Genomic DNA, 142,916 nt, shown 5'->3' with positions numbered 1-142,916 from the left:
GGCCATTACGCCTCTTGCATGCGGGGCTGGGGGTGGATGGGTGGGGGGGCAGAGGGAGGCAGCAGGATTCTGTAAGAACATTAAATCCCAAATAAAGTAGAAAATATTTTTTAAAATTACCGACTTCCCGTTTTCTCCGAAATGGAGTGAAACGAGGCTGGTCCCGAGGCGGGGGCTCCGTAGGGCCAGCCACTGGAAAGGGGCAGCGCTTTATTTTTTATTTTTGTAATAAGAGGAACTGAATTAGAAAAAACGGGGAAGGAAGAGCAGAGTCAGATTGTTAAAGGATTCAATGAGCTGTGGCCAATGTATTCGAAAGGTGCTTAAGGCAGCAGAGCCGCTCACCAAACACACACACGCGCACACACACTGTCACACACACTCACACACAGCCACACCAAGGCACCACACACGCCATCACATTCACAACACTGAGACAAAGGCACATTCAGCCACACTCATGTTGGGACACACACAGGGCACAAAGACACACAAACCCCATCCATACACATCCCCCACACAGCCAGCACACACTCCAAGTCTCCAGGGCAACTCGGATGTACCCCAAGAGACACAAAGGAATCCAGTGCAAACAGTTACATACAATGATAAGGACACACACATTCACAAGCACACAAAGACTGACACTTACCACTTCAGGATCCACACCAATACATCCACATACTTCAATATAACTGCCAAACACACATCTACACACCTCTCCACTCACAACAGACTCACGGCAGACAGAGCTCACACTAACAGCCTTGTCCTCTCACCCAGACACCCACTGTAACTGACCCACAAAGAGCCCCAGGCCCCCAGACACACCCACACCATCACACACAGTCACCCAACACACCCATATTCAATTATTAACAATGACATTGCATTGTTATTGTTACAGTTGGACATTTCCACCAACTGAAGCTTCATACCCATCCTGTGAAACAGACACCCTTATCTCAACTTAGAGACAAGCAACACAGCGCAGGGTGGGTAAAGGCCCTACCGGAAGCCACACATGAGCAGTAGGCCAAGCCAGGGCCCAGCCTCCTGCTTTACCATTTAAATTCCCACACACAGAGAGCTGAATACACACACACACACACACTACCTTGCTCACACATTCTCAGGCACTCGGCCTCACACACATTAATTTATGCAAGTCCAGTCCATATCCTAGACGGTAATACACACACACAGAGCCATCCCTTTCTACCTCTCTTCTGCTTTTCTGTTTCCCCAGCTGCTGCCTGATCCTGCCTGTACAAGACAGACTGAGCTAAGGTAACGTTTTAGTGGCAGAGGGAGGTGGCATGGCCCAGACTCTTCCTCTCAGTTACACCTACGCGTGCCTCCTGCCCCACCAAAAAAACCCACTTCTAGCAGCTGACCTGGCCCTCTCCTCCAGGGCCTGGGAAAGGTGAGCTCTCGCTTCCCTCGCCCCACTCCTCCCACACATTCTAACCAAGGGGACATTAAAAAGTGCTGACAGGGCCAGGAGAGGCCACCTGCCTGCCCACCAGCCAGGCCACTTTCATCTCGGCCGCCTCCCGCCGCAGCCGCCCGCCCTGGCCTTCCCTCCCCCAGGCCCCTCTTTATTAATCTGGCCCTGTCTGGCCAGCCCTGGCCCGCCCGGTTGCCCCCATCTCCCCTCTCCCCTCCAGCTCTGCGGGGGAGGTTCCTACTCTCCAACATCCCAGGGCCACCAGGCAGAGGCTCCACTCCCTGCATTAATCATCCCGGGGCCATGAAGAGCACCCCCAACATTCCGGGGGGAGCTCATTCAGCCCTGGATTTACAGCAGGAGATGGGGTCTCCCATGCCACCCACAGACGCTTCACACCCACCAAGTGTCACCCGGTCAGGGCACACATGCTGACAGTTGTACATTCACACTGCACAGTAACACACACAACCACTCACCACCTCAGCCACGCGATGCTGTCATATCAAGTCACACACAAAACCACTATGACAGTCACACGTAATGACACCTACAACAGACTTACACCGACAACCATACAAGAACACAGCTACCCATGTGGTCAGTCACTTAGAGCACATGGTTAACACATTCACACTCATTACACAATTCACCAACGTTGCACACACAGACACACAATCACTCAGGATGTTCGTTGCCCATGATAATTTGACAGTATCTGCTTCATAGCAGCACTTAATAACTTAATATTTATTGAATGATACAGTGGCAATACACACTAAGATACACACGTATGTACCTTAGAGCTGAAATAGATATTATACAAAAAGTGGAGACAAGCCCTGATAAGAATGTCCCAAGCAGAATGTGACTAGTCAGAAAAACAGACCAAAGGAGACAGAATGAAAGGAACCCACCTCCGTCAGGGTTGGGGACAGGGCATTCAGTTATCCTTTGCAACTGGAGACATCTTTTTGAAACACAAATCTAATCCTAGAATAAAGCCCCAGCACTACTTAACAGCCTGCATAGCCCATCTGGTATGTGGCCCCTGCCTGCCCATCTGACCATGGCTCCCAGAGCTCCAGCCATACCAGCCTTCTCTCATCCCTTCACCCCATCTCACTCCCCGCTGCCACCAGGGCTTTGCATGTGCTGCTGCTGGATCTGTTGGAACACTCTTCTCTCTTCTCCTAGTTTACCTTTAGCTTTCAGCTGTGGGTCACTTTCTAACTAAGTTAAATCCCCAATTAGTGAGCCCTCTTTATCATAACGTTGATCTCTCCTTTGTGGCACTTATCATGCATGTAGTTTTTCAGTCCCTACCACTAGACTGAAAGCCCTGTGAAGGCAGACAGTGTCTGTTTTTGCTTCCCATTGACTCCTAGGACTTGTACCTAATAGTCTTAAGGGCAGACTGTGTCCTGGGCACATAGTAAGTGCTCAGTAAATATCTGCTGTGTGAACGAATGAAAAACACAAATTACATTTTTAAAAAACACTAGAGGGAGAGCTTCGCTGGAAGTTAATAAGTCCTAGAATGCTAGGATTGGGAGGAATTGGGGGAACCCTGAGTTTTTGCTCCTGTTGTGTGACCTTGGGAGAGTCCCTTCACTTCTCTGGGCCTTTCTCATCTGTAAATGAAGAAATTGGGCTTTCAGAATGTGCTCTGTGGAGCTCTACAGGTTCTCAGGAGCGTCTAGGGCTGCTATGGGTGAAGGTTAGAGCAAGGGTAAATTTCAACCAACGTATTTCTGCTTTTATCTGTCTGTGTGTGTGTGTGTGTGTGTGTGTGTGTGTACATTCAGAATTGAAGGTTCTAAGGTTAAAAATATCCTTGGAAACCCCTGGACTAGGTGAGTTCCCTTGCAGAATATTATAATGCAATAGAGGCAAAAATGGTTCCCAGTTAGATAGCAGAGCACGAGCTGCTTTTTATCTGCAAAGTTATCTAAGTGGACCCCATATCTACAGATTCAACCGAGGAAAGGAGCAATAAGAATTGAATGAGCCCAATTGGAGGAGGATTCCTAGAGGAGAGGAGTTTTCAACATCCTATGCAGATTCCTAACTCCGGTGACAGACTCAGAGACCAGGGAGCTGGTCAGGGAGGGAGTCAGGGCGCCACTTCTCAGAAGGGGCTGTGATCAAAGCAACAGCCAAGAAAAGGCTAGTCGGGCCTGAATAGGAGTGGCAGATGATGACTGGGGGAAGTGGGAGATGCAGGGTGGCCCACACACTGTTTGAAAGCCCATATGCACCGAGGATGGCAAATAGGAAAAACTCTGAAGTCAGGTCACCTTAAGGGAGCAGAGCTTTCTCCTAGGGAAGGGAATGCTGAGGGCAGAGGAGGCAGGGAATCCCCTGGAGCTAGATGAGCAAGGACACAGGCTATTTTTCTCTGTGTTCCTGAGGCCAGCGCAGAGGAAACAGCCTCAAACTTGGGGTCAAGTGTGTGTGTTGCGGGGAGGTGGAAGTCAGAGAATAGAGCCTGGAGAAATCCACTACTTTGGACCTGAGGTTGGCTGAGGTTGGGGATGGTTCCCTGTGAACCCTAGTTCAGGGAAACGCTCTTCTCCTGCTCGCTTCCCCTCTGTAGGCCTCAGTGTTTCTGCCTCCCCCGCCCTCCCCACTGCGATGTACACACCCTCTTCAACTTGCTTCCTGAACCATGGCTCTGTCCACTCTCCTTGAACTCCCAAATTCCTCCTGCCCCTCAGGCATCTTCACCCTCAGCAGCTCCACTGTTCCTGGCTTCCACTCTGCTACTCTGTCAGCTCCTGGGCCTCTTCCCTGCATCTGGCAGCGCTGGCAATGCCCTCTCCTAGTTCTCCAACCTCTGGCTAACTCTCCCAGCAGCTCTCTCCTCACTCCCTCCCTATGCAGAAGGGGCCCAGCCAGGCTTAGGATGCATGTTTGCAGGGCTTTACCCCTCCGCTTTTTCCTATGACAAATTCATCTACAAGCAGGACTTGAAATTCAACTAGCAACCCCACAGGAACGACCCTCCAAGGGGCCCTATTTTATATGTGTATTGAGTGTCAGGGGTACTCAATAAATGTGGAATAATGATTCCCAAATCGGTACTTTGGTCCTAACTTCCAACTGGCATCTCTAGCCCGTCAATGGACAGCTCCCAGACTCACCAGCATCACCTGAAATTCACTGTGATCACCTTGAGTCCCCGACCAGCCCACCTTTCCCAGAATTCCCTCCCAGGTCATACACCTGCTAGGGCCAGCCCAGCCCACTCGCCACTCCTTCGTCTTCACACTTGGAGTTTTCCTTCAAATGTGCATCAGTGTGGCCTTTTATCTGCACGCTCCAACCCCAAACCCCAGACCAGTCCAGGTGCCTTTACCGCCTTTAGGGTTTGTTCCCATTCCCCAAATGGGCCCCCTCTTTCTCCCTCTCCAACCCAACCTCTTCCCTGGCTGCATGAGTCATCTCCCCAAATACATCATGTCCCTCATCCAGAACCCCATGGCTCTCCATTGCCCCTGCTTACTGTCCAGATCCCTCAGCCTACCTCACCCCCACCCTCCCCTCCAGGAAGCCTTGCCCCCTCCTAAGTCTGATTCTTTCCAGCCCCTCACAGACCTCCAAGCTCATTTCCATACCTTTTCCAGCTGCTCCAATAGCTGGAGCTGCAACTCTTCTGAGGAGTTAAATCCCAAGCATCCTTTCCAGCTGAACTTCTCCTCCACATTCTCAACTGGGTATGAATGACCACTTTTAACACTCCTGGCTCCTACCACCAAAAGTGAGTAACTCCCTGCTGTCCCCACCCTATTCCTCCCTCTCCCCACCCACCCCCCCAAAAAAAGTCAGTAGCTCCTCCAGGCCACTGTTACAGCAAAAATGTCCCTTTTGAGAACCACTGGTTGGATGCTACTCTCTCACCTTTCCCCATGGGACCTTCTCTAAAGGACTAATATGCCTCAGGACATTCTTTCACCTGCCTCTAAGTCCTTAGCTTCTGGCTGGAGCCTGTAAGGAGTGATGATGATGATGAGGAGGAGGAGGAGGAGGAGGAGGATGATGCTAGCAATGGCAGCACCCTCTTAAGCAGCACTTTCTTTGTACGAGACACTGTTTCAAATCCTCTACATATATTCATTCATTATCATTACAAACCTATGAGATAGTGTTACTATTATCCCTGTTTTTTAGATGAGAAAATTGAGGGAGAAATTAAGTAACTTGCCCAAGGTCACCCACCTAGTAAGTAGCTCATGAAAAGGCATAGCAGAAAGCTAGACTTTGGAGCCACTTCTCAGAAGGGACTGTGATCAAAGCAACAGAAAAAAAGCCGTTCAAACATCAACTGTCACCAACTGGCTGTGTGACCTTGGCCAAGTTACTTCCCCTCCCTGAAGCTCAATCTCCTCATTTGTATAACGGTAAAACAGCACCTAGTTCACGGTGGTTTAGAGAGGATTTGTGAATATAGCACGCTCCTTGGCATGAAGCAAGCACTCCCTTTCTGTACCTCCTCCTGTCCTTCCCTCCACTCAGAGCCTACCTCAGATACTTAAAAATCATGACAATGACAATGCCTTGCATTTGAACTCAGGCCCTTGAGTCCAGGGTTCAGGCTCTTGACCCCACACACCACATGGCTGTCCATACTCGTCCATCGGGCCCTCCTGGGCCGGGCTCTGGCAGCTGTCCCTCCCTTCCCCAGGCAGGCCCCTCACTGTCCTCATCATGTCCTGGCCCCTAGGCCCCTCAGCCTGGTACTGAGCCTGTCATTTGTAATCGGGTCAGACCATGGCTTGCTTGCTCCATCCTGACCCCAGATGCAGCATCAGCCTCGCCCAGGGCAAATCCCAGCCCAGCTGCGCTGCACCTCAGCCCTACCAGGCAGCACGTCACACACCTAGATTGCTCCTTTGACTCCCAAATTCTTCATAACAGTACTTCCAACCCTCCCTCTGTGTCCGTTCAGCCCAGCCTCACCCGGGCCACCCTTACCTGAAGAAGCTAACCTCAACCTTTATTCTTACTTTTAGGAGATCAAAACCTGGGTCCAGGTTGAACCCCATGACTTCCCCTCCTTCTCCCCATTTCTCTGAGGCTATATTTCTCTTCCCTTCCCCCAGCTGTCCCCCCTTCCCCTTCTGGAATTCAGCTCCTTCAAGTGTCTGCTCTCTCTGGTAGCTTCCATCTTCCCTTCTCCCGTGGCCCCCTTCTCCTATGTCCTCTGTCTACAGATTTGCTCCTCTCCCCCTGGCTAACAAAGCGTTGCTGCAGTTTTCTTTTCAAAATACCAACTTGTCTCCAGTCCTCTGTGTACTTCTCAAAGGATAACCTATAGCTGTTTACACTTGCTCTGCCCCCATTTCCTCTCTACCAACTCACCCTCTAACCCCTACCATTCTGCTGACCTCTTCATCTCCAACTCTGATGACCTTCACTAGGGCCTCACTCCTGTCTCCTGCACTCAAACTCCTCTTCAGAGCTGATCCTGGTTCCCACCCCTCCTGTGTCCTTCTTCCTCCCTCCCTCTCACTGAACTCCGCCCTCAGTTCCACTCCTACTTACCTGGGAAATGCCTCTCGGGCACATTCACACCTACCCCCTAAACCCTCTTTTCTCTCCTTTTCTCCTTGGGTGTTCTCATCTGCCCAATCCTCACTAACTCTACGAAGCTGAGCCCAACCCTGTTTCTTTCCTCTGGGTTCCAGCCTCATACCACCTGTTGTAGCCAGATACTTCCTGTTGCAGCCAGACCCCTCTGCCCTACGCATTCACTGTGCTCCAACAATGGTCAGAGCTGTCCTCTTCATGTCTTCACTGCCCTCCAAACCTCAGGAAATTCAGGCTTCTGTAGCTTTGCTCCCCTGTAGACCAACATGTCAGTGTTTCAACCACATATATGTATTTTGGAGACAGAGTCTTGCTCTGTTGCCCAGGCTGGAGTGCAGTGGCACAATCTCGGCTCACTGCAACCTCCACCTCCCAGGTTCAAGCAATTCTTGTGCCTCAGCCTCCCAAGTAGCTGGGATTACAGGTATGCACACCTGGCTAATTTTTGTATTTTTAGTACAGACAGGGTTTCATCATGTTGGCCAGGCTGGTTTCAAACTCTAGGCCATAAGTGATCTGCCTGCCTTGGCTTCCCGAAGTGCTGGGATTACAGGTGTGAGAAACCACACCCGGCCTCAACATATTTTTTCTTCATTTTCATAAATTCATAATTGGAGGGGGGAAAAAGATAAATTTTCCCCATTTAAAGATGCAGCTCTAGCTTCCCTCCTTCAAGGGGCCTTCTTTTGTAGGCTCCTACCCACCTCTCAGCTCCCAGGTGTTCACCATCAAAGCTCACCACCCACCGCTTGACTCTGCTGTCTCTCTCCCTTCTCTAGGCAATGCATGAGTCTCTGTCTCCACACCAGGTGCTGGGATCCTCAGAGGCTTACGAAGCTAGGCCTTCACTTAAGGTGTCTACTCCCCAAAACCACGCTGGGGAAGACGGCATCAGACGGCATGTAAGTTCTCTCCCAGCTCCAATATTCAAGGATTTGGAATTCGAGGGTTCCTTCTAGACTGTTCCCCTGGGAAGATCTTCAGAGTGTCTTCAGTTAGCAGACATCCACATGTTCGTGAGCTGCTGACAAGTGTGCCCCCCTTTTGGGGAGTTGAGGCCCAAGAGAAACCAGGAGTATCATAAGATACTGTGTGTGGATGTAGGGGTGAGGGAAGTGTCCTGGAGACGAACTCCCTTGAAAATCTCCAATATGCTAACCTTCTTACACTTACACACACACACACACACACACACACACACACACACACGAGTCACCTAAACCCCCTGGAGGCAGAAACGTTCCCCTAGAAGCTCTTAAGGGGCATACTCTTCCCCTCTTTCTCCAAAAAAGGGAATAGTCAGTATCCTGGGGCTCCGTGCCTCACCACAAACCACAAAGCATGGCTGCCCCCATGGGGCTTCACTGAGTATGGCAGCCTCAATTACCCGTCCTCCTGCCCCCATCAGGACAGAACCAACCTCCATCTCCAGCTCTGCAAGAAAAGGCTAATGGACTCCGCCGTCCCTCCAGTTCTTTCCCCTCTCCCAGTCCTCTCAGTAGGCTGAGTCCACTCCCTGCAGCAATCCATCACCCTCAATATGGCCATCCACCCACATGCGCACCTCCCCGCTCCTGAGCAGCACCCACACACCTGGACGGTCCTCGGTTCATCCCGCCCCAGGTCTCCAATGCCCATCTGGAGCTTCCAGGGTGCGCCCCAATTCCAGCCCCGGCCGCCGCCTCCAGCCACCCAGGCCAGAGCTGCCGTAAGAGCAAGCCAGTGTCTTCAGCAGTCCCGCCCCGGGCTCTGAGGACGAGACATCATCTCTAAACCGAGGGCCATGGACCTCAGACTCACCTGGGAAACTGGTTACAAATACAAATTCCTGGGCCCCATCCAGAACTGCCGAATTATTCTGGCGGTGGAACCCGAAACCCGCCCTGCCTGCAGCCCCTCCGGCGAGCCCACCGCGGTCCAGACCCAGGGCCCCGTCCGACCCCCAACCACTCGCCCCAGGACCCCCGAGCGTGGCCGCCACTCCGCTTTGAACAGCGAAGGAACTCGAGACAAAACCGAGCTGAGCTGCGGACAGCCCACGGCCAGTAGGTGGAGGGTCGGGGGCCCCAGGCTCTTCCGCGGCCCCACAGACCCTTGCGTCAGAAGAGCAGCGCCCCCCGCCCCCCTCCCCGCGCCAGGGCAGACAGGAGGCCACGTGCGAAGTCACTCAGGCCGGAACACGTGGTCTCAGCAGAAGCCACATCTGGATTCTACGCGTCCTGGGCCACCGGCGAGGTTCTTCCACACCACAGGCGTCTTCTTGCCACCCAGGAGACCTGGGCCGGCAGCGCCCCTGCACAGCGGGGCCCACGGGCTCCCCGCAGTGGGGAGTGCGAGAAACGCAACTGCGGCCTTGCCGCGCACTCCGCTCCCGCCATTGCCTCAGGAGCCCTGCGTAGAGCAAGGGCGCCACGCTGCGGCCGCAACAGGGACGGCACGTCCCAGGGGAGGGCGCGGGAACTAGTGCATGAGGTCCAAATTTCCAGGTTCCCTCCCACCTCAATGACTCGTTTTATAGCCGCCGCCTCAGGCTGACCTATACCCTAGACCCCTTCTAACTAATCGCTAATTATTCCCTGACCTCAGTAAGGCCAGGGATGACAGTCACAGGCCAATGCCTCTGGACAGCCATAGGAAGTGAGGAAATGCAGACCCCAAATTTTCCCCTAAATCCTAGAAATATGCTCCAGATAAAAGTCTTGGCCTGGGTTCAGATTATAGACTCCTGTCCTTCATTCCAGAAATTTCAGCACCACAGAATTACTGGCAAGTTTCTGACAGTACTCAGGCCCACTGCCACGGTGACTTCCTGTCAAAAATATTCTCATCTGTCACTGACCTTAGCAGAGGAAAAGACCTCAGAATTGGACCCAGTGCTCCAGAGGTGCCCTGACCATCTCAGAAAGAAGTGAAGTAACACCTCCCTTGATCTGGCTGCTCCGTTTGATTAATGCAATTCATGACTGTGTTAGGATTTTAGCAGTCACATCACACAGCTGACTCATATTGAGCTTGCAGTCAACTAAACCCCCCAGGTCTTTTCTTCATGAACTGCTGTCAAGCTGGGCCAGCCCCCACACCCGGTACTTATGTCATTGATTTTGTTGTAACCTAAGTGCAGGACTCTACATTTATCCCTGTTAAGTTTAATCTTGTTGGTTCCAGCCCAGTGTTCCAGCCTGTTGAAATCGTTTCGAATCCTGATTCTTTCATGCAAAGTATTAACTGCCCCTCCTAGCTCTATCACCTGCAAACTTGATGAGCCTGCTGCTTCGGTCAGTTGTCAATAAAAATGTCAGACAGGACACAGGCCCAGACTGAGTCCTAAGGCATACTGCTGGAGAATTCCCTCTAGTCTAGGCTGACATGGATCCATTAATCAACCCTCACTGGGTCTGGCTCTTCACTAAGCTTCCTAGCCATTTGGTTCAGATGCTTCTGCCTCTACAGATAACATGAGAGGCTTTGCTGGAAATTTCCCTTGCCCAGGTTGTGGGCCCCATATCAAACTTAGGCCTTCTTTCTACCCTCCACACCCCACCATCACTTGTTTACTCATAACTTTAGGGGATTTCAGATTTCCAATGGTGCCCCCTCCTGTATGACTTAGTATTTCTAAGCTTCAGGATCACCTTGGCTGTGCCTTTGCTATTTCACATCCCATCATCCTATGCCTCCTCTGAGACTTCATTCTCTTAAATTCTCTCTCCTGCCACCTTCTCTGCCTATAAATGTGCAGTGGCCTCCATTGCCTAAAAAGCCCTCTACTAGCTGCCTCCTTAAACTGTGGTTGGTTTCTGCCTCTGTCCTTCTCTTGAAAATCCAAATAATTCCAAACTCACCTTCCGTGTCTCCTAAACCTTTAGCAATCTGGGCTGCCAATCTCTCAGCAAAGCAACCACACTGCCCAAGCAGTGGGCAGTGATGGTGGAGATGGAAGCAGAAGATTCACAACCACACTGCAAAGATCAGATATGGGGGCTGCATAAAGCAGAGAGCCCAGGACCCCTCACAGATCAAAGTCAGGCTGCGGTCAAACTAAGCAGGTGACCAGAATGTTCACAAGGAATGAGACATGAGGTCAGAGCCTAGGCAAAGTGCCTGGTCACAGACAAGAGCAGTGAACACTGAGAAACCTGAGCCTGGGAACTTCTTACACATTTGCTATAGGGGTTGGAATCAGTCCTGGAGCCAGGTCAGCTGGGAAGACAGCCTGGCTGGAGGGGGAAACGATATACAGAGAGAGGCAGGGCTTTTCCTGAGCCCTTATTCTAGGCTACCCAGCATCAGTTGTTAGCAACTCCAGAGTGCCTCAAGTTCAGGGTCATACACTCAAATGTCTATGTGGGCCAGACAGTGAGATGTAGGGCACAACAGTGAAGAGTGGAGATTGACAAACTGAAAGGAACACAGCAAAGGGGGCAGTTGCTCTTCAGCTCCAGCCAACTGTCATATGGGAAAGGCAATTTCATTACTGCCAGATCTGATTTTCCAGGGAAGTGAGAAATCTTTTTAGGTGCAAGTTTCTGATCTTCGATGCTGTCAATTTTTTAAAACTTTCAAAAACTTGTGTTGGCAAACAAAACCATGTCTGTGGCCCTAACTGGACTAGTGGTGGCCATCTTTTAACGGCTGCTAGTTACCTGGTACTTGTAGAGGCTAAGTGACTTGGGTATGTGGTAATATTACATTTAGAACCCACTCTCTTAAGTTTCTTAATATCAATGAGAGTGACTTTTGGGTTATATAGAAACAATTTATATTCATAAATTACTTTGGTTAAAAAAAATATTCAAGGCCAAGCACAGTGGCTCATGCCTGTAATCCCAGAATTTTGGGAGGCCGAGGCAGGACTGCTTAAGACCAGGTGTTCAAGATCAGCCTGGGCAATAAAGTGAGGCCCGTTTCTACAAAAAATAAACAATTAGCCAGGTATGGTGGCATGTGCCTGTGATCTCTGGGAGGCTGAGGCAGGAGGATCACTTGAGTCCAGGAGGTTGAGGCTGCAGTGAACCATGTTTGCACCACTGCACTCTAGCCTGCGTGAAAAAGCAAGGCCCTGTCTCAAAAAAGAATTATTCACCTCTTCAAAGTTACAAATCCAAAATCCTATCTCTTTTCTAAGCTTTTAAGTTCTGCTAACAAATCTTATTATTGTGCTTATAAAACAAGAAGTTTAATGTTTGATCCAACTTACTACTAAACTCAAAACACTTAAATGGCATTTATATGATTAATGTATTTGATTTCCTTAAGTACTTAATTTATCTGACCACGACAAAACCTGATCAAGAACTTATATCTCCAATAAATTAAGTTTATAAATACAGGAAATCTTAAGTCGTTCTAAAGGTTCTAAAGTTACAGAGAGATTTGGTAATGACTGCACCACTGTACTCCAGCCTGGGCGACAGAGCAAGACCCTGGCTCTAAAAAAATTTTGTTAAAAAAAAAAAAAGAAACTTGGCAAAATTTCCACTTAAAATTTGAGTATAAATACACTTTTTAGTTGGCATTACAAAGCAAACGTGTTACTCTCACAAATGCTCTTCCATATGTCAAGGACTTAAAATACAAACTGCATAGGCCCTTACAGCAAATAGTAATGATGTGGGGGTTTGATGTTTTTACACACCTGTTCTTCATCCTAAGTCCTCCATCATTAAAAGATGCACACCTACCAAGGAAACAACTGATGCCACTGCATGTATTTTGGAGGTTATCTTCTCAGATGACTGAGATTGCAGAACTACCAGAAATGTTGGTTGGGCCACTGACTAGACTGTGAAAGGACCCAGAAAGCGCTATTTGTGGCCTCATAAAGCCCTATCACACGGCCTCCATTACATAAAAAGGCAGTCAGCCAGCTCATATCCCTGAGTTTGACGCTATTCAGGGCCTAACTGCACTTTCTCACAGAGGTCTAGAATCCCATCTAGGCTGTCAGATACCTTGTCTCAGTGGCAAATTTCCTTGGCTCTCGAAACACAAAATGTTTTCTCATCTTGATGATTTCTGCTTTTTATTTCTAGGTGAACCACCGCTCTTAGAGTTTTTGTTTTTTCAAGAGATGGGGTGTCACTATGCTGCCTAGGCTGATCTCAAACTCCTGGCCTCAAGCTATCCTCCTGCCTCAGCCTCCCAAAGAGTTGGGATTACAGGTGTGCACCACTGTGCCCAGTAACTCTTAAGTTTTTTAAATGAAACCTGGTTGAATGCAGTATTGCTCTAACAACTTTGACTTCTGGTCACAATTTCTAAGGTTCTCCTGACAGAACACTGGTCTCCTCACCCTTAGTTAAGGGTCTTGTCCTCTGCTCCTCATTGCCTCTCATCATTCAGTTTTCCCCTCTAGAACACCCATCTTCCTTCTTGAGACTCTCACCTCGTAGCATCACCCTTTCTGCACTGCACCCCCATGCCAACAATTCCCAGAGGTCCCTACTCCGTCTCCAATACTGTGGAGTCCTGCTCCCTTCTCCATGATTCCTCCCCATTCACACTCATGCTCCCTCTTAGAGAACTGATCTCTCCTCAGAAAAGGGAAATCTGATGCTACTTGTTCACACTAAGACATGCACAGTTGAGTCCTCCTGTTTATGCTGGGTAAACGATGCTTCCTAAGAAGAAATGGAGGAAAAGAAACTAACATTTATTGAGCACTTTACTAGGCACTAAGCTCTGAATTAACTGTTTCACTTGAGTTGTCTCATTCATTCTCAATAGCCACATAAGAGAACCTATTAAGAAATCCAGGGCTGGGCGTGGTAGCTCACGCCTGTAATCCCAGCACTTTGGGAGACCAAGGCGGGAGGATCACCTGAGGTCAGGAGTTCGAGACCAGCCTGACCAACATGGAGAAACCTCATCTCTACTAAAAATACAAAATTAGCCAGGCATGGTGGCGCATGCCTGTAGTTCCAGCTACTTGGGAGGCTGAGGCAGGAGAATTGCTTGAAATTGGAGGGGGTGGAGGTTGCAGTGAGCCAAGATTGCGCCACTGCACTCCAGTGTGGGCAACAAGAGCAAAACTCTGTCTTAAAAAAAAAAAAAAACTACTGAAACCCCCACTCCCAACATCTCAACAACTAAAATTTATACAGTGCTCAGTTTACATAGTATTTCCACACACATTGTCAAGTCGCCATATTATTAACCAATTTTTTAAAATGAGGGGACCGAAGCATAGCAAGATGAACACCCCCAAAGGCACCCAGCCTGTGCAAAGTCCATCAACATTCTCACTTAGGTTCACTGGCCAGAAGCTTGTGTCCTCTCCACTCAGCCACACTGTGTCCTCCACAGACATCCTCCTGCCCCATTTCCTTTATTCTTCTGGGAATCAGTTGGCAACCCAAAACCAAGGTCTCTGTTCCTGTTCCTCAAGACCCTGCCCTATTAAACCCTTTCTGTCCCCAGCCCAGCACTTCATGGACCTTCAGTCCCTTCCACAACTTTATCTTTTCCATCTTGCTTTTCCTGCCCCAGTCATCTCTTTGATTTGACTTCAAGCACCGTATCTTGAGAGTCAGGGTAGGATCAGAAAAAGCTTGCTGCTGTAGTTTCTCTCCAGACACTAATGAAACACTTTTCAGAGACACTTAGTCTTTATAATAAAACATTTTCTTGAGTGCTTGAGCCAGGTGTTTTTAAAACATTATCACAAGCCCTTATAACAATGCTACAAGCTATGTGCTATTTCCTACCCCTCAAAGGGGAAGAGGTGGAGACCCAGAGACATTGACTTACCTATGGTTAGAATTAGCAAGTGGCAAATTGTGATTCAAACCCAGGAGTCACCTCCAAAGCCTCTGTTCTTGTCAGTGCATCACACAAACCCTTGTGAGAACAATGACCATGCAGACTGTAAAGTAGGTGGGGTTTTGTTCAAATAATATGATCAAAAATTCACAATTCAAAAACTTGGAGGCAACGTTCTTAAACCCATGGTCCTAACTCTAGACTAGCATGGCAGCCTCTGTGACTATCTCTACCTGTCAGTAACCTCTGACTCTTACTAGTATGGCAGCCTCTGCGACAATCTCCTTGTCTCCTGCATCCCTGCGCACATCCCAGGGTCTCCTTCATGCCTTCTGACTGTGCTGCTGGCTCACACAAACCTTCAATGCCTCTTTAGGAACTGTCCTTTTATCTCCTTGGGGAGCAGCAGCTCCAATGTCTTATTTTCACCCATTATGTTTCAGGTATTTTCAATATTGTTAAAAGTATTTTTGGAAGGTCGTACCCCAGTGATGGCATAGGTGATAGTGTCCTTGTAAGCATCAGAGGTTACTGACAGGGGTAGGAACTGGTAACACGAGCATGAGTTGATGCTTTTACCTCTGCTCTGCTCAGGAGCTGACAACTAGATATGCCCTGAGACTAGAAACACGACCTTAGTCAGAAAGCCAGAGGGGGAAGACAGAGACTGAGACACAGAAAGACTGAGCCCTTGCTATGGACCAGTCACTCTGCTAAGCCTTACCCTGACAATGTAAATGATGTCTTCTCCATACATACAAACAAGTCAAGTTTCGGGCAGTTTGTCATTTGCCCAAAGTCATGCAGAATGGCAGATCCAGGTATGCAGACTCCATTCTCAACCACTACACTGTATCTATCACACTATATATATTCAAGAGGTAACAAAAACCTGGCCCAGGCTTGGCTTAGATGATGGGTTAAGGAGCAGAGCTTTCCTGATATTCTGACCTCAATGACCAAGTGAATAGGTTTTAAGTAAACTGAATGAAATGGCAAAATTAGCAAAACTAGAGCCAAAGAGGTTTCCAAGGCCCAGAGCCAGTCATCTAGAAGGAAAGAGGTGACTGCAAGGTGACTACAGAATGGCCTGTAGCCCAGAGGGATGGCTTGGCACAAGCTAAAGAGGTATCTTCTTCACCCACAAGGTTAGGGACCAGGGTCTGAGGCAAGAGGATCTCAGTATTTATAGAGAACTGCACGGAGGCTTGGCTTATAGTGAGGAGGAGAGGTGGCTGGGGGTGGGGATGGACCCAAGAGAAGATTAATGGGATCATGAAAGGGGCTGGGAATTCCAGTCAGCCATAATACATCTCAAGCTGAAGTCTGAGTAACTTGATTCAACATTTCTTCCAAGTAGGGTCTGATAGGGTGGTTCCAGAGCCCAGAACACAGATGAGAACGGTGGAGGGCTACAAATGAGCAAGTCCAATCTATGTCCACTCCAGGACAAATCTGAGCCAGCAACCAAGACTTTCAGATTTCTGTGACTAACCAAGGGGTTTTCTTTTTGGGATCTACTGTCTCACCCATTCCCTGTTGTACAACAAAACTGTTAGGCATTGGGAAGCAGTGTTTGTTTTGGACTGTTGGGCTAGAAGAGAAGCTAAGGGGGAAACCCCCCAACTCCTGGTTAATTATTCATCTTCCAGATATCAGCTTGGACTTACCACTTTCTGCAGGAAGCCTACCATAAACGGACATGGTGCAATGCTTCTCCTCTATATACCATAATTCTAATTGCCTGCCTGTCTCCCCCACTGATCTGAGAGCACCACACGGGGAAGAACTAATACAGTGCCTGGAACAGAAGTGTTCAACAAATGGTAGCTATTAACATCCCACTCATATTTTTCTGAATTTTCTGATTGCCCTTCTCCCCTAGAACAATCTTAACACACTTGTAAATTTTTTTTTTTTTTTTTTTGAGAGGGAGTCTCACTGTTGTCACCCAGGCTGGAGTGCAATGACACGATCTCAGCTCACTGCAACCTCCGCCTCCCGGGTTCAAGTGATTCTCCTGTCTCAGCCTCCCAAGTAGCTGGGATTACAGGTACCCACCATCACGTCTGGCTAATTTTTGTATTTTTAGTAGAGACAGGGTTTCACCATGTTAGCCAGACTGGTCTCAAACTCCTGACCTCAGGTGATCCACCCGCCTCAGCCTCCCAAAGTGCTGGATTACAGGTGTGAGGTAATCCTCCCAGGCATCTGATCCATACTTGTAATTTTTTTTAATTTTTCAAAAAAAAAATTATTGAGATGGGATCTCCCTATGCTGCCCAGGCTGGTTCGAACTCCTAGGCTCAAGTGATCCTCCTGCCTCAGCCTCCCGAAGTGCTGGGATTACAGGCGTGAGCTACCGCACGTGGCCAACACAATTTAAATACATGGAAAGGCATGGACTAAAACTGAATCAAGTGGGGCCTGATTTGACTGCTATTGCATTTCATGGTGTGAGGGGACAACAACTTCTCCAGGTGTAACAAGGACTCATTTGGCTCCACGGCCTCTCACACAGTGCAACGGGAGCTCAGACCTGAAACCTTCTCACCCAAGGCCCTGGGCTGGTAGTACAGCAGTAAAGTCTGGCTGCCCAGGCAGAAGACGCATCAGACACTTCCTGTTTCTCTTCCTTTAGGGTGAGTTCAGGTACTAGACTCTTCTGTCTACCCTCAACTCAATATGGTTTATCTGAGGTATTTCTTGTTTTTCCCTATGCTTTTCTTGAGAGAGAACGAACCACTGGAAATCTGTTTAGAGATCACTGAAACCAAGTTCCTGAATAAATCACATAATAAATATAACCACCACCACAGCCATTTATTAAGTGCTTGCCAGGCACGGTGCTAAAGCTTTACAAACATTGTTTCCGTTACTCCAACAACCCTGAGGTAGATATTTTCAACACGCCTCCCTCCACCCATGTCATTATAGTTGAGGAAACTTGAGGCTCAGAGAGGTTAAGTAAATCAACCAAGGTCAAACCCAGCTGGAAAGCAGTGAAGCTATAAATTCGAACCAACTATATCTGACTCCAAAATCCATGCCTTTAAACACTGTCCTAGATTGTTTACCATTGAAAGTTAAAGCCACATGCTCCTTCCCAAAATATGAGAGAATAGATTTTAAGTAGGAAAGCAAGGGGGGAGCCTGTATGTAAATTGTTTAATCAGCTATGGGACTCAAACTCTTCGAGGAGTGTAGAGATAGTCTCGGTATAAGCTGACCACTGGGTCCTCTCATCTCTCCAGCTGCCAGGGCCTTTCTCATTAAGATCTCTACTCCTCACACCTGACTACGCAATACACTGTTTCCCTTTCAGCAACCACTGGGATGCAGAGGTCAGGCACATTTGGTGACACAGAGCCAAAGACACCTGAGAGAAATTAGGAGACATTCAAAAAAGTCCATCACCCCTGAGCTACTGGTCCCTAAGGCACACAGATGCATTTAGATGGAAATCCTCCATGAAGGGGACATGTTACGTATGTCATGTTTGATGCCCATCACCACCCTGCAAAGGGGATATTGGTATCTCCTTCGGACAGCTCAGTTATTCCGCACTAGCTTCCCAGGCCTGGTGCCATTCTCACAAAGTCTCTGCAGCAACCACTGCACCTCTCCCCTCAACTGGCTCTCTACTACTCTCTAGGTGCCCACCCCTAACCCATCTCCAGAGGCCTCACTCACCACAGGCCCACAGGCCTCAAAACTTCCAGTTTCTGAGGTTTTGCCCAACAGAAATGCCCTCAAAGTGCTCAGCAAGGCTCCATTCATCCATGACCTATGAGGATTAAACCGAGATGGCTGAAGACAAGCAGAAGGGGCTACCACAGTGAGACAAGCTGAACCAGGATGTACAGAACTGACAACAGAAGGGTAAGAACACACAGCAGACACAAAACAAGAGGAGCAGCCATGGGCAAAATAAACAGAGCTGTCAAAAATCAGAAAAGGGAGATGACCCTAAGATGAAGAGGGATGACCAGAGAGGGATCCTAAAGACAAGTCTATTCAACACTTGCAGCCATGGAGTTTCTGAGGGAAGGACAACTGTTTAGGAAAAAGGGTCTTGGTAAGGAGGCCGCAGGCAGGGGACAGCTGAATAAGGGAAACTGCAGGCAGCTCTCAGAGGGACACTGGAATATCCCTTTAGAGCCAGCAGTTTGAGAAGACATCAGAGAAGTATGCAGGAAGTGGAAGACAAGCAGCTGGAGGTCTCAAAGGGGAGTAAGACACCAGCTGAAAGGCCAGACTATGGAGCCCCGAGCTACTTCTAGGCATACCTCATCATCTACCCCATCTGGGTCAAACTGGTCCCTGAGGGTCATTCCCTGCAGCCCCTGCTAAATTCTGTACGAGATTTTGAAGGGTGGAAGAGCCAGAGGTAGGGAACCTACTGAGAGGTGAGACACAGCCCCATTTTTGGGAAGTTCCCATTCTGAAAGAGAGAACCACCAACCCCCAGTCCTTCATCCTTGAGGGATCCTCTCATCTAAGGCACTCACTGCATTCAAGTCACAAAACTGAGGAACAAATACTAGTGTAAATTAATACTGTCCTTGAAGTTTGAAAGGACAGCAGAAGATGAGAAGTAACACGGAGACATAGGAAGAGTCAAGGTGGGCTGCTCCACACCTGAAGACTCATCCTATTACTGAACCTCAGCACTGTTCACACATCTGGGCCAAAGGCCTCAAAGCCCTCCACACAGCCACAGCTGCACTGATGTGGGGTTGTGGGGACATCAATGTTGCTAGGAAGCATACAGAGGCCCTCTAAGGTGAGCCCAGAGGCTTTGAGGAGCCTGGGTAGAGCTTTGCTCTCTACTGGTTTCCTCCTCTCTCAACAGTCCCTAATCTTGTCCACACAGGGTGCACAATATACATGGGTGGCCTTATAACCTCTGGTTGCTTCATATAATTTCTTCTGCAACTAAGAAGAAGCTCCTGGGATTTGATAAGGATGAGTTTTTCCTCATGCCCTACAGTTGCTGGAATGGGACAAATACTTGTCACAGGTGGGCTATCAGGGGTGTTGACTATTACAAAAACATTTTCCACAAATGGCAAACACATGTCAAAACTTTTTCATTGTTATTCTTTGCCTTATTATAGCTTGTACTTGACATCCATCTATTTCTATCTTTGTTGGCTCATGCCCAAAGATGTCTGTTCCTATATCCATCTCAGGCTGGCAACTGGGTCCCGAGTTTTTGTTATGAAATACAAGCTCTGCCCACTTGTGGCAATACTCAAAGAGGATGTAGCCCAGGAGTCTCTGGGGGCAGAGGGAGGGAGTGTCTCCCCATACTGGGCTGGCCCACTGATAAGGATCCTTCCCCTCTCTGTCTCCTAACAGATTCAGATTAATGATCGCTCATTCCTAATTGTCAAATTTCTTTTCCTTCATCCTGTGTCTAATCACCAGTGACAGAAACCATTACGCAAATGAGAGCAGACGACTTCCCCCAACTGTTCACGTTGGTAAAAACCTTGTAATTTAGAGCTCTGATTTGTAGGGGAAGCTGGTCTCCCCCAGGCATCCTGGGCATCTGCTCAACTGATGCCCAGAACAGCCCCTCCTCCATCCCCAGAACTCCAACCCCCCAACAAATATTTGACTTTATAAAACACTAGTTTTCTCTGTACCTGCTGGTGTGAGTAGATAAGCCTGCAGCGTGGCTGACCTCTATACACGCTCAAACCCCCACCTTCCCTTGCTCTATGTGTGTCCCACACTGCCAGTTACGATGGAGGTAAACAACTACAGCAGAAATGTTTCCTCTGTGGCAAGCAGAATTTGAGCCTAAACATCCCTCATCGAGGGAAACCTCATCCTTTCCTTGGGGGGAAGCAGCAGCAGCAGAATATGAACCAAGACTCTTAGTGCTATCTAGAACTACAGTTTCAGTTCTATAGATGCAAAAGCATGCTGGGAGGAGTTATGGGTCTATTCAAGGACACACAAGTAATGCAATTAGAGACAGAACTCAGTTCCCCCCACAGCTTCTTCTAGTACTAACTCATAATATGGCTTCCCAGGCAGTTTTTCCAAGACGTTGTTAGCAGAAGACCAGAAGAACTTTTACCCTGAACTGTATATTCTGCACCATCTTGGGCTGGATCTGCCTTCAGATACTGCCCAGTGGGGTGGTATCTTGAGGACAGAACCTGTGGTACAAGGAGGGAGGTAAGGAAGGAAAATCAACAGTTTGGTTGAAAGGAAGGAGCAAGGGGTTTGCAGCCAAACAGTGCTAAGTTACAACTGATTGTCACTAATCACCTAATCTCTCTGAGTCCATTTCTTCGTCTGTAAGTGAGAATACCTACCTTGCAGGATAGTGAGGAACAGAGATAAAAGCACTAGGCACATATTAGATGTCTAAAAATCAGGATCACTCTTGTATTACCCAAGGATCAAGGCCAATCCTGTGAAGGTTCCAAGATGAGCCTTCTCCCTCCCACCCCTCGGCCACCTTAGGTGAGACCTGTGTCAGCACAGAACCCAGCAAGGACCAGCTGAGTGCACGCCTCCTTGACATATCACCCACACCTTTGAGGGCTGAGCCGGGAATACAGCAGACCTGCTGAGAACGAAAACAATCTACTATCTTTCCAAGTGTGACTGTGGCACCACTCCTGTGCTCCTCTTTCCCAAAAGAAGTGGAGGGATGCAGATCACTACAATCACATTTCCCAGCATTGACTATATTTGAAAGAGCTACACTTAAGAAGATACCATGTCTTCACATCCACACTGCATCAGAGAACCCCAGAATGGGGTACTAAAAATAAACACCCCTCCCCAAAAAACACACTCAGGCATGCACACGCATACACACGCATCCTCTCAGTTAGTTCATCAGTGCACTATAAACTGAGCTTCGGAGGGGAGAGCCAGAGCTCAGATGCTGGAAGTAAACCTTTGGCCAAAAAAAAGGAAAAAGAAAAGAAAAGAAAACCAGAGACCTTCCAACTCCTCTTCCCTTCCAGAGAGAAAAGGAAGACAGGGGCAGAGGTGAGGAGACACAGGGCCACCACACTGCCCAATCCCAGAGGCCCCACTCCCACTGAATAGATGAGAATGATCGCCCTTCAAGTTGTGCAATCACAGCTGCTCACCTGTAAGCTGCAGCCCTGAGAGGGGTTCCCATGAGTAGCTCCTAACAGAAAAGGAAATTCGACTTCCATGCTCTACCAGTTGCCCTGACTACTGAGGGTGTTGTGGCACATTACAATGGGGTCTGGCAGAGGAGCTGGCTTTAAGAGGCAAGCCTATGTGTTTGCCCGTGCCCTGAGGTGGATCACAGGTAGTGAGTGAGCTGCCTGGGCTTGACCCCATTTCATCTATTCAGCCAGGAAGCTCAGCAGAAGTAAAGGATATGGCCTGGGCAGGGAGCATTGTAGGGCCTGGAGGCTCTAGCCAGTTAGCCTCGGGCAGGCTGCAGTGAGACCTGGCTAACATACGATGGCTAAAATCCAAGTATAAAAGCTTAGGATAGGTCAGGCAGTACTTCCCGGGGGCTCACACTGTACTGTCCCACTGGAAAAGGTAAGCAGTGGAGAACCTTGGTAAGTAGGGAGGCTGGCCAGTGTGGATACACACACACACACACACACACACACACAGAGGCTTGCACCCGTAGTGTGGATACACACACACACAGAGACACACACACACACAGAGGCTTGCACCCCTAGAACCTAGAGAAGCCACAGCTAGGAGAACTCCCTTGGTACCCAGCATAGGGGCAAGAGCTGGTGCTGAAAGAGAAATTGTACGTGTCTGTAATTTGGAACTTATGCACAATCATTGGTTCTTATGTCCCAAGATCCTTTTATGTATGGCTTGAGCTTGTAGGCCCAGTTGGAACCCTATCTAATCCTCTCTCACAGGAAGGCTATCTAGGCTCTCAAAGGCAAGCCTCCCCTCTCTTTCACCCCATTAGTCCCAGTAGCCATTCCCACACCACCTAGAGCATGACTATACAAAAACTGTCAGGAGGCAGACTGACCTAATGGTCAGACTAGCTCTGGCCCTGCAGCCCAGATGCAGTGGGGAGTCCAAGAGCATCTCCTCTCTCTCTCCCAGGCTGAGGCACTGAGGCTGCAGGAGATAGGGCTGAGAGCCAGAAGTGACAGCCTGACCCAGAAGGAACAGGGAACAGATACATACATGCGTGTGCATGCACACACACGCACACACATTCCGAAGTGGACAGACTAACATACACACAGACGTGATGACAACCAAAAGCTGGGACTCCACACACTGAATGCAGGACTTTAGGCGGGGGGCAGAGACAGAAGGTGCTGGGGCACAAGAGGCAAGGGTATGAAGTTCCTCCAAATAGGAGTGGAGTGTCAACTGCCCTGCCTCGCCCCGAACACCTGCCTCCTGGGCCATGGCAAGAGTCCAGTCCATTAAGTGCAGCGTGCAATACTAGCGCTTGGAGTCTCCTGTCCTCATCAATGAAGCGGTGTGGACGGGATAGCAGTCACCTGGCAGGAGGCCTTGACCCCCGGCAGGCTAGTTGTATCGGCCCTTGATCATTGTGTTCAACAAGGGCCCCACCTGTAAAGAAACATTAGGAGCCAATCAGAACTGGCTGTTCCCTGGCCCTGGAATTGGACAGGGTGTGTCTGGAGATATCAGATGTCCAGCCAAGGACAGAGACAACGTTTTCATACAATCTTGTGAATCCTCTAATCACCTATCTTCCTGAAGGCCAACCCAGTATTCTGGGACATAACCTTTTCCTCAGGGGTCCATCTTGTACTATTATTCTTCCCTCTCACAACACCCTGTCTCTTACTGTAATCAGCCCCAAACGGACAGAAATGGTCAGAGGAGCTAATAATCCCCACACATCCAAGAGCGTCTGCATGTTTCTCCAGAATGTTAACTGCCTCCATATCCTCAAAAAACTATCACCTGCAATTGGGGCTGATGCTATCTCCCAACACCAGAGGTGTCTGTGGATGCTGAGCTTACCTGCAAGAGGGAGGCAAGAACCCTACAAATACAAACCTCCCCCATTTACCCAAAGGGCCACTGGCACACCTGTGTGGGAAGCAGGTCTCTCAACATTACCTACAGCAGCCCTGGCACAGCTGGGAAAGTGCAAAGAGATGCTTTAGTGCTCGCTTCCTGTTCCAGAAGAATCCCCTCAGGGGGTCCCCAGATGGCGCACAAGCCCCATGGGGAACATTACTACTAGCATGGAACTAATTATAACTGATCCGCCAGTCAAGCCCAGCTATCACCAGAAAACAAGAATTTTTCTGAACATACCCATAACCTCTATGGAGACAAGAGGACACCAGATACTGAAACACAGAAGCTCTAAAGAATGTCACTCCGATCCTGACTTTCCTTGGTCAACCAACCCACTGAGCCACCTTGGGGCGGTCACATACCTCTTGTGGGTTCCCCAAGGCCTCTCCAAGCATCTTCTCAATGTTTCTCATTATGGCCACTTTCTGATGGGCTTTGAGAGGATATTCAATTCTCTTAGGGGTGGGAGCCCCCTACAAAGGAAGCAGTAGCTCAGGAAATGCCTTCAGCAGCAGGCGTCAGTGTCACTCTACTGTTCTTAGTACCATCCTCCCTTCTAAGAAACCCAATTCTTGCTGGGCACGGTGGTTTAGGCCTGTAATCCCAGCACTTTGGGAGGCCAAGGCAGGTGGATCACTTGAGGTCAGGAGTTTGAGACCAGCCTGGCCAACATGGTAAAACCCCATCTCTACTAAAAATACAAAAATTAGCCGGGCATGGTGGCGTGTGCCTGTAGTCCCAACTACTCAGGAGACTGAGGCAGGAGAATCACCTGAACCCAGGAGACAGAAGTTACAGTGAGCCAAGATCGCGCCACTGCACTCCAGCCTGGGTGACAGAGCAAGACTGTGTCTCAAAAAATATATTCAAAAAAAAGAAACCCAATTCAATTCTATCCCTCTTCATCTCTCCAGACATCTGAGAATCTCTTCCAGGGATAGTCAACCATCCCATCCAAAATCATTTATTGTACCTACCTCACCCAAGAGCCAGTTCCATCTGGAAAAAACAAAAAAAGCAAACCATATTCACCTTATACCAGAAGTTCACAGTGATGGTAATCCCCCCATTTAGTAATGACTCTATGTGATGCCACCTGCAAGAAAACAAACAGGCTTCTGTTTACTACTGATACTTTTCGGCAGGGGGTGGGGAGGTGGAGTGTTGGGGCGTGGGGGACAGGCTGAAAAACTAGGTAGAGTGCAGTTAAGGAAAACAGTGAAGATAATATCTTTACACTCATCCTGTGAAAAAACACACACTGGGGGGTTAGAGGTACTGGTGTTCAGTCTCTAAATACCAAAGAGCCAAGAACAGTTTATCTAGGCTCAAGCCTCTGGAATCTTTTTGGACTTGAAGAATTCTCATCCTGTCCTAGAGATAGGGCTATCACTCCCCCCACAACCTCCCACAGGTTCAGTACGCTCACATCTGGATATGCCAACCTTCCTATGGACAACATAAAACCAATCATGCCATAACTCAGAAGGGACACAGACAAGGCTTTCCAGGGAATGGAAAAGAAAGCTCCCAAGAAGCCCCCAGCCCTAGCCCCCTTCTCACCAGTACATTGGGATGTAAAGAACATCACCAGGGCCAACCACTGTTTCGTAACCAACCACATTTTGGAAATTAGGGAACCTCTCGTAGTCAGGATTGTCAAAGTCCACCTAAGAGGTTCAAGAGAAAGGAAAAAAAATGTCAATCACCAAATCTTTATCAGTAAAACTACTATGTGCCAGTTTGGCAATAAAAACAAACAAAAAAAGATGCCTTAAAAAAAGTCTGTAGAATTTATATCCAGCAGAAGACATGATGCACATTAAACTCTGAGAGAAAACAATACAAGACAGTCCATGTTTGAATGTTAAGTGACAAAGCAGCCTAGGCTTCAGTGCTCCTGAGATCAGACGACCCACAGCCGAGAATATGACAAATTAGGAATTATCCTCCACCCAAACCTTCAGAAACTTTCTCCCAAAAACATACTCTAACCAGCAAAGACTCCTACATGAAGTAGCTAGACAGCTTTCTGAAGAAAGGAAAGGATATCTTTGGCTGGCCACAGTTAGATCCAGGAAATATATTAAACAACATAGCTCAGTTTTATTCACCCTTCTGCTTATCAAAAAGGATTTTTGATGCTTATCAAAAAGAAATAGCATCCATGACGAAAGCAAACAATGATTAAATCCAATGGAGATATACACATTTTGTTCCTCCAATGGAGATATACATATTTCGTTCCATGAACTTATAAGCCAATCAAACAGAGTAACCAGAGTCCATCAGCATCAATGACAGGGTCTGTCCCGAGAATTAGCTCTGTGAGGCTAGTTATACTTACGAACATCTGGTGGCCACTCCAGGGAGCCTGGAATTTGTGAGCTACAATGAAATTATCCTCTTGGTGTGTTAAAGCAAGAATAGCCTGTAATCCAAACCTGGCATATCACTACAGGGAAGGGGAAACACATTCCAGCCTAGGCATTTCTAGAATCTAGAGTTCTATACCCTTCTCAAGACCACACAAGCTCACCTGGCTCTGTCTGTCACATGGGTGATGAACAGGGTATGGGTAGAGGCACTCAAACTGATCCGGAGGAAATAAGATGCATCGTTTGTAACCTTTTATTTGAGCAAAAAAGTTCTGCTGCTCATCATAATGAGCAGGTGTCACATTTCCTGTAAGAAGAAAGGCATTTTCTTATGCAGAGCAGTGGTTCTATTGCACGAGCTGGAATACAGGACGCAGTGCTAGAGAGAAATCCAGCCTGCCCTCCCAGCTAAGAGTTCCAAATCAAAATTTAGGCAGAATCAGGGAAATTCCAATCACAACTCTCAGAAAATTAGGTGTTAAGCATGTATGGTAATAACTCTAGCAAACATCACTGGTTAAGGGTCCACTATCAGCTAAGTCAACTTCCCTAAATGAAGGCTGCTGCCCTTACTGGAAGCAAGAGCACATCAAAATGATACTCAAAAATCAGGTAGGGTAATCAACTATGTATACATGTACTCTTCTTGACTATGGCAAGAATTCAAGGGAAGCAAAACAGAAATGATTGGTATCAACAACATATGTGAGGAGTTAACCAGTCATTCTAAGTTTAATGATTATGTAGCTCTGTATTTACTTAGGGTAGCTCTGTGGAACTTAAAGACTCTCAACCTTTCCTCCCACTTCAATACACCTAAGGGATGCAACACTTGTTTTTTTAAGATACGGGGTTTCACCATGTTGCCCAGGCTGGTCTCCAACTTCTAGGCTCAAGGGACCTGTCCGCCTCAGCCTCCCAAAGTGTTAGGATTATAGGCGTGAGCCACAACGTCCAGCCAAGACAACACTTCTTAGAGCAACATTGGGGCTCACTGGTGCAAGTGATTTTTGTTGGAGGGAAGAATATCAGACGACTGAAGAGAGTGTTGTATAATTTAAATATGGCACATTATTTTAAATGCCAACTTGAATTGGTTGTGCCCTAGTGTATGTTCCATCTACTCCTTTACAACTAGTACCATGTCTGCTGTTTGGCCTCTGCATAGTCCATGAGTTGAACACACACGCTTTTGCAGGGCACGGAATTGAGAAAATACTCCCCAGCTCTGTCTGAGTATGCCAAGACAGACGCTTTCTTAAGTGATGAAAGTCCACATGCATCCTCAGAGGAGACTTGCTCTCTCATCTCTACCTGAGGGATCCACTTCCACGCACCCTACCACAGGAAACGCAGGCAACAGAAAGATGTAAGGCTCAAGTAAACTGCCGGGCATGGTGGCTTACGCCTGTAATGCCAGCACTTTGGGAGGTCGAGGCAGGTGGATCACGAGGTCAGGAGATCGAGACCATCCTGGCTAACATGGTGAAATCCCGTCTCTACTAAAAATACAAAAAAAAATTAGCCGGACATGGTGACGGGCGCCTATAGTCCCAGCTACTCGGGAGGCTGAGGCAGAAGAATGGCGTGAACCGGGAGGTGGAGGTTGCAGTGAGCCGCGATCACGCCACTGCACTCCAGCCTGGACGACAGAGCAAGACTCTGTCTCAAAAAAAAAAAAAAAGAGTCAAGTAAACCAGAACTGGCTCTTTCTTGGAAGGTCAACCAAGAGTTGGTTTCAAAGGGGCAGGTAAGACCAGCCATAATGGCTCACATCTGTAATCCCAACACTTTAGGGGGCCAAGGTGAGAGGATCACTTAGGGGGCTAAGGTGAGAGGGGGCCAGGAGTTCGATACCAGTCTGGGCAACATAGGGTGACCCCATCTCTCCAGAAAGAATACTTTAAAAATTAGCCAAGCATGGTGGCTTACGCCTGTAGTCCCAGCTACTTGGAAGGCTGAGGTGGGAGGATCGTTTGAGACTGGGAAGTCAAGGCTGCAGTGAGCCCTGATCATGCCACTGCACTCCAGCCTGGGTGACAGAGCGAGACACTGTCTCAATAAAAAACAAAAACAAAAACAAAAAAAGAGGCAGGTGGTGTCAATTCACAAGCCACATGGCTGGAAATCTTTATTAGTACCAGCAGCAAAGGATCCAAATCTGAAGAATGGACAATCAAACAAGAAGAAACCAAGGAGCTCAGTGGTGAATGACAATAAATAACTTCTCTGCTTCCCTGTTCAACCCAGGTTATTCACCATTTACTAAGTACCTACCATGGGCATGGCACCGTGCTACTGCCAGAAATAAAAATAAGAATGAGACAATGACCCTGCCTCATAAAAAGCTCTCATTCTCCTGAGTGGAGTTTAAGGGTCTCTCCTTTCATTCAAAAGGGGGAAAAAAAACAAAAACACATTCACATATTTATTAGTGTATGCATAAATTTATCTAGCAGAAAACACAAGCAACTAATAATATGCAGTACCTCCAGGGAAGAAACTGGGAGGCTAAGAGATAGAGGTGGAAGAGGTATTAATATTTATCACTATATACCTATTTACACGTTTTGAATTTGAACTCCATGAATATATTATCTATTTAAAAGATAAAATTTAATTGATACTAAAAAAATAAGTTTCTCCTCTTTTACTGGTATAAAAATTTTCTGAACATAGACAGATCTAGTAGAGAAAATGTACAGTAATGTGCCACATAATGACATTTTGGTCAACAGATCACATCTACGACAGCGCTCCCATAAGATTATAATGGAGCAGCCCTATACAGGTATACCGTTATCTTTTTTTTTTTTTTGGCAATAAAAAAATTCCCAAACTACCATTTTTTTATCCTTTATACATATTTTGTCTTTTGTCACCTTTTTCCTGCAGTATTTGATACCGTATTTTTACTATACCTTTTCTATATTTAGGTATGTTTAGATACCCAAATACTTACCATTGTGTTACAGCTGCCTATAATATTCAGGACAGTAATACGCTAACACTATGTACTACGTGGTGTAGTCAGAGGCTATATCATATAGCCTAGGCATACAGCAGGCTACACAATCGAGGTTTGTGTAACTATACTCTATGATGTTTGCACAATGATGAAGTCACCTAACAACACATTTCTCAGAACGTATCCCTGACATTAAGCATCACATGTCTATATTTCAGAGAGGTCCCTAATATCTCAGTATATGCACTCACATAACAGCTAACGAACGGAAAAAGGAACTTTTTAGAACACACGAAACTAGTTTAAAGACTTGACATAAGCCAGGTGTGGTGGCGCACACCTGTAGTCCCAGGTCTCTAATCCCAGCTACTCGGGAGGCTGAGGCAGGAGAATCACCTGAACACGGGAGGCGGAGGTTGCAGTGAGCCGAGACCACGCAATTGCACTCCAGCCTGGGCAAGAGTGAGACTCCGTCTCAAAAGAAAAAAAAAGACTCAACATACATTATTTAATCTTCACAACTATTTACAAAACATTATCATGTTTCACTTCTTTCCACTTATTTTTTTTAGAGACAGGGCCTCACTCTATTGCCCAGGCTGCAGTGCAGTGGTGCAATCATAGTTCACTGCAGCTTCAAACTTCTGACCTCAAGCAATCCTCCTGCCTCAGCCTCCCAAAGTGCTGGGATTAGAGACAGAGTCTTGCTCTGTCACCAGGCTGGAGTGCAGTGGCGTGATCTTGGCTCACTGCAACCTCTACTACCCGGGTTCAAGCAATTCCCCTGTCTCAGCCTCCCAAGTAGCTGGGACTACAGGTGCATGCCATCATGCCTGGCTAATTTTTTATTTTTGTTTTTGTATTTTAATAGAGACGGGGTTTCACAATGTTGGCCGGGATGGTCTCCATCTCCTGACCTCATCATCTGCCCACCTCAGCCTCCCAAAGTGCTGGGTTTACAGGTGTGGACCACGCCACCTAGCCCCTATTATGTTTCTTTTAGAGCTAAGTAGGCTGAGGCTTAAGAAAGTGAAGTGGCTTGTTCAAAGTCATGGAGCTAATAAGCAGTGGAGACAAGATTAGAAATCAGGTTCATATGACTCCGAGCCATGCTGCTTTTGAAAGATTTCTTACCTTCCATGCCAATGAGCAGTAGGTTAGAGGTAAGCTGCCCCCAGCCACGCTTTCCCTGTTGCTTATTAATCCAGTTCCAGTTAAAACCCAAGAAGTCCATGACAATCTTCCTGCCCACAGTGTCATTGAGCGTTTGCTGCAGATACAACCTATGTTCCCCAAGAAGAAAATCCTATTAGTGCATGCACACGCAGCCCCCGGCATGGCCTCTCCACATCTGAAAATACAAGCCCAAATCCATACCAGCATCTCCCACAGAGAACAGATATAGTCAGGCAAATCTTAGCCAACATGGATTCTCATACAACTGAATTCTTACTTATCCTTCATTGAGTTATGTTTAACACCAAACTTTTTAATGTATTATTTTGTTTTGTTTTGTTTTGTTTTAAGAAACAAGGTCTCACTATGTTGCCCAGATTGGTCTCAAACTCTTGGGCTCAAGCAATCCTCCTGCTTCTGCCTCCCAAAGTGCTGGGATTACAAGTGTGAGACACTGAAACTGGTCCCCAAACTTTTTCTTTAAAGAAGTGATGCTTAACCTTTTTTGGGTCACAGAATGACTCCTTTAAGAATCCAAAGAGTAGGAGGGTGAGATGAAAAATAAAACTTTAAAAAAAAAAAAAAAAGAATCTGAAGAAGAAGTCCCAGCTACTCAGGAGGCTGAGGCAGGAGAACCACTTGAACCTGGGAGGCAGAGGTTGTAGTGAGCTGAGATTGTGCCATTGCACTCCAGCCTGGGTGACAAGAGCAAGACTCCGTCTCAAAAAACATAAATACATAAATAAATGAAAGAATCCACGGAGGTTCCCCACAAAAATGCACATACACCCAGAACTTTCATATAATTTCAGATTCCTAGAAGCCTATCCATAGACCCTAGAATGATGACTCAGTCTTATACCAGAGACTTGCAGAGCCTGAGACATCTCCTTTGGCCCTTGATGACCACTGTGGTAAATTGTATTACTGTTCGCCAAGAGCTGGTTCCCTCAGTGTGGAAGTTTTCTTTCATATCCCCTTGAAGCCAGGCTTGCTTATTTAACCTGCTCTTGCCAAGGAAATGTCCACAGAAGTGACCTGTGCTGTTTCCAATTATAATTTAAGAACCAGTCACCACTATCACATCTCTTTCTCTCTGCCACAGCAACTCCAAATTCCAGATAGTAGCTGCTGGGGAAATCTGGGTGCCAGAGAGAATAAGATGATGTAAAGAACAATATGACATTACCCATGATCAACATGTAGTAAGTGAGAAATAAGCCTCTGTTGTTTCTAGCCCGAGCTCTGGCTTGAAGCCTAGTTTATCTTAACTGATTCAGCCATCTATCCTGTTGCAGCCCTCTACAGCTAAAGTAAGGGAGACAGCTTATCAGGTAAAGGCCTCAGGCTCCTAACATACCTCAGGAAAGTCATAAGTTATTTAAGAGATATGAAAACCCAAACACACTTGAACAAGCCCGCAAGAGACATTTAATAAGTGTGAAAACCTAAAAAAAAGACAGAAGCATCTCTGTATCTCTGTCCTGGTCTTGAGATCATCACTTCAAAAGGCTCAAAGGGGCCAGGTGTGGTGTCTCACGCCTATAGTCCCAGCACTTGGGGAGGCCAAGGGAGGTGGATTGCCTGAGCTCAGGAGTTCGAGACCAGCCTGGGCAACATGGCAAAACCTTATTTATTTAAATAAATAGTTTATTTAAAAAAACACAAAATTAGCTGGGCATGGTGGTGGCAGTGCATGCCTGTGGTCCCTGCTACTCGAGAGACTGACGTGGTAGGATCGCTTGAGCCTGGGAGGCGAAGGTTGCAGTAAGCTGAGATCACGCCACTGCATTCCAGCCTGGGTGACAGAGCAAGACCCTGTCTCAAAAAAAAAGGTTCAAAGGCATCTCACTGCCTAGAATCTCAATGTTTAAGGCATCTCACTGCCTAGAATCTCAATGTTTAAGGCATCTCACTGCCTAGAATCTAAATGTTTAAGGCAATGTTAATCAGAAATCTTTTTTTGTGAGATGGAGTCTCACTGTCACTCAGGCTGGAGTGCAGTGGCAAAATCTCGGCTCAATGCAACCTCTGCCTCCTGGCTTCAAGCAATTTTCCTGCCTCAGTCTCCCAAGTAGCTGAGACTACAGGCATGCGCCACCATGCCCAGCTAATTTTTGTATTTTTAGTGGACACGAGGTTTCACCATGTTAGCCAGGCTGGTCTCGAACTCCTGACCTCAGATATCTGCCCGCCTCAGCCTCCTAAAGGGCTGAGATTACAGGTGTGAGCTACCACGCCCAGGCTTAATAGGAAATCTTGATAAGTTGGAAACACTACCTTTGTAGGAACATGAAATCCTCAAGACTCAATGCAACTCTCCCCAAAGACAATAATTATATATTCACCCAAAACATAAGCAAGTAACTTTGAAAGAGTCAGTGATACTCCCCAAATATGAATCTAAACATTATTACACCAGAATGGTAAATGCTCAAAATAGCTCGGAGGATCCTAATACATTTCACCCCATAACCACAATAACCTGTCCAATCATACATGAAGCTGGTCAGTGCTACAGTCAGTTAATAGGGCAAAACTTCCAAACAATTAAAGATTTTCCTTGAAAACTCTTTAATCACCCATAAAGTACAAATTACACTCATTCTTACACAAAATGCTCTCACTATGGGAGGCAAGAAACTTCAAGTCACTAAAGAATCACAAGATTCACGTATCTTACACTTATTCTTGGGTATATGTTCATTCAATGGAATTACGCACTCCAACAGCATCATTTAAATCAACCTTTTTCTCAAAGTTGGGTGTGTGCGTATGGAAGCGTGCACATGCACACTGTGTTATAGTTTAGAAAATTAATGCATGAGACAACTCAGTTGAACCAATATATTAAGACATCATGGACAGATCAATCACAGTTCATATCCTGGAAATTCTTCTGGTCAAAAATCCCATCATTATGACAACTGCTAAGTGTTAAGAAGAAGAAGAAAAGATATTTCAAATCCATTCACGTAGCCACAGACTGCTGATAAGGCGTCAGGAACAGGAGTGAGTGAAGCAAGAGACTAGAGAGGAAACCCAGGGTTGGACACCAAATGCGAGAGGGTCATTCACCATGAAGTACTCAGCGAAAGCAATTCCCCAGAGGCGGTGTTATAGTGTGGTACTGAATACTGTCTGGGACCTACATAAGAGGCTGTCCTCATAAGCAGGAATAAAAACAAAGAGGAAGAATCACTCTCTTACGTGTCTTGTGTTTCTGTTGTGACAGGAAAAACAAATTTAATCTGATCTTCCCTAAGCTAGAGAATCCCGACCTTCTTTACTCCAAAATCACAACAAACTATACAACTTTTCAGGTTGAACTATGCCCAGTCATCACAATACTTAAGGACAATAGCTACAAACAGGCATTTTCGGAGCAAAATCCAATGACAAACATTTTTGTTTGGCCCCCTGCAACTTTTTTTCTTTAAATCTGATTTAGTTGCTCACATTTAAAGTCAAAAGATTTTAAATAAAAGTCCTGATTTTGAACTTCTCTTGAAAATCGGAATATCTTGCAACCCTAGAACTGCACTCCAAAACTGAAGCAAGCAAAGTCAAGTAATGACGTCTCACTAAGGTTTTTTGTTTTAGTTTTTAATTTTGTAGAGACTAGCTCTCACCACGTTTCCCAGGTTGGTCTTGAACTCCCGGGCTCAAGCAATTATCCTGCCTCCGCCTCCCAAAGTGCTGGGATTACAGGCATGAGCCACCCCACCCGGCCTTGGCTTCTCACTTTGAACAGAGCTTATGCCTTCAGCTTCACCACTGATTTCACACAGACAATATTACTCCTTTCATTCACCTGCCTGACCCTTCTAGGCAACTAACTCTCACTTTATGAGGAAGAAGATGGGAACCCAGAGATTCATAGCCGAAGTTTAATCATTCCCCCATCCCTCAAGCTACAGAACTAGCTGGCTGTAGCACCAAGAACCACTAAGAACTCAAACCCCTTAAAGGCTGGAAGACCAGACTACTCCTTCAACAGGAATCCAGAGATGGGAGAGGCCAATCTCCAACTGACCCAATTCTGCCACACCTTCAAGTATAGGAAAGAAAAATGACTGCCCTAAATCCAACAGAAAATTAAGATTTGGGAATTTACCTCTCTTCCCCTCCTCGCTGTTGTATATCCTGCAGTTTCTCAACGAACTCATGAAATTTCATTTCTTCCCTGTTGGACCTCGGCTTAAAGTTCTGGAAATTGGCCATCTTCTTCTCATCATAGTACAAGAACTTGTGGGTGCTGGCACTGTACACAGAGAAGTCTCCATTGCCAATATTCTCTTGCAAGTATTCAAGGTCCCATTTCAGGGCAGGATACACAAGATTTGTGTCGGTCAGAACCACAGGCTCCTAAATGAAAGCAACAGGTGAAAAATATCAAATAAAGTAATGCCAAGAAGTCGGTGGGTTCGCCTCCATGATCCCAACTACTTCTCAACTTCAGAATAATTTCTCCCGTTAATCAGCACGAACCCCTCAAGTTCCGTATCTCCTCGCCTTTCTCTCCATCTTCCCATATGCCCTAGTCTAGAGCCCTGCCAGTCTCCCATCTCTTTCACCATTCGCCTCTGACCGGGTACCTTCCTCCTCTCCCTTTAGACGCGGCCCCGCCCCCCACCTCATTCTCAATAAGCTCCTCTGCCCGGGGGTCGCTCTGACTCAGACGCGGGATGGGCCTAGTCGGAAAGCTATAACTGCGCAACTGGGATTCATCCCAGGCGGGGCCGAGGGCTCCGGCCTCCTCCCGGGGCTCTCCAGAGCCAGAGGCCACGGCCTCCGCCGCTGTCGCCGCCATCTCCGCCGCCAGGGACGGCCCCCGCCGGAACCGGAAGCTCCGCCTATTCCGGACGGGGAAAAAAACCACACACACACACACACACACACACACACACACACACACACACACACACACAACGGAAACCATAGAGATGAGCTGCGAGAGAGAGCGGTCCAGAGACATAAAGAACGCGGAGCCGAGGCCTGTGGGTGCGCCTCCCAATGGTAACATGCAGCTCTACATCGTAGGCTCCACTGATGAAGAAATGGGGCTAGACACTAGTCCCACGGAATAGGGATGACCTGGTAGAGCAAAACACAAAAAAATGTTGCCCCAGTGTACCCAAGTCTACACACGAGTCAAAGAAGGAAGCAAGTTCGGTTAGGCATTAAACTTTACACTCATGAATGGGGAGAAAAGCAAACTCTTGACCCACCTAAAGAAGTCAGAAGGAAAAGCAATGATCACATCATCGGTAGATGTAGAGCAAAGGCTGACTGAAGGCTTAGGCAAAAGATATACAGCAAGTTGAATTCTTTCAAAATCAAGAATGATTTTCTTTTGTTTAGCATCATTTGATTTTTCTGCCTATATCACCATCTCTCCTACTTGAATATATGCTTGCTGTGAAACCTATGTTATCAGTGGCCAACCATGGACATCTCACATTTTCAAACAATCTATATTGATTATAAAAGGCCATATTAACTACCTCTATCGCTTGGACAGTTCTTACAGTTGGCTGTAAGAGGCCCAATTCTAAGATGTATACCAAGATTTGTACCCCATGATGTACACATCCTGTATACATTTCTCTCCTTCAAAGAAAACAGAACTGTGAATATGATAGAGCATCACTCCTGTAATTAGGTTAGCTTATATGACAAGGATGTAATTAAAGTCCCTAATCAGTTAACTTTGAGACAGTCAAAAAGGAGGTGATTTATCCTGATGGGCTTAATCTTATCACTCTAGCCCTTTAAATCAGTGCTAGAGGTCAGAGACAGAATCTAAGAGATTTGAAGCCACAGCACAGCTGTCCTGTTCACCTTGAAGGAGCAAACTGCCATATGGCAGGAAATGGCAGGTGGATTCCAGGAGCTGAAAAAGGCTCCTAGGTGACAGCCAACAAGAAAGTGGGCACCTTAATCCTACAAACGCAAGTAACTGAATTCTGGCAACCAACCACTGAACTTGGGAAAGTACACACACAGAGTCTCAGATGAGATCGCCAACCCAGCCAACACCTTGATTTCAGCCTGATAATACCCTGAGCTGAGTACTCAGCCAACCAGTACCTGGACTCATGGAATATGTGAGAAAATAAATTCGTGTTTTGGGCTGCTGAATTTATAGTAATTTGTTATGCAGTAATAGAAAAGAATGCAGTGGCTTAACCATGTAATTATGCTACATAGTAACCATGTTACACCAAACCGATAATAGGGCTACCTCTGTGGAAGGGTTTGAGGCTGCAGGTGGCAATCAAGGCTTTCATTTTACCTGCAGTGTTTGAAATTTTTTTTTTTTTTTTTTTTTTTTTTTTTTTTTTTTTTTTTTTGAGCTAGGGTCTCACTCCGTCACCCAGGCTGGAGTGCAGTGGTGCAATCTTGGTTCACTGCAATGTCCGCCTCCCCAGCTCAAGCAATCCTCCTACCATATCCTCCCAAGTAGCTGTGACTAAAGGCGCATGCCACCATGACTGGCTAATTTTTTTTTTTTTCTGTAGAGACAGGGTTTTGCCATGTTGCCCAGGTTGAATGTTTGAATTTTTACAAGAATGTATTAATTCATAACCTTGGGAATTAGAAATAAATTAGGGCAGGCATGATGGCACATGCCTGTAATCTCAGGACTTTTCGAGGCTGAGGCAGGAGGATCACTTGAGCCTGGGTGTTCCAGGCAACATAGCAAGACCTCATCTCTACAAAAAATTTTAAAAATTAGCTCGGTGTGTTGATGCATGCCTGTAGTCCCAGCCACTAGGGACACTGAGGTAGGAGGATTGTTTGAGCCTGAGAGGTAGAGGCTGCAGTGAGCCATGATCATGCCACTGCACTCCAGCCTGGATGACAGAGCAAGACCCTGTCTTACTAAAAATAAAGAAATAAATTAAGATCAAGAAGATTAAAAGAACTAAAATCGGTAATGAAACAGGGATATTACTACTGACTTTACCCCCCCCCAAAAAAAAAGCATATAAGGACATACTGTGAACAATTGTACGTCAAAAAATTAGAGAACCTAGATGAAATGAACAGATTCCTAGAAAGGCACAAGCTATAATAGCTGATTCAAGAAGAAATAGAAAATCTAAATAGACCTGTAACGAGAGATTGAATTAGGAATCAAAAACATCCCATAAAGAAAAGCCCAGAAACTGGGCATGGTGGCTTACATCTGTAATCCCAACACTTTGGGAGGCAGAGGCAAGCGAATCACTTGAGGCCATAAGGTCACAACCAGACTGGGCAACATGGCGAAACCCCATCTCTACAAAATCTCCCCGGCTGAAAAAAACACAAAAATTAGCAGGCATGGTGGCACACCTGTAGTGCCAGCTATGCAGGAAACTGAAATGGGAGCATCACTTGAGCCCAGAAGGTGGAGGTTGCAGTCAATTGAGATCGCACCACTGCACTCCACTGCACTCCAGCCTTTTGAGACAGAGCTAGGCTTTGTCTCAAAAGAAAAGAAAAGGCCGGGTGCAGTGGCTCATGTCTGTAATTCCAGAACTTTAGGAGGCTGAAGTGGGAGGGGGATCACCTGAGGTCAGGAGTTTGAGACTAGCCTGGCCAACATGGCAAAACCCCCATCGCTATCAAAAATACAAAAATTAGGCATGGTGGTGTGCGCCTGTAGTCCCAGCTACTTGGGAGGCTAAGGCAGAAGAATCACTTGAACTCAGGAGGCGGAGGTTGCAGTGAGTTGAGATCGTGCCACTGCACTCCAGCCTGGGCAACAGAGCAAGATTCGTCTCAAAAAAAAAAAAAAAAAAAGCAAAAGCAAAAAAAAAAAGCTCAAGACCGGATGGATTCACTGATGAATCCTACCAAACATTTTTTTTTTAAATTAACACTGGTCTGGGCGCAGTGGCTCATGCCTGTAATCTCAGTACTCTGGGAGGCTGAGGCAGGCGGATCACGAGGTCAGGATATCAAAACCATCCTGGCTAACATGGTAAAACCCCGTTTCTACTAAAAATACAAAAAAATTGGCCGGGCGTGGTGGTGGGTACCTGTAGTCCCAGCTACTCAGGGGGCTGAGGCAGGAGAATGGTGTGAACCTGGGAGGCAGGGCTTGCAGTGAGCTGAGATCAGGCCACTGCATTCCAGCCCGGGCGACAGAGTGAGACTCCGTCTCATTAAAAAAAAAAAGTAGAAAGGAAAAGAAAAGAAAAAAGAAAACTATAGACCAATATTTCTTATGAATATAGATGCAAAAATCCTAACAGAATACTAGCAAACTCAGTCTAACACCACATAAAAAGAATTATAGGCCAGGCACGGTGGCTCACACCTGTAATCCCAGCACTTTGGGAGGCCTAGGCAGGCGGATCACGAGGTCAGGAGATCGAGACCATCCTGGCTAACACAGTGAAACCCCGTCTCTACTAAAAATACAAAAATTAGCTGGGCGTGGTGGTGGGCACCTGTAGTCCCAGCTACTTGGGAGGCTGAGGCAGGAGAATGGCGTGAACCCAGGAGGCGGAGCTTGCAGTGAGCCGAGATCACACCACTGCACTCCAGCCTGGGCGACAGAGCGAGACTCTGTCTCAAAGAAAAAGAATTATATACTATGACCAAGTGGGATTTATTCTAGGAGTGCAAGGTCAGTTCAACATCTGAAAATGATCAATATAACACACCATGTAGTAATCAATATTTTATTGATTAATCATTTGTAATCAACATAATACACTATATTAGTAAAAGAAAAAAAAACCCTACATGATCATCTCAATAGACACAGAAAAAACTTTTGACAAACTCCAACACCCTTTCATGATGAACACAGGGTTCCAAATGATACTGTAAGAAAGTTATAAAACCTATGAGTCAGAGAAAATATTTATGAATTGTGTATCTGATCAGATACAATCGTATCTAGAATACATAAAGAAAACTTAACAACTCAACAATAAAAAGACAAACCAATTTAAAAATGAACAAAGGGTTTGAACAGACATTCCGCCAAAGAAGGTATACCATGGCCAATAAGCACATGGAAAGATGCTCAGCATTATTAGTCATCAGGGTATTGCAAATGAAAACTGCAATGAAGTACCATTCATGGGCACTCGCATGGTGATACTAAAAAAAGACAGTAAGTGTTGGTAAAGATGTGGAGAAACTGGAACCCTCACACACTGCTAGTGGGGATGTAACATGTCACAGCTGCTTTGAAAAACAATTTGGCAGTTCTTCAAAAGTTAAACCATAGAGTTACCTTATGACCCAGCAATTCTACTCCTAGGCATATAACCAAAAGAATAGAAAATATACATCCAGACAAAAACTTATACAAGAATGTTCATAGCAGCATTATTCATAATAGCCAAACAAGCAGAAACAACTCAAAGGTCCATTAACCAATAAATGTATAAATAAAATGTTGTACTGTACATTCATATGATGGAATATTATACAACCCAAAAAGGAATGAAGTACTGGTATGTGCTACAACACAGACAAACTTTGAAAACATTATCCTAAGTGAAAGAAAATGGACACAAAAGGCCACATATAAAATGATCCATTTATATAAACTATTCTGAATAAGCAAATCCATAGAAACAGAAAGTGAATTAGTGGTTGCCAGCAGGTAGAAGTAGAGGCAACGTGCTAATGTGTATGGGTTTTTCCGGAAGCGATCAAAATGTTTTAGATAGTGATGATTGCACAACTTTGTAAATGTACTAAAAATAACTTTATCATACACTTTAAAAGGGTTTTTGTTTTTTGTTTTTTGTTTTTGTTTGTTGTTTTCTGTTTTTGAGACAGAGTCTCACCCTGTCGCCCAGGCCGGAGTGCAGTTGCGTGATCTCGGCTCATTACAACCTCTGTCTCTCGTGCTCAAGTGATTCTCCTGCCTCAGCCTCCCGATTAGCTGGGATTACAAGCGTGCACCACCATGCCCGGCTATTTTTGTAGTTTTACTAGAGATGGGTTTTTGTCATGTTGGCCAGATTGGTCTTGAACTCCTGACCTCAAGTGATCTTCCCACCTTGGCCTCCCAAAGTGCTGGGATTACAGGCGTGAGCCACTGCACCCAGCCTAAAAGGATGAATTTATGGTATGTAAATAATATCTTAATAAAAATAAATTAGATCAACTCTGTTTCTCGACCTAAATCGGATCAGGATTTGCTATTGGTTGAATGCAGATGTTGTCCAATTATTTTGAACATCAACTAATGATGCTGATTTACAAGACAGCAAGTTGCTGTGTAGTCCTTCCCAAAATTTATATATTAAATAGTATATATCAGTGTTTGTTTACTTTTTATTTTTAAAACTTAAAAAAAAAAAGGGATGAAGTCTCACTATGTCACCCAGGCTGGTCTCAGGCCATTCTCCAACCTAGACCTCCCAAAGTGTTGGGATTACAGATGTGAGCCACAGCTCCCAGCCTATATGCATTTTTATTGCTCTGATATATACTTGAGAATGTTTATAATAATAGGTTCTGCTCCAAAACAGTGGTCACCTGAAAAGTCACTGGAAATACGTGCATATTTATAATGTGTAAGTTATTCAAATCCCAAGTGAAAACAGTCGTATGCAAACATAATAATGCCTCCAATTCTTCTGTTGAGTTAGAGTTTGTTCATTATGGGCTGGTTTGAAATTTGTTTTATCCAAGTCCTACCAACGCTGAGGCTTTAAGCTATCTATGGAGAGCTGCCTCTGGCGATAGGTTTAATTTTACATTTGTTGGGTTGAGGCGACTAAGACATGCACATGGAAACACGGACTGAAACTAAGGAGCCAATTCAGGGCCTATATGTGTGTTGCACTGGCGTCTAAGTGAAGATCAACCCATTTGGAGAACAGAACAAGCAAGACCAACAGGTGAATTTGAAGAATGATCATGTTTGGGGATGGGAGGAAGTGCCCGTGAAGGACAGGAAAGCAAGCAGCCAGAGAAGAGAGTCAGACAGGCTCATTTCACTAGTACAGCTCCTGCAGGAGGTGGTTAAGCTGTCTACCTGAGTTGCTCAGGTTCCGAGTTCCCATCATCCCTGGATGGGTCTAAGTCAGCTCGGGGAGAAAAAGGACACAACATTCTGAAATGTCAAAGACCTGCCTGGTTTTCTCTTCTTCCCGGTTATCCCTCCCAGCCTCTATCCAACCCTTGGCTTCCCAACTCCGTATTTAAACCCCGCCCATGTTGAACCCTTCGACTTTTCTTCACTCCCGGCTTCCTCCGTCACGTTTGGCCCGGCTCAGCCGCCGTGACAGGTCTTTGCGCATGTGCAGAAGGGAAACGTGAAGAAGGTGAAGATGGCGGTGGCCAGGGCCGGGGTCCTGGGAGTTCAGTGGCTGCAAAGGGCATCCCGGAACGTGGTGCCGCTGGGCGCACGGACAGGTCCGCGAGAAGGGGAGAGACCTCATTGTGGGAAGGGGGTGCCTGAGGTTTGGTGTATCGGGAGGGGGGATCGTAGATGCCGCGGCGGCAGACTCCGGGTAGGGAGCGGAGGTGGCGTTGATATGCAGAAAATGGGGTGGAGGGTCGCGCTGATCCTGCGAAGTCCCGATCTCGGATCTCTGCAGCCCCTGTGACTTGAAGCCTTCGGAGCGGCCGAAGAGCAGGCTCGCTTCTGACTTGTTCTGTTCTGCGCTTTAGCCTCCCGCATGACCAAGGACATGCTCCCGGGGCCCTATCCTAGGACGCCAGAAGAACGGGCCGCCGCCGCCAAGAAGTATAATATGCGTGTGGAAGACTACGAGCCTTACCCGGATGAGGGCATGGGGTGAGACAGAGAGGGTCTGCTCGCACCCAAGTAGTGATGGGAGAAGGCCGGCTGGGTTGGGTGGCTTGACTGTGACCCTTTCTCCCGAACCTTCTCGTGACCCCTCAGAGTCAATGGAGTGGGTGCTTTTCTCTGTGGAGGGAGGTGGGAGGCGGTGGGTGAGCAGCTGCAGCTGAGAGGACTTCAATTTTCTCCTTGGCTCAGGCTGTTTCCTTAAATGAGGAAGCCGAGGTTTTAATGGCTCCCTCGAGGACCCCCGAATAGCAGGAACCTTCCTTGGCTCTATCCAGAGCGTCGAGTTTCATTTAGATTGAGCATCTGCTGGGCTCAGGTGCTGTCATCCAGGCATGTGACCAGGCTGGAGCTGGACTCCTATCATGAGAACCTTATTTGTAAACGAGTACTCTGTATTTATGTGTATGTCTCTTTTAAAAAAAAAAAATTTTTTTTCTGTTAGTGCTGTGGAAATCGTAGCAACTATTAAGCAGATTAAACAACCAGCCCCCTTACTTACTCCAGTTGATGTTATCCTATCCCTTCCACGCTCTTCCGTATCTGTACCCACATAACATCCCAGTGGTTAATTATCTGAAGTGATTATCATCACCTTTATTTCCTGTCTTAACATCACTCTTTAAATCTTGGTTTCAGCAACTTCTATTCTTCTTACTATACACTCATTTTCTGTAGCATATGCCTAGTTGTCATCATTTCCTGTTTTGTTTTGTTTTTTATGTTGTGGACAAGAGCATTCTTGTTCGGAGTCAGTGTCAGATGAACCTGGATTTGCTGGGGGAAAACCCAGCTTAGCAGGAGGTCTCATGAGGTATTTAAGACATGGAGATGACTGCCAGCTGGGTGGTCAAGAACACAGTTATTATGAGAAGAATGGTTTTCTAATTTGTACCCTTTTTGTTTTTATTCCAATTAGCTGGGTGACTTTGGATTCAGACTCTAAACTTTAATTTTTCATTTTCTGTCTAATGAAAATCAGAGTACAGTCATGTGTCATTTAACAACAGGGATACATTCTGAGAAATGTGTTTTTAGGTGATCTCCTCATTGTATGAACATCAGAGAGTTACTTACAGAAACCTAAATAGTATAGCCTGCTACACACCACAGCTTTATGGTATGGCCTATTGCTCTTAGGCCACAAACCTGTACAGCGTGTTGTTGTACTAAATACTGTGGGCAGTTGTAACACAATGGTATTTGTGTATCTAAACATAGAAAAGGGACATAAAAATATGCTATAAAAGATAAAAAATGGGCCGGGCACTGTGGCTCACACCTGTAATCCCAGCACTTTGGGAGGCCAAGGCAGGTGGATCACGAGATCAGGAGATCAAGACCAGCCTGGCCAACATGGCGAAACCCTGTCTTTACTAAAAATACAAAAATTAGCCGGGCGTGGTGGTGGGCACCTGTAATCCCAGCTACTTGGGAGGCTGAGGCAGGAGAATTGCTTGAACCCAGTAGGTGGAGGTTGCAGCGAGCTGAGATTGTGCCATTGCACTCCAGCCTGGGCGACAAGAGCAAGACTGTCTCAAAAAAGAAAAGAAGATAAAAAATGGTACACATTTATAGGGCAGCTTTATTACAAACTTACGGGACCCCCTTTGTATATGTGGTCCATCGTTGACCGAAATGTTATGTGGCAGGTGACTGTAATTGATTGCTAAATTCCCTTTCATCTATAATATTACATGATTGTGTGACTTTTTTTCTTTTTATTGAAAGAAGTTTGGGGAAGCTGGTTTTTTGTTTTGTTTTGTTTTGTTTTGTTTGAGACAGTTTCACTCTTGTTGCCTAGGCTGGAGTGCAATGGCGCGATCTCGGCTCACTGCAACCTCAACCTCTCGGGTTCAAGTGATTCTCCTGCCTCAGCCTCCTGAGTAGCTGAGATTATGGGCATCTGCCACCACACCCAGCTAATCTTTGTATTTTTAGTAAAGATGAGGTTTCGCCATGTTGACCAGTCTGGTCTTGAATTCCTGACCTTAGGTGATCTGCCTACCTCGGCCTCGCAAAGTGCTGGGATTACAGGCATGAGCCACCACACCTGGCCCTGGGAAAGCTTATATACATTAAAATATTTCAGAGCTTGCCATGAACTTTTAAATACAATTTGGACTTCTATGGTTAGTTCTGTGCTTAGTGACTAGAACTCGAGCTCTTGCCTTGAGATTTAGTTCCTTTGTCCTTAGGTGAGGCAGTTATCTCTGTCACTTGGTTTCTCATCTATAAGATGAGGAGACTCTGAATTGTCTGAGGCTGCTCACAGCCCCTTCCAGAAGTTCCTGCTGTCTCTCAGGTATGGCGACTATCCGAAGCTCCCTGACCGTTCACAGCAGGAGAGGGATCCATGGTATAGCTGGGACCAACCGGACCTGAGGTTGAACTGGGGTGAACCGGTGAGAGAACCATATCTCATTTGACCTTCCTTCTCCCTTTGTCTTCTTGGAGATTCTTTAGCTCAGATGGCACTTCTTTGACCAAGTAACACTAAGCTTTTCTGCTCAAGGAAGCAAGGTTCAGTGATGTGAGATCTGAGGTTGCATGTGGCACACTGAATGGGACATCTGGGAATCATGAAACTCTGTACTGTGAAAGTTGTGCGCTTCCATGATTGAGCTGTCCCTATTCAGCAGAACCTAGAAGAACCTAGACAGAGGCCAGCATCCAATCCTGTAGGGCAGTGTGCCTTAGACCTGGTTCTCAGCATGTTGCCCCAGGGCAGTAGAATGCTTCTGTCTAACTTTGTATCAGGCTCTGATCACTGGGGACTTGCCTGCATTTTGCAGGAAGAGTAGTATGTGACAGCTATTTGTCTTTCTGTCTCAGATGCACTGGCACTTAGACATGTACACCAGGAACCGTGTGGATACATCCCCCACACCTGTTTCTTGGAATGTCATGTGTATGCACCTCTTCGGTTTCCTGGCTTTCATGACATTCATGTTCTGGGTGGGGGACATGTACCCTTCCTACCAGCCTGTGGTGAGTATCCGAGAAGTGCTCTCTTAGGCATGTTTGCTTAGCCCCATTTCCTGAGGGAGTGAAGTCTCTGGGATAGGAATCCAACCAATACTAAGCTTGGCTTCCTGGAGTCTTAGGAGATAGGAAGATAGGAGGGCCTTGACCCACTGGCCTGCCACAAGTACCAGAGCACTTCTCCACCCCTACTTCTTGGACCAGTCTCGGTGAGTAGATACACTTGAAGACTAGATGAGCAATGAGTGTGTGGAAACCAGCTAGTCTCCAGAGTTGCCATTTGGGGATTATATTTATCAACAATATTTCATTAAGTGATCTTTACAGTAGAGTTAAGGAATCTTGAGCTAAAATCTTACCCTTTGCTGGACATGTGAAGGGCACTTCCTGTAGTATATTGGAAGCAATTAAGTGTCCACTATAGGCATAGACTTACATTTTGGAGAATGTAAAGGATGTAGAAATGAATTATCTAGCTTTAAGGAAGGTTAGTTAAGAAAATTTAGATAAGTTACATGAGCAACATTTGAACAGATATGTGGGAATTCTGTACAATTTATGTGTATATATGTGTATAGTGAATGTATGTGATAGTATATGAGTTACTGTCAAGGAGAAGGGCTACCTAGATGCTAACACACATACACACACACACAAAGGCTTTGGGTGGTGGAAAGTTGGAGAAAACATTTAGGGCAAGAGAAAACAATGAAGGAGGCCAGGCATGGTGACCTGTGCATGTAATCTCGGCACATTGGGAGGCTGAAGCGGGCAGATTGCTTGAGCTCAGGAGTTCAAGACCATCCTGGGCAACATGGTGAAACCCCGTCTCTACAAAGTATACAAAAAAGTTAGCCAGGCATGGTGGTGCATGCCTGTAATCCCAGCTACTTGGGAGGCTGGGGCACAGGAATCCTTTGAACTTGGGAGGCGGAGGTTGCAGTAAGCTGAAATCACACTACTGCCCTCCAGCCTGGGCAAGAGAGAAAGACTGTCTAAAAAAAAAGAAAAAAGAAAAAGAAAACAATGAAGGAAAAGGAGGGTGAATGAGTTAGCTAGAATAGAATAGATGTATAAAATGGTTCCTAAATAACCAGCTGCATTGGTTTCCTGGAGACTTGCTAAAAATCCAGATTCCCAGGCCCCGCTTCTTGGTGGTCCTAATTCAGTAGCATCGCGGTAGGGTTCTAAAAGCCATATTTTTAATAAGCTCCCAGGTAATTCTGATGTGCACCTAGATTTGGAAATCACTATGTTAAAAAGTATTGTGAGATAAGTTGATCAGTTAGGTTGGGCAGCTTTTATGTCATTGCTAAGGGATTTGGACTTGATGGTGTAATAAAGCATTAATTCGACAAATATTTATGGAGCCTCTACTATGTACCTGGTGCAGACTGTGCTAGTGGTTGGGGATACAGTGATGACTTGGTCTGCCTCTAGGTGGCAGGGAACCATTCTGGGTTTTCGAACAGAAGAGTGACATAATGAATGCTGAGTTCTTAGGATGATTAATCTGGGAGTAGTCTCCAGGATGTATTGGAAGGAGAGAAACTGAAAGCAGGGAGGCTGCTGTGTTTGCAGTTGGCTGCCCAGTGCTACCTCTGCAGAGACAATCAGTGTCCTGAAGGTAGCTGGTATGTCTGTGTGCACTGACACGAGCCTTCCTACCAAGCCCCAGGGGCTCCATGCTGGAGAATGCACGTAGGGCTAGGGTGAGCACTAACTTGACTTCAGGAGAGCAAGAAACACAGTGTGGCTCTTCCATTTTTCAGTTCTGTAAGCATATCACCCTTTTCTCCTCCCCTTGAGCTGTGTTCTCTGACAGCTGTTTGTTGGTAAAGCCAGCAGCCCCTAAAGCACGTTCCAGCCTTGTCTCCTCTGTGCTTTCCCCCACCACTGCTCCTGCACGCCTCATTTGCTGGGCCACTTTAGTGGTGAAACCATTAGAGGCTGAGTGACTTAAAGGAGATTGAGTCTGTCTCGACCCCGAGAGAGAGTGGGATGGATGGATGCATCGTCTCATTTAGAAAGCGTTGCCTCTGACACTCTCTCTTTTCTATTTCTTTACCTCCCTCCCTCTCTTCCTCCCTTCCCCTCCTTTTCCTATTCCCTTCCCTCCCCCTTTCTCCTTCTCCCTTACAGTGTAGGCACCACTTCTCTTACAATTTAGGCTTTCTCTCTGCCTTGGGCTGAGTGAGGAAGAGGATTGCTGTTCCTGCCATCCTAGCCCAGCTGGGTCTGACTAGAGGCTACTGCGTACCCATTTACCATGCATGACTGTTAACTCAGTGGGGTGTAGCCAGGTATTGACTGAATGTATGTTCTTGCTGACCTGTGTTTTTTCCTTAGGGACCAAAGCAGTATCCTTACAATAATCTGTACCTGGAACGAGGCGGCGATCCCTCCAAAGAACCTGAGCCGGTGGTTCACTATGAGATCTGAGGAGGCTTCGTGGACTTTTGTGTCCTCTTAACTAGGACTCCCTCATTCCTAGAAATTTAATCTTAATGAAATCCCTAATAAAACTCAGTGCTGTGGTATTTGTGCCTCATTTTCCCAGGAATAGTCACTGCCCTGAGGAACCGCATCCTTTTCCTTTTTTTTCTGCTTGATGTCTGCCCTCTTCCCTGTTTTCTTATTCTGAAATTTAAAGGATAGGAGGGTGGGGTGGATGGGGGCTTAGGCACAAAATATTAATTTGTTAATTTCACTTGGGTTATGAAGGTACTTAAGGGTTTTAGCCATGTGGAGGTGTTAAGGTTCGCTCCTTTTCCCATTTGTAGGGTCAAGGAAGAAATGTTCCTAACTTCCCAAGTTGAAACAAGATTTATTTCCCATAAAAAACCTTTCTAGTCTAGGTCTGGTAGCTCATGCCTATTATCCCAACACTTTGGGAGGCTGAGGCAGAAGGATTGCTTGAAGCTCAGGACTTTGAGATTAGCCTGGGCAACATGATGAGACCCCATCTCTGCAAAAAAAAATTTTCAAAAAATTCGCTGGGCACAGCAGTGTGTGCCTGTGGTCCCAGCTGTGCAGGAGGATGAGATGGGAGGATCATTTGAGCCCAGGAGGGTGCAGTGAGCCATATTTGCAACACTGCTCCAGCCTGGGCAACAGAGCAAGACCCTGTCTCGAAAAAAACCTTGGCATGGCGTGGGTGCTCAGCCTGTAATCCCAGCACTTTGGGAGGCCGAGACGGGTGAAACACTTGAGGCCAGGAGTTGAAGACCAGCCTGACTAACAGCAAAACCCCATCTCTACTAAGAATACAAAACACTAGCTGAGCTTGGTGGTGCATGCTTGTAATCCCAGCTACTCTGGAGGCTGAGGCAGGAGAATCGCTTGAACCCAGGAGGTGGAGGTTGTGGTGAAATGGTGCCACTGCACTCCAGCCTGGGCGGCAGAGCCAGCCAGACTGTCTCAAAAAAAATCTCCTTAATAATAGTGGTTAGTTGGAAAAAATTGTGCTCTAACGTGTTTCAAGTGTATTACAGGACTGATAAGTGTTTTCGTCCTGTCTGCCTAAGGCTGTGACTGCCTCTGATCTTATTTCTGTTTTAAGAAGAATATTCCTTATTCCAAAGCAGCTTCTGAATCGTAGCTTCTTAATAAGTTGACATTACCTGTGTTTATGAATTAGAGGACAGTCAGTGAGTTACTACTGAACATGTTCACAGCTTTGATTACTTTTAATGACTCATCCATACTCCTATGACAGCCTTAGAGAAAAACTATGTTTTTCAGAGTCTATCTCGTTCATCTGTTTTTTGTTTTATTTAGAGATAGGGTCTTCCTCTGTTCTCCAGGTTGAAGTGCAGTAGCACAATCATAGCTCCCTGTAACCTCAAACCCCTGGGCTTAAGGGATCCTCCTTGCTCAGCCTCCCTAGTAGGTAGGATTACTGGTATGTATGACTCCTAAGTTTCTTATTTTTTGTTAAGATGGGATCTTGCTATGTTGCCCAGGCTGGCTCAAACTCCTGGCCTCAAGCAGTCCTCCTGCCTCACCTTCCTAAAGCACTGGGAATACAGGCAGGAGCCACTGTACCCAGCCCTCATGCATCCATTTTTAAGTGAACCAACCTGTATTCCTTTGGGGACATTTTCTTAAGTTACAGTATATGCCAGAAAACCTGTCCCATAAAAAAAGCATACATTTAATGTGACCAAAAGAAGCAAGTCCATTCAAATTAGATGTGGAGTCCTAGCTGTGCAGGCAGTGAGAGACCTTCTGTGAGGTCAGGGAGTGGATACTTGTGGAATGGTATTCTTTGAAGGTCCCCACTGGCTTTTTATGTGTCTCCATTCTCTATAGCATTTGATAATGATTTCCTTAACAAACACCTGTGTGTCTAATATGTATCAAACACTGATAAGCCCTGGAGATATAAAACTGAGCAAGACAAAGTAATCACCTTCAAATATTACATAGGAGACCAGCAGTTATAATACAAAGCAAAAATAATTCTTTATCATTATTACTATTGAGACAGGGTCTCACTCTGTTGCCCAGGCTGCAGTGTAGTGGTGTGATCACAGCTCACTGCACCTCTACCTCCCAGGCCCAGGTGGTCCTCTCATTGTAGCCTCCCAAGCAGCTGGGACCACAGGCATGCACCACCACACCTGGCTAATTTTTGTATTTTTTTGTAGAGACAGGGTTTCACCATGTTGCCCAGGCTGGTCTTAAACTTCTGGGCTCAAGGAATCCACCTGCCTTGGCCTCCCAAAGTGTTGGGATTATGGGTGTAGACCACTATGCCAGGCCAAAAAGAATTTTTTTCTGTTTTTTTTTTGAGACATGGTCTCACTCTGTCACCCAGGCTGGAGCACAGTGGCATGATCTTAGCTCACTGCAACCTCTGCCTCCCAGGTTCAAGTGATTCTCGTGCCTCAGCCTCCCAAATAGCTGGGATTACAGGTGCACACCACCATGCCCAGCTAATTTTTTTTGTATTTTTTAGTAGCGATATAGTTTGACCATATTGGCCAGGCTGGTCTTGAACTCCTGACCTCAGGTGATCTGCCCACCTCAGCCTCCCAAAGTGTTAGGATTACAAGCATGAGCCACCACTCCCAGCAATAATTCTTAAGAGGTGTGAGTTGAGAAAGTGCACTTTTAATTTTGTTTAATCATGTCCTACCCAAAACTGACCTTAAGCTTCTGTTTCAAATTTCTTTAGGAGTATTCCATCAGTAACTCTTCTGCCTCCTCCTCTTAGGTTTATTTTTCAACCCTGTTTACTTTTCTTTGGGCTTCATTCCCTGTTGTGCCAGCTAAGAAGTTCAGGAAATACTTGAGTACTTGGTAGGAAGCATGGGCTAGGCACAGATAATGTACTGAATTACCTTGTGTCTGACTTCAAAATTGCCAAATCCACATGAAAGGGAACTGGAGTTGTGTCACGAGTTGGGTCCCATCGTGATAACTGGCCCCAGTCTTTGGAGGTGTATCGGGCAGGAATGCAGAGAAATCATGCATGAAGCAGAAGTTTCTAAGATCTAAAGCTGCTTACAGAATTGTTTTTGGAGATGGAGTCTCTGTCACCCAGGCTGAGGTACAGTGGCACGATCTCAGCTCACAGCAACCTCTGCCTCCAGGATTCAAGCTATTCTCACGCCTCAGCCTCCCAAGTAGCTGGGACTACAGGCGAGCACCACCATGCCTGGCTAATTTTTATATTTTTGGTAGCGACGGAGTTTCACCATGTTGACCAGACTGGTCTCAAACTCCTGACCTTAGGTGATATGCCCACCTTGGTCTCCTAAAGTGCTGGGATTACAGGTGTGATCCACAGAACATTTTTATTTGGAAGTGGCACAGTTTCTTCAACATAAAAAATACATGATCGGCTGGGTGTGGTGGTTCATGCCTGTAATCCCAGCACTTTGGAAGGCCGAGGTAGGTGGATTGCAAGGTCAGGAGATGGAGACCATCCTGGCTAACACGGTGAAACCCCGTCTCTATTAAAAATACAAAAAATTAGCCCGGCGTTGTGGTGTGCACCTGTAGTCCCAGCTACTCGGGAGTCTGAGGTAGGAGAATCACTTGAACCTGGGAGGCGGAGGTTGGAGTGAGCCGAGATCGCGCCACTGCACACCAGCCAGGGCGATAGAGTGATAATCTGTCTCAAATAAATAAATAAAATTTTTAAAAAAAAATTTAAAAAGATCTTTTCAGGCCCCCTCCTCACCTGAAGTTCTCTGGCCCTATTAAAAGACCACCATAGTTTTTGTAGTCTCCCAGGCTCTAAAGACTTTATCAGTCAGGAGAGCCTGTCCAGCTCTCCTTTACAATCATCACTACTATGTTAATCCAGGCTTTCATCACCTAGTACGTGGATTGTTCTATTCGTCTCCTAATTTGAGTCCCTGCCTCCAGCTCTGCTCTCTCTAAGGGGTTCCATATTGCTAGCCTCAAAACATAATCTTTATGTTATTGCATCCCTCCCTGTAATTTTCAGTAACTCTGATCTGCAGAATTGAATTGGAACTCCACAATCCGCATCCAATCCCCGCCTGCATTCACGGTATGGAAAATTCCAGGGTGCCTATTAGCCGGTTTGGCTTCTTCCTCCTTGCTGGAGTATCACCTGTGTTCTTGCAGCTCCAGAGGATAACACCCCTCCTATGTTCCTGAACTATTTCAGGAAGCCCCTGGCCCTGTAGTCTCACCCTCCACACACTTAACAGCCCTTAATTCAACCAAATTTTTGGGCCAGTTTCTGCTGGGCTGCAGTGCAACACTCACTGCCATTTACAGCCTCGATTGCTTTTTACGTTTTCAACTAAATGGATTCCACTGAGGGCTCCTGGGGCTAGGGTCGGGTCTTGTCCCCCTTCAATACATAGATAATGAGTTAGTATTTTCCGTTTTCAGAGACTGGCCGTAGAGCCTGGCTCAAACTGCATAGACCAGAACTTACTGGTCCAGATCTGACCCACTGCGCAATCACAGGGTAGGAGAGGGAGGTCCGGTTAAAACCTATAATCCTGTTTGTAAACGTTCTCCGTGGGTCTGTCTGGGTCTCGGGCTCGGCGCCCCCAGAGCGTGTTTTCGGCGGTGCCCTGCCAGGTCCGCGCCGCTTTTGGCCCTCCGCAGCCGCCGTGCACAGCGCCCGGCTGCGCGCGAGAGCCCTGCCAGAGGACTGGCTCCGGCCGCCGCGCTTGACCCTTGCCCGGGATCCGACGCACAGGTTGGTTCGCCCTGCTGGTCTGGGGTCCCTGGGAGCAGATATTGCGCTGGGGACCCGGAACACTGCTCCTTTCTCGGCAGAGCGCCGAGAGGAGCCCCCTTGCTGCGGAGACCCCCGGCCTGCGCCAGCCCTGCCCGCGGGTCCGGGCGCCGGGGGCCTCCACTACGCCTACCCTTGAATTGGATCCGGCTCTACTGCCCCTGCCGCACGGGAGCCCCCAGCCTGACGAGGGCCTCCCTGTTCAGCGCTGCCTCGCGCCTTCCCATCCGCCTTGGTCCTGACCTGGCCCGGCCAAGCCCGCCCGGTGTCGCTGCGTTTGGGCTGGGCGGGAAGGCCTGTCATTGCTGACCCTGGCGCGCCGCTCTTCGGCGACAGCGGGAAAGAAGCTGTGCTGATCTTCCTCCCTAAGGACTGGGCTGCCAAGGGTAGCTGGTGCCGTCCTGCACGGCAGGTCTGTCCAGCATTTCATTGGTCTCCGCCTCACGCCCCCATGGCCAATCTGACCCCAGGAGGGGCCCTTTTTTGTGAATAGATGCCTCTGAACAATATGAATTAAGAGCCCATTTTTCCCAGTTCCTAGACTGTCCGCGATTAAAACACTTTCTAGAGTTTAGCTGCGACTAGCACAATGGTTAGAAATACGGGATGGTTAGAAATACGGGCTCTTGATGCTGATGGGGGTTCACATCCCGGCCTAGCCAGTTGTCGTCTCTGGAAAATGGGGTAATCGTAGTACTTACCTAATAGGACCACTGAGAGAATTAAATGAGATATGCACAGCTGCTTATCGCAGCTCCTATTTTTGTTATTGGGGATCTTTTCCCAGAAACATTAAGATGGCTGTGACCAGCAGATGGCACTGGTGACTTGGAGTGTTGAGCTGGTAACAGGATACCTGATAGTAGCCACAAGTGTTTAAAAGTCCCTTGGAAATCTTGGCGTAATGGGCAGGCTTAAACTTTCTTCACGCTGGAAAGTACGTTAGAGATTTAGTAATACTATCTCCTGTTTTTGTAGGTGAGACTGATCTGACTGTAGCTTACTCAAGCAGGTCACAGTAGGTCCCAAGCTTTCTCCCTAAGTTCAGTGTAATTTTAAAAAATCCTTTCTACCTCTTTGCTAGCCTGTTGGGATAGGACCTTGAATATACATTGGAATTAGATCAGAAATCACAGAGTTAAAATGGATGTCCAGATTCGAGCTTTTACCATGTGCCAGACGTTCGTTTGGAAAATAGTTACAACATGGTGAACAAAAGCGGACACAGTGCCAGCTCTCGTGGAGCTTGCGTATTAGTGGAAGAGACCGACAATGTCAATGTAAATAAAATATGTCATTATAAATTGCTAGGAAGAAAAAAATTGAGACTTTTTGTGATTGTATAGTTCACTTATTTGGGGAAGTGAGAAGCTGAGCCCAGAAAAATATGATAAGGAGCCAGCCATGTAGAAAGTGAAGGGAAGAGCATTCAGAGTATAGGGAACAGCATTTGCAAAGGCTCTAAGGAAGGAAAATGTCAGGAAATTAAAGGCTAGTGTGGCTCAAGCACAATTAATAAGGAGAAAAGTATCAAAAGATGAAGTTGAAGTGGTAGGCTGGAGCCTTTGGGCAGGGCTCAAAGAAATTTGAATTTTATTCTGTGTGTGATAGAAATCGTTGAAAGATCTTAAGCATGGAATGCCAAAATCCTATGTTTTATTTTAGAAGTTCACTCCTGCTGCTGTGTAAAGAACAAATTGGGTAATGGCTTGAGTAGAAAGGGGGATAGCTAGTTGGGAGACTGTTGTAGTACCCCAGGTGAGAGATGATATCATCAAAAAGGCTGTTGGCAGTGAAAAATAAGAGAAAAGTAGACAGATTAAGATATACTTTGGAGGTAAAATCAGGGAGACTAAATGATGGATTAGAGGAGAATGAGGAAGAAGGAGGGATCAAGAGGGATTTTCAGACTTCTGGGTTGAGCAATTGGGTAGATAGTGGAACCATTTACCAAGATGAAGAAAACTGGAGGAAGAACAGAAGAGATTGTGACTTTGCTCCTTTCTGAAAAAACAACCCAGAAGAGATGGTAGAATAGAGAATTCCATTTTAGATAGACTAAAATGGGAGTTCCCCGCCCCCATTAGGTATCTACTATATCCAAGTGAAATATTTGATTAGAAATTGCATATAAGCGGCTGATCACTTGAGGTCAGAAGTTTGAGACCAGCCTGGCCACCATGGTAAAACCATGTCTCTACTAAAAGTACAAAAATTAGCCAGGCATAGTGGCACATGCCTGTAATCCCAGCCACTCGGGAGGCTGAGGCAGGAGAATCACTTGAACCCGGGAGGCAGAGGTTACAGTGACCTGAGATTGTGGCACTGCACTCCAGCCTGGGCGACAGAGCAAGACTCTGTCTTAAAAAAAAAAGAAGAAGAAGAAGAAGAAGAAGAAATTGCATATAAGAACTTGGAGCTTGGAGGAGAGATTTGTGATAGTGATATAAATTTGGGGATCATCAGCATATGGATGCTATTTAAAGCCAAAGAAATGGACAAAAATCACTGAGAGATTGTCTGGTTTGGTGGTTATCACCACTGGACCTGTGGTAGCCATTGTGGTTGAGTATCTTTTGAGGTTTAAAGCATTACATTTCAGTAATTGGGTGAATGAACTATCTTTAGATCTGCAGATGGTCATGTATTTGTCACTCTGTGTTGCCCTGAAATGCCCTATCCTGTGGTGTAGAAAGACAAACAAGAACTCTTGTCCACAGATGCTCCCTGGATCTGGCTGTTAAGTTTGCTGGTTTCTATTTTCAGTGGGCTGAGGGCCATGTCAGTTTTCTGCCACCTACAGGATAGACCATGAAGCTGAAGGAACTTGAGCGGCCAGCTGTCCAGGCATGGAGCCCAGCCAGCCAATACCCTTTGTATCTGGCCACAGGTATGGTGACACTATGGATTAGGATCCACTGGGAGTACATAGGTTGAGGGGAAACTTAGTATCTAGAATTATTTATTTTGCATCAGAGAAAGCTCTCAGATCATAGAAAGATAGGGTGACTCACAGCATAAGCAAGGGGATATTAGGTGTTTCGGGTGCCTGAGGGCTGCCTAGGGCTATGGCTCAAGGTTATGTACGTCATGTTTTCTTTCTTTCTTTCTTTCTTTTTTTTTGAGGCAGAGTCTCACTCTGTCACCCAGGCTGGAGTGCAGTGGCGCGATCTTGGCTCACTGCAAGCTCCACCTCCCGGGTTCACGCCATTCTCCTGCCTCAGCCTCTCAAGTAGCTGGGACTACAGGTGCCCGCCACCACGCCCGGCTAAATTTTTTTGTATTTTTAGTAGAAACAGAGTTTCACCGTGTTAGCCAGGATGGTCGCAGTCTCCTGACTTTGTGATCCGCCCACCTCGGCGTCCCAAAGTGCTGGGATTACAGGTGTGAGCCACCATGCCTGGTCAATGTTTTCTTGCTTTTGTGGAGTTACCTTTGAGAAAGGGTATACCCAGCCCTCTTCTGTTCCTTCTCGTCTTCACTCCTTAACCCTCTTATACCTGAAATCCATGCATATATTGTTGCTTATACGCTGCCTTTTCTTGTGCCTAGGAACATCTGCCCAACAGCTAGATTCCTCCTTCAGCACAAATGGCACATTGGAAATATTTGAGGTTGATTTCAGGGACCCTTCTCTGGACTTGAAACACAAAGGAGTCCTTTCTGCCTCGAGCAGGTATTGTCTGACCTATACAGGGTAGATCCTGACGAAGATACTGATGAGGAATCCTGGGAGCAGTGTGTGTTTCTCAGGGCTCCTGAGGAGCCAAGTGAGGGAAGAACGAGCTTTGCCAAGTTGGAGAGAAGTTAACTCTGGGCTTATTTTGCAAAAGGATTTAAAAAACAACCACCCCCACCTTTCCGGGCAGCAGCAATAGCAGTGTCAGGCTGAATGCATGTGATAGACATGCCTCAGACAAGCCTGGACCCACGTGTACCTGGCCTGTCTTTGAACCCAGAGATATTGGGTCCTTCCTCCCTTGGCTCTTGTGAAGATAACAACCTTACACAATATCACTCTCTCTGCCAACAAGGAAGAGAACGAATGATCCTCTCCTCATTGCTTTTAGACACTGATTGGTTCTCATGGATTTCATGGCTCTTGCAGGCTTCCAGCGCTAGGTACTATCATTCATTGAGCACATGTATACATGCCAGACCCTGTGCTAGGGGCTGTGTACATTTTATTTATTCCTCATAATAAGTGATAAGTACCATATTTCCATTTTACATAGAAGGGAACTGAAACTCTGAGAAGCTAGGATTTAAGTCAAGGCCTATTTGAGTCCAAAGCCCACCTTCTTTCCATTATTCTGCCCTTCTTCTAAAGATCTTATAAAGGTGGGGCTTACAGTCTGAAGTGATGGTCTCCAAATTTTTATATCATCAGAAAAAATGTGAATATTCATTATACTCAAGGTATATATTCAATATAAATGTATACATGTATTACTATACTGTTTTTGTTTTTGTTTTTGTTTGGAACAGGATCTCACTCTGTCACCCAGGCTGGATTGCAGTGGCACAATCGGCTCACTGCAACCACCTCCTGGGCTCAAGCAATCCTCCCACCTCAGTCCCCTGAGTAGCTGGGACTGCAGGCACATGCCACCACACCCAGCTAATTTTTTATATTTTTAGAAGAGATGGGGTTTTGCCATGTTGCCCAGGCTGGTCTTAAACTCCTGAGCCCAAGCGATCAGCCCGCTTGGCCTCCCAAAGTGCTGGGACTACAGGTGTGAGCCACTGAGCCAGCTGGCTCTACTATTTTTTATTTATTTATTTTTTGAGACGGAGTCTCACTTTCTCGCCCAGTCTGGAGTGCAGTGGTGCAATCTCAGATCACTGCAACCTCCGTCTCCCAGGTTCAAGCGATTCTCCCGCCTCGGCCTCCTGAGTAGCTGGGACTGCAGGTGCGCGCCACCACACCTGGCTAATTTTTTTTTATACTATCAATAACGTGTAATTTCTATTATTTTTTTTTATATTCGAGGTTACTGGTCTAGAAGGCAACATTCCATCTGAAGATTGATGAACTCCTTGTGCATTTCTTGGTCCCGCTAAGAGAGTTAAAGTATTTAGGCGGAAGTACCCTCTTTCTTTTCATAGTTAAAACCTCATAAGGAAAAGTTAGTTGTTGTTTGCCCTTTCTTGAGCTCCTGCATCACTTTATGACAGCATCTCTTATTTTGCAGGTTTTTTTTTTTTTAACATCTCTTTGTATTTCCAGTACCTGTATCCTTTGAAGAGCAGGCACTTGAGGATTTACTGATGATGATTAGATATTCTTAGCCCCTAACCAAGCATTTCAGAAGGGGCCCCTCAAAGGGGTGAGCTAATTCAAGATGTTTATATGCTGGAGCTTAAAAAAGGGGTTCAACCTGAGAAAGCTAATAGGAAAAGGAAAAAGGGTGAGGGGGCACTAGGCAACGGTCCTAATCCTCAACAAGCAAAGCAACAGCTTCAGCATAGTAGTAGCTCCTTAGGGTCAAGGGTCCTTAAGAAAGAGGCAGTATAATCTTACGAACTGAATTTTGAGATCCATGTGGGTAGAGATTTTAATGGTTTTTTGTTTTGTTTTGTTTTTTTTCTGGAGATAAAGTTTCACTCTGTCACCCAGACTGGAGTGCAGTGGCTCAATCTTGGCTCATTGCAACCTCCACCTCCTGCGTTCAAGCAATTCTTCTGCCTCAGCCTCCCGAGTACCTGGGATTACAGGTGCATGCCACCATGCCCAGCTAATTTTTGTATTATTAGTAGAGATGGGGTTTCACCATGTTAACCAGGCTGGTCTTGAACTCCTGACCTCAGGTTATCTAATCACCTCAGCCTCCCAAAGTGCTGGGATTACAGGCATGAACCACCATGCCTGGCCGAGATTTTAATGTTTTACTCATTGCTCTATCTCCAGCACTTAGAGCAGTGCCTGGCGTTATATTTAATAAATATTTGTATTTAATAAATATTTGTTATATGAATGAGTGATATTATAAACTTTTGGGTTACCAGCCAGGTGTGGTGGCTCACGCCTGTAATCCTAGCACTTTGGGAGGCTGAGATGTGTTGGGGGCCGCACCGGGGGTGGTGGAGAATGAAAGAACACACACAAAGACAAAGACACACAGAGAACATGGCGGCCGCACTCAGAGCCTCCGCCTCACTTTATTTATACTCCATAAACCTCAGGTCAGCAGAAAGAATGCAATGCAAAACAAACTTTCTTTTCCCACATGTAACCTTCTACTCAGTACCTTGTTTCTATATTCTTTCTTATCTACCCGCCTTCTTGGCGCCTACGGGAGTTCATTAAAAGTTCAGTTGGAGATACTGTCCTTGAGCCCTATCTATTCTCAGCATACTGTTTTCAAAGGCCCCTGCATTTCCCCCCTTTTAATTTTGTTTTGCCTCAATCCTAAAAAGGTAGCCCATATTTGTTCCTGTGTTTTCTTTTGTTTTTGGTGGCGAAGGAGGGAGCATCGAATCACCAAAAGAAGTAGACCCAAACCAAGTGCCCAAAGCAATATACTTCCAGAGATTGTAGAAATCCATGTTTTTATCTGAGTCCATGGGTTAAAGGCAGCAAGGCACTGCCCCAGCTCCTGCAAGGTTACAGTTCCAGACAGCACATGCAATTGTTGTCGAAATGCTTCGGAAATGTTCTGAGTGAGCTCTTGAATGTCCAAACTAATATTTTTATGGCCAATTAATAATTTTCAGATTACAGTCCAATTTTGAGAGATGTTAAAAGGCACAGGCATTACACAAAATTGAGTGGAATTCCAATCACATTGTAATGTTACCCGAGTACTGAGTACAGTGAGCTGATCTCCAAGCCATGTCAACGCTTGCTCCATGTTGTCCAATCTTTCAGCAAGTTGAGAATCAATGTTTCGTTGTTGAAGCCATAACCGGTGAGATTGTTCATGCCATTGCTGCACAAATTCAGCATTTTGTATGCTTTGATGAAGAGCGAGCCCTGCTACAGCCGCAGTGGAGGCAATAGCAACAAGACTCATCACCGAGGCAATTATAAGTCCAAGGGCACGGAGGGTTCGCTGAAGAGAAGTCCAAATATAAGTTTCAAGAGGTGATGCCCCCCACGGTCGCGTAAGATTAACAGGTAGCCAAATTTCCTTACGAGCCCTGAGGATATAAATATCCCCAGCAAAGTTGTGCCACCAAGAATGATTGAGGCAAGACAAAAATGTACACGTATTGTACAATTAACAATTCCCGTATTATTATCCCATATCAAATTCCCTGCTAATAATAGGTAGGGCTTACGGACACAAGCAATAATATATCGAGAGGTATTCCGATATAACTGAATATGAAAGGAATTAGTTGGGTTAGAAAGATTAAGAGACATATTCCCCACAAAAGTGCTAATGGCATCGCCTGCAGCTAACAACTTCCAAAGATGACTCTGTACTTAGGCCTCCTTCACACCATACCAAGGTTTCATTATTGTTAGCAGCAATACTTTTATTTACCCGGTGCCATTTCAAAGGTATGTGACTAAATTTTATTTGAAAATCACCGTGCACACTTCAATCAGTTATTTGCATCCCATTGTATTCTAATAAAATCCGGGTTTTATTTCCCCGACATAGTTGCCACTCCAGCACCTCAATATTAGGAGAAACCTCTGGAATAGGACAAAAAGGTAAAGAACTAGGAATAGTTTCATTATTATATACAGTATGATTATAATAACAGTATTAGCAGCCACATAACTATGATTATAGCGAACAACCCAGGCTTCATACGATTTTCGGAGACAATGAGAACTATTTCCCATGCATATTGGAAGTTCTTCCACTCCAAATTGGTATGTGTTGTTTATAATTCCCGTTTCCCGTTCTATATTATCCTTGTCTATATAGGGGGACGGCATTCAAGTAGTGTCATTGGTGAAAACCTTAATTTCCGCCTCTCCCCAGGCGACTCCCAGATACAAGGGTGGAAAGGGAATATAAGTGCAATATTCATACAAAGTCTCACTAAGGGAAATAAGTCCCCCGCTGAGGCACATCCAACAAAGGAAGAAATGCATGCTGAATCCAGTTTTCTTTTCAACAGGGTTTCAATCATCTTGTAGGAAACCACTCAGGTCCGCTCCCTGTAAGGACAAGAGCATAGCCCCGTTCCTGTTTTAGAACTTGCCCTTGAACATACTTACCTTCTTCATTAGGATACCAAATCTTTAAATTGTCAGCGGGGACTATCACCGAGAGAGGTGAAGAAAGATGGGTTATGACAGCGGAGTCTTGCAATTGTCTCCATTGATTCAAAAAATAATTCAAGTAAAAAGAACCTTCAAAATCAAAAAAATTAAGGTAGAAAGGCTAACCTTCAAAAAAATGTGGTTTTTTGGGGGGCTCATTTCCCCCTTTTTATTTTAATAGTTGAGTTTTTAAAGTTAAATTTGCGCGCTCAATGATGGCTTGACCTTGACTGTTGCCCGGGATCCCGGTGATATGTCGAATATTGTATTGCTGTAAGAAAACTTGTAATTTATGAGAGACATAGGCAGGGGCATTATCAGTTTTAAGTATAAAAGGAATGCCCATAATGGCAAAACAAGCTAAGAGATGTGTAATAACAGAATCAGCTTTCTCAGATGGCAACGGAGTGGCCCATTGAAAATGAGAAAAAGTATTAATGGTATGATGAACATACTTTAATCGTCCAAAAGAAGGAATATGTATAACATCCATTTGTCAAATTTGATTAACTTGAGTACCTCTCAGGTTAACTCCAGGATGGAAGGATGGAATGCTCAAAGGAGCACAGAAAGGACAAGCTCAAATAAGAGAACAAGCTTATTTATGAGTTAAATGAAACCGTCATTGAAGGCCAGAACTATTAGTGTGATGTAGAGCATGTTCTTGTTCTGCAGCCTGCAAGTGGCCAATTAGAAGTGAATCAATCTGAGTATTTCCATGAACTAATGGTCCAGGCAGTTGAGAATGAGAACGAAGATGAGTGATGAATAAAGGAGCTCGACGTTGGCTCAAAGTAGAAAATAACAAGGAAAAGAGTTTTTGAAGAGAAGAAGTAGCACAAAGAGGTAAAGTGGCCTGAGAAATATAAGAAGTAACATAAACAGCATATTGAGAATCACTAACAATATTACAACCAGTAGTAGGGAAATTAAGTAAGACCATGAGAATAGTAAACAATTCTCCCTGTTGCACCGAGGGATAAGGATAAACTGTAACTCAAGATTGATGAAGCTTCTTGCCAAGAATCAGAAGTTGCAAGAAGATAAATGATCTGACTATGAGTGAATTGAGAGATAATTAAGGAAGGATCTCCTCCCCAAAGTTGTCGACAGTGATGCCGTCCTTTGATGATCAGTTCAGCTAAACGATCGATATAAGTAGCCAAGTGTTTAGATGTTTTATTGGACAAAAAGATCCATTTTAGCGGCTGATTGGTCTGATGAATCATTCCTGTAGGAGAATGTAAAGTATGAAATAAACAAAGGGAAAGGGGAACATCGGGAAGGATATAATGTAAATGAGCCTTTTGAAGTTGCTCTTCCACAAGCTGGAGTTTCTGTAAAGCCAAAGGAGTTAAATGACGTGAGCTGTCCAAGTGACTGTCTCCTTCTAGAATAGAAAAAAGATGTTGTAACTGAATAAAGAAAAAACAATTTTTGAGATCTATGACCATTAATTTTTAACTTTGTGGGATAAGGGCAGGATTAGGAAGACCAGGCTGTAAACTTTCCCTAGGTTTAATGTAAACATTTATAGTTTTAAGACAAGACAAAGACGGGAATTCCATGCATAAATACGTGGCTTTATATTCCTCTCGGCCATTTGTTTTTTGACTTACTCTTTTAGAGTCCTAAGTATTTCTTTAAATAATGGTCACTGTTTCACATAAATAGGAGTGGTGGCTATGAGTTTAAAGGATTGTAGCCCATTTTGAACATCATATCTTTGGCAGCTGAGGAAATATGAGGAATGTTTAAAAAAGCAGCAAATTGTTGTGAAAGATCTTGTTCCCAAAAATTAATATTGATAGGAACAATATAAAAATAAAAAAAAAACACTTGACCTTGTTAACCTTTAGGACCGACACAAGTTAAAGGTTCTACGTCTTGATAAACCACAGAAGCAGCACCCAAGCCAGTGAGTATAACTGCAACTTGTCTTTTTTCCTATTGTATAGGCCTCTAATTTAAACAAATAATAGACATATTTACCACCGTGTCAATTAACCCTTTAAAAACTATTTCATTAATGTGCAATGAACATAAGGGCTTTTGATTAGAAACTAAAGTTTCCCAAAAAACAGTTTTTTCTGTGCTACCAAACCCTCCCTATTGAGAATACATTCCCCTGCCTCTAGGCATATAAATTGTGAGACTTAAAACATAATAAGACTTTTATTAGTAACATTATGTCCTTTTGGCAAAGGGCCACACTCGCTAATAGCTAATTTATATACTCCTCTATTAGGAGACAAAGTATAAGGCTGAGTAATAACTAAGTCAGCAGCGGCGCTCTGCTTAGTTGCCACATAAAGCTGAGAAACTGGGGTAAGGTGTGGGATCCTTAAAGAGGACTTGAATTTATTCCTTGATGTTGTAGGCCATTGCTCACTGGGTATTGTATACAGATTTAGTCAATAACAAATATTTGTAAACAAATAAGGTGATTACAGGTACAGAAATTCAGTTCGTAGTTTACTATTCAATAGAGTATCTGCTTTGTAAAAGATGGTGGACCACAAAATACTCAACGGATTTTGGTTTTCAAAACACAATGATGCTATCCAAGGCTAAATGGATACTTGAAATTGGGATTGGATCTGGTGCTGAGATACAACTTTTACTTAGTTATTGATTTTTCTTTCCTCCGATTATTCCAAGGAGGGTGACTACCATTTTTGTACTTTATAGAGCAGTCTAGAGGAAAGGGTTAAGCATGTAAGCTCTGGGGACAGAAAGTCATATTTTCAAAATATAATAGCTATATGACCTTGGATACATTTATAAAACTGTCTTAACTCTGTTTTCCTGTCTACAAAATGGTAATAATTATAAAATTTGTCAGTCTTAAAGGGATGTTGGAAGAACTAAATGCAAGTGAAGATTTTTTCACAGTAGTAGACACACAGTAAGTACTCAGTATACTATGGCTATTATTACTGTTATTATTGTTAATATTACGTCTATTAATTTTAGCTATTTAATGTAACAAGTGCAGAACCATAATCTCACATCCTTCAGAGTCATGCTGATCTTGTATTTTTTGGTCCTTGGACTAGTTTAGTGATTTATTACAAGAAACCTAGTTAGTTTGTGCATTCTTTTCCTTTCTTATATTTCTCATTTGTAAAGACTGATAAACCAACTACACTTTCAGACCTGGTGACATAAATTGTTGGGGCCCCAAGCCTGTGGGCCCCGGCTCCCATTTCCCAGGAGAGGAGACAGTAAATTTCCACTTTTATCAGTTTTGAAATGACATTTATTTGTCCAATGTCGACCTTTACCACAACATTTGTACACCTCTGAAGGCAGCTTTCTGCCTTGAGGGATAAAAGTGTTCAATTTTTATGACATTCTTTTTTGAAATGTCCAGGTTTACCACACTGAAAGCAAACACCTTGTTTGTTATTTCCTTTTAAGGCTTTAGACAAAGCTCCAGCAAATAATTGAGCATTATAAATAGCCCCTCCAACACTAACACAAGTTTTAATATATTTATCTAAATTGGCCCCATTGGCCTTTAATGATTTTAACAAGTTTTTGACAGTCAGCATAAGCATTTTTAAAAGACAACGTTTGTAACAAAATTTTTGAAGCAAGGTCAGCACCCACAATTTTCAAGACAGCATCCTGAAGACGGGCTACGAAATCTGAATATTGTTCATTTGTGCCCTGTAAAATCTTCACAGAGGAAAGGGAAGATTTTCCTGTTATCTCTACCTTATTTTAGGCCCTTAAAAACAAAGTCTTGATTTAAGTAAGGGCAACATCTTCTAGACCAGCCTGAGCACTAAGAGTAGCATATTGGCCCGTGCCTGTGAGTTGTTCCTCAGTGGCTCCTGGGGGATCACACATAACATTTTTTCTAGCCTGTACATGCGCCTTGTTCATTTACCAGCTGTGCAATTGTAACCACTGAGAACGATCAAGAAAAACCTTCCCCAAAGTCTTCCAGTCTATAGAAATTATCAAATTTTCTGATGAAAAAATATCAAGAAGACCAAGGATAGGGGTTCATAGTTAGAAATGGCAGCTTTCATTTCTTTTTAAAAATTTAATTTGTAAGGCATTAAATTGGACATTATTGCCACCATTTGAAAACTAAGCATTAGGAGCAAAAGAAGCACAAATAATTGGGAACAGATCCAGCTCCTTAAAATTTTTTTTTTTTTTTTTTTACGAGACATTTTTTTTTTTTAATTCACAAAATGATACATGTTAACTCTAAGCTGGAAAACACGGATCACTAAGTGATTTTGTGCGAAGCAAACAACAAAATCATTAACACAGAAGTTATACCAAAAATGCAAAGGAGCCTTCCCACCTCTGCACAAAACAATAAAAGCCCAAAAGTTGTTAGGCTGAAACATTTCAAAGTAAATTATTTTATGACCTCAAGAAAAAGATCATATCAAAGCTATTTTATCAGTTCCAGGAAAGTTTCCAAAATGTTTAATCAAGTCAGCATAAAAAGGATACCAAAATCTAGGAGAAAGCGCGTAATAAAATAAAATGCTGCAAAACACAGTTCATCCTCAGTTATATCAGTGAAATATCCTAAATTAAAGACTTGCCGATAGAATGCAGCAAAAACAGAGACAGAGCAAGAAAGGACGCCGAGCAGGAGCCCGAGGTTCACGGTAAGAAAACAAGTGGCTGAGCAGCTGGAGAGAAAGCAGCCCGGGGGATTCGGCCACGTGACGTGCGGTCGACCCTGCGGCAGGGACCCGCCAGGCTGCCCGCCCCTCAGCGCCTCAGTCCCTCAGCCCCCTCAGCCGTCTCAGCCTGTTGGGGGCACTGAGAAAACTTTGCCAAACAAAGGTAAAGATAAGGAAGCCCGGGGGTTGGAGGCACTGGAAAATTCTCTTTTAACAGGGCAGAAGGAAAAGAAACAGGGAAAGCTCACAAAGGTGAATTAGAAGAATGTATCTGTAATATTTGTTGAAGCATTTCCATAATACACTGCATGTCAGAATTTCCCTTAGAAGAAGGAAGAGCTGGCTTTTTCTCTTCTCCCCCTTTTGCTACCCTGGCACAAATGGGCTCCATTTCAGATTTATTTTATTTTATTTTATTTTTCCAAATCCTCAGATACCTTTCCTCCTGTGGCTACATTACCACACTCCGAATCAGTCTCAAGTAACTCTAATGTCTGAGTGATAGAGTGACACAAGGTCCACAATTTTAGAGGCATAATATCCCCTAACTGGAGAGCTCTAAGCAAAGCTTTTACTACCTGTAACCATTTTTTCCGATTCAGCTGCACTTTAGTCTGATACTGAAACCAGTAACAATGTTATTCAACATGGGCAAACAATCGCTTCAAAGTCTTTTTCTTTCACTTCTACTCCCATAGACAGCAACAGTCCTTGAAACAGCCATAAATATTCTGAGGCCAGAGAGATGGAATTCCCATAATGAAAGCTTAAGAAGGTTCCCCTTAACAATATCTGAGCCTTACCTGCTCCTAGGGGGTTCCCCTTCTTGTTCTCCCCTACTCACCCATGCTGAACCCTGCTCGCTGCGCCACTTGTTGGGGGCCGCACCGGGGGTGGTGGAGAATGAAAGAACACACACAAAGACAAAGACACACAGAGAACATGGCGGCCGCACTCAGAGCCTCCGCCTCACTTTATTTATACTCCATAAACCTCAGGTCAGCAGAAAGAATGCAATGCAAAACAAACTTTCTTTTCCCACATGTAACCTTCTACTCAGTACCTTGTTTCTATATTCTTTCTTATCTACCCGCCTTCTTGGCGCCTACGGGAGTTCATTAAAAGTTCAGTTGGAGATACTGTCCTTGAGCCCTATCTATTCTCAGCATACTGTTTTCAAAGGCCCCTGCAGAGATGGGCGGATTGCTTGAGGCCAGGAGTTCAAGACCAGCCTGGCCAACATGGTGAAACCCCCTCTGTACTAAAAATACAAAAATCAGCTGGGCGTGGTGGCACACACCTGTAATCCCAGCTATTCGGGAGTCTGAGGCACCAGAATCGCTTGCACATGGGAGGCAGAGGTTACAATGAGCTGAGTACCACTGCACTCCAGCCTGGGCAACAGAGCAAGACCCTGCCTCAAAAAAATGAAGAAGAAGAAACTTCTGGGTTACCAGACAGCATTCAAATCCAGCACTTCAGTTACAGTTAGTCTTCAGTTAGTCTTAGTGTCTTAAGAGTTTTTCAAGCTGTTAGTTTGAATTTGGGAGTCATGAACTTTACCTCATACTCCTACTCCACTCTGTAGGAATTTGGGGCCAGTAACCAAAATAAATAGTACAGTTAACCCTATTGATAATATTTAATCTCTGCTTTCTTTTCCCACCTCTATAACTGTGTTGGAAGATTGAATCACATTTCCAACGACCTAAATCCCAAAGGGATTACCTTTGACACAGCCCTGTTGGGGCCTTTCTGAAGCAATCATCTTAGACACCCCAGGGTCTAAGACACCCACTTCATTCTGTTCCAGTCTAGGTTAGGTCACATGCTCAACAGTCAGTATCATAAACTATTGACCAGGATGATCAGGGAAGATAGAGGGCCGCTCATCCTTTGCTTTCTGTCTTCCTCTCTCTTTTTTTCTGTGTCTTCTTCTGCATAGTGTGGCATAAGGCACAGTTGTGTGGGGCTGTAGCATTGGCCATAATACTAATAGAGCTGTGTGACTTGGGCAAATCAAGTCAGTTATCTCAGGTTCCTTCACTTATGTATAGAGAAGAGATTGTACAAGATGACTTCTAAGAAACTAGCTGAGATCTGAATTCAGGTTTCATGTTCAGTCTCTTATTCCCTTTTATTTTCTAGTAGTCTTCCTCCTTTTTCCATTTTTAAACCTCTTCCTGTATCTCTTTGTTATCAACTAAACATATACCTTTCAAAATCTTCCTCATTCTCTGCCTGCCCTTTTCTCCAAACCCATGCCTCAACCAAATTTGGATCCTGAAGATCCCCTTATCCTCAATCTATGATGCCACAGAGAAATATTATCTACCTAGAAATATTTGACTGAAAGAAAAATGTTCTGAAACACTGGTATGGGAGATGAGGGACAGCATCAGCTATAAATAGACTGAAGAGAGTACATGGATAAATGCCTCTGGATGCAGTCAGAATCAATATGGATTAGCATGTGCAGTGAAGCAAACAGTGTTTGGTTTGTTAGATGAATTTCACTCAAAAAGAAAGTTTTCTGGGAGAATATCACACTGTTTTATATCATTGACTGAGGACATAGCTGCTGTGGGTAAATGAGGTGAGAGGCCAGAGTGTGGTCTGCTGTACCTTACCTCTCTATACACTGAGTTTCTAGCTCTCTGGAGTGGCCCCCATAGCCTCTGGAAGAACCATTGTCAAGTAACATGGAGAAAGTAGAGGATCTATCTTCTGTCATTCTACCTTTATCTCAATTCTAGCTACTTGGGGAGCACTGTGTCCTCTCTTTGAGGGCCTTCTGTAAGGGACAATGTCAAGCAGAAAAAAAATCATTTGTGTACTTCTCTGTTTTCCTTTTCTCGAGACTTGCTTTCTTTCTAGAGGCATTAAGATAGTAGAGCATGGGTTAGTTGTTGGAGAGACCTGAGTTTATATCCCAGCTCTGCTACTTGCTGTCCTCTTGGACACTTTATCTAACTTCTCTAAACTTTTTTTTTCTACTGTAAACTGAGAATTCATAGTAGATGTGTAGTAGTTTGTTGTATAATAGGCATTCAGAGAAGTAGCTTGCCTCTCAAACAGCCAATGCTCCATTCATTCTCCAGCTTGGAGTACTGCCTTAACCACTCTGTTTGACTTCTAGGGAAGCTTGAGCTTCCCACATTATTTTGGCTTGAATGTGGACAAACTCTTTTCACTTTAGTTCACTAACATGAAGCTGGGATTTTTTATTTTAAAGAAACTTAATAAGAAAATGAAAGAATCAAAACCAAAGGAATGAATAAATCATGGAAACAATTTATACAGCAGATATTTCTTTCTTTTTTTAAAAAAAAATAGACATAGGGTCTTGCTATATTGACCAGGCTGGCTTCCATCTCCTGGGCACAAGTGATCCTCCTGCCCCAGCCTCCTGAGTAGCTGGGATTATAGATGTGAGCCACTGTGCCCAGCTAGACCACCTTTTTGTTTTTTAACTTTTTGTTTTTAAAAAATCCAAACTTACCAGAAAGTTGCGGAGTAGTACACACCCATCCATCTCTTGTTCCGTTTTCATTTGCAGAGTAGAGATGATGGTCACTCCCTGAGCACCCTGAACCATCAAGTCGCCTTCCTCGCGTAACTTCACCTAGGTGTTAAGCCCATTCGCCCAGGTTGCTCTCTATCACACCCTATTCAGGCGCCAGCTTTACCCTCACTAGTGAGGTGGTTAACCACAGAAATGTGCTTTCCACATGCATACAGAAAATCATTTTGTCACACCCTGTGTGTGACAAACTGAAGTAACTGCCACTCTGAAGTAACTGCCCTCTTCTCCAACCCTTTGGTGACTCCCCCTTGAGGTCTCAGGTGCCTTTTACTCTGCTCTGTGTGTCATGTGTTCTGACCGTGCTGAGGTCGCTGCACCCTCTGCATCTCCATGTGGGTTTTTCACTGGACATACCCTCTGCTGATTCCTGTGTGACCTACTGTGGGCTTCTCTAGCTACTCAGTTGACATGCCCTCTACCCCTGCTGAGCTCCAGTCCCTGGGTGACATGGCAGTCTCTTGAACCTATATGGAAAAACATCCTTCTGCTATATTAAGATCACTGCAACCTTAGAAAACAGCCTTTCTGGTGGTAGCCTCTTAGCTAGCATTGTGTAGGCTCTGCTGTTTTGCTTCAATTGCTGACCTGGTCTGAGCTGGTGCTCCACACTTTGCTTCTGACCAGTTGGCTCTGCTCCAGTGACTGGCCTAACAAGTTCCTGCCTATCACCCACTCAGTTGCTTTGCTGACTGTTCTCAGGGAATATTTCTTTGCAGTTGGAGATCTTGTAACCTCATTTGGCTTGATATCTGGCTTCTCCAAAGGGCTGTGGAAATGTCCCTGGCTAGCAGCTATGACGTGAGAGACAGACCACCTATGAGGCTTCAGGGATTTCACATGCCTTCCGTAGGGGCTTTGCAGAGGGCCCAAACTTTCTAGAAGGGGTCCAGGGATCCAAAGGGATCTTTTTCTCTGGGGCAAGACATTGGCATTATTTTGTTAGAAGCATCCTCAGAAAGCCAGAAAAGTATTTCCTGAATGGGAGCGTATCCTTTCATGCCTCTGTCTTCAGGGCTGGCCCTTTGCAGCCACATTGCCACTCCAGTGGGCCAGCCACATGGGAGAGGCATGGGGTGGGGAGGCCGTTGGGTCTTTTCTCATTTCCAGTTTGAGAGTGAATTGTTGGTCTAGGGAGCCTGCTTCTAATAGTTACAGAAGAGTTTGGATCTTTCTCTCAATAGGAGACAGTGTTTTATGATGTTAAGAGCTCAGGCTCTGGAATAAGATGGGCCTAACTTTGAACCTTGACCCTGCTACTTCCTAGCATTTATCCTAAAATGGAGATAAAATTACTAGCTCTGTGTACAGAAATTTTATAACTTTTTTGTGCTTCAGTTTTCTCAATTGAAAATGGAAATAATAGTAATGCTTCATGAGGTTGTTAAATATTCAGTCAGCTAATACATCTAAAGCACTTAAAACAGTGTCTGATACATAGGAAGTATTCAATCAGTGTAAGTGGTTGCTATTATTACCTGACCATTTGAGTTGTGAGGATTATGTGAAGTAATCTATTTGAAGTATATATCACAAGGCCTATATAACCCCAATGTTAACTTAAAAATGTACATATATGTGTGTGTGTGTGTGTGTGTGTGTGTATACACCTCCACACAACTCAGAGGCAGTGGCTTCCTGGCTTCTAGTGTAACATAAATGAAACATTTGTTCAGAGAAAGGGCAGGACTGGGTGGAGGATACCTCCCTTCTGTCTGGGAAATGAAGGATACAGACAAGTTCCAGCTAGGGGTGGGGCTGCCTGCATAATGGCAGAAGCTGACAGAGATGCCCATCCTGTGCTTACTGACATGAACCTAAGTTTGTACTGATGCCAGTTCCTCCTCTTTATAGGTTTCACAAGCTGATCTGGGGGAGCTTTGGCAGTGGGCTTCTGGAAAGCTCCGGGGTTATTGCAGGCGGCGGGGACAATGGCATGCTTATTCTATACAATGTGACCCACATCCTGTCTTCGGGGAAGGAGCCTGTGATTGCCCAGAAACAGAAGCACTCGGGGGCTGTCAGAGCCCTCGACTTTAATCCTTTCCAGGTACTACAGGTACTACATTTCGGTTAGTCAAACATGGCCAAGCCAGGGAGCAACAGATCTGAGTGGAAGCATTCACATGTGGCCTCCGGTCTGTAACTCTGATCCCTTTCCAGGCTGTTTCAGGGGAGGCTTTTGATAGCCCCAAATTTGGGCTTCTTTCCTCCTTTCTTGCTCTACTTTTTCCTAGGGTGGTGTGTCTCCAAACACCTTTTATTCATACAGGGCAACCTCTTGGCTTCAGGGGCCAGCGATTCTGAAGTCTTCATTTGGGATCTGAATAACTTGAATGTGCCAATGACCCTGGGATCCAAGTCACAGGTGAGCAGCACCCCCACCACCCAACCCTGGCTGCTGCTTAGAGTGTGCAGCTGATTTTCCTAGGTAAAGTCTTGTGTTCTGGAGCCAGTTGGAGCGCACGAGATTTCAAGCTTTACCACTGGAGGGCAATAAAGCTCCATAGACTAACATGCTACCAGCCAGATAAGAGCTAGGATGGCCGGTGGGTGGAGGGTGTATATGGGGTGTTTGGTTTGTGCTCATTACTTGTTCTAGGAGTTTCTGGGAGGCAGATGAAAGGTGAGGAGAGCAAAAGATACCACAAGAAAGGATGGGAGTGCTGTCAGCTTTCGCAGAGTTGGGTAGGGCATTGGGCCCAGCAAAGACGGAGCAAGAGTAGGTCCCCAGACATACCATTGTCCTTTTTATGGGGAGGGTCAGCTTTATTCTCCCTGTATGTGGCTCTCCCATGCAGTTGGGGGGTCTGGTCTTGTGTCTTGGAGAGCCTGTCTGTCAATCTGTAACTGGGTCCATCTTTTTGCTTCCTGGCCTTTTCTCTGTCTTGTGCTTACAGTATAGTGAGGTAAGTTGTTTCAATTTGATAACATCTTACGGTTTTTCTCTCGGCCTCACGCTCTCTGGGGGTCTTGGATATCTATGTTTTCCTCTCTCCCTCATCTTCCTCCTTCTCTCCCTCTCTTTTTGTCCTAGACAAGAGGGCTGTTTTTTAAAATCTTGACTCTATCCTCTTAGTAAAACCTTGGGTAGGAGTAAAACTTAGATGTGCCTTCCATCCCTTCTGCTTCTACACTGATACCCTAAAGGATCCTCCCTGGAAAATTCAACTCCCAGCTTCCCAACACTGTCTTAGTTTGGGTAGCCCCATGTCTATTCTTGGACTTGCTGTGGGTGGCTGGGAGCAGTGGAACAGCAGATGTCACTTTGTCCAGGGGGTGACAAGTTGTCATCTTTCTGTCCCCATCCTGCCTTAGCAGCCCCCAGAGGACATCAAGGCACTGTCTTGGAACCGGCAAGCCCAACACATTCTGTCTTCTGCTCACCCCAGTGGCAAGGCAGTTGTGTGGGATCTCAGGAAGAATGAACCTATCATCAAAGTCAGTGATCACAGCAATAGGGTGAGTAGTGGAGGCCAGAACACAGGCTTGGGCTCTGGCTTCTCTCTCCTGCCTAGAAGTTAGAGCTGCTCTGCCCCAGGCCAGAGTCCTGCTTTCAGCTGTCGGACATGTGGAGTCAGCCACTTAGCACATTTCCTATTGAGAGTGAAAACTTAGGGAAGCTAAACAAAGCTGATCTGGAAGCTTCTACCGTTCCTTACTTATTCCTGGCCATCACTCTCTGATGCCTGTGGTGTTCCCAGTCACAGAAGAGACACAAAACTTGCTCTCAGAGGGGTCCCATTTCAACTGGGCAAAAGAGTCAGGTTACAGCACCCATCGGGATATGCTTTGTTCGCAGATGCACTGCTCAGGCCTGGCCTGGCATCCTGACATAGCCACCCAGTTAGTGCTGTGCTCAGAGGATGATCGTCTTCCTGTGATTCAGCTGTGGGACCTGCGCTTTGCCTCCTCGCCCCTGAAGGTGCTGGAGAACCACAGCAGGTAGCATCTCAGACGTCATCCATATCCTTGAGGGGATGGTGGACATAACTGGCTTGGGTAGAAGGCAATGTATGCCTCACTTTAGCTACTAAACATCCTTCCTGGCTTTAAAGCCATTCCGGTGAACATATAGTCACCCAATACTAACTAGAGCCCTAACTAAGAGGAGGCCCGTAGACCCTGAGGTTATGGAGAGGAGGCTGAGATTCCATCTAAATTCCAAAGATGGGAATGGGGTCATGAGAAATACTGGAACCAGTGTTTAGTCTCCAGGCTCTGGTATGAGGCTAACGTCATTTCCTTAGGTGATGAGCTTTCCTTCTCCAGGATTTCTTCATAAAAATAACTTGACTCCTATCCTGTGAACAGTCCTCCACAATCTGTTCTTTCTTTTCTTTTCTTTTTTTTTTTTTTTTTTTTTTTTTGAGACGGAGTCTTGCTCTGTCCCCAAGGCTGGAGTGCAGTGGCGTGATCTCAGCTTACCGCAACCTCCGCTCACGGGTTCGTGCCTTTCTCCTGCCTCAGCCTCCCAAGTAGCTGGGACTACAGGCGCCCGCCACTAAAGCTGGCTAATTTTTTTTGTATTTTTATTAGAGACAGGGTTTCACCATGTTAGCCACGATGGTCTCAAACTCCTGACCTCGTGATCCGGCCGCCTCAGCCTCCCAAAGTGCTGGGATTACAGGTGTGAGCCATCGCGCCCAGCCCCACAATCCGTTCTTTCTAACCAAAGGACCATGCTGCCTTTATATATCCTTGGGGACTTCTATGTTTTTAGACCAGTTCTTGCTCTATCACCCAGGCTGGTGTGCAGTGGCGTGATCAAGGCTTGCTGTGACCCCAATTTCCTGGGCTCAAGTGGTCCTCCCCCCTCAGCCTCCCAAAGTGTTGGGATTACAGGCATGAGCCACTGTGCCTGGCCTCCTTGGGGACTTTTGATGGTTAGGTCTTTACTACCTCCTGGGCTGAAAACACTCATAGGGATGAGTGTTTGTGTGATTCATAGTGGTTCATAATCTCTACTCTCTAATTAGTGAAAAGAAGCAGGCCATCCCGCAGTGATCTAAGAAAGGCAGAGTGGTGCAGTGCATAGTGCACAGGCTCTGAGGTTTGATTTGGGTTCTGACTCTGTAACTGTTGGAAAGTTACTTAATTTTTCAAAACCTCATTTTCTTAATTTGTAAGATAATATCAGACCATGCATGTTATAGGGCATGGATGGTCTGATATGCCCTATAAAATGTATCAAAGACGTATAAGGCAGCCTACTCATAGTAGGCATTCAACAAATGCTAGATCCTCTTTCCCTACCTTTTTAGGGGGATCTTGTCAGTGTCATGGAGCCAGGCTGATGCTGAACTGCTGCTCACTAGTGCTAAGGACAGCCAGATCTTGTGCTCGAACGTGGAGAGCAGTGAGGTAGGCTGGCCCTTCTGTGGGCATGCTGGGATGGGAGAGAGAGGGTAGAAGAATCTCAGCCGCAGCCATGTGTTTTGGGTGTCATGGACTGTCCCAAATGGTGTGTGTTCCCTAATATTAGGTGGTATATAAGCTACCAACACAGAGCAGCTGGTGCTTTGAAGTGCAGTGGTGCCCTCGGGACCCTTCAGTGTTCTCTGCCGCCTCCTTTGACGGCTGGATCAGTTTGTACTCTGTGATGGGTAGGAGCTGGGAAGTCCAGCACATGAGACTGGCTGACAAGGTTTGAAGGGCTTGGGAGAGAATGCTGGAGGGAAGGGGCTGTCTCTGTTTGTGGGAGAGAGACATATGGCCTGAGAAGCAGGGACTATTGGAGATTGGGAGAACAGGGCCCAGGGTTTGGGAGGACTGCACCTTTGCTCTGGTGCCCATCTTCCTGAAAGGATGTCAGTTTCTGCCACAGTGTGAAGAAGGCCTTCACCTTGACTCTTGTTATTGGATGGGCCCTGTAATATTTCAGGGACAGTGGGACCCCTTTGCTGGGACAGTTATTTCAAGAGTATGACACTTATCTTTCTCCTATAGATCCATTTTGTGCCACACTCCATTGTAGACTTTGAATGTAGTAGTCTTTCCAAGAGCCTACTTGCATGAGAGTCCCACCCTCACTACTACTTACTTCCCCATCCTTTGGAATGTGGGAGTCTGACCTTTCTAGGTCAAATTGGGTGTCTCAAGGATTCCTCTCAAAATGGAGTTTGTAGGTGGAGGGCCTGACTAAACTGCCACTTTGGGATGGTGATGCAGGTGTCTTTTCCCCCCAGATCTCCTCTTCCTTCAGCAAAGGCCAGCCTCTCCCACCACTGCAGGTGCCAGAGCAAGTGGCACAAGCATCACTGATACCTCCCCTGAAAAAACCCCCCAAATGGATTAGAAGACCAACAGGTGTTTCATTTGCTGTAAGTGTAATGGATGTATAGGGGTGTGTGTGTGTGTGTGTGTGTGTGTGTGTGTAACCTACCATGTGCCCAGCATGGAGCTAAGTTTTGTAGGAGACGTATTCCCACTGCCTCTGTCTCAGAATGGATCCCACTTTACCTCTCAAGGAGAAAGTTACTATAGTTTCCCTCTCTTCACTTCACCCATTCTGTATTTTCTGCCAGTCCTGTCTAAAAGGAGTTGACTGCCTTAGAACTCTCGGCTGTGGAGAAATAGCCTGAGATTCCATCTCAGTTTTCTCTAACCCTTACATATCTGGACTGGTAGTAAGGAACTACAAAGAAGGAAAGAAAAAACAGATTTTATTCTGTCATTTATCTGTTCAAAACCTTTGAGCCTCCCATTGCTTTATAGACAAGGCTAAATGTGCACAGGGCTCCACTTACCTTTCCATTTCCATCTCATTCTCGTTTGTTCTCTATGCTCCAGTTACATATGACTCCTTTCTGTTTTGTAAATAATTCCTCAACTCTTCCTGCCTCTGCTTGTATCCTAACCTTCAGCTTCTCTCCTGGGTCCACTGAATGCTACCACAGCCTTTCAAGGCCCCTCTCTTAAATACTGTCTCCTCCTTGATGCATGTCTGTAACCCAAGTCAAAATTAGCCTCTCTCTATAATCCCACAGACTTATACTTTGGTAATGATACGTTCTAACTATACTAAAGTTATTTATATACATATATGCATATTACCCTACTAAGCAATAGACTCCTTAAGGGTAGGGACTATGTCTTGCTGATTTTTATATCCCCAAAGCGGTGCTTCACAAACTCTTAATGTGCATCCACATCACTTGGGGATCTTATTAAAATTCAGAAACTGGTTCATTGAGTCGGGAGTAAGGCCCAAGATTGTGATTCTTCAGCAAGCTCCCAGTTGATGCCCTTGCAGCTGGTCTGAGGACTAGCACTTTGAATGGCAAGGCCCTGAAGCACTTGGGACAGTGTTTAAATATTAGGTTTGAATTGAAAACAGATGTATAAAAGTAGAAGTTCTTGTTTTCAAAGCCAACAGTTTTATTGGGGAGGCAAGACTAACACATTCAATAGGCTGTGAGCTTAAAAAGAAAAAGAAGTGGGGAGGTAAAGAATTCTGAGGTCAAGAGGCCTGAATTCTTATCATAGCTCTGTCATTTATTAGCTAGGTAACCTTGAACAATTCATTTAACCTCTCAGGACTTAACTGTTCTTATCGGTAAAACAGGGATAGTGATGCCTGCCTAGAAAATTAACATGAACCACAAATAAGAATATATGTACACACTTTGTAAAACGAGCAAGTCCTATACAAATCAAAAGTTAAAATGGTTTTGCTTAGCACTAATCTGTGGTGTAGATTTTGTGCTGCAGAAGTCAAGGTAAATAATTCTGACTGGGCGAGTTCATTAGGAGGTGGATATTGGGCAAAGAAACGGTGAATAGTTAGGGAGTAAAGCAATAGTTAACAACCCCAAATAATCTGTACAACAAACCCCCATGACACAAGTTTACCATGTAAGAAACATGCACATTTACTGCATTGGATTGAAATTTTTTTTTTAACCCAAAGTAAAAGTTAAAAAAAAAAAAAAAAAAGTTATCGACCAGGCGCCGTGGCTTACTCTTGTAATCCCAGCACTTTAGGAGGCTGAGACGGGTGGATCACCTGAGGTCGGGAGTTTGAGACCAGCCTGACCAACATGGAGAAACCCTGTCTCTACTAAAAATACAAAAGTAGCTGGACGTGGTGGCACATGCCTATAATCCCAGCTGCTTGGGAGGCTGAGGCAGGAGAATCGAGTGAATCCGGGAAGCAGAGGTTGCGGTGAGCTGAGATTGCGCCATTGCACTCCAGCCTAGGCATCAAGAGCGAAACTCCATCTCAAAAAAAAAAGGTTGTCAACCTTGGATACACATTGGAATAACCTGAATAATTCAAAAAATACTGATGCCTAGTCCCACCCCCAGAGTTTCTGATTGTATTGTCTGGGGTATGGCCTGGCAAGTCTGGATTGTTCTCCACGTGGTTTTAATATGCAGCCAATGTTGAGAACTGCTAGAGTAAAAAGGGTTTTTCTAAGGTCCTGTTTGTGCCAGATGCTTTATATAAGGCATCTAATTTGGTGAGAAGGATACTCTAGGTGGGGATGTTGTGGGTAAAGGCACAGAAGCAGGAACACATCAGGCATTTTAGGGATGTGGAGGAATGTAATACACAAGCAGGGGGAGAGATGCTGGGAAAGATAGGTTTGGCCCTGATTTTGCAGAAGTTTGTGCGCTGCAGGCAAGGGAACTTAAGCTCTTTTCTGTGGCCTTGTGTAACCACACAAGCTCCTGAATAGCAGCAGGGTGGTACAAGCAATAGGGGGATAGTCTAAGGAGGGAAAAGAACAGAAGGCTTTTAGTAATCTGGGTGTACTAGCACTGGAAATGGGATGGAGGACACCTGCATGAATGACAGTGAACAAGAAGAGGTAGGACCTTGTCGTTGCTTGAGTATAAGGGGTATGAAGATTTTGCTGATGCTGAGGTATTTAGCCCAGGTGACTGGGAGAATGATGGTACCAGGACAGGTTAGCAGAAGGTGAGTACTGTGTGGTTAAGTTTGAAGCGGGTGGTCCTAAGAGTACAGAAGTGGTTTTGGTAGGGAGACGCATTCAATACTAAATTACTGATCCTATTCCACCCCCGCCAGGAACTCTCTTATTTTATTGATTTCCTAGCCTAGGGTCAGCCATTAGATAGCTTTCTCTGTGAACCTGACTTAGTGTTACTTTTTGGCTTGAAGGTATAACCTTTACCCTTCTTGCTTTTCCTCACCAGTTTGGAGGGAAGCTGGTTACTTTTGGCCTCCCCAGCACAAGGCTGGTGCCACAGCCTTGCCCCCGCCTAGTCTTCATCAGTCAAGTCACCACAGAATCTGAATTCCTGATGCGATCAACTGAGCTGCGGGAGGCCCTGGAATCAGGAAATCTACTGAATTACTGTCAGAACAAGAGCCAGCAAGCTTTACTGCAAAGTGAGAAGATGCTGTGGCAGTTCCTGAAGGTAGGAAGCCTTAAGACTAGCTGCTCAGAAGTGTCTCCCCAAAGCCTGGAACTCCAACCTGTGTCAACTGCAGGAGAGGCACAAGCACACTGATTACAGAGGCCTTAACTCCCATTAGTTTTTTCCTCACACTGTACCTACCACTGGGACACAAAACCTTCACTCTTTACCGGAGGCTCAAAGGCCATTTGGGAAGTGGCTAGGAAAGATGGGGAATACACGAGATGTTTTCCTTTATTGCTACTATTGCTGGTGTTCTAGGTACTTTATCAGAGCCAAGGCAAAGACCTTCATGGTATCATGCCAAAGGGCAGGTAAGGTAATGGGAAAGAAGAAAAAGGAGGAAAGAGAAAAAGAAGAGAAAGGAAGATTAGTTAGAAGGACACATTGTCATAAGAAGGCTTTGAGTTGGTTTCAAGTAACCCAAGGCAAGTCCTTGAAGTGGGTCCTAGGGTTCAGGTGCCACTCTACGCTGGAGGCGTGGGTTCAGTTCCAGTTCTCATTTAATTTCAAGTTTCCTACGACACCAGGAGGAGCGCTATACCTATCAAAGGAAATGAGCAAGTGAGAGATCTGAAGGAAGAAACGGAAATAGCTGACTGGTCAGTCAGTGGGATGATTGTGCAAATTTTTGGAATTGTATAGAAGAAAGCAAAAAGGATTGGGCCTGTACCAGGGCATCTGAGAGGGACTTGAAATTTGAGCTTTAGGCATAGCAGAACTATATGAAGGTGGACATCAGGAAGTTAGGAAAGAGAAAGAGTATTTGAGAAAGATCTTGACTATATAGTGAAGCTAGAGAATGATGTGGGAAGAAAAGAAAAAGAAGTGATGCTTTTGTTGTAAGCAGGGTATAAGTTCCAGGAATGGTGAGATGGGAAAGAGAGGGAGTGGTCAGGAGTTCAACCTTTATTCTGCTAAACAAAGGAGAGAGTGGTACCTATAGGACAGAGGGACCTATAAGACAGGGCATTCTGGGTGTTTTTGTTTTTGTTTTTGTTTTTTTGAGACAGAGTTTCACTCTTATCACTCAGGCTGGAGTGCAATGGTACAATCTTGGCTTACTGCAACCTCTGCCTCCCGGGTTCAAGCAATTCTCCTGCCTCAGCCTCCCAAATAGCTGGGATTACAGGCACCTGCCACCATGCCCCTCTAATTTTTGTATTTTTAGTAGAGACGGGGTTTCACCATGTTGGCCAGGCTAGTATCGAACTCCTTAACTCAGGTGATCAGCCCACCTCAGCCTCCCAAAGTGCTGGATTATAGGCGTGAGCCACTGCTCCCAGCCAGGCATTCTGGTTTAAAAGCTACCCAGGAGCTGTCCATCCTGATGGTTCCTGGTTGGGTGTGGTGAACATTTCTAAGGAAGGGCATGGAAGGAGAAGGGTGCCCAGAGAGACTGTGAGAAAGGTATGGTTAGAAATCATGGTTCAGTGTGGAATAAATTAAGGGCCTGGGATAGCTAACCAAGATTGCAGGGGCTTCAGAAAGGCTTGCTCCTTGGTATTTGGGAGATTGAATGGGAAGCTGACTTTGTTTACTGTATCCGTGCAACTTCTACCAGAGGTCTTCTCAAAGAAACATTTAGACTCACAAGACTACTGTAGGCTACACTTGGCAGCAGCCTCCTCGGAAGGATATGGGATGGGGACTGCAGCAGGGCAGCATCAGGCGGGTGTCTTCTGGGGGAGTCCTTTCAGCAGTCATGCAGTAATTCTGAGTTCTCTTCTTCCGTCCCCCAGAGATAGCTCAGGTGCAAGGAGTGAAAATATACATCAGGCAGGTATGTAAGTTGCCCTGACTTAGAAGCTTCTTGCCCACAAGAGCCAATATGTCTTGTACTAATTCTAAAAGCATAGCTTCCAGAGTCCCTGCAAGGAATCTGTCCAGTTACAAGAGCCACTGCAATCAGGGAAACACATAGCATGTTGTCCACATTAATTTTTTTTTTTTTTTTTTTTTTTTTTTTTGAGACGGAGTCTCGCTCTGTCACCCAGGCTGGAGTGCTCTGGCTGGATCTCGGCTCACTGCAAGCTCCGCCTCCGGGTTTACGCCATTCTCCTGCCTCAGCCTCCCGAGTAGCTGGGACTACAGATGCCCGCCACCTTGCCCAGCTAGTTTTTTGTATTTTTTAGTAGAGACGGGGTTTCACCGTGTTAGCCAGGATGGTCTTGATCTCCTGACCTCGTGATCCGCCCGTCTCGGCCTCCCAAAGTGCTGGGATTACAGGCTTGAGCCACCGCGCCCGGCCACATTAATTATTTCTAGATTACATAGTTCTAGTCCAGATGCAAGTTATCAATCACAGGCATATTGCCTAGGAACAGCTGATATTTTACTCTCACCAGACTACCAGGGTAATAGAGCTAGGAAGACAATGAAAGGTCAAATTCTCATGCGCAAGGGGCAGGGGCCTATGTTAACACTGCCCATAGCCCATCAGTAAGTTAGATCCGGGGGGAAAAGGGAAAGATGGCATTGGACTGCTGAGGGCACTTCTAGTAGTACAAAGAACTATATTTGGAGGTATATTGGCACAGATGCCCAGCTTCGTGTAGGAAGAGCATCATTTATATTCATTTAATGGAATCTTTTCTGTGTTCTATGGTTTCTTAGGTGACCTTAGAGCAAGACTCCAGAATGAAATTCCTAAAGCTTTTAGGATACAGTAAAGATGAGCTTCAGAAGAAGGTAAGCTGCTTTTCACATCAGAAACATGTACTTGTTGAAGAGAATGTTGCCAGACTAAACCATCTCAGAATACCTCTTCCTGGCCTTATTGCATATGTGAGCATTTAACATCCTGGAGTTTGTTTTTTTCTCAGAAAAAATAGATCAGGGATCTTAGAGAGTCCGGTCGGTGGGGTATGGTGGCAGGAAAAGAGGATAATGCTTATTTGATCTTTCGCTGGAAAGGGCTGTTTTCATAGGTCTCTCCCTGCAGGTGGCCACATGGTTGAAGAGTGACATGGGGCTAGGCGAGGGTCCTCAGCCCAAAGGAAATGACCTCAACAGTGACAGACAGCAGGCCTTCTGCAGTCAGGTGTGGTAGGAGCCCAGTCAGCCTGACCTAGGGTTACACAGGAAACCTGCCTTTCGGGTGTCTTTCCCTTCCTGGCCCTTTTCATTGCTCTCTGTAAGTGCTTAGCATTTGTACAAGTCTTCAGACTCCTCACTCTCTTAGAACCAGAGTGAGACACAGAGTCCCTAAGCTTTTGGGCTGGAAGTGGAGAGCTGTGTCTTAACCGTGAACTATGGCCCTTCCCAAACCTTACCTGGCTATATTTTTAGTTTTACTCATTAACAACCAAATAGTAGAACTCTCAGAGCTACTATGCCAGGTCTCTGTCTGTCTTCTGGGTTCATCCCTAGGTAGTCACCTCTGTCCTTCATCATACAGGCCTCCAAACACACCACAAAGGAAGCCTCTGCTTCCTCAGCCTTCTTTGATGAGCTGGTACCTCAGAACATGACTCCTTGGGAGATCCCCATCACAGAAGGTACCCTGACCCTGAGGGAGAGAGTCTCTGCTTAGGACTAGGTGGGCCCGGAGGTTTTGGACTTGAGAGAGTCCCTTCTTGTCCCCTGCCTCATGTCTTCCTCCCACCATCTCAAATGCTGAGTGAGTCGCCTACCAGTTAGAGCTCTCTCTGGCTGTAGATTTTCATGGATAGGTCCTTCCTATGGAAGGCCTTCTACCAACAGATTTTCTTCTATCCTTCTTGCTGAAAGGACTGTGGCCCTGCCCACTGTGATCAAGCACACCTCACACTGTGCTACTGCCGCATCAGTTCCCTCCCTTGTCTTGGGCCCTGTCTTTAGACCTGGGCACCAAAATACATTTTATTGCCAAGGAATGAAGCTTGAGGGTTTAGTTTGGAGCCAAACACGCTGAGTGATATAGAGATATAGAGGGTGTGCTGTGGGCCCTGCAGGGGGCAGGAAGCTAGGGTTTGAGAGCAACTAATGCAGAGGGGATGCTTCTGCCTGCAGATGTTGATGGACTCCTAAGCCAGGCTCTCCTGCTTGGGGAACTGGGTCCGGCTGTGAAGCTGTGTCTAAAGGAGGAGCGCTTTGCTGATGCCATTATCCTGGCCCAGGCCGGGGGTGCAGATCTGCTGAAGCAAACACAGGAGTGCTACTTGGCCAAGAAGAAAACCAAAATCTCCTCGGTAACTGCCCGTCGTGCAGGAGAGGAAGGGAGGGGATTACTTGGACCTTGTGAGGTGGATACCCACACCTTGGGACCTGTGTTTGAGTATCTGCCTGCCTCTCTCTACTCTACCACCCCCACCTCACCCTTGCCCCTACTCAGTGCTCTAACAGGAGGCCTGTGCAGGACTCCTGCTGCCTATGCTGGATGGATGGCTGATGGCCTCTTTCCCTCTCTGCCTATTACAGCTTCTAGCCTGTGTTGTGCAAAAGAATTGGAAGGATGTGGTGTGTACCTGTAGCCTGAAGAACTGGAGAGAGGCACTGGCTTTGCTACTGACATACTCAAGCACAGAGAAATTCCCTGAGCTCTGTGGTAGGTGTGGTCCCAGGCTTCAGGATGAAATGGTGTGACTCCAGCATGGATCAAAGGATGCATGCAGGAGGGAGGTGGAGGAGCAGTTGAGCTCTGGGAGGCCAGGCAATGTTGTCAGGGCTAGAATCTGGCTCAGCCAGGAGGCAGGGACCACAGCGCATGCCCCTACTTTCAGAGGGGATCCTTTGTTGTCCTGGTTTACTTTGTCTTGTCACACCATGATGTGAGAACTTTCCCCTTCTCTGTACAGCAAGGTGAGTCTCAGTGTTGTCTTAAAGCCACTGCAGCTACTTGTCCCAAGCTCATGGTCCTCTCACTGTTTCCAAACAGGAGAAGGAGAGGCACACAGGCCAGCTGTGCCATTAATGAAATTTCCCTCTCTCTGCAGACATGCTGGGAACTCGCATGGAACAGGAGGGCGGCAGGGCACTAACCTCTGAAGCCAGACTCTGTTATGTGTGCTCAGGGAGTGTGGAGCGGCTGGTGGAGTGCTGGGCAAAATGCCATCAGGCTTTGTCCCCCATGGCTCTGCAGGTACCCCTTCTCTGCAGGGTACTGGCCACTCCATACCAGGCCCTTAGGAAGCTAGTGGTGGAGATGTGCAGAACTAGCAGAGGTGGATCCTCTGGGACAGGCTGGAACCACGGCGTTAGGGAGGAGCGAAGGGTCCTGAATGTCTGGGATCTTCTCCTCTTCCCTCAGAGGAGACTAAGCAGCAGCTGCTTCAGTGTTAGTCTTTATAATTTTTTTCCTATTTCAGGTTTGGTTTTACAGATGTATTCAGTATTTGAGTAATTGTGACTTGGGCCTTCTATTAGATACTGTAGAAAACTCTGTGGATCTAAACTGCCAGGTGTTCTGTAAGTGACCACAGAAAGTGGGGGTCACAGACTCATGGAGAGATAAAAGTCGCACCTGAAACAGTTAGTATAACAGAGTCTGTGGTTGGTGATGTATAAGCAGAAAGGGTAAAAAAGCAAAAGGAAGAGGTAGAGATGTACCAAAATCTAAGACCACATGGGTCCAGTTAAATCCAATCCTAACAGCTTGGGAGGTGAGGCCAAGTGACCCTTCTCTGTCACGGTTCTTACATGTCATCATCTGCTGCCTTCACCTAGGTATGGCCAGGTGCCCTCATCTCTACCCATAGTAGGAGATCCCTGAATGAGCTACCTGGACTTAGAGAGCAGGATATGCTTCAATGAAGGCTTACCACCCTCATCCTTGTCCTTACAGGACCTGATGGAGAAGGTGATGGTTCTTAACAGGAGCTTGGAGCTACTGCAGGGTCCTCATGGGGTGAGCCCAGGCCCTGCCACAACCTACAGGGTCACTCAGTATGCCAACCTCCTGGCAGCCCAGGGCAGCCTAGCCACTGCCATGAGCTTTCTACCCAGTGACTGTGCTCAGGTAAGTGGGGCCGTGTGGAGAGAGCAAACCTTTCCATTCAGTCATCTAACATTGAGCACTTCTGTGTTCCAGGCACTATGCTAATGCTGAAGCTTCTAGGATAGATAAGATGGAATCCCTTAAGCACCTCACAATCTACTGGGGGAAGATCAGATGTTGATGACTTATAGCGCCATAACAGAAGCTTATACTGAGCACTGTGGGAGTCCAGGGAAGGGACTGATTTTTGCCTGGAGAAGTCAAGGAAGGCTTCCCAATGGTTAAAACAGCTGAGCTGGACCTTCAAAGAGAAGTAGCTTACCAGCAGATATAGAGCATTCTAAGCAGAAAGAATAGCAAGGAGGGAGGCATGCAAGTGTTTGGCAGGGATTTGGGAACCTTGAGTCATTTCTAAGGGGGCTAGAGTATAGAGCGGGGTTGTCCAAGGGTCAGAATACAGTCGTGGGTGCTTAGTTTCTGTTTCTGGTTGGTCCAGTAAAGCCCCTTCCTCATCCCTGTTTTCCACTTATCACTAGAGTCAGAAAGCAAAAACCATGACTTCAGGCTGCTAAAAACCTAAAACAAAACAAAACAGAACAACAACAAAATAAGACAGGTTGGACAAGCTTGGTGTAGAGGGTCAGCTGAAATTTGACTGCTACCAGGGGCCTTGATTGTTTTAATTTCTTGACACAACTGTTCCTCATTAAAACTTATAGCCACCAGTTCAGCAGCTAAGAGATCGGCTTTTTCATGCTCAAGGTTCTGCTGTCTTGGGCCAACAGTCTCCCCCTTTCCCCTACCCCCGGATTGTTGTGGGAGCTATCCCCCACTCTAAAGAGACATCTTACAGATTGGGATCCCAGCCTTCTCACCAGGTAAGACCTTACTTGTTAATTCATTTGTTCATTCAACAATATTTATGTGCCAAGCGTGGTTCTGGGCACTTGGAATATATTGTGAACAAAACTGATGAAAATTCCCAACTTCCATAGAACATAGATTCAGTTCTTTTTATAATAAATGACTGTTTATTGAACTACTAGGCTGTTAGGACATAAAGGTGCAAAAATCGTGATACTTGCCCTCAAGTAGCTCATAGTCTAGTGGAAAGATAGATATGTAAAAAATAGCTACAGTAGGCCTGGCACAGTGGCTCACGCCTCTAATCCCAACTTTGGGAGGCCAGAGTGGGCAGATCACGAGGTCTGGAGTTCGAGACCATGCTGGCCAACATGGTGAAACCCCATCTCTACTGAAAATAGAAAAAAATGAATTGGGTGTGGTGGCATGCGCCTGTAGTCCCAGCTACTTGGGAGACTGAGGCAGGAGTATTGCTTGAACCCGGGAGGCGGAGGTTGAAGTGAGCCCAGATCGTACCACTGCACTCCAGCCTGGGCGACAGAGCGAGACTCTGTCTCAAAAAAAAAAAAAAAAATTAGCTACAGTAAAATTCGTAAATACCATGATTGGGGTATGGCAAGAGGCCATAAGATCACACAGATGAAAGCAGTTTACTCTGTATGGTGGGGTGGCGGGGGCAGTCCAGGGAGTGTTTCAGAATGAGTCTGAGGTCTGATCAGAGTCTCAAAGATTAAAAGTTTTTAGGCAAAGGAATGAGCAAGTGAAGACTGTTTCAGGCACAGAGAATAGCATGTACAAAGGCACTGAAGCAAGAGTAAGCTGAGGCCTTTTGAGGATTACTAATATTTAATTGGGGCTGCAACACAGGTGTTTATGGCTGCGAAGTTAGATGAAGCTGGAACAACAGGTTCCGGAGTCAGATCACTAAGGACCTAGCATTCTGTGCTAAAGAACTTAAACTTGACAGGGAGGAGCTATTGAACAGTTTTAGGAAGAGGGGTGACATAATTAGCTGTGTGTTAGGAAGAGCCAGTCTGGAGGGAGTTAGGCTATAGTAAGGGATGATGAAGACATGAAATAACTAAAGCTGGCCAGTGAGGTTGGATTTGAAATACGTAGTACTTAGTAGATAGAACTGACAGAATTGCTGATAGTTTGGAGAGGTGTGTGTGTGGTTGGGGGACTGAGGGAGAGGAAAGAGGTTCTGGCCAAAGTGCCCGGGGGGATTGGGTACTGTTAAGATGTGAGGCCAGAAGTTTACTAGACGAGCTGGGGAACAGAATCCAGGGAGGTTTGGATACAGAGTTATCTGGCGGAAGCTCTGATGGCTCATCTTGTCCCACCTTCAATCCCCACCCTAATTCCTTTTCTTTTTTCCCTCCCTTTCCTCTGTCCCTTTCTTCCCTCACTTGTCTCCCCTTTTCCCCTTCCCCTCCTCTCTTCTCCTCTCTCTCTCCCTCTCCCCATCTCTTTTCATTTAAAAATAACTATAGATTCACAGGAGGTGGCAAAGAAATGTACTGGGATGTCTCCTGCGTCCCAACAACACCCCGCCCCATGTCAGCATCTCACACGACCACAGTACAGTATCAAAACCAAGAAATTGCCATTAGTACAATCCATGGATTCAGATTTCAGTCAGTCTCCACCAGTTTTTCATATTGTTATATGTGTATTTATGCAGTTTTGTCACATTGTGGTGTGTAACCACCACCAAAATCAAGATACTCAATTTTACCATCACCATAAAACTCTCTTGTGTTACCTTTTTTTTTTTTTTTTCTGGGACAGAGTCTTGCTCTGTCGCCCAGGCTGGAGAATAGTGGCATGATCTCAGCTCACTGCAAGCTCCGCCTCCCAGGTTCACACCATTCTCCTGCCTCAGCCTCCCGAGTAGTTGGGACTACAGGCGCCCACCACCACACCCGGCTAATTTTTTGTATTTTTAGTAGAGTTGGGGTTTCACCATGTTAGCCAGGATAGTCTCAATCTCCTGAGTGCCGGGATTACAGGCATGAGCCACCACACCCAGTCATCTCTTGTGTTACCTCTTTTATAGCTGCACTTATCCCGCGTCCCTCATCCTTGGCTTCACCAATATGTTCTCCAGCTCTATAATTGTTATTTAATGATTGTTACATAAATAGAATCATGCAGTATGTATCCTTTGGAGATTGGCTTTTTTCCCTTAGCATAACTTCTTTGAGATTCATTCAAGTTGTTCTGTGTACCAGTAGTTCACTCATTCTTATTGCAGAGTAGTATTCCATGGTGTGAATGTACCATGGTTTTAATTTTTTTTTTTTTTTTTTGAGATGGAATCTTGCTCTGTTGCCCAGGTTGGAGTGCAGTGGCACTATCTTGGCTCACTGCAAGCTCTGCCTTCTGGGTTCACACCATTCTCCTGCCTCAGCCTCCTGAGTAGCTGGGACTGCAGGTGCCCGCCACCACGCCCGGAGAATGTTTTGTATTTTTAGTGGTGACGGGGTTTCACCGCGTTAGCCAGGATGGTCTCGATCTCCTGACCTCGTGATCTGCCCACCTTGGCCTCCCAAAGTGCTGGGATTATAGGCGTGAGCCACTGCACCTGGCTTCGGTTTTATTTTTTTTAGCCATTCAAACTTTGAAGGACATTTGGGTAGTTTCCAATTTGGGGGTATTATGAGTAAAGCTGCCATGAGTATTCAAATACAAGCTCCTAATTGACGTCTTTACTAGGTTCAGTCTTTCAGTCCATGAACGTGGCATGTTTCTCCAGTGCTCTCTCTATCAGTGTTTTACAATTTTTATCACACCAATCCTGTACATATTTTGTCCAATTTATACTTAAGTATTTAATTTTTTTATTATCACCTGTCCACTCATGCCTACTAAGTATTTAATTTTGTCTTCAGCAGTTTAAAATCTAATTTATTGGTTTCTACTTGTTCATTGAGTATATAGAAATGCAGTTGATTTTTATGTGTTGATCTGGTTATACCCTGTGACCTTCCTGAATAGTTGTAGAAGTTTTTTGTGGATTCCATGGGGTTTTCTATTAGACAGTCACGCTGTCTGCAAATCTACAAATAGATAGTTTTCTTTCTTTTCAATCTATATGCATTTAATTTCTTTCTCATGCCTTATTGTAGTGACTAGGACTTCCAATCTCTGTTAAATAAGAATAGTGAAAATGAGCCAGGCGCGGTGGCTCACACCTGTAATCCCAGCACTTTGGGAAGCTGAGGCGGGTGGATCACCTGAGGTCAGGAGTTGAGACCAGCCTGACCAACATGGTGAGACCCCATCTCTACTAAAATATAAAATTAACCGGGCATGGTGGTGAATGCCCGTAATCCCAGCTACTCAGGAGGCAAGGCTGGAGAGTCGCTTGAACCCGGGAGGTGGAGCAGTGAGCTGAGATTGTGTAGTTGCACTCCAGCCTGGGCAACAAGAGCAAAACTCCATCTCAAAAAAAATAAATAGTTAACATGAATGTTCTTGCCTTGTTTCCAGTCTTAGAGGAAAAACATTCAATATTTCAGCATTAAGTATGATGTTAGCTTTAGGTTTTTCGTAGATGCTCTATATGAGACTAAGGACATTTCCCTCTATTCCTTGTGTCTTAGTCCATTTAGTACCGCTATAACAGAATACCACAGACTGGGAAATTATTTATAAAGAACAGAAATTTATTTCTTATGGTTCTGGAGTCCAAGATCAAGGCACCAGCAGGTATGGTTCCACTCTCAGTTCCAAGATGGTGCCTTGCTGCTGTGTCCTCACATGGCAGGCAGCAGATGTGCAAGAGAAAGCAAACCTACTCCTGCAAGTCCTTTTTATGGTGGCATTAATCCGTTAATGAGGGCAGAGCCCTCATGACCTAAACACTTCCAAAAAGTCCCACCTCCCAACACTGTTGCATTGAGGATTCAGTTTTCAACACATGACTTCGGGGAACGTATTCATTCAGATCATAACACCTTGTGAACTAGATCATGAATCAGTGTTGAATTTTGTCAGATGTTTTTTCTGCATCATTTCTGTGATCATATTATTTTCATTCTTTAGTTTGTTGGTATAGGGGATTAAATTGATTGGTTTTTAAATATATTGGATCAGCTTTGCGTGACCTGGAATCAATCCCACTTTCTTGTGGAATATTATTTTTTATATACATTGTTTGATTTTGCTAAAATTTTATTGAGGATTTTTGTGTCTAAGTTCATGAGAAATATTGATGTATAGTTTTATGTTCTGCTATCTTTTTCTGGTGTTGGCATCAGGGTAATACTGGCCTCATGAAATTAGTTAGGAAGTGTTCCTTCTATCTTCTGGAAGAGATTACGTAAACTTTGTATTAATTCTTTGACTGTTTGGTGAAATTTTCCAGTGAAACCATCTAGGCCTGGAGATTTCTTTTCTGGGAGCTTTTAAATTACAAATCCAGCCGGGCGCGGTGGCTCAAGCCTGTAATCCCAGCACTTTGGGAGGCCGAGGCGGGCGGATCATGAGGTCAGGAAATCGAGACCATCCTGGCTAACACCGTGAAACCCCGTCTCTACTAAAAAATACAAAAAACTAGCCGGGGTGGCGGGCGCCTGTGGTCCCAGCTACTCAGGAGGCTGAGGCAGGAGAATGGCGTGAACCCCGGGGGCGGAGCTTGCAGCGAGCCCAGATCGCAGCACTGCACTCCAGCCTGGGGCACAGAGCAAGACTCTGTCTCAAAAATAAATAAATAAATAAATTACAAATCCAATTTCTTTAATGATTATAGGACTATCCAGATCTTCTTTCATTGTGACTGAGTTTTGGTAGTTTGTGGTTCTTGAGGAATGGGTCCATTTCTGACTAAGTTGTCAGATATTTATGAATGTAAAGTTATCTGTAGTATTCGTTTATCTTTCTAATGGCTTCAGAGTCTGTTGTAATATTCCATGTTTCATCTCTGATGATGATTTATATCTTCTCTCTTTTTATCTTTATCAGTTTTTAGATGTTTATCAATTTTATTGAATTTTTTCCTCAAAGAACTAGTTTTTGTTTCATTAATTTTCCCTATTATTTTTCTGTTTTCTATTATTTACTTTTCTCTTTCCTTTCCAAGAGCTGATGTTTTTTTCTCTTCATAGGTTCCAACTCCATCTCCAAGGCCAAGAGTTTTCACCCCTCAGTCATCACCAGCGATGCCTTTGGCACCTTCCCATCCTAGCCCTTATCAGGGCCCCAGGATGCAGAATATAAGTGACTACAGGGCATCTGGGTCCCAGGCCATCCAGCCTTTGCCTTTGGGCCCTGGGGTAAGGCCTGGTGAGTGAGTCACTGAAGATCTGTTTGGGCAGAGCACAGAGGTCTCAGGAAAGCAACTGGCATGGCCAGCATGGATTTGGGAAGCTGTATGTCTGTCTAGTGAGAGGAGCTTGGAAGTTGAAGTCTGAATTCCTAGTGCTATCACTGGCTTCGTACCTTTGGCAATATACCAAAGTGTTGTGTTGCTTATCTCAACCCTATGGGATTGTTTTGAAGGTCAAATAAGGAATACAGTTAAAAGTATTTTGTAAATTATAGATTTCCATATACATGTATTAATCATTTATTATTATTAATTTTTTATTGCTATCCTGTTTCTCCTTGATATGCTCTGAGATGCTCCTGAATTGAAGTTTAGTGACAAATGACCTATTTCTGTTCTACCTCAGCTTCATCTCAGCCACAGCTATTAGGAGGGCAAAGGGTGCAAGCTCCTAACCCGGTGGGATTCCCTGGGACATGGCCTCTTCCTGGTTCCCCTCTACTCATGGCATGCCCAGACATCACGCAACCTGGCTCTACCTCCCTGCCTGAGACTCCTAGACTGTTCCCTCTGCTTCCTCTGAGACCACCAGGTCCCAGCCACATGGTCTCCCATGCCCCAGCTCCTCCTGTGAGCTTCCCTGTGCCATACCCTCCAGGGGGCCCAGTTGCCCCATGCTCTAGTGTCCTCCCAACCACTGGCATCTTGACTCCTCACCCAGGTCAGTCTTCCTTCCATGAATCCCTCTTCTGGGTTATTGCCTCCCCTACCCCTCCAACTACTTTGGGAGTCTTTCTTCAAGTCAGAGGCTAGGGCCCTGTGGGGTGGAGGGTGGCCAGGAGTGTAGATAGTCTGCAGAGGGAGGTATGGTGGATTCCAACTCAAAGAATGCTTCCAGCCTTCAGATCAAAAATTTCCAGTGTTTTTCGTTATGCCCCTAAAAACCTCTATCTTTTTATCCTGTAGGACCTCAAGATTCCTGGAAAGAAGCTCCAGCCCCCAGGGGAAACCTCCAGAGGAACAAGGTCAATGCATCTGTCCCCACCCACTCCCTCGCACATTCACCAATGACCATGTTCTAATTCCTTAGAGGATTCAGTCAGTCCCTCCCCTTCTCAGACTGTCCCCGCCCTCCTCCCACTTACTCTTCTTTCCTCAGGACCCTCCTCTTTCTCTTTCCCTCTTACATACATACACCAGTCTCGTCACTTCCCAGTTTCCCATACTCACTCCTCTGCCTCCTTGTTCACTATCATTCCTGCCACTCCCCAAAACCAGAGCCATGGAGTCTCTCAGCTCAGACTCATGTGTCTTTCCTTCTGTCTCTTTAGCTGCCAGAGACATTTATGCCCCCAGCACCAATTACTGCTCCAGTTATGAGCCTCAGCCCTGAGCTTCAAGGGATTCTTCCCTCACAGCCCCCTGTCTCCGGTGTGAGTCATGCTCCCCCAGGAGCTCCAGGAGAACTCAGCTTGCAGGTAACAGGAACAATGTATTCCCCTCCCTTGAGAAACCTTCCAGCCCTCCTTGGGTGCAAGTCATGGTAGATGGGCCTCATTCTTCAAGGCAGAGACCGTCTCTGAGCTGAGGGAGACTGGGGACAGGTACCAGGTGTCCTTACTGCAAAGAAAGGGAGGCTGCTCATCTCCCCACCTCTGCTCTGATGGGAACAGTATGACTGTGAGTCACTGGGGACTAGTCCTTAGGGAAGCCATGAGAAGGACAGATTGCCCCTCTGGCCTTTCTCCCTGCTTCTTTATCAGCAGCTTCAGCACCTGCCACCTGAGAAGATGGAAAGGAAGGAGCTGCCCCCAGAGCATCAGTCCTTGAAGAGCAGCTTTGAGGCACTTCTCCAACGTTGCTCCCTGTCTGCAACTGACTTAGTGAGTCTGAACCTTCTCCACAGTGCCCTCCTCGCACCCCTCGCTGGTTCCAGGACCCCCCAGCTGTGGACCAGTTCCTTGTGTGACTCTCTTCTCACTGCCCTGAACATGCTGTCTCTATCTTGTACTTAATTAATGTCCATGTGGAGCTGGGGAGAGACTTCGAGTCTGGTCTGAAGTCTAGCTCCTTGACAGTAGGACCCAGCAGCATTGAGACCTAAAGGCAGCAGGGGTACTGGAAGGAGGGTGGAGCCAGGAGTAAGGAAGTCTGCCATTCCCTTGCTGGCTGTGTCGGCTTGAGCAAGTTGCTTACCCTTCTTGGGCCTTCATTCCCTCCTCTGTGAAATGAAGCCATTCTAGCTCTAATATGCTGTGATGCTTCTTTTTTTTTTTTTTTTTTTTGAGATGGAGTCTCACTCTGTTGCCCAGGTTGGAGTGCAGCGGTGCGATCTCGGCTCACTGCAAGCTCCACCTCCCAGGTTCACGCCATTCTCCTGGCTCAGCCTCCCAAGTAGCTGGGATTACAGGCACCCGCCACCATGCCTGGCTAATTTTTTGTATTTTTAATGGAGATGGGGTTTCACCGTGTTAGCCAGGATGGTCTCAATCCGCCCACCTCGGCCTCCCGAGGTGCTGGGATTACAGGCATGAGCCACTGCGCCCGGCCTAATATGCTGTGATTCTTTATGGCCCTGTGTGGTGTTAGCCTTAGGGGCGGGGGTTGGAATCCATTTCTTTCCCTGCAGAAGACAAAAAGGAAGTTGGAAGAGGCAGCCCAGCGTCTGGAGTGTCTATATGAGAAGCTCTGTGAGGGGACAGTAAGTACACCTACCTGTGCTCTCACTGCCTCCTACCCTTCCACCATGACCATGGCCAAAGGAAGCCCAGTATCTTTTCTTCCCATAGGTCTCACTGACCTGGGTTCCCATAAAATATGTGCATCTTGCCTGGACTGGGCCCAGAACTTAAGTCTTCCCTTATCCCTTCCATGCTGCCAGGGTAGGGACTGGGTTGGGCTCGCTAACCTAAGGGTCGTTCCCTCCACAGCTCTCACCTCATGTCGTGGCTGGGCTCCATGAGGTTGCCCGATGCGTGGATGCAGGAAGCTTTGAGCAGGGCCTCGCAGTGCATGCCCAGGTGGCGGGCTGCAGCAGCTTCAGCGAAGTGTCCAGCTTCATGCCTATCTTGAAGGCAGTCCTCATCATTGCTCATAAGCTGCTGGTCTAAACCAGGCAGCCTCTCTTGCTAGGAGGCCTCTTCTGCTGTTACTTAACTCCTACCTGCAGAAGAGGGGACTTTTGCAACAGATTCTGTTTGTTTTTCCCAACTCTCTTCCTTGCTGCCAGGTATGTGATGCTGTAGGCTTGACTCCAAACCAGCTGAGTGCCTGCTTTTTACTCCTTTATGCCTGGCCTTCCAGGATCTGTCCAAGACACTCTCAGGCCTGGAGGCAGGGCATAGAGTCAGTTCTTCACTCTCCCTAATACTACACTCTGTAAGGACCTGGGGCAGAATATCTTCTCCCCCAGGGATCTTCTGTTTACGTGGCTTCTGAGAGGGTGAACAGGATTGTTACTTTTAAGTCTACCTCTGCTGTGACCCATCATGTGGGTCTTTTGTTTCTCCCTTCTGTGGTTTATGAGCCTGCCCTTACCTTTTCCCTGTCTCTGACTTCATATTTCCAGGTCTGTATTTCTCTGTAGCCCAGGGTATGGGGTAGAGCTGACTGCTGTTCACCCTTTGAACAAGTCATGGATGTGAGGGATGGGTGCTGAGGAGAACCAAGAGAGGAAATTTTGGCGCTGTTAAAATGGAATTTCTCATGTGCCAGCATTATTAAGGGTGGGCTAGGTTGGATGGAAGGTGAAAGGGGTGAACTGCCTTTTGCTGGAAGCTGTCTTAGGCTGTGAGATAGGAGCAGGGGAACCACAGCCTATGGGGAACTGCCCTTGACTGTGTTGGAGCCTTAGCCCAAGGCCATTCCTTCTGTGATGATAAAGCCCATTTCTGTATTCTCTTCCAGCACTGCTCCTCAAGGGTTGGGGGCCCTTCTACCTGGCAGCCACCACATGTCCCAGGGCTACCTTCTTTGGCTGGATTTGCATTTGTGGCACTGTGTTTGGATTTGCATTTGTGGCACTGTGTTTGATGCAGTGATGTACTTAATGGTGCAATAAAGCTGCTTCGATTTGGTTTCCTCTGTCATCTCCCAGTCATTGTCTCCTCTGGGTTCTATTTTGCCATTACCTTCCTAGTCCTCTTTATTCTTGCTTCCTGCACCCTAGTAAGGCAGGGGAGAGGCTTAGGGAGAGATAAATCAAGAAAGTTAAAGGAAGGTGTCCAGCCCCACTGAATTAGGTTCTCTCCTTGCAGCATTTGTGGTCACTCTGCTGGGTGTGTTGGGGGCGGGGGGGTTGTCTCTCTTCATCCGTGCCTGGTGTTCAGTTCCAGGGTTTTCCGCACCCCACTTCAGGGCTGAGCTCAGCTATACAAAGGGACTGGGTGTGAAGCCAGGGGATACTAGCCCTAATCCTGTTGTAGATCCCATCATGTCTGTGGGCTAGATGTGTGTGTGTTTGGGAGGGAGGGATTGTTAGGCAGTATTTGTTTGTAAAGCCACTTGCTCTTCAGATAATACTTGCACTAACTTCTATTGATGAAGCAGTGTGAGCCCCAGCAAAGTCCTTTCCCAAAGTGTCTTTGAAGCCAAGAGCCCATTGAAGGGAAGAAAGGCCGGGAGAGGGGATTAGTTTGTTCAGCAGCTGTGAATTTCAGTGGGAGGTTGATGAACTCCGAAGTCTTTGTTTAAATTAAAGTGGGGGAGAAAAAAGCCGCTGCTGGAGCGAGAGCCCCACTTGGGGCCCTGAACTAACACAAGGAGAAGTCTGAGCTGCAGGGAGCTGTGTACTGACTGCGAAGACTTTTCCCAAACACTTTCGGAAAAGGTGTTGTGAGAAGACAAGGGGGCGGAGTGGCGGATTAGCATGTGAAATGAAGTTTTCATTGACTCCAGTGGGGGTAGAAGGCTATTTTAATGGCATTTTGTTCTCCTATTTTCTCTTCTTGAGCTCTTTAGATATATTGTTTTGCTAAGACAGGCTTTCTTCCCCCTTCTTTCCAGTCTGAGGATTGCCTCTATGGGAGCCAACATAAATATTTCTCCTCCAGGAATGCGGGTTAATTAAAAGGAAATGAATGAGTGGAAGCATCCAATCCAGACCTACAATAGGCGAGTGCCCTGGCCTGCCCTCCCCTCCCACCACCACCAGCACCACCAGCGCCGAAGACGACCCGGTCTCTGTCTTTGCCCTAACCTGCTGCTAAGGCCAGTTGAGACTGCGATTCTTTTCAAAAAGAAAAAGCTCTGCCTGTGTGTAGGCTCACAGGCCAGGGACAGGAAGGAGACAGTGTTTTGCCCACCCCAACCAATTTCCTTGTCACTTCTCAGGACCTCCCTCTGTTTCTGTCTTCTGACTGAGACAGATGGGCTCCTGAAGAGCACACGAGAGGTGGGAAGGGGCCTGTGCTCTGCACTCACCCCACAGTAACTTACTAGTTGGGGGAAGAAGCCAGTCATCTTTCTCAGCATCAGTTTAAATCTGTAAAACAAAAGTTTTGACTAGCTGACCTCAAAGATGTCTTCCCAAGCTCCATTTCTGGAGTTGTCTACTTTGTAAAGGGACCACGACCCTGGCGATTGAGTATAAAATGAGAACTTAAACTCCATGATGCAGCAATGGCGGTGGTTGTTCACCACTGTCTCCACTCTGGTGTTTGTTGAATGAACAAATGAACAAGTGGATATTGCAAAAGGAAGGGAAAAGCATACAGATCCAAGGCAGCTCAGTCATGTTTTCTTGATGGAACTGGAATGAATCTGGTATCCATTTGGGGATATAAAACAATAGCCTATGAAAGAATGTTCTGGCAGCATGACATATTTAGAGTGCTGACCTGGAGTTATCAAATATGAAGCACAATAGTTCTCCTGCTTTTATACTAAGAGACTTCCTGGAGAATGCAGCTTTACTTTACAACATTGTACTTTTAAATTTTCTAGCTGCCTTGCCAAACTTTCTTCGTGTACATTATCAAGCAATTCTGCAAAGTGGGACAGGTAGGTTAGTATATGCTACTTCTTGGTGAAGGAGAAAAGGTGAGTTGGGAGGCTCAGATAAAAGTGGAGGGAAGGCGTGAAGGGCCTTTTGCTGATAGAGCTGGAAATGAAGCACTAGGAACCCCTGAAAGGAAGTGTATCCCCGGTCAGGAAGGGGAAACTGTCTCAGTAAGTGTTGGCAAGACCAGAAGGTATGTGGGTGAGGCCAGGGGTTTGGGATCTGACCTGGCTATTGCCTTAGTTTGGATTACGGGAACCCTTGACTCTTACAGGTGAGCCCCTAGAGTCTTGGCTTTTGTTACTTGGAGCCAGTCACACTGCTTTCTCCTACTCTGGGAGAGGAAGGTTGAGGTCATCTAACATCTGACCAGTTCTGCTCTAGAAGAGCTGCCCAGGCCCAGACCTGGGACTGTCCTAGGGCAAGGAAGCTGGCTGGGGAGCTCTTTGGGCTCCAGAGGGTCTGTCAGGGATTGGTTCTTCCCTACCCAAGGTCTTGCTGTGTTTCATAAACAAGTCCCTGCTGTGCTCCTCTCTGAGAATAAAACCAGAAGACTCAAGTACTGCAAGCAGCAAGCTCATGGCTATTGAGTGAATGTATTAGAAGATTTATATAGATGATTTACTAATCCTTGGCAGCTTAGCCTCAATCCAGATAACTGCTTGGGCCACCAGGGAAGTGAGGCTCTAGGGAGGATAGTATCCTGCCAAGAGGGGAGGGAGGAGAGAGCCCACAGGTTGTATCTGTTACCACACCCCACCCCAATATCCTCAAGAATAAGTGCAGTACCTAGAAAAAGAGCACATATCACAATTACTGCAATAAATTAAGGTTCAAGGTGCTGAACTTCCCATTAGCAACAGTTTCATTGCAGGAAGTTTACTCATCGAAGGAAGATATCCAGTGCTGTGAATCCTGCCTGTTTGAGAACCAGGTTAGTGGTAAGGAAGGGTCTCAGTTTCTCCTTCTTATGACCTGCCCCTAGAGGTGCAGACCAGGATCTGAACAGGAAAGTGGCTTTATTTACCTCAGTCTTGGCTCAAAGGAACAAAGATCCTTTGGGGAAGAAGAAGAGGTAAAGTTGGTTGCTAGGAGGAAGTAGGTCAGGAGAAGATAGAAGGTACCTTTAAAGGGTAGGAAATGACTGTAATCTACCCTTAACGTATTTCCTAGACCTTTGGGGTATGTATCTAGAGTCTCTTGGGTGATTGTCTAGGAAGGTCATTGCCCCACTAGTAAAGTCTATCATGACATGATACCACAAGGATGAGTAGCACCCTTGGTATTCAAATCAGCACTCCAGAGGAGCTCTCTCTTCCTCCATCTTCAACCTCTGCCTCTAGGAACCAACCCCAAAGACATGCTTTGCCGAGGCCAGTTTCCTCAGTTTTTCTGGGAAAGAAAGGAAAGGGAGAAGAGGAGAGAAAGCATTCAAGATTCCTGGGGAGTCTGGGTCAGCAGGTAGCAGGGGAGGAGCTGTGCAGAAGAGAGGGGCAGCAGTAGGCAAAAGGGCAAAGCTTTGGCTTTACCTGGGCCCTGCGTGTCTGAGAAGGGTTCTTCCAGCCCCTAAGGCTTGATAGGCTAGGTCAGACATTAGGGCTGCTAGGAAAGGGGAGGAGGAACACCTGTTCTCATCCTAATCCAAGGAAGATCAGTAGCTCAAAGCCTGAGTTCTCAGTCAGACCTAGGTGTGGCTGCGAGGAGGCTTCAAACAGAGCCCTAGGAGAGCACAGAGGAATTGGGGAAACAGGCTGGAAAGTGGCAAGCTTCGGAGAAATTGCAGTCTCTCTCAGGATCCCTAGGTCTGGAGCGGGTTCCCCTTTCCCTAGGTTCCACAATTACTGGGGTCTCTAAAAGAAGCCAAGAACCGGTGGGAAAAGGAGGGGGCAGAGGAAACGCTTAGGGTTTTCTCCCGGGTTTGTGCGCAGCGCCCCCGCGCGGCCGCTCTGCGCGGCTGCAGAAGTACTTGGTGACCCGCCGGCGGCACTGCTCGCAGCGGACTGCGCAGCACCAGTGGAACTTGCAGTTGCAGCTGGACACGGTCTCCGCCCGGCGCTCCTCCACCGCCAGCCCGCAGTCCCCGCAGAGCCGGCGGCAGCTGCGGCGTTCCCAGCGACCCAGGGCCCGCCCGCGCCTCAGGCACTCTCGGCCTTCGGTGCCCAGCAGTCCTAGCGTTTTGTTCTCCAGGCAGTAGTCCGGGGAGTCCTCCAGGTGCACCAGCTCCCGGGTGGAGATGGAGCGAAAGGTGTCGGCGATGGCGCCGCGGCCGGCAGCGCTGTTGCCAGCACCCTGCAGCAGGTCCACCTTGAGTGCTGCGTGGTACTTCTCCTTCAGGTGCGCGCCCACCTCGCGGAACTCGGGCAGCTGCAGCCAACAGGTCTGCGTGGTGCAGCTGCCAGACACGCCGTGGCACTTGCACGTACGTTTCATGGTGCCCTTCACTGCCTGGGGAGAGAGCTAGGAGTGAGAGACCCGAGATTAAGCGCGTGGCGAGTTTAACTGGCCCTGCGGGAGTTGCGAGGAGTCTAGTTAGTCTACTGGACCAGCCCACTTGGTACCTTATTTTGCCAGTCTTTTAAATGAACTGAAGAGTTGTCCACACCTGGAGCTCGTAGTGGATGGAGCCAGCAGCTGTCTATTCCCAAGGGCTGCGGGACTCACCTTGCGGCCAGCCTCGTTGTTGTGCAGGTTCATGGCTGCCCGTGCATCCTGTCCTGTTTCCAGGGCATCGACAAACTGCTTGGAAATCGCCTCTCCGAAGCCCACATTGTCACTGCAGCCTCCCCACAGCCAGCCTTGGCCCCCTGGAAAAGTGCAGGGGGAGGACAGGTCATTGAGCAAGCGGGCGCAGAGCCTCCTGGGCTGCTGTTTCTAACTGGGTTCGGGGTGGGGGGTCCAGGATAGGAGAGGATTAAGGTTGGGCGAGTACCCTGTATCCAGATCAGTTGCCGTCTATATTTGTTTTTGCCACCTTTACACGCCCACTTCCAGGTTTAGCCAATCCCCTGCTCAGGGATCAATGACGTAAGTAGTTGCCGAGTGGATTCTTTGCAAGGCGCCAGAACACTCCTCTGCCAACAGTGCCTCTTGCCATGGGCAGAGGGTGCACGTGCCCTGCTGGTGATTGAGGTCCAGAAGGAACAAAATGGTGCCAAAAAGATGAGGAAAGCTCAAGCATTGAGTGGGAAAGAGGGGTACAATTGAAATATGGAACAATGATATTGGAAATTGGTCAGGAGGGCACAGGATTGGAGACGGCACTGGAGGTAAAGAGTGGAAAGTAGACGGGGATAGGCAACACGGAAGGAAGTTCCCCTTGTGTTTGAGAGAAGCAACAGAGGAATCCCCAGAGTGTTGCTTCTTTATTATTATGTTTAAATTAAGGAAACTACTCAATGGGACAAGAAGGTCCTAAGCTACATTTAGCCTGGCTTGTCATTGTAGGGCTTGGGATCAAACTCGTTCACCCATCTTCCGCATGATTTTCTTGATATTTAGAAAAATACAGCTCTTCTTCACCCCCACTAGGCTTTTCATTCTTTATGTGAATTGAGCTGGCCTATGGTACCCATCCCCACATTACTACTCACCCAGTTGCCCATTGCGGGAGTCATCACAGCCACAGTTATCAAAATCTCCAAGGCTGCAGTTTCTAGTCAGGGTGTACATGACTCCAGCAGAACTGATGGCATGCACAAATGCTGTCTCCCGATTAGCTAGCAGGAACCAAAAATCCAGAGTTAGAGGGAGGGGTTGCAGCTTAAAGAAATACCAGACATGCTACCTTTCTTTAATAACCATCATTATATCCTCTATCCCTAGCTCCATCCTATTTCCCCATCTTTATTATTATTTTTTAACGTTTATTTTTTGCAGAGAGAGGGTCTCACTATGTTGCCCAGGCTTGTCTGGAACTCTGGGCTCAGTCTTCCTACTGCGTCCTCCCGAAGAGCTTGGGATTACAAACTGGAGCCACTGTGCCTGGCCTTCCTATCTTTACAGTGTATCTTACCCTCTTCCATGGTCTGCTCCATCCCTGGAATTAGCCCTACTCTTCTCACCTCCTGTCATTTCAGGTCACACATTTTATGACCAGGTGACTAGGGTACTGTTGACACACGTGATTGTAAATGATTTAGGTTGGAAAGAGCCTGAGGAAGAAATGGGGAGGGAGATGAATCTGAAGGCTAGGTTGTAAAGAACCCATCCCCAATTCCTCCTGGAACACTGGGGTCTAAGAGTCATGTGCAGTTAGTCTTGAAAAGAACCTCTGATTGGCAGCTCTTTCATTTACTGGCATGGCCACTCTATCTTATCTTCTCCATGGGAATCTGGTCTCCAAGTCACTCTCCACTTGCCCAGTACCTCTCTGCTAAGGAAGGGGCTAAGAGGTATGATACCTCCTGATATTACCCCTGCCTACCTCCTGATATTACTTACATTGTGAGGAGACCTTTAGCCAACTGGGAGGCCAAGGATGGTATGGGATTGGGAGTAAGGCAATATCCATTTGTTGAGCAATGAGAGTGTTGAGAAAGAAAGAAAAAACTCTATAGGTGGGAAAAAGGAAGTAGAAAAGGAAAAGAGAAGATCCTGGAGAGGGAGATGACCTAAGAGAAGAGAGCAGGTGAGGAATAAGTGTGTCGAGGAGACAAGGGACTATCCCTGGGGCTCTAACCTGTGACCAGGGGGTCCAGGGAGCTGTGGCCGAAGCTTTTCTTACCACTGCGAAGCCCACCATGGCTGGACAGCTGCAGAGCTCTCTCAGGGCAGTTCCAGCGGTCCCAGGCAAACTGATACTTGCATTCTTCAATACCACTCTGGGCACCAGCTGCCACACTGCTGGAGTAAATCAGGTAAGCCTGTAGGGACGTAGGGGTAAAAACTCAGACTGAACTTAGGAGGAATTTACCCTAAACTGACCAAACACCTCCCTTCCTGCTCACTCTCCCATCCCTCCAAAATAATGATGGAGTAAGCACTTTAAATATGCTGTCTCATTTGACATCACAGATAACCTGTGAAATAGGCACTATTTTATAGATAAGGAAACCGAGGCTCAGGGAATGAGCTAAAGTGATTTCCCCAAAGTCGCAGAGCTAGCAAATGGCGGAACTAGAAATGAAACCAGTTTTATCAGACTCTAGTCCCTGTCATCCTTTATTCACCTTTATTCATTAAACTATCCTGCCTCTCCAAAATGAGCCCAAATCACACAATCATGAAATTTAAGCAGTTCTCATCACATGACCATCTTAGAAAATAACATTTTGAAACTGAAAATGCCCATGAATGTAAAGATCATGTAGTACAATTCCAGTATTTTAAACATGGGAAACTGCATCCCACCACAGGGCACTGAGAAGGATGTGTGACTTTGCAGCCTGACACCTATAAAAGGCTGTTGACTTTTATGGCTCTGGAAATTCTAGCCATAAATTCAGAATTAGCGCTCCTGAGTTCTTATCTTGGCTCTGACAATGGCTTGCTATGTGGTTTTAGATGTGTCCCTAACACCCTCTGGGTCTCAGTCTTTCTATCTGTAATATATACAGCATAACAAAAGATGTGGATATGATGAAAAATCTGCATTTATCATCTTTAGTCAACAGGCTAAGATTAGTGAAATCCGTATCAATTAAAGGAATTTGTTCTTACTTTTGGACCAGTCATCAGGAAATTGTTCACTGACCTGTAAGAGAAAAAACAAAAACAGAATATAATGCAGAGACACCAACTTGTTTCCGCTTCCAAGAGTGGTAAGAATTACTTCAGCACATGTAATTAATAGGAAGAAAGGGCAACTAGTTTTACCCAGGAAACACTGTGCATAACAAACCTACTAAAGATAATTTACAGCCAGGTGGGGTGGCTCATGCCTGTATTCCCAGCACTTTGGGAGGCTGAAGCAGGTGGATCACTTGAGGTTGGGAGTTCGAGACCAGCCTGGCCAAACATGGCGAAACCCTGTCTCTGCTAAAAATACAAAAATTAGCGGGTCACGGTGGTGGACACCTGTAGTCCCAGCTACTCAGGAGGCTGAGGCATGAGAATCACTTGAACCTGGGAGGTGGAGGTTGCAGTGAGCCGAGATCATGCCACTGCACTCCAGCCTGGGTGACAGAGCGAAATTCCATTTAAACACACACACACACACACACACACACACAAAACTTAGTAGAAAAGAACATTAATAAAAGTAGTATAATTTCCTTGCATTTTTAAAGCCAGGTAAAATTTCTAGTACCATAAACTTGATAGTAATGGTTGCTGATTATTCTGCCATGAAGTGGGGAGAGAGCTAGCATTAACTCCTGACTATGTTCCTTATGCTCTACTCTCAGTATTTTACATGTTGATCTTGTTAAATCCTTACTGTCTCAGGCATTATTATCTCTATTTTGCAAATAGGAAATCTGAGACTCCAGAAAAGTTAAACTTGTGTTCAGGCTCACCCAGCTAGTAAGTGAGTGAAGCAGGATTTGAATCCAAGTTCATCTGACTCTATGGGATGTTAGAAGGATACTTCTCTAATTAGGAAGAAGTAAACAGTGGAATCTCTCTCTAGGGATTGAGTCATAATTAAACTCTAAAAATAAGTAATCTGACTTGGGAAAATGGCTTGGCTGCCCCTTTTAAAGCTAAAAATGGGCTGGGTGCAGTGGCTCACGTCCATAATCCTACCACTTTGGGAGGCTGAGGTGGGTGGATCACCTGAATCCAAGAGTTCAAGACCAGCCTAGGCATCATGGCGAAACCCAATCTCTACTAAAAAAAAAAAAAATAGCTAGGCATGGTGGTATGTGCTTATCATCCCAGCTACTCAGGTGGCTGAGGCACAAGAATCACTTGAATACTGGAGGCAGAGGCTGCAATGAGCTGAGATTGCACCACTGCACTCCAGTCTGGGTAACAGAGTGAGATTCTGTCTCAGAAAAAAAAAAAAAAACTAAACTAAACTAAAAATGAACTTGCCATATGACTCAGCAATTGCACTCTTGGGCATTTATCCCAGAGAAATGAAGACTTATTTTCACTCAGAAAGTTGTACCTAGATGCTCATAGCCACTTTATTCATAATAGTCAAAAATTGGAAACTACCCAATGTCCTTCAAAGGGTGAATGGTTTAGAAAACTGTGCTACATTCATACCATGGAATATTAACAATAAAAGGGACTGGTCTGTTGATACACGCAACAACTTGGATGAACCTGAAGGAAGTTACAGATGATTAAAGTCAATCTCGGAAGGATACGTACTGCATGATTCTATTTACATAACAATAGTGAAATAATATACATTATATAATTATAGAGCTGGAGGACAGATTAGTGGTTGCCAAGGATTTGGGATGGGGGATGGATGTGGCTATAAAGAGTAACATGAGAAAGTCTTGGGGGGATGGCCAAATGTCTTGACTATGGTTATACAAGGCTACACATGCCAAAATTGCATAAAGCCACACACATGAGTACATGTACAAACAAGTGCATGTAAAAATGGTGAAGTCTGAATAAGCTTCATGGATACTGTACTAACATTGTAAGGTGTTCACACTGGGGAAGGTTGGGGCAAGCGTACATGGGACTTCCCTGTACATTTCTTCCCTGTACATGTCTTGCAAATCTATAATTATCCAAAAATAAAAAGTTAAATATATATGTACATACAGACATGATCTACAGGGCTAGAGACTTGGAGAATGACTTCAGTATAGGCATTTGAAAATCAGAATCTATTATCTTTCTTTTTCCATTATATGTGAGGAAGTAATGCGGGAATTATTATGTATTGTTCCATGAAATCTGGTGTACCCCTGCAATTCTGAAGGTCAATAAGATGCTGAACATCACCAGAAAGGGGATTGGAAATGAAATAGACCAAGAAAGTTTAGTCTCTTGTCAGGCCAAAAGAGCTTGACTGACTCTCTTCATACAAAACACATACAACACCAAAAATGTGAGTAGTTTTTGAAAACCAGTATTAACAAACTAAGAGGCTGCCATATGAGAAGATGAAAAAGATTCTAAACGAGTTGTAATAGAATTTTAGAAAATCAAAATTACTATGAAGTCTAGCAAAACTAAGGCCTATTTTTTTTTTTTTTTTTTTTTTTTTTTTTAGACAGAGTCTCACTCTGTCGCCCAGGCTACAGGGCAGTGGTGTGATCTCGGCTCACTGCAAACTCTGCCTCCTGGGTTCACGCCATTCTCCTGCCTCAGCCTCCCGAGTAGCTGGGACTATAGGCACCCACCACCATGCCCAGCTAATTTTTTTTTTTTTTTTTTTTTTTGTATTTTGGTAGAGACGGGGTTTCACCGTGTTAGCCAGGATGGTCTTGATCTCATGACCTCGTGATCCTCGGCCTCCCAAAGTGCTGGGATTACAGGCGTGAGCCACTGCGCCTGGCCACTAAGGCCTACTTTTTAAAGCTTGGTAGGCAACGTTAAGTCAACTGAAAAGAAGCACTGGTCGGTCAGGTGTAGTAGTACCAGCAAAACACAAAATAAAATTCAGATGACTTAAATGAATTCACAATTTCCAAAGCCGTTATAGGTTTGGAGATGAATTTCTGATCCTTAAAGACATGTCAGAGGAGTCAGTGAAGCCGCTTTGCCTTGGGGAAAGGGGCCTGAGCTTGTTCTGACTCAGAAAGGCACTTTTTATGTTAGGAATAATGTTCAAAGATGTGGACATTACCAAGCCTGACATAGCTAGTTCCCATTTTCCTTAAGACAGAAATTATCAGGAAAGAAAACAAAACAGCAAAGCAAATTGAGTGACAAAAAGCTTTGCCATAGTCAGGGTGAAGAGTCTTCCTGTGAAAGGAGTCTAAATCAGAACTACAGGGAGTGACAGACAGAGATTCTAGAGAATTATTTCCTGGAAGATTCTACAATATGCAAAGATTTGTATGATGTCCTGGTCTAGCCCAACTGATTAATGAATGAGACTTAATTGAGCAGCTGTCATGGAACAACACTATAGGCCTTATTTGGACAACATTCCTTTAAAGTGATACGTGTTTTTGTTTTGTTTTGCTTTGTTTTGTTTTTCTGAGACAGAGTCTCGCTCTATCTTGCCTAGGCTGGAATGCAGTGGTGTGATGTCAGCTCACTGCAGACTCTGCCTCCTGGGATTGTGTTTTTTTGTTTGTTTGTTTTTTGAGATGGAGTCTTGTTCTGTCTTGCCCAGACTGGAGTGCAGTGGCACGATCTTGGCTCACTGCAGCCTCCGCCTCCCAAGTTCAAGTGATTCTCCTGTCTCGGCCTCCCAAGTAGCTGGGATTACAGGCGTGTGCCACCATGCCTGGCTAATTTTGTAATTTTAGTAGAGACGGGGTTTCACCATGTTGGCCAGGCTGGTCTCGAACTCCCAACCTCAGGTGATCTGCCCGCCTCGCATTCCAAAGTGCTGGGATTACAGGCATGAGCCACTGCGCCAGGCCGACTTGTGTTGTTAACCTCCGAGTTATTTACAGACATATTTGAATCTTATGGCTGGCTTATTCATATCCAAAATATCCTATATTAAGAAAAGACTTGGCTGGGCACGGTGGTTCACGCCTGTAATCCCGGCACTTTGGGAGGCCAAGGTGGGCAGATCTCGAGGTCAGGAGTTTGAAATCAGCCTGACCAACATGGTGAAACCCCATCTCTACTAAAAGTACAAAAATTAGCCGGGTGTAGTGACGCATGCCTGTAATCCCAGCTACTCAGGAGGCTGATGAAGGAGAATCACTTGAACCCAGGAAGTGGAGGTTACAGTGAGCCGAGATTGCACTACTGCACTCCAGCCTGGGCGACAGAGCGAGACTCCATCTCAAAAAAAAAAAAAAAAAGAAAGAAAAGACTGTCCTGTAGTGAGTACCAAAGGAGGAGGATCTTGTTCTTGGTCAATGAAACAATGGCATGGTTTCCTTTTGGAAGTAAAATATAGATTTCAGAAAACATAGTGAGTTGTGAGAAGATGCAAAGAGAACCAGAAAGGAAGGAATTTAAGTGTTTGTATGGGTGCCACCTAGGGACAGTTATGTGATTGAAGGAAAGATGCTAACAAACATTGAAGATGTAAATTTGTTTTAAGATATAAATTTTAACAAATGGAGGCTGCTATGTAGACAGAACATGGTAAAACTATTATACTCCCAGATGAAGGTACAAGCTTCCCATTTCCCATGAGGTTGTACAGTTGCTGACACTATTACCCAGATTCAGGACCATTCAAAGAGTTCATGCCTTCCTGAACCCTCCCAACTCTTTTCAGATGTTTGCTTGAACTCTAGGCTTGCATATCCAACTGTATTCTTGGCATCTCTCCTTCAGTGTTTAATATGCATCTCAAACTTAACATGTCCAAAACTGAACTCCTGATCCTCGCTGCCACCACCCAAGCCTACCCCTTCTGTAGTCTTCTCCATCTAAGTAAAGGACTATTCCTCCTAGTTACTCAGACAAAAATCATAACGAGTCACTTTTCTTTTTTTTTTTTGAGACAGAATCTTGCTGTGTCGCACAGGCTAGAGTGCAGTGGCGCCATCTTGGCTCATTACAACCTCTGCCTCTCGGGGTCGAGCAATTCTTGTGCCTCAGCCTCCCAAGAAGCTGGGATTACAGGCATGCGCAACCGTGTCCAGCTAATTTTTGTATTTTTAGTAGAGATGGGGTTTGGCCACATTGGCCAGGCTGGTCTCGAACTCCTGACCTCAAGCAATCTGCCCACTTCAGCCTCCCAAAGTGCTGGGATTACAGGCATGAGCCACCATGCCCAGCCAAGAGTCATCTTTGACTCCTTTCTTTCTCTCACATCCTGTTTCAGTCTGTTCTCAAATAGTGCTAGCTCCAACTCAAAATATATCCAGCATCTAACCAGTTCTCAACACCTTCGCTGTTGTCACCCTGGCTCAAGCTGTCATCTCTTCTCTGGATTACAGTAAAAGCCATCTGATTGACCTCCCTGCTTCTGCCTTTATTCTCCCAAATTCTATTTTCAAAATGAGTGGTCTGTTTAAAGACTGATACCTTTAAAATACAGATCAAATGTTGCCACCTTCTGCTAAAAATCCTCTAATAATTTCCTATCTCACACCAAGCAGAAGTCAAATTCTTACCATGGTTTATAAGCCCCTACACAATCTGGCCTCCATTTATGCCTCTGACCTGTTCTCTTGCTTTCCCCTCACTACTCTTCGCCAGCTGTGCTGGTCTCCTTGTTGTTTCTCTCACCCACCAGGCACTCTCCAGCCTCGGGGTCATTGCATGTTCTCTGTTCCTGGAATCCTGGAATGCTTTGTACTCAGATATCTACATAGTTTGTTCCTTCACCTACATCAGCCTTTTAATCACATGTGTCCTTCTCCCTGAGGCTTTCCTTCATCATCCTGTTTAAAATCGCAACTCCATCTCCCCCATCCCCTTTCTCTGCTTATGAACACTATATGCTTTATATATATATTTATTTACTGTTTGCCTCCTCCCACTAGGCTGTAAGCTTTATTAAGGCAAGTTTTTTTGTTTGTTGATTGGTCTATTTTGTTCATCAAATATTACCAGTGCCTTGAACAATGTCTGGCAATAATACGCATTTAATAATGTTTATTAAATGTATTTTAATGTTTGTTGAATGAACGAATGCAGGAACCCACATTTAGGGGTGGTAGTAGGAAGAAATATCGTCTGAGAAAACTCTAAAGGAGCTGCTATCTAGAGAGAGAGGGGGACTTCCTCATTGATGTGCATGGTTCTAACAATCATGATTAAGTGATGTCTCCCAAAGCCTTAATTTCAGCCCTGACTGTTTTCTTGAGATCCAGAGCTACATTTCCACATGAAAGTTAGATTTCTCTACTGGGAATGTTTCAAATTGTGAAGATGGTTTATCTAAAAGCTAACTCATCTTTCCTACCAAACTAGCTACTTCTCCTGACTTTTATTATTATTATTATTATTATTATTATTATTATTAATGGAACCACCATTTTGCCAAGTCTCTACCAATTTGCTCTCATCATCCAATAGGTTACCAGGACTTATGTGTATTGTGCCTCTCATACTTTTTGCTTATCAGGTCCCTCTTTTCTACTCTTACTGTCACAGTCTTAGCTGTGATCTCCCACCTAGACCACCATAGAAGTTCTGACTTCTCTGCTTACATTGTTTACCCCCATTCCAATCCAGGTATAGTCTTCAGCTAGACCAATCTTCTGAAAGACTGATTCTGATGTCATTCTTCTGCTCAAGAATCTTCCACAGTTCTCCAACTTTTGGTACTCAAGACCCTCCATAATCTGACTGCATAACCTTTCCAGTCTCGTTTCCCATTAAATATCCCTGCTTGTCCAATCCTCTATTCAGGCTGAACCAGTTGCTATTCCTGGGCCTCCATGCATTCATGCCTCTGTACCTTTGTTCGGCTGTTCTGCTAAATCTCACCTATTCTTAGTATTTGCAGCCAGTGGCTCTGGGGCAACTGGATATACACATACAAAAGGATTAAGTTGGATTGTTATTGCACAACATACATTTATTTAACATTGCAACTCCCCATCCCCTTTAATTAACTCAAAATGTATCATATACTTAAGTGTAACTGCAAAAACTATAAAACTCTTAGAACAAAGGATGCGTGTAAATTTTTGTGACATGGGGTTCGGCAGTGGTGTTATAGCTATGATACCAAAAGCACAAGTGACAAAATAAAGCACAGATAAATTGAACTTCTTCAACATTAAAAACATTTGCACTTCTAAAAACACCATCAAGAAAGCAAAAAGATAGCTCACAGAATGGGAGAAAATATTGGCAACGCAGTGGCTAGTGCCTGTAATACCAGCACTCTGGGAGGCTGAGGCGGGCAGATCACTTAAGGTCAGGAGTTTGAGACCAGCCTGGGTAACATGGTGAAACCCTGTCTCCACCAAAAAGTACAAAAATTAGCCAGGTATGGTGGTGCACGCCTGTAGTCCCCCGCTACTCGGGAAGCTGGCAGGAGAATCGATTGAACCTGAGAGGCGGAGGTTGCAATGAGCCAAGAATGTGCCACTGCACTCTAGCCTGGGCAACAGAGCAAGACTCCATCCCAAATAAATAAATAAATAAATAAATAAAATTTTAAAAAAATCAGCAAGGGACTTGAATAGACATTTCTCCAGAGAAAATACACAAATAGCCAATATGCACATGAAAAGATGCACAATATCACTAGTCATCAGGGAAATATGAATTAAAAACATGACAAGGATTTGCACCCACAAATATAGCTAAAATAAAAAAGACAACTGTTGGTGAGGATGTGGAGAAATCATACATTGCTGGTGATATTGTAAAATGGTGCAGACACTTTGGAAAATAGTCTGCCAATTCTTCAAAAGGTTAAATATGAAGTTACCATATAAGCCAGCAATTCCACTCCTAGGTATATACTCATGAGAATTGAAAACATATGTCCAACAAAACTTGTACATTTATTTTCATAGCAGCATTATTCACAATAGCCAAAAAAAAAAAAAAATGTCTATCAACTGAGGGGGGATAAATAGAATGTTTTTGTTTTCTTTTCTTTTCTTTTTTTTTTTTTTTTGAGACGGAGTCTCACTGCGTTGCCAAGGCTAGAGTGCAGTGGCATGATCTTGGCTCACTGCAACCTCTGCCTCCCAGGTTCAAGCAATTCTGCCTCAGCCTCCCAAGTAGCTGGGATTACAGGCGTCCACCACCATGCCTGGCTAATTTTTGTATTTTTAGTAGAGATGGGTTTTCACCATGTTGGCCAGGCTGGTCTCGAATGCCTGACCTCAGGGGATCCACTTGCCTCAGCCTCCCAAAGTGCTCAGACTACAGGCGTGAGCCACCACACCCAGCCCTTTATTTTCTTTTGTCTTTTTTTTTTTTTTTTTTTTAATGTAAACAGGGTCTTTCTCTGTCACCCAAGCTGAAGTGCAGTGGTGCCATCATAGCTCACTGCAGCCTTGAACTCCTAGGCTCAAGTGATCCTCCTGCTTCAGCCTCCTGAGTAACTGGGACTACAGGTACACATCACTGTGCTAGGCTAATTGTTTAATTTTTTGTAGACAGGATCTCACTGTATTGTCCAGGCTGGTCTCAAACCCCTGGCTTCAAGCACTCCTCCTGCCTCAGCCTCCCAAAGTGCAAGATTACAGGCATGAGCCACCATGCCCAACCCGTAATAGAATATGTTTTGATCATAGAAAGGAATGAAGTACTGGATACATGCTACAACATGGATGAACCTTGAAAATATCATTCTGAGTGAAAGAAGCCAGACACAAAAGGTCATAAATAATATGATTCTATCTATATCAAATATCCAGCGTAATTAATCTCATGGAAACTGACTAGATTCACAGTTTCCAGGGACTGAGGGGAGGAGGAATGGGGAGTGAATGCTAATGAATAAAGTGTTTCTTTTTGGAGTGATTAAAATGTTCTAAAATGGATTGTGGTGAAGGTTGCACAAATCCATGAATTGGCTAAAAAAAGTCATTGATTTGTTAAAGGGTGCCTTTTATAGTATGTAGATTATATCTCAATAAAGCTATTATTTAAAAATCTCACTTATTCTTGAATAAGTACCAGTGCAAAAGCTACAACCAGCACGCCTTGAAGCCTCACAGCAAGTTTTCTCTGTTTCATATGAAGGTTTCCCTTTCCTCCTTTATACTTGACTATAAGTATGGGCTGCCTTAATTATCTCTGTATACCCCCCAGTTCCTAATCTACTACTTTGAACATAGTAAGTGCCTATAAAAGTGAATTGAATACAAGGATTTTGAAATAAAAAAGATAGATCATCAGATGCAGCAGATAATGTAAGGAGAAAAAGAACTGCAAAAAAGATTTTGAGAAATATAAGAAGTCTGTGGCAAGCAGTGCTCCCACTAATTTTTTAATGTAGTGAGCAGATGACTGTGCTACATGAGCAGATGATCAGACTACAAGAGTAATAGAGAGTGAACACTGAGCATATGTACACAGAGGTTAGTGCTATAATCAAACCTTTAGCAAAGTTAATCTGACACACTTAGTGCTGTGTATAATTGTTGCTCTGCTTCATAGTAATTAGGCATAAGTGGTAAGCGATTTACATAAATCACTGTGGTTAGTTGTGCTTTTACACTGCCAAGTCAAAATTTTACAATTGTTTCTTCTCCTTGTGTTAGCAGTCCAGTATACATGTGTGTATACGATACAATATAAAGTTTAATCATATCATGTAATAATAACTAGCATTTATCAACTATGTGAGGAACTCTTCTAAGTGTTTTACCTGTATCATCTTTTTAAATTTTCAGAGCAACTCCATGGGGTGGATACTCTACTTTTCATTGAGTGTCTATTCCATGCATACCAAGTACTTTTATTTATTTATTTATTTATTTATTTATTTATTTATTTTGAGAGAGGGTCTTGCTTTGTTGTCCAGACTCAACAAATCTTCCCACCTCAGCCTCCCAAGTAGCTGGGACTACAGGCACATTCCTCCATGCTGGCTAATTTTTTTATTTTTAGTAGAGATGGGGTTTCATCATGTTGGCCAAGCTGGTCTTGAACTCCTGACCTCAAATGATCCACCCACATTGGCCTCCCGAAGTGCTGGGACGACAGGGGTGAGCCACCGCGCCCGGCGTATTTTTATTTTGTATTTTTCGTAGAGACAGGGTCTCGTTGTGTTGCCAGGACTGACTATGTACTTTTAAGTGTTTTACATATTTTAAGTTCATATAATGATCACAATTATATGAGGTAGAAATTATTATATCTTTCATTTTAGAGAAACAGAGACTGAAACATAGAGTGGCCACCCAGCCTCATACAGCTAGGTAAGTGGTGAAGCCAGGACTGGAGCCTAGGCAGTCCTACTCTAGAGCATGCACTCTACCTGCTGTGCTTTTCTGCAGCCCGTATTTCCCTTGCTCTTATTCCCACTGGCTAATCCAGGACTCCTAATTCCTGAAAAATTCTTGGTAAATATTTCTGAGAGGCCTAAGCGATGTTTTGCACACACTCATGAATACACTCAGTTAACTATCACATCGTCTCTGCTAATTTTTTATCCTTTCATTGCACCAGCCTACTGCTTCTATGTCCACAAAAGAACCACATCTGCCAGGGCACAGGCCCTGCTTTATCTGGGTAGCACGACACCCCCCGGGCACATTTTCTAGGCACTGTTGTTGTTGCTCACACTGGGTTCTGTGTATAAAAGAGTAGGGAGAAACAAATACTAAAGGACACTGTAGGCAGAGGTGGGGAGGGGATACAGCGTATGGCTTCATGACAGGGATATGTTTTGACAAATGTGTCATTAGGTGATTTTGTCACTGTGCAGACATCATAGAATGTACTTACACACACCTAGATAGATAGCCTACTACACACCCATGCTTTATGGTACAGCCTATTGCTCTTAGGCTACAAACCTATACAGCATGTTATTGTACTGACTACTGTGGGCAATTATAACATGATGATAATTATTTGTGTATCTAAACAAAACATAGTCCGGGCGTGGTGGCTCACGCCTGTAATCCCAGCACTTTGGGAGACTGAGGCGGGCAGATCACCTGAGGTTGGGAGTTCGAGACCATCCTGGCTAACACAGTGAAACCCCATCTCTACTAAAAATACAAAAATTAGCTGGGCATGGTGGTTTGCACTTGTAGTCCCAGCTACTTGGGAGGCTGAGGCAGGAGAGTCGCTTGAACCTGGGAGGCAGAGGTTGCAGTCAGCCGAGATCGCACCACTGCACTCCAGCCTAGGTGACAGAGTAAGACTCTGTCTCAAAAAATAAAATAAAATAAAAAATAAAAAACAAACGTTCCGAATATGAATCAGCAGAATTTGATGTTTTCCTCTTACCACCCAGGACTTTCATCTTAGTGCCCTGTGATCTTGTTTTGTTCTGCCTCTCATTACTTTCCCCACAAATCTTTACGTAATATTTCTGACTTCTCCCCAACCTTTAATCCCATCTCTTAATGTCCATAAAATATCTCTGAGTCATCAGCTGGGCATGGTGGCTCACGCCTATAATCTCAGCATTTTAGGGAGACAAAGTGGGTCAATTGCTTGAGCCCAGGAGTTTGAAATCAGCCTGGGCAACATAGTGAGACTCTGTCTCTACAAAAAATAAAAATAAAAATCATAATAAAGATGGAGAAATGGGATGGAGCTCAGAAAAGAGGATATAACGATGATATTTTTAAAAGGCAGTGAGACCCTGTCTCTACAAAAAATACAAAATTTAGCTGGGTATGGTGGCACACACCTACAGTCCTAGCTACTTGGGAGGCTGAAGTGGGAGGATCAATTGAGCTAGGGAGGTCGAGGCTGCAGTGAGCCAGGATTGTGCACTCCAGCCTGGCCGACAGAGTGAGATCCTGTCTTTAAAAAAGTGTCTCTGAGTCATGAGGCTCAATTTGGTCTACTTTAGGAGAGAGACGTCAGATTACCGAAATTGGAGTGCTGGCCCAGGGGAAAGGAGAAATGGTAGTGAATGAATGTGAACTGTAGATCTTCTCTATCTGAAGATTTAGCACAGAAGGCATATAGGGCAAAGGATTAAAGGCTAAGGGGAGGATATGGAGTAGGGAAGCTGCCTGGGGCTATAGCTGGCAGGTGCTCCAGTGATGCAGCTTTCTCTTAGAATGAATTCTGACAGCAGCTTTTCACTCCATAGAACTCTCAAGATGCCATGGGCTGCGGAGAGCATAAAGATAGCTCTTCCGAGTGAGTTTCCTTGTGACTGTCTCTGTTCCACAGCATCCATATGTCTGACCTGTAGAACACACGTGCACGAGCAGACACAAAGGTATGTTCACACATGTGCCCCCACACACAGTTACATAGAAAGTAGGTCTTACTAATAACTGTGAAATAATATCCCATTGGTCCCCAAATTTTCTTCACTACTCTTATCTGATAATACCTGAGGGTATTTGAAATCGGAACTATTCACTGTACAATTTGAGAGAGTTAAGTTTAAAATGCAAATATTTTTCAAGGGTGAAAAGCATGACTAATTCTTACCCATTCCAAAGTATTGAAATCAGGCTTTCCTATTTAACTAGGGGAAGGGATTAGGAGGGAGAAGTTACAAGGTATCTGAAGTCTTAAAGGGAAGAGAAATATTCAGATTTTCAAAACCAGATTTCCTCTTACTTAAACATACGTCAAGAAGGAACAAAGCTGGTATCAGTGGAGGGATCTATTTAAGTATGGCAATAGAACACAAGCCAGATTGCAGAGAGTGAAGAGTTATGACATGAAAGCAGCTAGTGCTGACTCGTTGGAGGAGGATGGCATTGAAAGAAAAAAAAGAAAGGAGAAATGATTGCAGTGGAGATTGGGGCCAAAGGAAGGTATTTTTCAAGATGAGTATAGAAAGAAAACTTCAGGAATGCGTAGCTTTTGGTCATATTCCCATAATTATTTCACCAAATTAAAGTCCATTTCTTTCTTCAGAGGCAGTTCAGCCCTGTAAAGCATTCTAAAAATGTTTTTTATAAATGTGAATTTTTAATGTAATAATGCAGTGCCCTAAAATATGAAAAGAGAAAACCAGTCTTGTAAGCCAATTGACAAAAAAAAATTTTTTAAAGTTAAACAGGTGTGACAGTCTTAACAGTAGTCCTTATATTAAAATGTATATTAAAATCCCACATTATCGCAAATCCAGCCCTTGCCAAATAATTGTTGGCAAAGGCCATGTCATAGCCCACAGGACAACTCTATACCATGGATCTTTGCAAAAGAAGCTCAGGCAGATTCCTTCACAAGTGAAGCACAAATGTTCGGGGGATCATCTTTTTCCCCGCAACTGATATGTCATTTGCATTCCAGGATATTTTATAGAGTGATAGGCTATCTTCCCTGTCCTCATTTCCTTCCTTCTTTATGTATTGTAGTAAGCGCTGCTGAGAAACGCTAAGCTACAGAAAAGCACTTCAGCACTTAGCATCTAAATGAGGACTGCTGTGGCAGGGATAAACTATACTCACGCTCTTTTCCTTGGTCTCTAAGTGAGAGCTGCTAAGGAACAGCTCAAGCCACCATTCCCAGAAAGCCTGGGATCATGGGAACTCTTTCCGCAGTCATTATGGAGGCAGAGAATTCCGTTTTGTTTTCTGATCTTGTTGCCTTCGTCCCTGCAGTATAGACTCTAGAAAACATTTGTGTTCTCAGTTGCATCGATGGAAACAATATCAGTTTATATCAGTATCAAGAAGGTAGGTGTACATGGTAACTCTAAGAATTATCCTGTAAAACAACTAGGTGAACAGTTTAAGGTTGGAAAATTGACAGGCTTTGGCACTTTAGTGCCACTTTTACTGCTTAATGGAATTAAATCCAAATAGATGGTAAAATGTTCTCTCCTCAATCTGATCCAACCATCAATTTCTACTGCCTTTGCTAATCAACCACAGCTCCAATAGAAATAAACTCAAACATATTTGAATGACTTATTCCCTTTTGCCAATTTGTGTTCTTGATCTTCTCCCAAGGGCAATGGGAGAAATGTACAATGTTCCCCAAACTTCATTCTAATTACTGGCCTGGGTTTCTCAGACAGAGGACACATAATCCTTTTGCTATCCCTCTTTTTCCTATTTTGAACCATGGTGGTACTTGGAAGATTTAGACTAAGAGAATATGCAGTTAAAAATGCTACAGAAAGTATAGGTAAAACGTGATTGGTCAGAGATTGATAATGGTTGAAGCTGAGTTATTGGGATTTGTTATATATGCTGTTCTCAACCTTTGTAAAAACATGTTTTTCCCTTAATGTGAAAATTTTAAAATAAACCCAATTATTCTGAAAAGCAATAATCTACGGAATCTGGGCTCCACCAGATGCCTTGGATTAAGGTGAGGAAATACCAGACAGGATAATGTGGACAATCTATTGGTTCACTACTTAGTGTCCTGGATATTGGTAAGGAATGGAACCTTCGAAGTGTGGTACAATAAACCTAGAGAACCTGACTACAGAAAAAGGACTGAGATTTAGAGCAGCAAAAGGTAATTGCCATTTTGAATGAAGGGGGAAATTCCTCCTAATGTAGGATGGTGTCAGTTTGGCCTGGAGAGTGTAAGAATTTCATCTATGGAGCTGCATAGAAAGACTGACCTATTGGCCCCCTTATAGGGTCTTATTGGGACTACTAGAATATAGCCCCATAATGTGCTGGTACCATAGGATGCTGAAGTTGCGAAAACAACCTATTTTTAAAAAGCGAGTTTGGACTGGTCAGATGATGGTGAATTTAAATGATCCCCTTATGATCTGATTTTCTCTTGGCGTGGAGAAAACTCTAACCTAAGAAGCATACAGAGAAATGAAATGATCAATAACAGGGGCTTACAATAAAGATTGAGAAAAACAAACCATAAAAGTTTGGCTTATAATGAGACTGAAGCGTCTGTCCACAGTGGATGGTAGTTTGCGTTGAGAGGTCCTGAGAGTGCAGGTATATTTCAAGTGGGAGGCAGTGGGGAATGTTATTTATGTGACCCAAGCTCAGGGTTTCCCCCAGCTGTTAACCCAGCCTGATCTTTTACTGAGTAAAAAAAAAAAAAATCCACTTTCTGAAAAATAAAGATTTATCCTAAGAAAAATTATATTGACCTTGTTCTCTAAACCATATGAATTCTCCCCCACTTTTCTGATGAAAATAGACAAGCATCATTGGAGCCCAGAAAAAAAGGAATTTTATTAATAGTCCCAAGAGATAATAGTATCACCCAACATAGAGCAGCATTAAACCAATTTCCCAGCTGGGAAAAAGAAAAAAAAAAAAAAAAAGGAATATATTTCCATGGAAGGAGAGGGTTTGGATTAAAACTCCTTTTCTTCTGGTCCTTTTTTAATGCCCCATTTGTCACTATGTAGTAGCACACAAAGGAGATCCTTCTTTGTGTCATATTGTCATCCACCAAAAACTAAAACTAAAACGAAGATGCATCTTAGAGCATCCTTCTTGTCACTCACACAAACTGGTCTCATAACAAGAGCTGTAATGAAGTGTCTTTTCCCAGGATCTTCACAGCCTTTGTTGTTATTAATAATTATAATAATAATAGTGATTGTCTTTCATGACAAGAGAAATAGAGATTCTGGAAGGAAACACATAGGGCTCAAGTTGTGGAGGCCTTCAATGATAAACCTGGGAATTAAACTTCTCTGGTTATGTCTCAGAGCCCTCAGGCCCTCCTACAGTGCAGCTGCTGATCTAGCCCACCTCAGAGCTACTCCACAAATCCCAGCTTTTTTTTTTTAATGGATCAGGCACTTTTTTTTTTTTTTTTTTTTTTTTTAATGAACCAAGGATGCTATTAAGTGACTCTTTTATACTGGCATTTTTTTTTTTTTTTCAGATTCCAAAGCAGTTCCTCACACTTTACTTTTTATTTCTCTAACTTTGGATATTCCCAGCCTCTTTGAGGATGAGAATCCTCCCCTATCGTGACAGTTTTAGGGGATCCTCACTTGATCATATACGGTTTTTTTAAATCTGTTAGTGGGAAAAACTCAACATGGCAAAATCTTATGACAGAACCTCAGTATGAATTCAGTAATTTTTAAATGAGTTTGTATTTTATTGTTCATAATATACACCTAAGAGTAGTAGCACATAGTGTGGAGATCAGGAGTTTCAGCTTTATACAATGCTTGGTGAGAATATGGATTCAAAGACTCTCCTCCAATAACTGATTCCTTTGCCAATCAGGAGTCCCACATGTCACCATCAGATGAGATTTCAAGAGCCATAGAAAGGTTACTCTAAAACATGCATGTAGAGGACCAAAAGATGATGTTTTTCAAAAGCTGCCTTAAAATCCAAAGATTTTAGATAAATTCTTGCCCTACTGCAGAAGAGAAATGGACCCTGTTTAAATTCCTGCTGCAGACCTTTGGAAAGAAGCAGAGGTGGTGACTTCTGTTGAAGAATGAGAGCAGAGCTCTAGTTTACTTCTGTGTCCCGGGGCATCCTTCTGATTTGGTGACTGAGTTAGGTGGGGAGAGAGTGAGAAATGAACAGAACTGGGTAAGACTCACTGTCATGATGACATATCATTTGGAGTAAAATGGCGCCAACCAGTTAAGGTAAAACACTTTCTAGGCCTGCTCATTCCAGATGAGTAAGTGCATTGGAAGGAAAATCGAATTGGTTCATCTCTGGCCACCATTATAATCATCATCATCTGCTTGGCTTATCATGCATCCTCAGTCTCTTTCTTTGGAGCCATAAGGATTAAGACAAACAAATTCGAAGAAAAGAATTTTCTCAAGTTACTAAAAGACAGTTCTCCTTGAAAGTGTCCCAATTATAAAAAACTGTGGCAAATACTTTTCAAAGATATCATCTTGGACTGATTTACCTAGTAAAACTGCATATTATAGGTGAATGCCATCATTATTCTCTCCTTTTCAAGTCCAGGAATTTCTGTTGATGGACTCTTTTAGGCAGTAATTTCAGGCAGGCCTACAATTGAACAGCCAAGCAGAAATTGTGGTTCTCTATTTGTTAAATGCTTTTGAGGTCCTTACATAAAAGGTTGATAATGAAGTATTAAGAGAAACATTTCAAAGGCTATGGTTGGTCAAATTTCTCTGCATGGCATAAAGGGGAAGATGACCTTATGCAAAACCCTGATAGTTTCACTAGAAGCATAATCAAGATTTAATGTTAAATTTAAAAATCACTTTTCAAATCCCACCACAAACAGATTCTTGGTGAAGTACAAATGTTTAATTTAAATTGGGGCTTATAGGAAAAAGCAATTAAAATCTAATTGTATTATAAAGGAGATTTGTACATTTTCTCCTCAAAGTCAGGCAAGGCGAGAAGGGGTTCTTAAACCCTGTTTTTTGTGTTTGTTTTTTTTTTTTTTTAAATTAGAACTTTCTTTCACGTCTCTTTTTCCTTTTTTCTTTTTGAATCCAGACACTTGAATTTGGACAGACAAGCAACCCAGCCACCTTTCAGTGTGGCTGTGTCAGTATCGGAATGAAATGAACATGACCCCCTCCAGCAGGGAAGGGAACACACAGTAAAGGTATTTTTTATAGAACAATTCTTCACACCGCCCTGGTGACTAGGGAAAGGAATCTCGTGTTTCTCTTTTGCTGATACTGAATCAGCTGAAGAATACCATGAACGTCAGTAGAAGTGCTCTGAAATAGTCTCCTCTCCCTTTTGTCTTTTTGTTCTCATGAAGGGGAGAGAAGAGAGACTTTTTTTTTGAACATTGAAATATTTAATTAAAACGCCAATTAAAAATGGACTAATTGGTGGTTCTGTTTATAATCAGAAATGTTGCAGATTATTGTATTAACTTGCAAATAGTTTTATGAAGTTGGCATACTTCTTATCAACACTCCAATAAAGACAGCTACACACATTTACAATAAAAATATGTTTTCAATTCTCAAAGGAAGTTATCTCAGCGAAGAAATTTCTTTTCTTGCTTCCTCAACGGTTTATGTAGCAATTGGATTTGTATCTTTGTTAAATAGATGGTCAAAATGAGAACTGATGAAGAGAGAGACTGAGCTCGTATCTGAACTGGAGAGAAACTCCAAACACCCTAGCAGCCTGCATTCTGTATGTTATTGTGTACTGGTGTATTTGCTTATGAACAGTTGCATGTATAGATAGTTTATGTGGTTTATAAGAGCTAAATGAGAATGGAGATGATATTCTTTAGCATTTGTGTTTATAATTTACAAAGCACTTTCATATACATTATCTGATTTTCTGAACCATTTAGAAATTTTTGTAAATTGAACAAATTAAATAAATTTCTCAAGACCTTTAGATTTCTAAAATATCTGGTTTCAAACATGTTTGTTAACCCAATGCCCGCTTAGTGGTTCAAATAAAATTTTTTAGGTCTAGGAAATGACAATTTGAGCAATTACTTAGAATATCCTGAAAAAAAATAAAGTCAGAAAGTGCAAAGTAAGATCCCATTGAATTTTGTCTCCAGACTTTACCTCAAGATCAGATTCAACACACAGTAGAACTTGCTTTGAACTACCCTCCTCCTCTCTACAATGCTGACATCAGGATTCGTGAAAAGGGCTGCTGTCCATTTTTCCTCAAATCACTTTGGGGGAATATTTGTGGAATAGCAATTTATAAAAATAGGAACCCCCCCTTCCCATCATTTAGTCCTTTATTGGTAGGGGTCCTAAAGGTTCACTAAAATCAGCCATAAATTTAGGAAGAGCCCTACCCCATAGAACAGTTTTTCCTAGGAGAGATCTCAAGGCTTCCTACATTTCTGGAAATGAAATGAGCTTTACCCAACATATCACATACATTTACCTATTCCCAGCTCCAGGTAAGAGTCCAGGTTACTTACCAGCTGTGGCTGAGTTGGAGGACACAGGTGAAAAGAGAGATGTACACAGAAGGCTTTGAAAGAAACATAATCCTCTGGAGTAACAGCTAGAGAAAATTCCAAAAAACTGGGAGATGGGTAAGCAAGGTGGAGAAATATTCTCCTCGGTGGCAGTGGGATGGAATTCTCAAAGCCCCACTTCCTTGGTGTGTAAGCGATCCCAAACAGAGTTAAGGGGAGGTGAAATGGAGCTGCCAAACGTCCAAAGACGAGATTATCTACTTAATTAAAGTTTTTTTTCCCCTCTAAGTCCTTCAGCCAATCAGAACTCAAGTGCCAGAGAAAGATTGAGTCGATCAAAAGAACACTCCAGGATCCTCCCAGACAAATGCAGAAGAAGGGGACCAGGAGAAAGAGGACAAAGAAAGAAGCGGGGGGAAGAGACATAGCAAATCCCCTCCACACAATCAGTGCGTGGAGTCTCTTTCCTCCCTCTTGCCTATCCCCTCCCATCACACCACAACCTTTCCCCACCTATGCACACTTACACACAGACACGCACACATACACACACAACACACACACACAGAGCCCGGTCCCCAGAAGGGATCCAGAAGGGACTGTGCTTTACTGGTTGTCCTTTATAGCACTTTGAGACTGAATTTGCATTCAGGATAGCTTTTTTTTTCCCCCCAGAAAAAAATACACTAGGTGCAGGTGAACCTCCGCCCTCTGATTTGAGAATGTGGGGATGCAGTCCTACCATCTAGTGTATTTTGTCTCTAAGTTAGAAAGGCTAGAAACTTCAGGAAGCCTGATGGTTGTTTCTTCCTTTCAACTTTTTCATCACACAATTACTTACCGAATACCTATTTTATTCTCGACACCACCCTAGGCATTGTGGAAATTTTTAAAAATCAAAACATAATTTCTGCCCTAACGACATTTACAGCCTAGTAAGGTGACAATAAAATAATGCAGTTTAATAAAGTATTAAATAGCTACAAACTGCCTATAATAGTGTAGGCTTATTTAGTGGAGGTTTTCTGAAGAAGGTAGAATTTGAGTTTTGAAGAAGGGAAGAGATTTCAATAGGCACACAAAGGTGACCTCAAAATCCCTACTTTCTTAAACTCGGGTGGTGGAGCCAGGAGGGCACCCAAGCCCTTGCTCACACTTCTCTGGGACTCTGCTCCTTCTGTTCTCTAGAGGAGGGTGGCCTCAGCCACAGCGCTGGGGATCCTCAAAAGGCTCCAGACTGGTATCTATGTGGCCATATAGCCCCATCTTTTAAAAAAAACGTCAATTGACTTTTGTGGATACATAATAGGTATATATATTTTTTTGGAGTACATGTTCATGAGATATTTTGATACAGGCATACAATGAATGCATGATAATCACATCAGGGTAAATGGGTATCCATCACCTCAAGCATTAATCCTTTGTGTTACAAACAAGCTAATTATACTCTTAGTTACCATGTACAATGAAAATTATTATTGACGATAGTCACCCCGTTGTGCTATTGAATATTAGGTCTTCTTCATTCTTTCTAACTATTTTCACACCTTCTATTTTAGCATCCACATCACCTTTCTTAAGGTCTCCCTGAGACAATGGTCTTTGTTCTCTTCTTTTATTCTCGTTTCTCTTGCTCCAAAACCCTCTCTGGCTAGACTGAACCAGAAAATAGAGAATTAATACACAAATTCACTTTCTCTATTACCCAGGCCAGATGATTTAGGGGATCTTCACCTCAGTATCTTAACTGTGTAATTTTGTTGTCCACATGGAATCTTCTAGACCAAGTCTTTATTTGGAACTCCAAACCTTATTGTGAGATGAGCTTGGTCAGTTGTGGCTCCTACACAAACAACTTTAGGTCCTTCTCTCTCTTCTTTCAGAAAGGGAGCAGTAGAGTCTATTTCAGGCCAAGAGTCAGGTCCTAGGAAGATAAGGAGCAATGACTCCTGGATTTCAGCCTTGACCTCTTCCCTGACCACAGTTTTTGCCATTTACTTGACTAGAGAACTCCTAGGGGATGCAAAAATTCATTGGGAGGTAGAGCAGATTTGGGCAGTTTTTGTGTGAAAAGGGAGAGCTAATTTAAAACGAGTTCATTGAGACACTGTCCCATCCCCTCAGAATTTCTTCCACAAAGGAAAAAGTTAAGACTTTTATTGTTTGTGTATTTATTTATTTATTCATTCATTCATTCATTCATTTTTAGAGACAGGGTCTCGCTATGCTGTCCAGGCTGGTCTCATACTCTTGGCTTGGCGAGATCATCCTGCCTTGGTCTTCCAATGTGTTGGGATTACAGGCATGAGCCACCATGCTTGGCCTGCTTTTATTGTTTTCCACAAAATCAATACATTCTTATAATAAAAACTTAAACATGACAGAGATAAAGAGTGCAAATCCCCTTTGATGATCTGCCTTCTCCCCTCTAGGATAACAGCAGTTAAGTTTTAGATGGTTTTTCAAGAGGTTTTATATACATATGTAAATGTGTATATAAACGTTTTCCACAAAAATGAGATTATATAAATTATATTTTGCAAATTGCTTTTCTCATTTAGTAATACACAACTTTCTACGTTAGGGTCTAAAGATCTCTTGGCTGGGCGCAGTGGCTCACGCCTGTAATCCCAGCACTTTGGGAGGCCAAGGCAGGCGATCACAAGGTCAGGGGTTCGAGACCAGCCTGACCAACATTGTGAAACCTTGTCTCTACTAAAAATACAAAAATTAGCTGGACATGGTGGCGTGCACCTGTAGTCCCAGCTATTCAGGAGGCTGAGGCAGGAGAATCACTTGAACCTGGGAGGCAGAGGTTGCAGTGAGCTGAGATCACACCACCGCACTCTAGCCTGGGCAACAGATCGAGACTTGGTCTCAAAAAAAAAAAACTCTCTTACTCTCAATTTTCTAAAGATCAGGATAGTATAAATTGTCAGGTGTACAAGTAATCTTATTTTGCTCAATATTTGGGAAGCTTTCCGTCTAATAAAGGAACTGACAGGTTTTTTTTATTTCTTTTTTTTTTAATTCTTCCAGTGTTTAAAAGGCAACTTTTTCAACACCTGTGAAAAGAAGGGAACAAAAAAAGGCAATGTTTTAATTTATTTCAATTTGGATTTAAATATTACTATTTTAATCACCTTGATACAGGAGAATAGAGTATCTCAATGGTTGAGGTACAATGAATTATAAATAAATATATTAGTTCCACCAGGTTTTGTTTTCAACTTTATAACCCTTTCATTATTTTCAGATCTTAAGTCTGGAATTTTCTCTTGGTGCCCTCAAATCAGGGGCCCCATGTAAAAATGAACTACATTTGCATTTTTCCTCTAAAATGTAACTATATTACATTATTTGATTTACTATTATAAATAATTAAAGATCAGATATTCTTAGATCTCTTGGGACTTTTCTTTTTTTCTTTTTTGAGAGAGTCTTGCTTTGTCACCCAGGCTGGAGTGCAGTGGCGCCATCTCAGCTCCCTGCAACCTCCTGGGTTCAAGCAATTCTCCCTGCATCAGCCTCCCAAGTAGCTGGGATTACAGGCGCCCACCACCACGCCCAGCTAATTTTTGTAGTTTGAGTAGAGATGGGGTTTCACCACGCTGGCTAGGTTGGTCTTGAACTCCTGACCTCAAGTGATCCGCCTGCCTCAGCCTTCTAAAGTGCTGGGATTACAGGCAAAAGCCACTGTGACCAGCCTCTCCTGGGATTTTATTTTATTTTATTTTTTTGAGACGGAGTCTAGCTTTGTCGCCCAGACTGGAGTGCAGTGGTGCAATCTCGGCTCACTGCAGTCTCTGCCTCTCTCCTGGGATTTTATACCAGAAACTAGTATATTGAAGTATTTTACAACCAAATTTCTTTCTTTTTTTTTTTTTTTTGAGACGGAGTCTCCCTGTTGTCACCTGAGCTGGAGTGCAGTGGCATCTCAGCTCACTGAAACTTCTTCCTCTTGGGTTCCAGTGATTCTTCTTCTGCCTCAGCCTCCCAAGTAGCTGAGATTACAGGCACCTGCCACCACACCCAGCTAATTTGTGAATGTTTAGTAGAAACGGGGTTTCACCATGTTGGCCAGGCTAGTCTCGAACTCCTGACCTCAGGTGATCCACCCTCCTCACCCTCCCAAAGCTCTGGGATTACAGGCGTGAGCCACTGCACCCAGCCTTACAACCAAATTTCTTCATATTCTTCTATCCTAGTTCATCTTCCAAAAGTGTTTGCTTAATGTTATTCTTTCAGACATAAAAATGTGAAAATTAAGGCAGAGGGCAGAAAAGCAATATACTGAGTACTCTTAGTGATAGTACTGTTTTAAGTTATTATTATTTATGCCCTGACACTTAATTCTCTATTTAAAACTTTGATAATGGCACATTTGCTTTGTACTTTTCCCTAAGAAAACATGGATGCATGAATGTGTCTATTGGCAAAAATGTAATAGCCTATAATGTGTCAGGCCCTGTGTAAGACTCTGAATCATAGTGATAGAGGAGCCTGCCACCACATTGATAGTTTCCTGGAAGAACAGACTGCAAACATTCAAAATTGCCAAGGGAGAGATATGCATGGCGTGCCTTGGGAGCGTGGAAGTGGTGTACCCAAAGGAACAGGGGGAGAGGCAGAGAGACTTCCTAGAAGATGCAGAGACTTGGTTAAGTCTTTAAAAAATGAAATAAGGTTCATCAGTAGTGAAAAAAAGGAAGGGGATTTCATATAGAGGGAATAACAAAAGGTATTACAAATGTGTGAAGCAACAGGGTACATTGGAGAACTATTATTAGCCCATTGTGGCTGGAGCATGTGGAACATGGAGGGAGAAGAAAGGCAGGTCGGGCACAGTGGCTCACGCCTGTAATCCCAGCACTTTAGGAGGCCGAGGCAGTCGGGTCACCTGAGGTCGGGAGTTCGAGACCAGCCTGACCAACATGGTGAAACCCTGTCTCTACTAAAAATACAAAAATTAGCCAGGTATGGTGGCAGGTGCCTGTAATCCCAGCTGCTCAGGAGACTGAGGCAGGAGAATTGCTTGAACCTGGGAGGCGGAGGTTGCAGTGAGCCGAGATTGTGCTATTGCACTCCAGCCTGGGGGACAGAGCAAGACTCCTCATAAAAAAAAAAGAAGGAGGAGGAGGAGGAAGAGGAGGAGGAGGAGAAGAAGATTTGCTTGACGCTTCATACTAAGTATTCAAGATTCATTTGCTAATATTTAATATATTATTCTCTAGAGTATTTTTTAAATGGGTTATTAAAGATGATTTGAGGACAATTAACATTTAGGTAAATGTGTCATTTTAAATTTAACTGGGCATTAAAAAAACCTTTCTATACAAAATAGACTAATGGAAATAGGAATATCTTTAATATGTGTGTTAAAAGTAAATATTTTTGGGCCGGGCACGGTAGCTCACGCCTGCAATCCCAGCACTTTGGGAGGCCGAGGCGGGTGGATTACCAACATAATGAAACCTCGTCTTTAGTAAAAATACAAAAATTAGTTGGGCATGGTGGCAGGTGCCTGTAATCCCAGCTACTCAGGAGGCTGAGAGGCAGGAGAATTGCCTGAACCCAGGCGGCAGAGGCTGCAGTGAGCTGAGATCGCGCCACTGCGCCACTGCTCTCCAGCCTGGGTGATAGAGTGAGACTCCGTCTCAAAAAACAAAACAAAACAAAACAGCCGGGCGCGGTGGCTCACGCCTGTAATCCCAGCACTTTGGGAGGCCGAGATGGGCAGATCTCGAGGTCAGGAGATCGAGACCATCCTGGCTAACATGGTGAAACCCCGTCTCTACTAAAAATACAAAAAACTAGCCGGGTGTGGTGGTGGGCGCCTGTAGTCCCAGCTACTTGGGAGGCTGAGGCAGGAGAATGGCGAGAACCCAGGAGGCGGAGCTTGCAGTGAGCCGAGATCAGGCCACCGCACTCCAGCCTGGGCGACTGAGCAAGACTCACTCTCACGGCCGGGCACGGTGGCTCAAGCCTGTAATCCCAGCCCATTGGGAGGCCGAGGTGGGAGGATCACATGAGATCAGGAGTTTGAGGCCAGCCTGGCCAAGATGGAAAAACCCTGTTTCTACTAAAAATACAAAAAATTAGCTGGGCGTGGTGGTGGCTGCCTGTAATCCCAGCTACTCGGGAGACTGAGGCAGGAGAATCACTTGAACCCCGGAGGGTGGAAGTTGCAGTGAGACAAAATTGTGCCACTGCACTCCAGCCTAGGTGACAGGGTGAGGCATTGTCTCTAAAAAAAAAAAAAAAGAAAATATTTACCTTTACTGATTATAAAAGGAGGATTAAAATAACGAGACATCACCTAACTCATCAAATTGGCAAAGATTTTTTAAAAATAAGATCCAGTATTGTTTGGTCAAATGGCCATTTTATATACTGCTAGTAGGAGTGTGAATTAATCCAATGCTTTTGAGATGAATTTGATAACAAGAATGTAAAACTTTAATCATATTAATACACTTTGACCCAATAATTCCACCTTTAGGAATTTATTTTAAGGAAGTAATCATATGATGTTTATAAAGATTGTACACAAGGTTATTTACTGAATTATTACAACTAATAGCAGAGTGCTTTCGGAGTGTCTGCCCAGCTCATAATCATGTTTATGGGCTATCTTACCTCCAGTGGGGGGCCTCTGGCAGTAATTTTGTACCACATGACCTCAGCCCTGACCATAAATGATGTAACTAAGTGGGTAACTAAGTGGGTACTCTCCCCAGCTGAGCAAATCAGGTTTCCTTCCCTGGAAATTTGGAAGAGAGAGAGAATGACAGAGAGGAAAATAGTATCTCTGTTAAGTTGGGCTTCTCAGTGTTTCCTGAATATTCCACGTTTTGTTTTGTTTTTTCAAAAGAAGAATAGTGAGAGTAGAAAGGAGAAGCATGAGATAACAAAATGCGCTCTAAAATAGATGACAAGGAGAAAAAGATTTAGAGAATCTAGAAGCCCTAGAGTAGTAGGTAGAAGCCAAGTATGTCTTTGCACAACCAAAAAGGACTGCATCAACTTCAGTAAGTGACACCTGGCTGAGACAGTTTAATGTTGAATAACATAACTTGTGGCAATGATCCTCTTTCATGGTAACTGACCTCTACTCAGAAGTATCTTTTGTTGTAAGGAAAGTCTAGGCAGGGGCTGGGCGTGGTGGCTCACATCTGTAATCCCAGCACTTTGGGAGGCCGAGGTGGGTGGATCACCTGAGGTCAGGAGTTTGAGACCAGCCTGGCCAACAAGGTGAAACCCCATCTCTACTAAAAAAATACAAAAATTAGCCAGGTGTGGTGGCTCACTCCTGTAACTCCTGTCATCCCAGCTACTTGGGAAGCTGAGACATGAGAATTGCTTGAGCCCAAAAGGCGGAGTTTGCAGTGAGTCACGATTGTGCCACTGCACTCCAGCCTGGGTGATACAGTGAGACTCTGCCTCAAAAAAATAAATAAATAAAAATAAAGTCTAGGAAGGAAGTAATCAGTGACTGAGAGGTCCTGGTTAACCCATTCCTTTTTACTTTGCTCTTCCATTTCCACTGGCTTTTCAAGGATGCCAAGATTGGAAGAAATACACTATGCCTGAGAAAAAACAACTTGATATAGAAAACTAATGTGGAAGATGTACTCGTTTCCTAGGGCTGCCGCTGTATTATGAAGCATTGCAAAATGGGAAGCTTAAAACAACCAAAATGTATTCTCTCACAGGTTAGAGAGCAGAAGTTCAAAATTAAGATGTCAGCAGGATTGGTTCATCTTTGGGGGCTCAGAGAAAGAATCTATTCCAAGCCTTTCTCTTAGCGTCTGGTGTTGCTGGCGATCCACGGCATTTCTTGGCTTGTGGACACATCGCTCTAATCTCAGCCTCTGTCATCACACGGTGTTCTCTCCTTCTTTCTCTCCTCCTCCTCCTCCTTTGTGGCTGTCTTCTTCTTTCCTCTCCTTCTTCTTCCTTTCTTCTTCCTTCTTCCATCTTCTTCTTCTTCCTCATTGTTAAAATTTTTATTTATTTATTTTTAGAGGCAGGGTCTCGCTTGTCCCCTAGGCTGGAGTGCAGTGGTGCAGTCATAGCTCACTGCAGCCCTAAACTCCTAGGAACAAGTGATCCTCCTGCCACAGCCTCCTGAGTAGCTAGGACTACAGGTGCATGCCACCACACCTGGCTAATTCTTATTTTTTTTAGAGACAAGCTCTCACTATGTTGCCCAGGGTGGTCTCAAACTCCTGGCCTCAAGCGATCCTCCCATCTTGGCCCCCCAAAGTATTGGGATTACAGGTGTGAGCCACTGCCCCTGGCCTCTTTTCTTCTTAGAAGGACACCATTTGTGTTGGATTAAGAGCCCACACTACTCCAGCATGACCTCATGTTAAATTGACTAGTTACATCTGCCACAACAACTCTATTTCCAAATAAAGTCACATGCTGAGGTACTAGAGCTTAGGGCTTCAGTATATCTTTTGGGAGGACATAACTCAACCATAACATATAGGACATATACCTTTAAACATTTCACTCTAAAAACTCCAACAGGCCGGGCATAGTGGCTCACGCCTGTAATCCCAGCACTGGGAGGCCAAAGCGGGTGGAAAACTTGAGTTCAGGAGTTTGAGACCAGACTAATCAATATGGCAAAACTCTGTGTCTACCAAAAATACAAAAGTTAATCTGGCTTTGGTGACTCACACCTGTAGTCACAGCTACTTAGGAGGCTGAGGTGGGAGGTTCTCTGGAGCCTGGGAAGTCAAGGCTGCAGTGAGCCAAGATTACACCACTGTACTCCAGCCTGGGAGACAGGGTGAGTCCCTATCTCAAAACAACAACAACAACCACCACCACCACCAAAATACCCCCCAAAACCCTGCCGCAAACCTTGTACTCACATTCAGATGTTGTATAATCTCAGATTTTATCACTTTGGAACCTTTTATCTGGGTGGTCAAATCGCACACAACAGATGATGGAAAGTTCTGTGATGCCAGAGCCTGCATTCTATGTATTGAACCCTTTCTTATTGAGCCATTTGAGTTATTTTGAGGGGAACTCATCAATTATTTACTGGAGGGGCAGGTGCTTGACTGATGAAGGGAGAGTGAAATTGATGGGCCGGCTGTTCTATGTACAGACTTTTAATCAATAACCCCTACATCTCATTTGCTCCCTCTGTTGTATCTGGGGCCTCCAGCTAAAAGCTCCTCCTGGATCCTGTGGACTGCCCAGTGCCCTTGGCTTGCCACCCCCTCCACACAAACCCTAGGCAGTAGCTGCTTCTTCCTGGCTTCATTACCCTTTCTTTATCTCTAACTTCAAAAAGTTGGTTGAAATCTTCATTTGCTGATGGGCCCCTTCATTTTTTTGACCACTGTAAGTTTTATTTATTTCTATGTTATTTGTCATCATTATAATAGGGTGGGGTTCCAGTAGTGAGAGGGAGAACTGTATGTGTTCACTTGGCCACCTAAAACTTGTGAATATATATACTTAAAATGTTAATAAATATTACCAAATTGCCTTTCCTTTTCAATATTTATATTTCTGTATTCTTTTTCTTCTTTTGTTGCATTGACTAAACTTGAATATAGTATTGGTGATAGTAATGGGCCTCCTGATCTTATACTATTTTGGTGGAAATACTTCTAATATTTCATCATTAAATATGATATTTTAGAGGCCATTATCCTTATTGAAATGACTCTGAAGCAGAAAGCAGAAAACAGCATGTTTTCACTTATTAGTGAGAGCTAACAGTGAGTGCACATAGACACACAGAGTGGAATAATAGACACTGAAGACTCCAAAAGGTGGGAGGGTGATGAGCCTGGTCCTGAAATTGTACTTTCCAATTGTTGCTAGCACAATTTATTTTTTAATATTCACTTTGTATTCAGAAACATTACTCACTTTAATTCTAACATTTTGTGGGATATTCTTTTGCATTTTTTATATTGACATACGGGATCTGAAAATAGTGACTGTCTCTTCCTTTTATTTGTTGTTCAATTTTACTGTGTCAACTAAAACCTCTAGTTCAATAGAATAGAAATGATGATAGTGGCAACTTTTGTCTTGTTCGTGAAATGGAATAATTTTAGCGTTTCACCATGAAAGAAGATATATGACATGAAATTGTGATAGCCAGTCTCTGTATGGCTCCAGATGATCTTTGTCTAATGATATTCACATCCCATATCTGAAGAGGGCTAACCTGTGTAATAGGATATTGCAGAAATGGTCATGTCTGACTTCTCAGGTTAGGTTATAAAAGATATTGTTTCCATCTTGCTGTCTCTTGGTTTGCCTGCTCTGGGAAGCCAGCTGCTGTGTGGAGGACACTCAAGCAGCTCTACAGAAGGGTCACCGCAGAAGGAGGCCTCCTACTGGCAACCAACATCAATTTGCCAGCTCTGAGTCAGCCACCTTGAAAGAGGATCCTCCAGCCCCAGTCAAACCTTCAGATGACTGCAGTACTGGCCAATGTTCTGGACTGCAACATCATGGGAAATACTAAACTGGAAGCACTCAGCTAAGCTGCCCGAATTTCTCACCCATAGAAACTGTGTGAGATCATAAATGTGTTTAAGTGTGTTAAGCTATCAAATTTTGGGGTCATTTGTTAGGCTTCAGTGGATAACTAATACAAAGAGCTTTGTAGAGGTTTTATCAGATTGAGGAAGTTCACATCTATGTCTAGTTTTATAAAAGATTTTTAAAATAATGAATTCACTTTGGGAGGTCAAGGTGGGAGGATCACTTGAAGCCAGGAATTTGAGACCAGCCATCTCTTTAGAGTAAGACCCTCTCTTTAGAAAAAGCTAAAATTGGCCAGGTGTGGTGTCTAACGCCCGTAATCTCAGCACTTTGGGAGGCCAAGGCGGGCAGATCATGAGTTCAAGAGATCGAAACCACCCTGGGCAACATGGTGAAACCCCCGTCTCTACTAAAAAATACAAAAATTAGCTGGGCGTGGAGGTACATGCCTGTAGTCCCAGCTACTCAGGAGTCTGATGCAGAAGAATCACTTGAACCCGGAAGGCGGAGGTTGCAGTGAGCTGAGAATGTGCCACCACTGCGTTCCAGCCTGGCGACAGAGTAAGACTTCATCTCAAAAAACAGAGAAAAAACTAAAATTAATTAATTAATTATTTTTTAAACAATGAATTGATGTTGAATTTTATCATATGCATTGTATCCATGTAGTAAATAAACATATTCTCTTCATTAATATGCAAATATTTTGAATTATGTTGGTGAATTTTCCAATGCTAAACCAAGCTTGACTTCCTAAGATAAACCCAACTTGGTCATAAAGTATTGTCAGTTTTGAACATTATTAAATTTAGTTTTCTAACACTTTATTAGGATTTCGCATCTATATTGCTGAGTGACTATGACCTATAATGTTCCTTATTCATAAAGTTTTTGTCAAGTTTTATAAGAATTCTGTTAGTTTCACAAAATTAATTGGGAGTGATTTATCCTTTTCTGTACTCTGAATTGATTTGCATACATTGAATCATTTGGCCCTTGAATGTATGTGAGAACTCACTGGTTGAATCACCTGGGCTTGATTTTTAGCTATTGCTTTAATGCCTTGTTATAGGATTATTCAGGGTTTTTCTTTCTTCTTGAGTCAGTCTTGGTAAATTATATTTTTTCCTGGAAGGTGGTTCATTTGATAAAAGTTTTCATACACGCTGGCTTATAGTTGTTTATAATACACCCCATCTCTATTGAAAAAATACAAAATTAGCCAGGTGTGGTGGCACATGCCTGTAATCCCAGCTACTTGGGAGGCTAAGGCAGGAGAATTGCTTGAACCTGAGAGGTGGAGGTTGCAGTGAGCCGAGATTGCACCATTGCACTCCAGCCTGGGCAACAGGAGAACAAGAGTGAAACTCCATCTCAAAAAAAAAGAAAAAAGAATTCATAGTAGTAACTCAAATAAATGTATTGAGCAATTCCCACAACCCTAAAAAGGGGTTTACATGAATGAAGTCATTTAATCTCACGACTCTTTGAGGGATGCAATATCATTGCCCTCATTTATGAGTGAAGCAACCAAGGTTTAGAGAAGCAAGGTAAGGTGCCCAGATTTACACAGTAGGTAAGTGGCAGAGGCAGGATTTGAACCTAGGTGTGTCTGACTCTAGAGCTTGTTCTAACCACAGTGCTATACTGTTCAACAAAACTGAGGTCTCGTCATAACTTTGGCTAGTGCAGTCTATGGGATCCTCAGTTCTATTTACTTTTTCCCCACCTAAACTTTAAGATTTACCCCTAAAGCCCACTTTTCTTTCTTTTCTTTTCTTTTCTTTTCTTTTTCTTTTCTTTTCTTTTTTTTTTTTTTTTTTTGAGACGGGTTCACTCTGTTGTGCAGGCTGGGGTGCAGTGGTGCAACCTTGGCTCACTGCAGCCTCGACCTCCAGGTCTCAAGCAATCTTCCCACCTCAGCCTCCCAAGTAGCTGGGATTACAGGCATGCACCACCACACCCCACTAATTTTTGTAGTTTTTAGGTAGAGACCATGGTGGCAGGTCTCCCTGTGTTGCTGAGGCTGGTCTCAAACTCCTGGGCTCTAGTGATCTCCCCTTTGGCCTCCTAAAGTGGTTGGATTACGGGCATAAGCCACCGCAGCTGGCCCAAAGCCCACTTTTTTAGTCTTAATAGTTTCTCACTAAAGTATGCTTTTGGCCAGGTGCGGTGGCTCACGTCTATAATCCCAGCACTTTGGGAGGCTGAGGTGGGTGGATCGATTGAAGCCAGGAGTTCAAGACCAACCTGGCCAACCCAGTAAAATCCTATCTCTACTAAAAATACAAAAATTAGCCCGGTGTGTGGTGTGCACCTGTAATCCCAGCTACTTGAGAGGCTGAGACACGAGAATCACTTGAACCTTGGAGATGGAGGTTTCAGTAAGCCAAGATCATGCCACTGCACTCCAGCCTGGGTGAAGGGTGAGACTCCGTCTAAAAAAAAACAAAGTATGCTTTTAATGGTTATTCATTCAACCTTCTTCTGGGTCACTGGAATTTCAGACCCCGTACCTGTACCCTGATTTGCATGGAGTGGCCAAACCACAGGTGGGCCAGCAATGTTGGGTAGCTTTTCTAGGAGCTACAACCTTTAAGATGTTTCAAAACTTCTTCTCATTTGAACCTACAGGTTGTTGAGAAGGTCCAAGCATTTTCACAAAAGGCCATTATGAAAACACATGTAGAATCTATAGATAAATAGTTTGTTTTTGTTTTTTATGTTTGAGATGGAGTCTTGCTCTGCCACCCAGGCTGGAGTGCAGTGGTGAGATCTTGGCTCACTGCAACCTCTGCCTCCTGGGTTCAAGCGATTCTCCTGCCTCAGCCTCCCAAAGTGCTGGGATTAAAGGCGTGAGCCACTGTGCCTGGCCAGATAAAGAAATTTAATAAGAGGTAGGTGACGTAGGATTGCTCTTTTTAAGTAGGTACTTACACGTTGAGTTTTTCTTATGTAGGCTATTTCAAGCAGTAATATTTGGGTTGAATACTGGGCTTCACAAATGAAACTTGAGACTGAGAACTTTGACAAGGACCAGAGACAACAGCAATGTGAGATATCATGAGAAGTACAATTATTGTTGAGAAGGCCTAGTACATTTATTATTGACCATAGTAAGGCAATTTAGTTATTCCACTGAGCACCAGACAAATGAGAAGAGACAGGACGGAAATTGCTTTGGGAAGGATTAGGTTGGATATTAGGAGGACCATTCTGACAACTAAATGTTATTAGACGCTGGGCTTCATTTTTATTGTCAGAAAAATGGTGGAATCTTCTCTGAAAACATTTAAGGAGAGAACTGACTGCTCTCTTTCCAGACTGCTTGAAGGTCACCCATTCATTCATTCAACGAACATATGAGTGCCTGTGATGTGCTAGACACTGCTCTATGCACTAAGGATACAGCTGTGAAGAAGAAAGAAACTAATTCTTGTTGTCTTGAAGGTGGTGGTTGGGAGATGGAGAGAGATAATGAACAAACGACAAAATAACTTCAGATAATAAATGCTATGAAATTATAATGACTAGGGACTGACTACAGGCCTACTTCAGATGCGGTCACAGAAGTCATCTCTGAGGAGGTGATATATGAGGGGAGGCCTGAAAGATAGGAAGGTGCATTAGGCATAGATCCAAGGAAGAACGTTCCGAGTGAAAGAACAGTAAACACAAAGGTCTAGAGGCAGGAACAAGTTAGGCAGGTTTTTGGAGCCAAAAAATTTATATGGCTGAAGATGGTAAGCAAAGAGTGTAGGGTAGCTGGAGATAAGGTCAGAGAGGTAGAATAAGCTAGATCAGGAAGTGCCTACCAGATGTTTGTTGGTTGGTTGGTTGATTTATTTACTTGTTGAGATAGAGTCTCGCTCTGACACTGAGGCTGTAGTGCAGTGGCGTGATCTCGGTTCACTGCAACCTCTGCCTCCCGGGTTCAAGTGATTCTCCTGCATTGGCCTCCCAAGTAGCTGGGATTACAGGTGCCTGCCACCACGCCCAGCTAATTTTTTTTTTTTTTTTGAGACGGAGTCTCGCTGTGTAGCCCAGGCTGCAGTGCAGTGGTACAATCTTGGCTCACTGCAACCTCCACCTCCCAGGTTCAAACGATTCTCCTGCCTCGGCCTCCTGAGTAGCTAGGATTACAGGCATGTGCCACCATACCCAGCTAATTTTTTTTTTTTTTTTTTTTTTGTATTTTAGTAGAGATGGAGTTTCACCATGTTGGCCAGGATGGTCTTGATCTCCTGACCTCCTGATCCGCCCACCTCGGCCTCTCAAAGTGCCGGAATTACAGGTATGACCCACTACGTCTGACCTGTTTTTTTTTTTTTTCATAGAGACGGGGTTTAGCCATGTTGGCCAGGCTGGTCTTGAACTCCTGACTTCAGATGATCTGCCTGCCTCAGCCTCCCGAAGTGCTGGGATTACAGACGTGAGCCACCATGCCTGGCCTCTACCAGATATTTGGATTGTATTCTAAGAGCAATTGGAAACCATAGGAGGGTTTTAAGCAGAAGAACATCGCATCATGATATGCTTTATATTTTAGAAAAAAAAAATCCTGGATGCTGCATGAAGAGTGGATTAGAGGAGTGATAGAAAAGAAACAGAGAGGCCAGGCACAGTGGCTCACACCTGTAATCCCAGTACTTTGGGAGGCCGAGGCTGGTGGATCACTCGAGGTCAGGAGTTCAAGAACAGCCTGGCCAACATGGTGAAACCCTGTCTCTGATATAAATACAAAAATTAGCTGGGTGTGGTGGTGCACGCCTGTAATCCCAGCTGCTCGGGAAGCTGAGGCAGGAGAATCGCCTGAACCCAGGGACAGAGGTTGCAGTGAGTCGAGGCCTCCCTACTGCACTCTAGCCTGGGTGACAGAGTGAGACTCCATTTCAAAAAAAAAAAAAAAAAAGAAAGGAAGGAGAGAGAACCATTTAGGAAGCTAGTGTGGTAGTCCAGGGGAAAGATTTCATTGCGTTTTCTACAATTTTATTTTATTTCATTTTATTTTTTGAGATGGAGTCTCACTTTCATCCAGGCTGGAGTGCAATGGCACAATCTCGGCTCACTGCAACCTCCTCCTCCAGGGTTCAAGTGATCCTTCTACCCCAGCCTCCAGAGCAGCTGGGATTACAGACATGCGCCACCATGCCCAGCTAATTTTTGTATTTTTAGTAGAGACGGGGTTTCACCATATTCGCCAGGGTGGTCTCGAACTCCTGACCTCAGCTTATCTGCCCGCCTTAGCCTCCCAAAGAGCAGGGATTATAGTGAGACCCCCCATCTCTATTTTAAAAATTTAATAATAATGAAAATAAATCAGGCCGGGCGCGGCGGCTCACGCCTGTAATCCCAGCACTTTGGGAGGCCGAGGCGGGCGGATCACAAGGTCAGGAAATCGAGACCACCTTGGCTAACATGGTGAAACCCCGTCTCTACTAAAAAAATACAAAAAATTAGCCGGGCGTGGTGGCAGGCGCCTGTAGTCCCAGCTACTCGGGAGGCTGAGACAGGAGAATGGCAGGAACCCGGGAGGCGGAGCTTGCAGTGTGCCGTGATCGCGCCACTGCACTCCAGCCTGGGCGATGAGCAAGACTCCATCTTTAAAAAAAAAAAAAAAAAAGAAAAGAAAAGAAATCAAATAAAACTGCTGTGAACATTTAGTACAAGTGTTTAATGGATCTATGTCTTCATTTATTTGAGATAAATACTTATAAATGGAATGGCTTGGAGCATAGTAGGTGTATGCTTAACATTTTAAGAAGCTGCCAAACTTTTCCAAACTGGTTGTACCATTTTACATTTCTACCAGCAATGTATGAAAGTTCTAGTTGCAGCAAGGTGCAGTGGCTCACACCTGTAATCCCAGCACTTTGGGAGGCGAAGGCAGGAGGATTGCTTAAGCCCAGGAGTTTTTGTTTTGTTTTGTTTTGTTTTTTAGATGGAGTCTCGCTCTGCCGCCTAGGCTGGAAGGCAGTGGTGTGATCTCAGCTCACTGCAACCTCCATCTCCTGGCTCAAGTGATTCTCTTGCCTCAGCCTCCCAAGTAGCTGGGACTACGGCGTGTACCACCACACCCAGGTAATTTTTTGTAATTTTAATAGAGATGGGATTTCACCTTGTTGGCCAGGCTGGTCTCTACTTCCTGACCTCAGATTATTCACCCGCCTCAACCTCCCAAAGCGCTGGGGTTACAGGTGTGAGCCACCGTGTCCACCTGAGCCCAGGAGTTTGAAACAGCCTGGGCAACATAGTAAGATTCTGTCTCTAAAAAACAGAAAAGAAGAAGGTTCTGGTTGCTTCCCATTCTTGCCAACACACTCATCTGGATTATGGTTCTTGCAGTAAGTGTGTAGTAGTATCACTGAGGTTTTAATTTGCGTTTCTCTACTGGCTAATGAGGTTGAACATCTTTTTCTGTGCTTATTTGTTATTCATATATCTTCCTTTTTTTTTTTTTTTTTTTTTTTGAGACAGAGTCTCTGTTGCCCAGGCTGGAGTGCAGTGGTGCGATCTCGGCTCACTGCAAGCTCCGCCTCCCGGGTTCACACCATTCTCCTGCCTCAGCCTCCTGAGTAGTTGGGACTACAGGCACCCATCACCACTTTCTTCTTTTCTGTTTTTTAGAGACAGAGTCTTACTATGTTGCCCAGCTAGTTTTTGTGTGTGTTTCTAGTAGAGATGGGGTTTCACCATGTTAGCCAGGATGGTCTCAATCTCCTGACCTCGTGATCCACCTGCCTCGGCCTCCCAAAGTGCTGGGATTACAGGTTTGAGCCACCACGCCTGGCCTGCCATCCATATATCTTCTTGGGTGAGTTTTCCATTCAAATAGTTTCCCCATTTTAAAAATTGGGTTGTTTGTTTCATTATTACTGAATTTTGAGAGCTCTCTCTATATTCTGGATACAGGTCCTTTATCAGATACAAGACCCCTTTAGGGGTCTGTCAGCTGTCCTGTTGCTTCCTTTGATTTTTCCCATGCAGATGCTGAAATGGTACACTACTTGTGGGTATTGAGTTATATCTGTATTCTCCCAGTCTGTTGCTTGTCTTTTTTCTTTTCTTAACATCCTTCAAAGAGCAAAACCTCGTAATTTTGAGGAATTTTAAGTTATTGGGTTTTTTTTCTTATATGAAATCTTGGGTTGAGCAAAAACTTATTAGATACTATTATGAATATAAAATATTCTCCTGGCCAGGCGCAGTGGCTCACGCCTGTAATCCCAGCACTTTGGGAGGCCGAGGCGGGTGGATCACCTGAGGTCAGGAGTTCGAGACCAGCCTGACCAAAATGGTGAAACCCCATCTCTACTAAAAATACAAAAATTAGCTGGGCATGGTGGTGCGTGCCTGTAATCTCAGCTTCTCAGGAGGCTGAGACAGGAGAATTGTTTGAACCCAGGAGGCAGAGGTTGCAGCGAGCCGAGATCAAACCACTGCACTCCAGCCTGGGTGACAGAGCGAGACTGTGTCTCAAAAAAAAAACAAAAACAAAAACAAGAGACGAAAAAGGACGTTTTTGGCTGGGCACGTTGGCTTAGGCCTGGAATCCCAGCACTGCTGAGGTGGGAGGATTGCTTGAGCCCAGGGGTTTCAGACCAGCCTGGGAAACACAGTAAGACCTCATCTCTACAAAAAAATAAAAACTAAAAAAAAATTTTTAAAAGAAAGGACAATTTTCTTTTCCTGAAGTATAGCACACTCCAGAAAAGCTATGCTGGCAGCATAGCAAGTGTAAGCTGAGGCACCAGAAGATCTCACTCCATTCTGTGAATAGTTATTGAGCACCTGTTGCATGCTCAGGAACTATTAGGCTCTGGAGACAAGAGTCAAAATAGGACACAATTCTTATCCTCAAGGTGATTCAGTTGAGTAAACAGGCAATTGGCTGTACAGTGAGAGCGCAGAGCAAGGGAGGGGTGCCGTTAAGGGGTGACGATGGAGATTGCAGCAGTGAGGCCGGTAAAGAGATCTGGGGATGAAGCTGGGAAGACTGGCATGGTGGGGTGCCAATCACTATTTTCTTCTTAGTTCTCTTTATTAGTTCCTCCTGATTGCTACTGTGAGAGAGTATTTATAACTGTGGACTCTTCCTGCTTTACATAAACTTTGACATATTATATCCCTGAGTGTTCTGATAGCTGTAATCATGACTTTCCAATGGACAGTTATATATCTGATATAGGGGAGCCCAATAAAACCCAGCTAGGAATTAAAGATATTTTTGTATTTTTTCTTAAAGAGGGTTCCTCAAATTGTATACACTTCAGGACCCATAAAATCTCAATCAGCCCGAAGATATAGAGGATGATCCTGATGCATATTATTCTCTGCATCTTTCATGTTTATTTTTGCAACTAGCTACGGGATGCCTTTCTAGAAAATGGGGGTTCAAGTTTTAATCAGTGAAACAACTTCAGACCATTGAATGAATTTTTAAACTTTTTTTTAGTGTAGGTGAAAATAAAAAGCTAAAATTAGGCCGCATGTGGTGGCTCACACCTATAATCCCAGCACTTTGGGAGACCAAGGCGGGTGGATCACTTGAGGTCAGGAGTTCAAGACCGGCCTGATCAACATGATGAAACCCCATCTCTACTAAAAATACAAAAGTTAGCCGGGCGTGGTGATGGGTGCCTGTAATCCCAGCTACTCGGGAGGCTGAGGCAGGAGAATCACTTGAACCCAGGAGGTGGAGGTTGCAGTGAACCAAGGCTGTGCCACTGTACTCCAGCCTAGGCGACAGAGTGATTCTGTCTTAAAAAAAAAATAAAAAGTTGGCCGGGCATGCTGGCTCACACCTGTAATCCCACACTTTGGGAGGCTGAGGTGGGCGGATCACCTGAGGTCAGGAATTCCAGACTAGCCTGGCCAACATGGTGAAGCTTTGTCTCTACTAAAAATAAAACATTAGCTGGGTGTGGTGGTGTGTACCTGTAGTCCCAGCTACTCAGGAGGCTGAGGTGGGAGAATCACTTGAACCCAGAAGGCGGAGGTTGCAGTGAGCTGAGATCGCACTCTAGCCTGGGTGACAAGAATGAAACTCCATCTCAAAAAACAAACAAACAAGGGCCGGGCGCGGTGGCTCAAGCCTGTAATCCCAGCACTTTGGGAGGCCGAGACGGGCGGATCACGAGGTCAGGAGATCGAGACCATCCTGGCTAACTCGGTGAAACCCCGTCTCTACCAAAAAATACAAAAAACTAGCCGGGCGAGGTGGCGGGCGCCTGTAGTCCCAGCTACTCGGGAGGCTGAGGCAGGAGAATGGCGTAAACCCGGGAGGCAGAGCTTGCAGTGAGCTGAGATCCGGCCACTGCACTCCACCCTGGGCGACAAAGCAAGACTCCGTCTCAAAAAAACAAACAAACAAACAAACAAACAAACAAACAAACGAGAAATAGAAAGTGAAAAAGAGGGAACATTTAAAAAACAAAAAAGAGCTGGATGTGGTGGCTCACACCTGTAATCCCAGCATTTTGGGAGGCTGAGGCAGGAGAATCACTTGAGCAGAGGAGTTCGAGACCAGCCTGGGCAACATAGGGAGACCACATCTCCCTCCCTATGTGGTCTCCCTAGGTAGCTAGTAGCTAGGATTACAGGCACATGCCACCACGCCCAGCTAACTTTTGTATTCTTAGTAAGGACGGGATTTCACCATGTTGGCCAGGCCGTCTTGAACTCTTGACCTCAGGTGATCCACCTGCCTAGGCCTCCCAAAGTGCTGGGATTACAGGTGTAAGTCGCCGTGCCCAGCCTTCACCTTCTATTTTTCTTAAGACATTATTTGTTGTGCCTATTCACTGTGGTGTTTCTAGTAGTTTGCTTTTATTTCTGAAATTATGTTCTTTCTTATTATTTCCTGAGTTCTGTCAGTTTATTTCTGAGTTTGTCTGTTTCCAATTTTTACTATTCTTTTATGTCTTGTATCATTCAAAAGGGGTTTTCCAGTTGGTTTCAAAGCAAGAAGTTGTAAGAGTTTTACTGTTTCTAATATGCTTTCATTGTCTGTAGAAGCTATTCTGCCTCTTATTCTCCTTTTCCCCATAATAACTTTTATTAGATTTAATCTTGATACTTTTCTGTTGCTTATTTCTATGTGAGGTTGGCTTTCCTGAAATTTTAGGAGATAGGATTGTAGTGTTTAAAAATATAATGGCTTGCTTTCTGTGACTTTCTGACATTGTTCCTTTCCTCCTCCACCTTATCAGAACACTTCTTTTATTGGCCTTTTCTTTATCCCAGTACTGCTTAATTTTGACTCTACATCTAGACGTTTTTCTTCAGTGTGTGGCCATGTCCTGAAATGGGGCCCTGGTTGGTCAGTTTCATGGGTTTCTAGGGGCTGGATTGCTCTAGCCAGATTCATGGGCCGCAGGCGCACTCACCCACTAATAGGATTAGGTCAAACTCCTCCAGTTCTACCTCTTGTTTTCAGATTGACCCACCTCGCTTTCCTGTTGGCTCTTTTGGAGTTCTCCAGATGGGGTTCTGCCAGCTGTCCTGTTGCTTCCTTTGCTTTTCCCATGCAGATGCTGAAATGGTACAGAGCTTGTGGGTATTGAGTTTCCCTCACCTGCTTGTATATGGGATTCCTAGGGATACCTTGACATTGGAGAGATTAAATAACTGTGCCTTCATCATTGCCATCTGCCTAATTATCTGTATTTGATTTGGTGGGGAGAAGAGAAAAAATAATATATTCTAGTTGTTTAAAAAAAAAAATCGGCCGGGCACGGTGGCTCAAGCCTGTAATCTCAGCACTTTGGGAGGCCGAGACGGGTGGATCACGAGGTCAGGAGATCGAGACCATCCTGGCTAACACGGTGAAACACCGTCTCTACTAAAAAATACAAAAAACTAGCCGGGTGAGTTGGCGGGCGCCTGTAATCCCAGCTACTCGGGAGGCTGAGGCAGGAGAATGGCGTAAACCCGGGAGGCGGAGCTTGCAGTGAGCTGAGATCCGGCCACTGCACTCCAGCCCGGGCGACAGAGTGAGACTCCGTCTCAAAAAAAAAAAAAAAAAAAAAAAAATCAGAGGCAGGTAAAATAAAAATGGAATGCTGTGCTCCTCCCAGTTCCATTCTCCAGAGGTATTTACTGTTAAGAGTTAAGTATATTTCGGCCCAGCACAGTGGCTCACACCTGTAATCCCAGCACTTTAGAAGGCTGAGGCAGGCAGATCACCTGAGGTCAGGAGTTCAAGACCAACCTAGCCAACACGGCAAAACCCCGTCTCTACTAAAAATACAATTAGCTGAGGGTGGTGGCGTGCACATGTAGTCCCAGCTACTCGGGAGGCTGAGGCAAGACAATTGCTTGAACCTGGGAGGTGAAGGTTGCAGTGAGCCAAGATGGTGCCACTGTACTCCAGCCTGGTGACAGAGTGAGACTCCGTCTCAAAAAAAAAAAAAAAAAGAGTTGAGTATATATTTCACGTGTCTGTATGAAGAGATCACCAAACAGGCTTTGTGTGAGCAACATGGCTGTTTATTTCACCTGGGTGCAGGTGGGCTGAGTCCGAAAAAGGAGTCAGCAAAGGGTGGTGGAATTATCATTGCTTCTTATAGGTTTTGGGATAGGCAGTGAAGTTAAGAGCGATGTTTTGGGGGCAGGGGGTGGAGCTCACCAGGTACATTCTCAAGGGTGGGGAGAATTACAAAGAAACTTCTTAAGGGTGGGAGAGATTATA

General features: G+C 44.8%; 4 protein-coding genes and 1 long non-coding RNA gene across 22 annotated transcripts; 2 read left to right on the top strand and 3 right to left on the bottom strand.

Moving 5' to 3' along the window:
• Positions 1–22,621: 22,621 nt before the first annotated feature.
• On the bottom strand, positions 22,622–35,240 carry HIF1AN (hypoxia inducible factor 1 subunit alpha inhibitor). Its single transcript, XM_007963850.3, has 8 exons — positions 35,025–35,240; positions 34,506–34,756; positions 30,347–30,495; positions 26,406–26,551; positions 25,430–25,536; positions 24,899–24,962; positions 24,229–24,339; positions 22,622–23,383 (listed from the first exon to the last, which is right to left on the bottom strand). Exons 1-8 carry the CDS (start codon positions 35,199–35,201, stop codon positions 23,339–23,341), a joined length of 1,050 nt encoding a protein of 349 aa, XP_007962041.1. The 5' UTR covers positions 35,202–35,240; the 3' UTR covers positions 22,622–23,338.
• Positions 35,241–41,621: 6,381 nt separating this feature from the next.
• NDUFB8 (NADH:ubiquinone oxidoreductase subunit B8) lies at positions 41,622–47,695 on the top strand. The gene is made up of 5 exons (XM_007963849.3): positions 41,622–41,773; positions 42,032–42,158; positions 44,476–44,575; positions 45,006–45,161; positions 47,505–47,695. The coding sequence occupies exons 1-5, from the start codon at positions 41,689–41,691 to the stop codon at positions 47,595–47,597; spliced, it is 561 nt and encodes a 186-aa protein (XP_007962040.1). The 5' UTR covers positions 41,622–41,688; the 3' UTR covers positions 47,598–47,695.
• A 4,453-nt stretch (positions 47,696–52,148) lies between these two features.
• Positions 52,149–94,379, top strand: SEC31B (SEC31 homolog B, COPII coat complex component). 18 transcript variants are annotated; one of them, XM_038009455.2, is made up of 27 exons: positions 52,156–52,350; positions 55,193–55,279; positions 55,942–56,065; positions 70,715–70,910; positions 71,133–71,228; positions 72,179–72,322; positions 72,663–72,805; positions 74,125–74,224; positions 74,346–74,507; positions 75,049–75,183; positions 78,026–78,250; positions 80,867–80,941; positions 81,195–81,293; positions 81,651–81,750; positions 82,244–82,422; positions 82,652–82,778; positions 83,167–83,312; positions 84,015–84,188; positions 84,887–85,045; positions 90,143–90,320; positions 90,710–91,024; positions 91,270–91,328; positions 91,635–91,781; positions 92,067–92,186; positions 92,933–93,004; positions 93,234–93,532; positions 94,210–94,379. In XM_038009455.2, exons 2-26 carry the CDS (start codon positions 55,201–55,203, stop codon positions 93,411–93,413), a joined length of 3,534 nt encoding a protein of 1,177 aa, XP_037865383.2. In that variant the 5' UTR covers positions 52,156–52,350; positions 55,193–55,200; the 3' UTR covers positions 93,414–93,532; positions 94,210–94,379. The 18 variants fall into 18 exon arrangements, with proteins under 18 accessions (XP_072875367.1, XP_072875372.1, XP_037865383.2 ...); XM_038009456.2 differs by having other exon boundaries at positions 55,156–55,279; positions 72,182–72,322; XM_038009454.2 differs by having other exon boundaries at positions 55,156–55,279.
• LOC140712421 (uncharacterized) lies at positions 59,114–68,791 on the bottom strand. Its single transcript, XR_012094032.1, has 2 exons — positions 66,122–68,791; positions 59,114–60,511 (listed from the first exon to the last, which is right to left on the bottom strand). It is a non-coding gene; the product is annotated as an uncharacterized lncRNA (long non-coding RNA).
• Positions 94,380–94,474: 95 nt separating the features above from the next.
• On the bottom strand, positions 94,475–120,969 carry WNT8B (Wnt family member 8B). The gene is made up of 6 exons (XM_007963840.3): positions 120,689–120,969; positions 101,960–101,993; positions 101,025–101,163; positions 99,892–100,017; positions 98,963–99,105; positions 94,475–98,746 (listed from the first exon to the last, which is right to left on the bottom strand). The coding sequence occupies exons 1-6, from the start codon at positions 120,754–120,756 to the stop codon at positions 98,201–98,203; spliced, it is 1,056 nt and encodes a 351-aa protein (XP_007962031.3). The 5' UTR covers positions 120,757–120,969; the 3' UTR covers positions 94,475–98,200.
• Between the last annotated feature and the right edge of the window lie 21,947 nt (positions 120,970–142,916).

This window comes from Chlorocebus sabaeus, chromosome 9 (genome assembly GCF_047675955.1).
Source record: "Chlorocebus sabaeus isolate Y175 chromosome 9, mChlSab1.0.hap1, whole genome shotgun sequence".
Lineage (NCBI taxonomy): Eukaryota > Metazoa > Chordata > Mammalia > Primates > Cercopithecidae > Chlorocebus > Chlorocebus sabaeus.
This window is presented reverse-complemented; position numbering and strand designations above follow the sequence as displayed.

Coding starts and splice junctions, on each gene's coding strand:
- HIF1AN (XM_007963850.3), bottom strand. CDS start 35,201: ATGGCGGCGACAGCGGCGGAGGCCGTGGCCTCTGGCTCTGGAGAGCCC. Junction 30,496..34,505: donor CAGCGAGGAGGGGAAGAGAG/GTAAATTCCCAA, acceptor TGGGGAACATAG/GTTGTATCTGCAGCAAACGC. Junction 24,340..24,898: donor CTGTGAACTTCTGGTATAAG/GTGAATATGGTT, acceptor CTTCCTTTGTAG/GGGGCTCCCACCCCTAAGAG.
- NDUFB8 (XM_007963849.3), top strand. CDS start 41,689: ATGGCGGTGGCCAGGGCCGGGGTCCTGGGAGTTCAGTGGCTGCAAAGG. Junction 41,774..42,031: donor GCCGCTGGGCGCACGGACAG/GTCCGCGAGAAG, acceptor TCTGCGCTTTAG/CCTCCCGCATGACCAAGGAC. Junction 45,162..47,504: donor ACCCTTCCTACCAGCCTGTG/GTGAGTATCCGA, acceptor TTTTTTCCTTAG/GGACCAAAGCAGTATCCTTA.
- SEC31B (XM_038009455.2), top strand. CDS start 55,201: ATGAAGCTGAAGGAACTTGAGCGGCCAGCTGTCCAGGCATGGAGCCCA. Junction 72,323..72,662: donor TCAGTGATCACAGCAATAGG/GTGAGTAGTGGA, acceptor CTTTGTTCGCAG/ATGCACTGCTCAGGCCTGGC. Junction 91,025..91,269: donor CATCTTGACTCCTCACCCAG/GTCAGTCTTCCT, acceptor TTTATCCTGTAG/GACCTCAAGATTCCTGGAAA.
- WNT8B (XM_007963840.3), bottom strand. CDS start 120,756: ATGTTTCTTTCAAAGCCTTCTGTGTACATCTCTCTTTTCACCTGTGTC. Junction 99,106..99,891: donor CTCCCGCAATGGGCAACTGG/GTGAGTAGTAAT, acceptor GCACTTTTCCAG/GGGGCCAAGGCTGGCTGTGG. Junction 98,747..98,962: donor ACAACGAGGCTGGCCGCAAG/GTGAGTCCCGCA, acceptor CTCTCTCCCCAG/GCAGTGAAGGGCACCATGAA.